The 134,322-nt window shown below is 34.7% G+C and overlaps 8 protein-coding genes and 1 pseudogene across 18 annotated transcripts; 5 read left to right on the forward strand and 4 right to left on the reverse strand.

Moving 5' to 3' along the window:
- Positions 1 to 18,347: 18,347 nt before the first annotated feature.
- On the reverse strand, positions 18,348 to 62,576 carry LOC6578168 (Down syndrome cell adhesion molecule-like protein Dscam2). The gene is given in 26 exon segments (XM_032728549.2): positions 18,348 to 20,592; positions 22,562 to 22,643; positions 22,709 to 23,077; positions 23,189 to 23,284; positions 23,355 to 23,613; positions 23,674 to 23,852; positions 23,922 to 24,200; positions 24,257 to 25,388; positions 25,555 to 25,775; positions 26,176 to 26,643; positions 26,724 to 26,915; positions 26,975 to 27,094; positions 29,809 to 30,258; positions 34,505 to 34,663; positions 34,720 to 34,830; positions 35,586 to 35,745; positions 43,427 to 43,563; positions 46,158 to 46,362; positions 46,433 to 46,682; positions 52,001 to 52,118; positions 52,608 to 52,757; positions 52,838 to 52,999; positions 54,218 to 54,365; positions 56,888 to 57,060; positions 61,029 to 61,179; positions 62,397 to 62,576. Coding segments are annotated over 25 exon segments (6,324 nt in total). The 5' UTR covers positions 61,111 to 61,179; positions 62,397 to 62,576; the 3' UTR covers positions 18,348 to 19,970.
- On the forward strand, positions 55,319 to 56,456 carry LOC6578169 (proteasome subunit alpha type-7-1B). Of its 4 annotated transcripts, none has more exons than XM_032728551.2 (4): positions 55,319 to 55,536; positions 55,629 to 55,858; positions 55,915 to 56,104; positions 56,166 to 56,333. In XM_032728551.2, exons 1-4 carry the CDS (start codon positions 55,363 to 55,365, stop codon positions 56,169 to 56,171), a joined length of 600 nt encoding a protein of 199 aa, XP_032584442.1. In that variant the 5' UTR covers positions 55,319 to 55,362; the 3' UTR covers positions 56,172 to 56,333. The 4 variants fall into 4 exon arrangements, with proteins under 4 accessions (XP_032584442.1, XP_032584441.1, XP_015021529.1 ...); XM_032728550.2 differs by having other exon boundaries at positions 56,154 to 56,214; XM_015166043.3 differs by having other exon boundaries at positions 55,334 to 55,536; positions 55,915 to 56,456.
- A 6,761-nt stretch (positions 62,577 to 69,337) lies between the features above and the next one.
- LOC26528524 (transcriptional regulator ATRX homolog) lies at positions 69,338 to 82,241 on the reverse strand. 4 transcript variants are annotated; one of them, XM_044009150.1, is made up of 20 exons: positions 82,103 to 82,239; positions 80,898 to 82,007; positions 80,425 to 80,587; positions 79,501 to 80,256; positions 79,269 to 79,438; positions 75,982 to 76,175; positions 75,790 to 75,927; positions 75,547 to 75,722; positions 75,392 to 75,472; positions 75,180 to 75,272; positions 75,071 to 75,121; positions 74,798 to 75,015; positions 72,716 to 72,810; positions 72,238 to 72,545; positions 72,062 to 72,183; positions 71,786 to 71,991; positions 71,691 to 71,718; positions 71,572 to 71,635; positions 69,688 to 71,090; positions 69,338 to 69,635 (listed from the first exon to the last, which is right to left on the reverse strand). In XM_044009150.1, the coding sequence occupies exons 2-20, from the start codon at positions 81,998 to 82,000 to the stop codon at positions 69,554 to 69,556; spliced, it is 5,451 nt and encodes a 1,816-aa protein (XP_043865085.1). In that variant the 5' UTR covers positions 82,001 to 82,007; positions 82,103 to 82,239; the 3' UTR covers positions 69,338 to 69,553. The 4 variants fall into 4 exon arrangements, 3 of the variants coding, with proteins under 3 accessions (XP_043865085.1, XP_015021532.1, XP_015021530.1); XM_015166046.3 differs by having other exon boundaries at positions 74,798 to 75,012; positions 79,501 to 80,310; XM_015166044.3 differs by having other exon boundaries at positions 79,501 to 80,310.
- LOC26527518 lies at positions 76,739 to 77,483 on the reverse strand (annotated as a pseudogene).
- A 409-nt stretch (positions 82,242 to 82,650) lies between the features above and the next one.
- Positions 82,651 to 89,226, forward strand: LOC6578170. Its single transcript, XM_002004051.4, has 2 exons — positions 82,651 to 83,076; positions 89,049 to 89,226. The coding sequence occupies exons 1-2, from the start codon at positions 82,744 to 82,746 to the stop codon at positions 89,181 to 89,183; spliced, it is 468 nt and encodes a 155-aa protein (XP_002004087.2). The 5' UTR covers positions 82,651 to 82,743; the 3' UTR covers positions 89,184 to 89,226.
- Positions 89,227 to 96,959: 7,733 nt separating this feature from the next.
- On the reverse strand, positions 96,960 to 99,150 carry LOC6578171 (repressor of RNA polymerase III transcription MAF1 homolog). The gene is made up of 4 exons (XM_002004052.4): positions 98,084 to 99,150; positions 97,649 to 97,895; positions 97,304 to 97,581; positions 96,960 to 97,243 (listed from the first exon to the last, which is right to left on the reverse strand). The coding sequence occupies exons 1-4, from the start codon at positions 98,182 to 98,184 to the stop codon at positions 97,189 to 97,191; spliced, it is 681 nt and encodes a 226-aa protein (XP_002004088.1). The 5' UTR covers positions 98,185 to 99,150; the 3' UTR covers positions 96,960 to 97,188.
- An 899-nt stretch (positions 99,151 to 100,049) lies between these two features.
- On the forward strand, positions 100,050 to 106,554 carry LOC6578172 (mitogen-activated protein kinase ERK-A). 4 transcript variants are annotated; one of them, XM_032728630.2, is made up of 8 exons: positions 100,050 to 100,144; positions 100,469 to 100,644; positions 104,244 to 104,370; positions 104,426 to 104,536; positions 105,597 to 105,731; positions 105,797 to 106,081; positions 106,135 to 106,323; positions 106,390 to 106,554. In XM_032728630.2, the coding sequence occupies exons 2-8, from the start codon at positions 100,490 to 100,492 to the stop codon at positions 106,513 to 106,515; spliced, it is 1,128 nt and encodes a 375-aa protein (XP_032584521.1). In that variant the 5' UTR covers positions 100,050 to 100,144; positions 100,469 to 100,489; the 3' UTR covers positions 106,516 to 106,554. The 4 variants fall into 4 exon arrangements, with proteins under 4 accessions (XP_032584521.1, XP_002004089.2, XP_043865090.1 ...); XM_002004053.4 differs by lacking the exon at positions 100,050 to 100,144 and adding an exon at positions 100,152 to 100,375; XM_044009155.1 differs by lacking the exon at positions 100,050 to 100,144 and adding an exon at positions 100,152 to 100,365.
- Positions 106,555 to 111,744: 5,190 nt separating this feature from the next.
- Positions 111,745 to 117,609, forward strand: LOC6578173 (coiled-coil domain-containing protein 40). Its single transcript, XM_002004054.4, has 6 exons — positions 111,745 to 112,662; positions 113,574 to 113,716; positions 113,774 to 114,333; positions 116,081 to 116,225; positions 116,496 to 116,704; positions 116,760 to 117,609. The coding sequence occupies exons 1-6, from the start codon at positions 111,848 to 111,850 to the stop codon at positions 117,561 to 117,563; spliced, it is 2,676 nt and encodes an 891-aa protein (XP_002004090.2). The 5' UTR covers positions 111,745 to 111,847; the 3' UTR covers positions 117,564 to 117,609.
- A 2,671-nt stretch (positions 117,610 to 120,280) lies between these two features.
- Positions 120,281 to 126,867, forward strand: LOC26528439. Of its 2 annotated transcripts, XM_015166049.3 has the most exons (5): positions 120,282 to 120,437; positions 123,581 to 123,937; positions 125,308 to 125,489; positions 125,545 to 125,776; positions 125,829 to 126,539. In XM_015166049.3, the coding sequence occupies exons 2-5, from the start codon at positions 123,596 to 123,598 to the stop codon at positions 125,847 to 125,849; spliced, it is 777 nt and encodes a 258-aa protein (XP_015021535.1). In that variant the 5' UTR covers positions 120,282 to 120,437; positions 123,581 to 123,595; the 3' UTR covers positions 125,850 to 126,539. The 2 variants fall into 2 exon arrangements, with proteins under 2 accessions (XP_015021534.1, XP_015021535.1); XM_015166048.3 differs by having other exon boundaries at positions 120,281 to 120,437; positions 125,545 to 126,867.
- The last annotated feature ends 7,455 nt before the right edge of the window (positions 126,868 to 134,322 follow it).

Genomic DNA, 134,322 nt, shown 5'->3' on the forward strand with positions numbered 1-134,322 from the left:
ACACAAGACACACGCACACACACACACACACAAACACACACACGCAGACACATGCATACACACACACACACACATACACACACAAACACACACATACACGCACACAAGCACCCACGCCTAAACACGCATGTGCTGCAGTGTGCGCTTACTATGAGAACTTAATTGTTTAATAACTTTTCTTGTGGACATACAATCTTCATGAAACAGATTATTATTATAACATGCATATGCATGCATTTGCCAAAACACAAGTCTCTGGTATTTGAAATACGCCTTTTACAAATATGTGGATGAGGGGGTGGATATAAGGGTGAATTTTAACAAAAACCGAAATTATATAAAATGCATGTAAGTATACAAAAAAAAATTTAAAAACTCTAGCGTTAAAGGTTTAGGAGATATTATTTTATAACTGGATTTTAGATAAGGTTTTTTATCGATAAAAAAATAACGGGATGAGTTATCGATTTTTTGTGATAAACTCGATATCCGCGCTGTATATACGGACATTTTAAAACAAATTTGAAGTCTCTAGCTCTAATATTTTCTGAAATCGACGCGTTCAAACATACGGACAGACGGACGGACGGACGGATGGACAGACGGACAGAGCTAAATCGACTCAGCTCGTCGCCCTGGTCAAGAATATATATACTTTATGGGGTCTGCCACGCCTTCTTCTGCCTGTTACATACATTTCAACAAAACCATTATACTCTGATTTCCCATTTTCAATTGGTTCAGGGTATAACAAGTAGAAAAGCTCTAGCCGAGACTGCTTGACTACGAGATCCCCGGAACCCTTCGAGCAATAGCTATTTCAATCATTTTTCGAAGATTTCTCAATGTTAATGGGATCAGGCCCTGTTTTTTGTTGCGCACTAGAAAGTCCAAAATTGCAATTGAATAAGTATTCAGCAATCGGTAACGCCCGACTGCAACATTCTTACTTGTCTTTAATTCTTGATCATGATGAGGAACAGACCTGTTCTAGCCATGTCCATCTATTTGCCTTTCTTGCGTGTACAATTGAGTGAAATAATAGTGGTGTATTCAGGACAAGTACAAACTCATCTTTTTATTCGTTATTTATTTCGATTTATTGATTTATTCAGCATTGAAAATAAATGAGGATATATGTATATATCCGGCTATGTACTTTCTCGAATATAATAACTACACAAGCTCAAATTGCACGCAAATTTTGTTAAGAAAGTTTTAAAGTCACGTTTAAGGTATGCTTACAGTTACTTACCAAACCAAACTAAGGCTTAGAAGTATGCATGCGAAAAGACATAATGTAAAAAAGCTATGAAAGTTTCGGACTTTTTTATCTACTCAAAATTTAACAAGTAACAAAACTTTAGCCGCCCCTTGCGACTATGAGATCTTCTAAAATCCAAATGATTTGGGGTTTTAAGCAGGCCTATTTTCGTATGTATTAAAGCAGAAAAATATGAAACTATTCTAAATTTTCGACTACAAAATTAGTCACCGCCTTCATCAACGTCATCCATACTTATGCAAACAGTTAAAAACAAGTAAGAAAGCTCTAGTCGAGACTGCTCGACTACGAGATCTTCTGAACCCTTGGAGCAATAGCTTATTCAATTATTTTTCGCGTCTTTCGACTTATACAAGACACACACACACACACACACACACACACACACAGGTATACATACACACACGCATACACACACACACACACACACACATATACACACACATACACGCACACATATACACACACATACACGCACACAAGCACCCACGCCTAAACACGCATGGGCTGCAGTGTGCGCTTACTATGAGAATTTAATTGATTAATAACTTTTTTTGTGGACATACGATCTTCATGAAACTTTCAGATTATGATTACAACATGGATATGCATATATTTGCTAAAGCACAAGTCTCTGGTATTTGAAATACGCTTTTTACAAAAGTGAGGATGAGGGGGTGAATATAGGGGTGGGGGGTAAATTTTAACAAAAACCGAAATTGACTCTAGCAATAAAGGTGTAGGAGATATAATTTTATAACTGCTTTTTGATAAGGTTTTTTATCGATAAAAAAAGATCGGGATGAGTTATCGATTTTTAATGATAAACTCGATATCCGCGCTGTAATTACGAACATTTAAAAAAAAAAATTGAAGTCTCTAGCTCTTATATCTTCGGAAATCGACGCGTTCAAACATACGGACGGACGGACAGACAGACAGACGGACAGGGCCAAATCAACTCAGCTCGTCGCCCTGATCAAGAATATATATACTTTGTGGGATCTGCCACGCCTCCTTCTCCCTGTTACATACATTTCAACAAAACCATTATACCCTGATTTCCCATTGAAAATGGGTTCAGGGTATAAAAATTGCTTGACTGCTAAAGCTCTATTGTAATTATCAGAGTTTGCTCGATTGCATGCATCTCCAGATTTGGCATATAGTTTTAGAAAAATTTTATGGATTTTTTTGTGCTGCCATTTTTATACCCTGAACCCATTGAAAATGGGAAATCAGGGTACGATCTGTTTCATGAAAATCGTATGTCCACAAAAAGTTATTAAACAATTAAGTTCTCATGGTAAGCGCACACTGAAGCCCAAGCGTGGGTGCTTGTGTGTGTGTATGTGTATGCGTGTGCGTGTGTATGCGTGTGCGTGTGTGTGTGTGTGTGTGTGTATCTGTGTGTGCGTGTTTCTTGTGTAAGCAGAAAGACGCGAAAAATATAGCGTTGCTCGAAGGGTTCAGGGGATCTCGTAGTCGAGCAGTCTCGACTAGAGCTATCTTACTTGTTTTGTAATGTTTACATTCGCACAACCTCTTATGAAAAACGATTATATACGCAGAGACATGTGAAGTGCGTAATACCTATGAGATACTGGTGGATGAATATTCCTTTAATTTACTAAATTATTTGCTAATAGTCACAATAGGATTTCATTTTAAATTTGTTGCTCTATTAGAAGCCTTGCTGCAACAGCTAAAAGTTATATTTTCCTATATGTTTGAACAAATGCCATTCTCAGTTTTGTTTGTTGACAAGTTTTGTCTGAAAGTTTCGAGTTGGGTTGCTTTTTGATTGTAGTGATAAGCCACACAATGCTTCAGGCAAAGTAAATATGAAAACTACGTTTTCCACTAGTTTTTTATACCCTGAACCCATTTTCAATGGGAAATCAGGGTATAATGGTTTTGTTGAAATGTATGTAACAGGGAGAAGGAGGCGTGGCAGACCCCACAAAGTATATATATTCTTGATCAGGGTGACGAGCTGAGTTGATTTGGCCCTGTCCGTCTGTCTGTCCGTCTGTCCGTCTGTCCGTCTGTCCGTCTGTCCGTATGTATGAACGCGTCGATTTCAGAAGATATAAGAGCTAGAGACTTCAAATTTTTTTTAAAATGTCCGTAATTACAGCGCGCATATCAAGTTTATCATTAAAAATCGATAACTCATCCCGATCTTTTTTTATCGATAAAAAACCTTATCGAAACCCAGTTATAAAATTATATCTTCTACACCTTTATTGCTAGAGTCTCCAAATTTTTAATGTATGCTTATATGCAATTTATACAATTTCGGTTTTTGTTAAAATTTACCCCCCACCTCTAAATTCACCCCCTCACCCTCACTTTTGTAAAAAGCGTATTTCAAATACTAGAGACTTGTGCTTTGGCAATTACATGCATATTCATGTTATAATCATAATCTAAAAGTTTCATGAAGATCGTACGTCCATAAAAAAAGTTATTAAACAATTAAGTTCTCATAGTAAGCGCACACTGCAGCCCATGCGTGTTTATGCGTGGTTGCTTGTATGTGTATGTGTGTGTGTATGTGTGTGTGTGTATGCGTTTGTGTCTGTATGCATGTGTGTGTGTATGTGTGTCTTTATGCGTGTGTGTGTATGTTTACTTGTGTGTGCGTACGTGTGTGTGTGTGTGTGTGTGTGCGTGTTTCTTGTGTAAGCTGAAAGTCGCGAAAAAGTATTGAAATATCTATTGCTCCAAGGGTTCAGGGGATCTCGTAGTCGAGCAGTCTCGACTAGAGCTTTCTTACTTGTTAATTTTAAGCTAGCTTTGTCTCAATTCAAATATGACCTAATATGGCATATGATGAGAAGAAAGATTTGTATCTATGATGTATGTTTGCATTTCATATTTGATTTCTCGATGGCAAATAATTAAAAATTTTACTTTGGTAATGAGCTAATCAGACTTTTATAATTGACTAAAATATATTAAATCTAGTAACATCGTCAAAATTTTATCAAAGAATAAATGTCTCACTCTTAGAAAAACTTACTTTTTAATAAGGAGAATAAAATATCTGGCCGTGTTTATTATACCCATTCACGAAAGTGAAATAAGTATATTGGTTTTGTGCAATGTCCGTCTTCCTGCCCGTCTGTCCGTATGAACGCAATCTATTTCGGCGTTATTGAAGCTCCGATTTATAAAGTGTTAAAATTTTCCCGATGCATTTTGCGATATACCAGAAATCATATTAGTTCAAGAGCTACAAAGATGAAATTCACAAGCTATGGTGGATATATCTACTGTATCTCCTAGACTTGTAAAGCTAGAACGTTAAAATTTTAAATAGAACGTTAAAATTCTATAAAAATTAATAAAACAAAAAAAAAACTTTATATCTACGTTGCTAGGGGTGTTGTAAATCGGAACTGAAGATATAATGATTTTTTAAATTTTGCTATATTTTGGGCAGTATTGACGCTATAGGCCTGAAATTTGATATATATATTCGCGCTAACTACCCAATACCAAAAAGCTTTGACGGATATATGCCCGCCCACAGGGGGCGTGCAAACCGCAAAAGTTTATATCTCCTAAAATATAATAGCTACAAGCTTCGGATAGTTAAGTAACTAGTAACCTCCTCGATGAACCAAAAATAATTATTACACCTTTTTAGGGGCGTGGCATATAGAAAAATACCCCGTAATTTTCACATTTTTGGAGCGTAAGCATCCAAATTTTGCAGTTAGGTTACCGTAATCTCCTTATAAAAACTGGCCAAAAATGAGGTGTCTACGCGTAGTAGGGGCGTGTCAAATCGGGAAAACTGTATTTTCTACAGTATTAGAGCTAGAAACTCAAAACTGAGTTACTAAATAGCAGATGGGATGTGAATCCGGATTCTGCAGTTGGTAACGCCCGACTGCAACGTTCTTACTTGTTTTAATTGATAACATTATTAAAAACAAGTAAGAAGACTCTAGTCGAGACTGCTCGACTAGGAGATACCCTGAACCCTCTAATCTGATATTCTAATCAGTCTGCACTTCTTTTCGACACACATACATACACACACGTATTAGAATGCGCTCTGCTAACTGCGCTTGGGCTGCGCTGTAGTGTTGGTAACATTATAAGAATTTATTTGTTGAATAATTTAATTTCTATACGTACAATCTTAATGAAAGTTTCAGGGCGTAATTATATGGTGAAAATGTATGTACATTCCAAAGCACATGTCTCTAGTACTTGAAATACGCCTTTTACAAAGGTGTGGGTGAGGGGGTGCATATAGGGGTGGGGGGTAAATTACAACAAAAATCGAAATTATATAAAATACATATAAGTCTACATTTAAAATTTGCAAGCTCTAGCTCTAAAGGTGTAGGAGATATAATTAAATAACTAGCTTTCGATGAGGTTTTTGATCGATAATAAAATATCGGGAGTAGTTATCGATATATAAAGAAAAACTTGATATGCGCGTGATATACACGGACCTAGATTTCAAGTCTCTAGCTCTTATATCTTCTGAAATCGACGCGTTCATACATACGGACGGACGGACGGACGGACGGACGGACGGACGGACGGACGGACAGACAGACGGACAGGGCCAAATCGACTTAGCTCGTCGCCCTGATCAAGAATATATATACTTTGTGGGGTCTGCCACGCCTCCTTCTGCCTGTTACATACTTTTAACAAAACCATTATACCCTGATTTCCCATTTTCAATGGGTTCAGGGTATAAAAAGAATAAGTAAGTAGTACTAATGTCTAAAACTCTTTTTTTTTTTTTGTTAAATAATTGACTGTAGTCAGAATGTTCGGCTGATTGAGGTATAGTTTACACAAAATCTTGAAATTTTTCTTGAATACATGATGAAGAATTTCGAATTTTAGCCTCCGTAGTAACGACACACTGTTAAGCAAAACAAGTTAAGGTACACAATTTTTCAAAAAATGTTAAAATGAATCAAAATAAGCAAACCTATGTAGATTTTTCAATTAAAGGGGAATAAAATGGTCAAAAATGCAACAAAAGAAATTGTTTTCATTTATTTTATGAATAGTAAGTAAGCGCACACTGCAGCCCATGCGTGTTTATGCGTGGTTGCTTGTATGTGTATGTGTGTGTGTATGTGTGTGTGTGTATGCGTTTGTGTCTGTATGCATGTGTGTGTGTATGTGTGTCTTTATGCGTGTGTGTGTATGTTTACTTGTGTGTGCGTACGTGTGTGTGTGTGTGTGTGTGTGCGTGTTTCTTGTGTAAGCTGAAAGTCGCGAAAAAGTATTGAAATATCTATTGCTCCAAGGGTTCAGGGGATCTCGTAGTCGAGCAGTCTCGACTAGAGCTTTCTTACTTGTTAATTTTAAGCTAGCTTTGTCTCAATTCAAATATGACCTAATATGGCATATGATGAGAAGAAAGATTTGTATCTATGATGTATGTTTGCATTTCATATTTGATTTCTCGATGGCAAATAATTAAAAATTTTACTTTGGTAATGAGCTAATCAGACTTTTATAATTGACTAAAATATATTAAATCTAGTAACATCGTCAAAATTTTATCAAAGAATAAATGTCTCACTCTTAGAAAAACTTACTTTTTAATAAGGAGAATAAAATATCTGGCCGTGTTTATTATACCCATTCACGAAAGTGAAATAAGTATATTGGTTTTGTGCAATGTCCGTCTTCCTGCCCGTCTGTCCGTATGAACGCAATCTATTTCGGCGTTATTGAAGCTCCGATTTATAAAGTGTTAAAATTTTCCCGATGCATTTTGCGATATACCAGAAATCATATTAGTTCAAGAGCTACAAAGATGAAATTCACAAGCTATGGTGGATATATCTACTGTATCTCCTAGACTTGTAAAGCTAGAACGTTAAAATTTTAAATAGAACGTTAAAATTCTATAAAAATTAATAAAACAAAAAAAAAACTTTATATCTACGTTGCTAGGGGTGTTGTAAATCGGAACTGAAGATATAATGATTTTTTAAATTTTGCTATATTTTGGGCAGTATTGACGCTATAGGCCTGAAATTTGATATATATATTCGCGCTAACTACCCAATACCAAAAAGCTTTGACGGATATATGCCCGCCCACAGGGGGCGTGCAAACCGCAAAAGTTTATATCTCCTAAAATATAATAGCTACAAGCTTCGGATAGTTAAGTAACTAGTAACCTCCTCGATGAACCAAAAATAATTATTACACCTTTTTAGGGGCGTGGCATATAGAAAAATACCCCGTAATTTTCACATTTTTGGAGCGTAAGCATCCAAATTTTGCAGTTAGGTTACCGTAATCTCCTTATAAAAACTGGCCAAAAATGAGGTGTCTACGCGTAGTAGGGGCGTGTCAAATCGGGAAAACTGTATTTTCTACAGTATTAGAGCTAGAAACTCAAAACTGAGTTACTAAATAGCAGATGGGATGTGAATCCGGATTCTGCAGTTGGTAACGCCCGACTGCAACGTTCTTACTTGTTTTAATTGATAACATTATTAAAAACAAGTAAGAAGACTCTAGTCGAGACTGCTCGACTAGGAGATACCCTGAACCCTCTAATCTGATATTCTAATCAGTCTGCACTTCTTTTCGACACACATACATACACACACGTATTAGAATGCGCTCTGCTAACTGCGCTTGGGCTGCGCTGTAGTGTTGGTAACATTATAAGAATTTATTTGTTGAATAATTTAATTTCTATACGTACAATCTTAATGAAAGTTTCAGGGCGTAATTATATGGTGAAAATGTATGTACATTCCAAAGCACATGTCTCTAGTACTTGAAATACGCCTTTTACAAAGGTGTGGGTGAGGGGTGCATATAGGAGTGGGGGGTAAATTACAACAAAAATCGAAATTATATAAAATACATATAAGTCTACATTTAAAATTTGCAAGCTCTAGCTCTAAAGGTGTAGGAGATATAATTAAATAACTAGCTTTCGATGAGGTTTTTGATCGATAATAAAATATCGGGAGTAGTTATCGATATATAAAGAAAAACTTGATATGCGCGTGATATACACGGACCTAGATTTCAAGTCTCTAGCTCTTATATCTTCTGAAATCGACGCGTTCATACATACGGACGGACGGACGGACGGACGGACGGACGGACGGACGGACGGACAGACAGACGGACAGGGCCAAATCGACTTAGCTCGTCGCCCTGATCAAGAATATATATACTTTGTGGGGTCTGCCACGCCTCCTTCTGCCTGTTACATACTTTTAACAAAACCATTATACCCTGATTTCCCATTTTCAATGGGTTCAGGGTATAAAAAGAATAAGTAAGTAGTACTAATGTCTAAAACTCTTTTTTTTTTTTTGTTAAATAATTGACTGTAGTCAGAATGTTCGGCTGATTGAGGTATAGTTTACACAAAATCTTGAAATTTTTCTTGAATACATGATGAAGAATTTCGAATTTTAGCCTCCGTAGTAACGACACACTGTTAAGCAAAACAAGTTAAGGTACACAATTTTTCAAAAAATGTTAAAATGAATCAAAATAAGCAAACCTATGTAGATTTTTCAATTAAAGGGGAATAAAATGGTCAAAAATGCAACAAAAGAAATTGTTTTCATTTATTTTATGAATAAATAGTTGTCATATGTATAAACTAATCCATATTCATTTATTTACTTAAAATTTAATAGGTATTTTAACAATTAATATTGATTTATTTGCACTCTGTATGTAAAAATATTCATTCAATTTTGAGTTTCTAGTTCTAAAACTGTGAAAATATAGATTTCTCTATAGAGAACTAAGTCTATATTCTTTGATTTGCTCAGATATAACTTTTGTTAATGATTGGTATATCAGTAGAGCAGTCCCGACTAGAGGAATACTAGATCTTTTTACTTAATCAATACTATAAATCCTAATAGATAATGTAATAGAATGTAAATTATTTATGTATGTATATGATGGCTCTGAAATTGTATCGACTTTTATGTCGTTCATACTAAGGATTCAGTATTAAAATTGGAAGAAATTATGTTTTATAAATGTTGAATGCCTATAATTACATTATTAATCATACATACATATGTTATGAAACGTCCGAAACAGTTCCTTCAAAATAAACGAAAATAATGAACTACTTATGTTATATTATATACACATACAAGTACACAAACACTCCACATTTTATGCATGCTTATACATTTATATGTACACATATACATGTTTGTGTATGCCCTTTTCTTTTAAATACATACGCATGCACACGCGCGTGTAATATTTGATTGTCCAAGTTATCGACTTTATGATTAGAGTGTCTGCAACAAATGAACCGTTAAAGAATTAAATTGCCGGAATTCCAACCACTCTGTTACAGATATTTAAGAAAACAGTTTTCCACATGCCTTACATTTGTGAAATAAGACTGTACAAGGGCTGTACAAATTCTTCCAATTGATTGTAGCTCAACTGTAACTTAATATTTATTTACTAATTGATTTCACTATCCCAAAAATAAATTGACCTGGAAGATAAATTGACCTGTAAAAAGTAATACAATTGATTCGTGAACCCTAAAAAATGAACATACTTCCTTCAAACAAGTAAGATAGGCCTAATCGGAGTCCTCGACCACTAGGACCTGCACAATCAAATAATATATTAATAAAAGAAAGAGATATAAACAAGTATGAAACTTCTTGTCGAGGCTGCTCAACTTCGAAGTATTCGGGGAATTTATTTTCAATAATTCATCACTAATTTTAATTTATTACTTTAATTGATTTATTAAACCAAACAAATTAATTAATTCAATGAAATTTTCGTACCTTTTTTTAACAAGAAAACTTGATTTGTGCGTGCTATACAATGTCCAACAAAAAATATTAATTTCTAGCTCTTGTAAATTCTGAGATCGACGCGTTGATACGCGTCAAACAAAACATTTATAATAGCCTTTTCCCATTTTTAATGGGTTCAAGGTATAAATAAAACAACACCCAATAGAGTTGAGTCTCAAATCATAATTAATATATGACGGGGCGCATCGCCTCGAACAAAACTACTTCTAGCACAGTAGCATCTAGCAAATTGAAACTAAAGTAACGCCAGAATATTAAAACAATGTACAATGTACAAATGAATGCTTAAATGTATGTGTGCAGACGTATAGAAAAACTATTGGTGCTATTGCACAAATTGCATAGAAAACACGCAAAACTAAATAAACATTCAATCTAAATATACATATACATGATATTGCTTTGTAACTGCATTTTAATAAGATCGGAAAACGGAAATAGTTACAGATTTTTTAAAACAAACATTTTTAATGTCAAGGCTATTGCTCTTATTCTCATTGATCTCCCGTTATACATATAAGCTAAGCGCTCCCACACTAGAGTACTAGTGATTAGGGATGCTGTGTTGGGTTCTTGTGAATATAAATAACTTTCTGTTCAATGAAGTAATATATTTTATAAAATTTAGTAGCAGTAGTAGTCTAAACCCTCTCGTCCGAATATAAACTGAGCCATATCAGTTCTACTGGTTGGCTTTTCCCGTTGAATGTCAGACTGGACTCTCCAGCCACCTTAACTTATATACTATATAATACCTATATATATATAATACATATCTAATGCATTTCTTAAAGCTTTATTTTACTTAAATTAAAAAGTCCCGTTATATTTGTCAATGGAAAATAATGAGAAGGGTTAGCCAGTTATTTTGCTAGTGCATCTAAGTTATGTGTCTGCTCGTATGCTGCTTCACGACGAAACAAAATGCCGAGTAATGTAAAACATCAGTAATATAAAATATGTAGTCCCTTATACGAATTCCTTCGGTGGCATTTTCTGCTTCAAATATTTGTCGTGCACACACATTGCAGAAGAGTCACATTTACTGAGCTATGCTCCAGGTAATACTAACCGTGGCTACCTATGTTTGTCGTCATATTGAAAATATTCACGAAAAGCTTGTAAACTTTATGCACCCTCATAGCTTTCCAAGGGGTTGAGGGCTGAAGGTTGAGGTTTCACCGCTGGTCACGCTGACAGAGCTTATTATGGCTTGCGTGGGTGCTTTCAATGTTTTCAAAATTCACTTCACGCAAGAATTCCTTTTGTTCTTAAAACATATTTTTGTAATATATTATAAGTATATTCTCGTACGCCCAATACTAACACGTTTACTAGTACATAGATACAAATATCTTGTGTCCTTCTCATAGAATATTGTCCCTTGAGAGGATAGGCTTCCCTTCTCACTTCAAATGGTTTCTTCTTTCACACTTACTCAAATTTCCTCAATGACAATGAGAGTAAATAGTCCCATACACATGATAAATCGTTTAATATTAGACTGTGCTCATAGCGTACTTCAATCGAAAGTGTTTGCTTTTCATTCTTTTTCTTCTATTCTCAGCAAACACATTAAACTGCAGCTAAATATTACGGAAAATCTTTTATCTGAGAACACACATACAAAAACAAACATACTTATACAATCACACAACATACTATTGATCGGCCTTGCAGCTGTATCACTTTGTACGTATATATTATGTAGAATGAATAAAGTATGAATCCGTTCTGTATAGAGCCTGAAAATAACAACAATCATAATAGAATCAAATAGGCAAAGTAAGTTAAATTTGTGAAATCGTTTGAATATTTTAAATAAAGTTATTAGTAAGATAAAAAGCGAATTATTGAAATTTGTATCTATTTGTTGGCAATTAATAGACAGTTCTACACCCAGCGACAAAAAATAGTCCCACTATAAAAATATTAAAACTTTTTCCGTCTCTAGCTCGGGGTTCCCCCAAATGACATTCAATTCAACTAATGTTTTCTTTAGTTTTAATAAAATTTGAAGAGCTTAGGCAAGACAAGGTTGAAAACATAGAAAAACGAAAGCAGATGAATATTTCTGAAAAAAATCATTGCATTGGCGGAGCAAAACCATTCAATTCGTGAAATAGCTAAGAAAATTGGCTTTAATGAAAGTTCAGTTTGACGTTTAGTATAAAAATTTCGTGGGACGGAGAAAGTAGAAAGGAAGAAAGGATCGGGAAAAAAAAATGCACATGCGATCGGGAAAATCGCAGTATCTTAAAGAGTTTGGCGGAGAAAAAGAGAACGAATTTCCGAAAACTGCTGTCTTGCCACTGCAAAGAATTAGCCTTATTTTATGATATGGGGATGCATATCCAGATATAAAACGGACTCAATGATTATGTTTCAAGGAATGGTGAATGCCGAAAATATAAGGAAATTATTCTCAGTGGACTTGTGCCTAGTATTAAGTCCGTTACTGAAAAAGAATATCTGGACGCATTGTATGATTCCATGTATGATTCAAATGCGTCAAAGCCAAAGGTGGTACTACGGAGTATTAACGAATATATAATTTAATTTTTTAAGTAAAATGTAATCATTGTTAAATTTTTTATAATTTATGTTTATAGCAACTAGTTTGAATAAGATGAAAAAAAAATTTTTTTTGTTGAAAATTGCTGAAGGAGGTATAAACTTTTGCGGTTTTCCACGCCCCCTGTGGGCGAACATATATCCGCCATAGAGTTTTGGTCTTGGATGGTCACAGATTTTTTTTTTTTTTTTTTTGTTAGCTATATAGAATTATAACAATAGCGCACGTAACTTTAACTTTCTAGCTTTAAAACTCGAGAAGGGGGGATAACCCCCAATGGGCGTAAATATATCGAAACATTTTTAACACTTTATAAATCAGAGATATACACGAGTGTGTGTTCCAAATTTCAAATCTGAATTATAACAAAAATCGAAATTCTATCAAAGACATATGAATTTAAATATAAAATTTTGCGACTCTACCTCCAAAGACGTAGATAGTGTGTTTAATCGACAACAAAAACCTGGATGAGTTATTTATATGGACATTTAAAAAAAATCAAGTTTCTAGCTCATATATCTTCTGAGATAGACGCATCCATAGATACGAACAGGCAGACAGACGGTCGGGCGGACAGGACAGGCGTTTTGTAAAGTGTTTACATTGCCCTGATCCGTCCACTAAGGGCGTGGCAAATCGGAAAATGCATTTTCCGATATTCCAGAAATCATGTTAGTTGAAGACCTAGAAAGCAGAAATTTAGTATGTAGGTCCGCGTCGACCACCCAAGATCACGAGCTATGGCGGATATATCTCCGCCTGTTGGGGGCGTGGCAAATCGGATAAAACTGTATCTCCTAAAGTTGAAAACCTTGAATGCTAAAATTTTGCACGTAAGCTGATGCTTCGATTCTTTAAAAATGAGTGAAAAAACAAGTAAGAAGACTCTAGTCGAGACTGCTCGACTAGGAGATACCCTGAACCCTCTAATCTGATATTCTAATCAGTCTGCACTTCTTTTCGACACACATACATACACACACACGTATTAGAATGTGCTCTGCTAAATGCGCTTGGGCTGCGCTGTAGTGTAGGTAACATTATAAGAATTTATTTGTTGAATAATTTAATTTCTATACGTACAATCTTAATGAAAGTTTTAGGGCGTAATTATATGGTGAAAATGTATGTACATTCCAAAGCAAAAGTCTCTAGTACTTGAAATACGCCTTTTACAAAGGTGAGGGTGAGGGGGTGGATATAGGGGTGGGGGGTAAATTACAACAAAAATCGAAATTATATAAAATACATATAAATCTACATTTAAAATTTGGAAGCTCTAGCTCTAAAGGTGTGGGAGATATAATTAAATAACTAGCTTTCGATAAGGTTTTTGATCGATAATAAAATATCGGGAGTAGTTATCGATATATAAAGAAAAACTGGATATGCGCGTGATATACACGGACCTAGGAAAAAAATTTCAAGTCTCTAGCTCTTATATCTTCTGAAATCGACGCGTTCATACATACGGACGGACGGACGGACGGACGGACGGACGGACGGACAGACAGACGGACAGGGCCAAATCGACTTAGCTCGTCGCCCTGATCAAGAATATATATACTTTGTGGGGTCTGCCACGCCTCCTTCTGCCTGTTACATACATTTCAACAAAACCATTATACCATGATTTCCCATTTTCAATGGGTTCAGGGTATAACAAGTAAGAAAGCTCTAATCGAGACTGCCCGACTACGAGATCCCCTGAACCCTTCAACCAACTGATATTTCAATAATTTTTCTTCTTTTTCTTTTCTTCTTGACTTTTCTTCTAGATGGACTATCTTCATGTAACTTTCAGATTATGAATATAACACAGATATGCATGTATTTGCCAAAGCACAAGTAGTATTTGAAATATGCCTTTTACAAATGTGATGGTGAGGGGGTGAATTAGAGGTGGCGGTAAATTTTAACAAAAACCGAAAATTTGGAGACTCTAGCTTTAAAGATGTTGGAGATATAAATTTATTACTGGTTTTCAATAATGCTTTTAATCGATAACAAAATAACGGGACAAGTTATCGATATTTTAAACAAAACTCGACATGCAAGTGCTATACACGGACCTAGAAAAAAAATTTTTAAGTCTCTAACTCTTATTTCTTCTGAGATCGCCGCGTTCAAACATACGGACAGACGGACGGACGGGCGGACGGACAGACGGACAGAGCTAAATCGACTCAGCTCGTCGCCCTGATCAAGAATATATATACTTTATGGGGTCTGCCACGCCTCCTTCTGCCTGTTACATACATTTAACAAAACCATGATACCCTGATTTCCCATTGAAAATGGGTTCAGGGTATAATTATATATCTACGCCTACTAGGGGCGTGGCAAATCGGACCTAAAGATATAGTGATTTTTCGAATTCTGCTATATTTTAGGCACTATTGATGCTAGAGAAATTTGATATATATACGCGGGTTGACCACCCAAGTCCAACGAGCTATGGTAGATATATGTCCGCCCATAGGGGGCGTGGCAAACCGCAAAAGTTTATATCTCCTACAGTCTAAGAGCTAGAAGCTTCAAATTTGGATAGTTAGTTACTGGTAGCCTTCTATCGATGCCCCAAAAAAAACTAGCCTAAAATGAGGAGTCTACGGCCACTAGGGTCGTGGCAATCGGCATATATAGAGCCCGAATTGCGGCATTTATATGCGTCAGCCATCTATTTATGTATTTGTACACATAAATAAGCTTAATAGATATTCACAATACGAAAAGAAACATTTTTATGAAATTTAAAAAATATATAAGTAGCCAAAATAGCAAAAATTTGCAATTTACAAAAAAGAGTTTTTCGCGGGATTTGAACTCGCACCCAAGCCAAATAGCATGTTTGTCAAAATAACTAAAATAAAGATCGCCCGCGATTCTGCTTACAGCACCACTGCGTCGTCTCAAATAACAGTAGTTATAACGAAATCACATTATTGTTATGAATCGAGCAGCTTTTCGATATTATTGCACCATCGACTACACCTTGCATCGTTCAGTTTGCATTGGTCCAATGGGCGTTGTTTGCCAGCATTGAGGCGCATTGAAGTTTGCTGGTGAAACGCCCGGTTTGTGCTGCCTTAGTGGTAAAGTGACAATGCCATTATATTTCTATCTATCTATATATATATATATATATATATATATATATATATATATATATATATATATATATATATATATATATATATATATATATATATATAAATATATATATATATTTATATATATAAATATATATGTTTAAAATTTATGCAAAATGTGAATATGACAGGGTGTTTTTTGATATGCCGCGCCCCTAAAAAGGCGTTGCATTTTTTTTTGGGAATCGATAGAGGAGGTTACCAGTAACCACTAACCAGATAGCCACAAAGATTTCGGTATACTCTTCTCTCAAAAGGAAAGAGGTGGAATCGTCCCGAACAAATTTCAATTCTTGTGCGCGGCTAAGTTATGATTTGAGAGACAATAGAGAGAGAGACTAATATTGTTTCTGGCACATCGGAAAATACTTTTGCCACGCCCCTAGTGGACGGATCGGGAAACTTTTAACACTTTATAAATTGAAGGTATACACGAGTGAATGAGTATAAAAATATATACGCAAATATGTATACATATGTGTTCAGGCGTGAACATATGAATATACGAAGATCGTATACATGCCTCCGACGCACTCAACGACTAGCAGGTAGTGCGCTGGGAAAAGATAAGGGTCACATGTACGGTCTGCTAACTGCGCAGTAAGCAGCGGCTGCGCTTGGGCTGCACTGCAGTGTGGGCAATATTATGAGAATTTATTTGTTGAATAATTTATTTTGTAGGCATACGATCTCAATGAAACTTTCAGAGCGTAATCATATAGTTAAAATGTGTGTACATTCCAGAGCAGAAGTCGCTAGTACTTTAAATGCGTTTTTAACAAATTGGGGGCGAATGGGGCGTGGTATCCAAAATCTGTAAATTACAAAATCTTTGTATTTATTAACTTTATATAAAACGCGAATTTGAAGTCTCCAGGTCTAAAAGTGTTCAAATTAGGCTGAAAAAACAATGTCGATTTTTCGATTATTCTCGATAAAATAGTTATCGGATGAGTTATCGAAAAAAATATGATAAACTTGTACTGCCTATGGTATACACGAGTATGCATGCCAAATTTCAGCTCTCTAGCTCTTATATCTTCTGAGATCCTTTTGCTCATACGGACGGACGGACGGACGGACGGACAGACGGACAGGGCTATATCGACTCAGCTCGTCGTCATGATCAAGAAAATATATACTTTATGGGGTCTGCGATGATTCCTTCTGCCTGTTACATACTTTTCACAAAACCATTATACCCTGATTTCCCATATTCAATGGGTTCAGGGTATAAATAGCTAATAGACCCACGCGGAGCCTTACAAACTCAGCGATAAGATAAGAACATGTAATAGACCAATGCTGAGCCTTGCACACTCAGCAATAGACGCACTAGATTTAAGGGTTTAAATTATGCTCAGAAGAATAAAGATCAATACGCAACTAAACACCATCATAGTCAAGTGTATTCGTTCATATGTACATATGTATGTATCTACAGTCTCAGTAGCCTGTCCAAGCCCAAATTAGTATATCTCCTACAGTTTCAGTCAACAAGTTTTTCGTTCTTTTCAACGGTTCGAGGAAATCGATATTGGCCGTAAGCGTTTATAACCTACAATATATAAATAATCTTCATTGCATACGAACGATTGGAGAGAATTACAAAATTAGAACAGAGTATCCCACAGTCGGTTGCGGACGATTGTTAATTGTTTGTGTCGAAAGTTTGTTTTATTCTGAGATCGACACAGATATATGTACATACGGATGCTAGGTCAGCATAGGACATCCGCCAGGTTCTGGTACGTCTTGTTTTGACAATTAATGCTTATACGACAATGCTTATCTGTAAGCGTATAAACCCTCATATGATATTTTTCTGAGCTGAGGGCACAAATAATTACTGAAAGGAACAAAAAAAAAATAAATGAAAAATCTTAAGTGTTATAAATTTGTACACAACAATTTTGTTTTTAATATTATATTTCAATTGACAAAAATTGATCTTGAATTCAGAAAGTCGTTTGACGAACACATATAATGACATTTTATATTAGTATATATGCTACCTTAAATAATACGTTTTATATACTGTTTTCTTTCTTCTAAATACCTATGACATATAAACAAATTATTAGATCATTCCAAATATATTATGTTGAATCGCGTACTTGTAAAACAGTAGTATAAAACATTAGTTATTATATTTAGTTTACTTATGTTGGGATGAACGATCTTATTTATAATTCATAATTCGATTTCATGCCGTCTCAGTCTAATAATTAAAAACATATTGACAATCTATTGATAGTAAATGCAGTTTCGCATGTATTAATAAACGTATGAAAGACACTTTTGCCTTTTAAGAGTTACTCTACACTGACATTTATCAAAACCCAATTTACAATTTTCAACTCTAATAATATTGTGACACCGAAATTTAATATGTATCCAATAGTGCTTCAAAATTAATTTTCCTTAAAACATTTTTGCGGGTCACCAACAAATGCCAAATTTTATATTATATATATTATGTATATATAGTGAAATCTTTTTTATGAGCTTTTTGTTTTTTTCATTTAACAATTCAGTAAAGGAGTCAATAAGATTTTGGAAGATTATAAGATAATCTACTATGGCGGTTTTAGTTTTAGGTAGTGCACATTTAATATAATTATTAGATTAATTATTAATTTAAATAAATAAATTATTAATTTGCGAATGAGCATCGCCTATTCGTTGCAAAAACGTATATCGTTATTAGCACAAATAAATAATTCTTTGTAAAATTATTTTAATATTGTAGGAATAATGTCTGTAATCGATACAGCTCAATTATTTCCAAATTGTGTGTAAAGCTTAACCTACCATTGAGATGACAAAGTACTATAATTGTTATTGGTGTAAGTAATAAATCGTTCTTATTATTTAGTTACTTCTAAATTGATTTATTCCTTTTTTTTTTTTTCTAAATATTAGATATAAACAAAACATGCGCATCTATAATACTCATAATATATTGCAAACTTAAAGGACGCCAATACAAAAAAAAATAAAATTCAATTATTACAGCAAGAATTTAAAAGCCAATATAACTTTTTTATTAGACAACGATTTCCAAGAATTCCAAAGTATAAATTTTTAATAGTTTATTTCTTAACTAACGGGAAGAGAATATTGTTGGGTATGAGATTATTTATTTTCATCTTAAATGCTTTTCAAAAACACTTTTTCAATAATTCTGCTTCTTTTTCACCATAATAATTGACTTACATAAGTTATTTTCTTACTTTAAAATAAAGTATTGATCACATTAATATTGGAAGATTTTTTAAATATGGGATTTGTAAAAATATTATCAGAGATGTCTATCTTCGGCCAGCTACATATGAAATGATCTTGTATAAATATGGCACATAGGTGTTTTGAGAAGGTTTTAGATATGTCAAGGTATTATGGCCAGACTTGAGCTTTGTGTTCATTAAAAGAAGAAAAAAGAAAATAGAACTTTACAATATGGTAGTCTCTTTCTCAAAAATTTCACTATCTTTATAGGAATATGGCAACAAATGGGGTTTTGAATAAAATCTGTATGTATTTTGTTATGCCAAATTCCATTCAACAGCGATTTGATATATAAAATTCGAAAGATGTTCTTTCCAAGTATTGTGATACTTTTTTGAAACTGCGAAACTCGTTTAAAGAGAAAGAAACATAAATAATGTATACTTTAATGGCTCTAACAACCAGTCTCAATGTAATGATTTGACGAGTGATACGAATTGAGACTGTACATGATTTATAAACCCAATAATATATTTCGTAACAAAGTAAGTAAACATATTATATTTTCTACAAGGAAATTAATAGATCGCAAAAACATTTATAGAAAGAAGAATTAGAATTAGAAACATCATCCAAAATAATTATATTATTAATTATTTGACATTTAACAATTAAATTATGTTTGCGACATACAGATAAGTCGATAATTTTAGTCATATGTAGTTCAAATGTGCTCGTTACCATAATTAGACTACGTTATAAGGTATTTACATTTAGTATTAATTACCTATTATGCTGTTGAGAGCAATATTTGATCTACTAATTACTTTAGTTTAATAAATGCAGTATTCATATTGAATCTTAGCTAAGTACATTTAACCAACTTTGTCAACAAAAGCAAATGGTGGACTGACACGCTTTTCGGTTAGAATGTAATCTAATTGCTCGGTTTTTATGATTTTTGTTAAGCTAGAGCTTGGTTTTGATAGACTCTCTGTGTTTTCCATCTGAAATTTATGGTCACTCATAGTTGAACCAATAGCTAATGTTTCAGTGTTACTTAAAGTATCCATACAATTGTATTCATGTAATCTATTTGTTATTCCTAATGAATCTGAGACAGATTCAATGCTATAAATATTTCGCCGATGAGTTAAGAAGTCAAGTTGGTCGCCCTCAGTTGATGCAAATAGCTTTATATTCGTATCAACAAATTTTTTTCTATAACCGAATTCATCCGACTCACGCGGTTTTAGTTTTTCATTGCATGAGTCCGATTGTGCAATCCGTCGGGAGATAAACTTGGCTTCCCCACAATCGCGATTAAGGGTGCCGCAGCTGGGTACACTTCTGGACATATCTGGACATTGGATTGCAGCTTTGGCAGATTTAATTGTGAGAACTTTCCGCTGGGATTCACAGTGGTGCGTTGATTTGCGTTGCTGCTTTGTGCCCGGGTCAAAGAACTTGTAGTTGACGGGTACGTTGTCCACGGCGCTGTGGGTAATTAACCATTTTCATAATTAAAATTTTTGTTATTAACATTAAAAATTCTGTTGCATAGAGGCTCCTAGCTCTAAAGATGTAAAGACATATATATGTATAACTGAAATTTATAAGGAAATTTAAAGAAATCGATCAAATTAAATTTTTGAAACAAACTTGATCTACGATTGATAGACATTGATGACATGCCTACGGACGACCGGACAACCGGAGAGGGATAGTTCTATTCAGCTATTCCTTAATACATATTTACTTTATGGAGTCTACCATAAATAATTCGTCCTGTTACATTAAAGCAAAAGTCATACAATAATTTTTAACAAGTTCAGAGTATAAATAGAAAAAACAAGTAAGAAAGCTATAGTCGAGACTGCTCGACAACGAAATCCCCCGAACCCCTCTAAGAATTTATATTTCAATAATTATTCAAGTCTTTCTGCTTACATAAGAACACACATAGGCATGCACGTATAAACACGAATGGACTGCAGTGTGGACTTACTATGGGAACTTAATTGTTTAATAACTTTTCTTGTCGATGGACTATCTCTATGATGTTCCTAACATTGAACTGTGTGTATGTGTCAAAGCACAAGTATTCTAGTATTTGAAATAGGCCTTTTACAATGGTGCGGGTGAGGGTGGATATAGAGGTGGGGGTTAAATTACAACGAAAATCGAAATGATATAAAATACACATAAGTTCACATTTAAAGTTTTGAGACTGTAGCTCTAAAGGTGTTAGAGATATAATTAAATAGCTAGTTTTCGATAAGGGTTTTAATCGATAACAAAATAACGGGACAAGTTATCGATACTTAAAACAAAACTCGATATGCGCGGGTTATACACGGACCTACGAAAGAAATTTTAAGTCTCTTATATCTTCTGAGATCGACGGTCAGACGGACAGGGCTAAATCGACTCAGTTCGTCGCCCTGATTAAGAATATATATACTTTGTGGGGTCTGCCACGCCTCCTTCTGCCTGTTACATACATTTAACAAAAACCATTATACCCTGACTTCCCATTTTCAATGAGTTTAGGGTATAACAACTAAGAACGTTGCAGTCGGGCGTTACCGACTGCGGAATACTCATTCACATCCCATCAACAATTTAGTAGTTAAGTTTCGCTCTAATACTGTAGAAAATACAGTCCGATTTGCCACCCCCTTACTTGGCGTAGACACCGCAGTTTTGGTCAGTTCTTAGAACGTGATAACGGTACCCTAACTGCAAAGTTTGAATACTTACCCTAAAAAAAATGTGCAAAATTACAGGGTATTTTTCGTTATGACACGCCCCTAACGAGGCGTACAAATTATTTTTGGGTCATCGATAGAGGAGGTTACTGGTAACTTAACTATCTAAATTTGAGCTTCTAGATATTATACTTTAGGAGATATAAACTTTTGCGGTTTGCCACGCCCCCTGTGGGCGGACATATATCCGACAAAAAATTTTTGGTCTTGGGTGATCAGCCCGAGTATATATACAAACTTTGAGGTCTCTGGCATCAATAGTGTCCAAAATATAGCAGAATTTAAAAAATCACTATATCTTCAGATCCGATTTGCCACGCCCCCAATGGGCGGAGATATATCCGCCATAGCTCGTGATCTAGGGTGGTCGACGCGGACCTACATAACAAATTTCAGCTTTCTAGCTCTCAACTAACATGATTTCTGGCATATCGGAAAATGTATTTTCCGATTTGCCTCGCCCCTAGTGGGCGGATCGGGAAAATTTTAACACTTTATAAATCGGAGATATACACGAGTATGTGTTCCAAATTTCAAGTCTCTAGCTTCAATAGCGCCGAAATAGATTGCGTTCATACGGACAGACGGACGGACAGTAAGACGGACATTGCACAAAACCAATATACTAATTCACTTTCATGAATGAGTATAAAAGCAGTGAAAAAATTGTAAGAGAGAAAAGAGTAGGTACTAACTTACTATGCAGTTGAGGTCTACTAAATACAGAAGACCTTTCTTTACCGATTCCGGAGTCATTTCTGATTTTTCTTCCATGTGCTGGAAAATAATATAAAAATTTTAGAATGATTTCAATATTTGGTATATATGGTACAGTCGAATACCTGTAATCCCTTCGTCCTCAATAAAGCTTGATATTTCACGGTTGCTAGTACGATTTTCATCACGGGCTAGTTCTCGCTCCCCACTTAGCTCACTATCACTATTCAAGCTATCGTACTCCTCTGACTCTGATTTTATAATTTTCGATCGGCGCTTTAATCGCTTTTCTGTATTTGTATTGTTGCTGTCATCAACAGTCATCATATTAGGAAGTTTGACATTTGAGTTGATTCCACCTATATTCGTTGATATAGGGCGCATTCCTTTCGACCCCGAGCTACATAAAGTATTTTCATCCTCACAGCGAGAATCGTACTTTAATGAGCTTCCCGTGTAGCTCAAAGGAATATTCCCGGTCTGGTTTTCATGTTCTGGTAAATGAAATGTAGCGTAAGGATATATGTCTTCTGAGTATTCGGGTATTCGCTCAAGTCCAGCAACCGCTTCATTCGGGGTTTGCTGGCAAGATTTGCGTACTGTACCATAAAAGTGTTCATGACTTTGAATATCCTTTCCATCTGTAGCACTACTTTGTGGCCTTAATGAATCAACATTACGTGTAAACAAAGTATGAGGATCTATAAAACATAAAGGGTTCAGCTATTTTGTTTTCTTTTTGTAGCCCAGACATAAATATTTAATACACACAATTTCTGAAGCAGATAAAAGCTCCAATTAATGCAAGAATTGTTCCAAATATTGATGTAATGATAACAGCTATAAAGTGAACATCACTGAAAACAGTTTGCTCTTCGGGCATCGCATCAAACTCCGAGTTACCGGCTAATCCAAGCAAATTCTGTGTTTCGAAATAAAACTCTTTTGTCGTGGAGCCAGCATTGTTATTCGCTGTAACACGTAGATGATAAGCAGTGGCTGGCTCTAGGTCTCCAATACTATAACGATTCTATAAAAAAAATCCATAAATGACGAAAATGAAGTGTATACAACTAAATAGTATACTAACATGTGATTCAATTTTATTTGAAACAATAATCCATTCACTAGAAGTCTTATAGTGTTTAAATTCAATACTAAAATAAAGTATTGGGCATCCACCGTCTTGCCAAGAAGACAAATCTAGGATAACTGATGTTGTATTCGAACGTATGAAGCTGTGCTTTTTCGGTGCTATTGGCTTATTTCCTATTGAAATTATTGATAGTAGACTTTAGGTGTATAAAACTGTAACATAATTATATTTATATATAATACCTTTTGTCTGCGCTGAGACAATAGCACTAGCTACGCTGGTGCCAATTTTATTGAAACAAGTCATTGTGAATTGATATTTAGTGCCGCATTGAAGGTTTTCAAGCATGTATGAAGTTATTCGACGATCAATTTGCAACTCATCCCATTCGGCGGACTCACGCCTATAGGTTAAAGTAAATCCTCTAATTGGAGCGCCACCAATATCGTCGACTCTCCACTGAATAGAGACCGAATTCTTGTGAGCTGAATTTACCGACACAATGGGAGCGGAAGGTGGAACTAAAAGAAAAATATATTTTATTTAAATTTTAGCAAACATATATAAAGTATTTTACCTTGTACAAATAGCTGATAAACAATATGATCGGAGCCTATTGGATTTCTAACAATACATGAATAATTGCCTTCATGCGACCGTTGGATATTACGTAGGGTTAACGTATTCTCTGAGTTAACTTCGAGTGGTAATTGCTTCTTGGATCGAATATTGAGTATTTTCCATTCGGCACTTGACTTGGGATTTCCAACAAAAACACATGCTAACTTAATATCTGACCTCCAATTTACTGACAAAGTTTGACTAAATGATATTATTGCGGCTGGTATTGTTGTGCTGGGTACTAGCTTAATTACTGGAGTACTTGGGCCCTGGCCCACTCTAGTTGATGCTGTGACCCAAGCCTCATATGTTTCTCGAAAATTTAAGTCTTTTGCTTCAAAATGCCTATTATGTGCTGGCAAGACTTCTTTAAGGATTTTCAGCTCCTGACCCTTTTCAAGAACTCGTATGTAAACATTGTACTTTGTAATTAGTCCATTAGGCCGTCGAGGGGGTAGCCAGCTAATAATCACCGAAGATTCCGTGTTCACTGCGGATTTGACAAGCTCCGGCGCATCAGGAACTGCTTCCTCCGTAATGCATGATACAGGTGAACTGGGAATGCCTTCACCAGCTCGAGTAAATGCTAATACTTGAACACTATAATTTGTGAACGGCTGCAATCCGTGGAGTACTGTACTAAGAGCCGATGTTATCTTTGTCTCTCGAACATTGTATTCACTTTCTAAAAGTCCTGGTTCATAAAGCAATTTATAGCCTTGAATAATTCCATGACATAGTTTCTTTGGTGGGGACTGCCACGATATTTGAATATTTTGTGCAGTGAGCGCAACGCATGACACTGACCGAGGAGATGCTGAGGGTACGTCTTCTAAAGTGTGACCCAATACCATATCACTCGGGGGACCGTCGCCTTTTATATTAAATGCTGCTACAGTAATTCCATACTGAGTATATTTCTCCAATCCAATCAAACGGAAGTCATTTAAGCCCTCTGTAGTCAAACTTCCGACCTTGGTGTGATTTTTCTCATTTTCGGGAGAGCCCTGCTTTTGATATGAAATTGTATAACCTAATAGCTCTCCATTCCACGAATCACGTACAGGTGCTCGCCAAGTAATCAGCAACTATTTACGCAAAAAAAAGATTATAATCCAGTTAAAATTTTTTCTTTAAAAGATATGCATATGTGTAAGAAAAACTAGTGTATACATACCAATACTAATGCATATCAATTAAGAAGGAATTTTATTGCCTTTATACCGACTTTTATTATATCATGACTTAACTCACCTGTTGTGGTCCCAGCGGCTCAACAGTGACATCTTGTGGTGGGGCAGACGGAACTTCTGAATCAGTTTGCACAAATAAAATATCACTTGGGGCACTGGTGCCTAGATGATTTTCTGCAAATAGTCTTATATGATACACCTGCGCCGGTCGAAGAGATCCTAGCTGAGCCGTTGTTCTATCACCAGGAAGAAGCTTTTGATTATTGTGCTCATGCCAAACATCTAAAATAAAAAAATTTAATGATCATTATTCTTTGAATATACTAAATTTTCAGCTTAAATTTTATACGACGAACAACCCAACAGTACAAACTTAAAAATTTATAATATTCCATTCTTCTTTATGTACGTAAGCCCACATTACAATACCGAAGCTATAGACTTGAAAATACATAATACATACACATAACGTTATGCTTCTGTTCAATGCCAGTTCGAATTTCAAGCACTAAAATTATTTGGCGAATAAAATAAACCTTTAAATTTTTAATATTAAACAAAAACATATTAGTTATGTTAAGTAAATATGACTTTTAAGAAGACTATATTATTAAAGTTGTGTGAGCAAATCGGAAAATCGATTTAATATATACAATATGTATTAATAATATATTTGACTTACCTCCAGCTTTTTTGTATTGCAAAATATAATTTGATATTGGCTGTGCATCCCGGTTATTACCACCTCCTCCTCCCAATATAATTGAATCCTGGTCGTTTGGTGACCACGCCAATGTTACTGATCGGCTTCCAAGATCTCTAACATGCAAGTTAACGGGAAAATTTGGAGGTTCCTGAACTTGAACATGTATAACACTTCGATCGCGCCCATACGCGTTGCTGGCTATGCAAGTATATTCCCCTCTGTCAGTTAAGACCGTTTGTAAAATAGTTAACTCTGACGAAACGCCACGAGCTAAGGGCGAGTTCTTTATATGATAACGAATATCATAGGATGGATCGATACGACTTGCTTTCGATCTCCATGATATTTCTAATGGCTGATCTCCAGTTGCCTCGCAGCGCAATGTAATACGTTCTCCACGTCGAATCGATAACTGCTTTTTCTCAACGGTAACTGTAGGGCCAACTATTTTTAAAAAAAACAATATGAAAACATACATTTTGAAAATAATATTATTTTTTAATCGAATGAAGATTCATGCTCACCATGAACAGTCAACTTAATTAAGGTACTTAGGCCCGCACCTATTCCATTGGTTGCTTGACACAGATAGCTGCCCTCATGCTCACGGGCAACCTTGGATATCATCAGAGAACCATTCGAATGAGCCATAATATTTGATTGTGAGTTTCCATTGTTTACAGCATAGCTAAGATCACGATAATCCCCAGAGTCGCCTTCATGTACATACACGTTTAAAATTAAGATCTTTAATTTGTGGGATTTCTTTTAATACCTATGGACTGCTTCCACTGAATGGTTGGTATGGGGAATCCATCAGCCTTACACGATACTGCTACTGAATTTCCCAAGATTGCATCTTGATCAGTGGGTTTCAAAGTCCAACGTGGAGGAACTATTTTTTGATTTATACAGTTACTTATAATTGGTCATTTGAAGATTATCATGCACAACAACAAAATCCATATATTAATCATGCTATCATATGTTTATATAATTTAAAAAACTCAGATTTTGTACTACTCCGTTTTCAGTTTGAAAGGAAAAAATGAATTCATTATTTAAAATTCCAAAATATTACAAATGTTTTAGGAATAACACATAATGTTACGGCTATGAATAAAGTATTCAGCTCAAAACGATTTTTAAATTGTAGTCCATCGAAGTAACATTAAAAAGAAAATGTACAAAGTCGGCAAAATTGTTTATTACAAGCAGCAAACCAAAATGAAATTATTGTCAATATTACCGAGTTCATATTAAATCGACGCATCTGCGACCAAGTTACTTTTATCTCCGATTTCAAACCACAATCTATTAACCCCAAGGACAAATTTTATGGCTATTCGTACATGCATTGAAAATATATGTAGTTATTAATCCATGCAAATTGTGCATCACTGGTAGTTCTTGGAAACCAAGTGCATGGTGCTCAGTGCAATGATCTCCTATATTTTTTATTTAGTATTTAAAAATTATGCCACATTATATATTTTCTCATATATTATTGATCCCCTAATTTCTTATTATTAGTATTATCTTAATGTAGAGCCTATAAAAAGACAGAATTTAATGGATGGTCTGGTTTTTTATGTGACACCATCAATTCGACAAAAAATTACCATTAAAATATATTTATATATAAATATATTTGTTTACTTAACTTAATTGCAAAAAAAAAATATTTAAAAAATATTTTTCTTCTTACTAATTACGAATCAAGCAATGTATATGAATATGTATGAAATTGTCTCTTAAAAATTCAAATTTTCGAGTTATTAGTTACTTTTGCCTTACACAAACTGCGTAAAGATAAGACTATATTCAACGCAAGATTTTCTTTATTTAGATTTATAGAAATGACAAGTATTACTTTGTAAACTAATTCTCTCAATTCATAAGTTATAAAACAATCATTGGTTTACTGCAATCGAATCGGATATTATAATATTCTTTAAATACAACTCTACATTCAGCCTCTGCTTCAATAACCACGTACTAAGCTAGCCTACAATTTTTGTATTAATAATTAAGCTCTTAAATAAATAAATAAAATATTCTTCAATCTCCACTTGCATGTTCGATTAACTACCATATCTAAATACCTGAAAATATATATTGATATATCGATATTTTAAAGTTGTATATCAAATATCACATTGATATATTTTCAAAACTTAATATATCATCGATACGATATTTTAAAAATATTCGACAACCCTAATTTTAACATAAAGGCTATCAGGGTAAGTAAACGTTCAGATAGATACTCGAAACTCTGGATTACTCTAGACAAAGAATTGTTCATCATTTCACTGGGGGCTGATCAATAAATACTGCCGAGCTCTTCTACGGGTAGAACTATTATTTAATATATTTATGTAGTTATTAATCCATGCAAATTGTGCATCACTGGTAGTTCTTGGAAACCGAGTGCATGGTGCTCAGTGTGGTCCATCCATTAGCAATTAAGAATAACAGTATGACTATTCTAAAAATCAAACTGAATCTTATCTACATTCAGTATTTCATCACATCAACACAGATTTCTTAGTGTATCTGATTCATGTAGACTTGTAAATAGGTATTTGATTAACATCTCCAACAGTAAAATTTGTAAATACCAGATGAAACCCTTAAACTAGGTGAATTATCCTCCTGGTGCATTGTCTACGATATTTACTGTGAGTTTTTTTTTTTTTTTTGTGCATTTTATATTTAGAGTTAGATGGTTTATTAATGTTTCTAGAAAACAATAGTTACACTTGATTTACCCGAAACCGAAAGAACGGCAGTATATTCAACAGTGCCAGCGTGATTTGCTACACTGCAAGTGTAGTTACCATTATGCCAGGAAGAGACGTTGTGAATGGACAATATGCTGGAAAATGGGGTATAATGATTGATTGTTAACGATGGATCCGGAGGTAGAAATTCTTCGCCTTGCTTAGTCGTCATGGTTAACTGTTTGCCCATTCGAACGCCCGAATTACTCTGAATTGTCACATTGTTTCTGTACCAAGTTATATTAAAGGGTTGATCTCCTTGGCTACTGGAGCACATTATCTGTGTCCGCATACCTTCAGTAATTTCATCTTCAAACGCAAAAGGAGATATACGCGGTGGCACTATACATAAAATATCAATAAAGAAAATATATTTTAAAACCTCTTCTTTAATTTCAGAATAAGCGTGAGCTGTTTGGACGTTGTTGAGAAGTGGACCATTTTCCTCTGTACAGTAAATATACTTCAATCAAATTAAATTAGACCTATACAAAATATAAAATTGGTCATATTAAAGACTTAAAATAAAAAATAAAAAATACATGCAACTTTATACGTTTTAAACATTTTTTTCACTTAGTTACTGGATTATACGAAAGACAATAAAAGTATTTTGTTTGGGTGTTTTTATACTAACTATCTACTGTATGCATGGTTTTTTTATACATATGTAATTGTAACTTTCAAAATATGTTACCGTCTACAAATAATATAAATAATCTTTTTGTAATAATAAGACAAATACGTGCATAAATACATATATACGGTAAATTTATATTATTTTTATGCACAAACTAAAAACACATAATGCTATTACAAGTACCATTAACTTTAAGCTGTGCAGAGTGCGTTACAGTAGCGGCATCATTTTGAACTCGACACGTATAGGTGCCACTTTGGTCCCTCGTCACACTTGTGATGCTGAGAGCGCTGGTAAAATCATCATTTTGGCGAATTGTCACCTGGCCGCTACTTTCACCACTACTACGACCATTGTCATTCGATGCGATTTCACTTGTGAAGGCCGACGGTGACATCGAAGATGAAAACTGCGACATTAATCCGGAGCCGGAACCCGACACAGAAGCGCCACCGGTACCCTTAAGCCCACCGCTGACACTGTCGACGGACGCTGCCGATGGCAGAGGTATTCCATCCTTCAGCCAAGTAAATGTTAGCGGCAGGTCCCCGGTGCCAATAACGCACTGAATGCTTGTACGGTCACCGACGTTCAGATCGCGTGCGAATGAGAATGGTGTAATCTTGGGTGGAACTGGATGTTTAATTTTAGTAAATATGCTTGGTTAATAAATTGATCAGACGCTGTTCTGAAAACTATATTACGAATGGTGTTTAATATGGTATATGGTATCACTTTGCACAATCAAAAGTATATTGTTAACGATTCTTCAAAAGTGCCGTCATATTCTCAAACTATCTATTTCATTAATGTATCTAGAATTGTTTTTTAGATATCTTTTATTTGTATACGAACTGAGCATATTCAAAGTTTGCAGCTCTTCCAAATAGTATAGTGAAAAGGAATCATGAACATAGGTAGTCAAGGTCGAATTCGAAACTCTGTGTATTTTTATTTATTTGAAGGCTCAAAACAAACATTTGTATTTTATAATGAATTAATGTATTGAGTAATGAAATATATTTATTGACAGCTTTTTGGCATTCATCTGGTTATTAGGAACCCTTTTTTTTTAAAATAATAATGTTAGTTACCTAAATACAGGGAGTTTGGAAACAATCCATAAAATAGAAATTTCGCAATCCTATATAATGAATCCTAAAATGAATATTCATATTTGTTGTGTTGAATTAGAAGAAAACTAATATCACAACATTTGTGAAAACTGTCTAAGTAAGACATTTTAAAAAATACAAAATTTGTAATTTAAAACAAACTTGGTGAATGACATGAGCGGCCATAAAACAAAACCTATACAAAATGTAGAAAAAAATAATGTTATTAATACAAATCATATCCCAGATTCACACCAGCGGCAAAATATTTGCAGGACAAAATATCAACAAGAATTTGCTTTCTATGTGTTTTTTAGTAGTCTTCTTGAATATGATTTCTCTTATAGAAATACGTAGCCGAAAAATATTATTATGTATTCATCTAAAAGTAAACTGAGTCGATCATATAGTATCAATACGACCAAGCACTCAGATGATATATGATAAATAGTTCCCATATCTATTAGAAATGCATTTTTTTCATATTGTTAAAAAATTCATTGTATATATGAAATATAATTTTATAGATATTAGTGCATGGTATTGGTTATCATTGCCTAAAAATTGCTGTCATTTAAAATATGGGACAACAGATGAAGATATAATGATAAATATTTTATATAAAAGCTTCAAAAAGACTACCAATAAGTACACCTGCAAAAAAAATCAGATCAAAACACCAAATTGACGCTCACCGCGAATTTAGCTCGCTTCTTTAAAGCTGTCTATGGATATTGCCTTAACAGTTAAAGAGCTTTTTGGAGCTATTAAAACATACAATTGTGGCGAATAAAACCCTGAAAGAATACCGCGCATGTCAAAAGCAAGTGCAGGTTCAAGTGTAAATGCAAGTGCGAGTACAAGGAATACCTTAGGTGGGTGCGATTTTTATGTGCATTGTCAAAGTGCGAGCGGTGCAGATATTACATAATATTAAAATCGGATATCAATACAAAGTTATGTTAAGATATAACTTATATTATGTGCTTAATGCTATAAGAATATCATATTTTTAATATTAGAATTAACATAACCTTACTTAGAATATATTTATATATATTTACTTAGAATATATTTATATGCTGGAGCAAGATACTCTGGTAAATGCACACATACACAAACAGATACACACACAAGCACCCACGCATAAACACGTATGTGAAATTAATTGCTTTATAACTTTTTTTGTGGACATACGATCTTCATGAAACTTTCAGATTATGATTATAACATGAATATGCATGTCAAAGCACAAGTCCCTAGTATTTGAAATACGCCTTTTACAAAAGTGAGGGTGAAGGGGTGGATATAGAGATGGGGGGTAAATTTTAACAAAACCTCTAGCAATAAAGGTGTAGAAGATATAATTTTATAACTGGTTTTCGATAAGGGTTTTTATCGATAAAAAAAGATCTGGATGAGTTATTGATATTTAATGATAAACTCGATATCCGCGCTGTAAATACGGACATAAAAAAATTTTTGAGGTCTCTAGCTCTTATATCTTCTGAAATCGAGGCATTCATACATACGGACTGACGGACGGACAGGGCCAAATCGACTCAGCTCGTCACTCTGATCAAGAATATATATACTTTGTGGGGTCTGCCACGCCTCCTTCTGCCTGTTACATACATTTCAACAAAACCATTATACCCTGATTTCCCATTGAAAATGGGTTCAGGGTATAAAGACGTTGTTAGAAATATATATATGTATGTATTTATCAGTGATCAGTACCCTCGCTTCTATGCGTAGCAGCGGCACAAATGTTGCTAAGACAGAGAGAGAGAGAGAGAGAGAGACAAATTGGAATGCCGACGTACATAATACTTATGTTTCTATACCATGTTATTGAAATAAATTTATTAAATCTTTGTGTTTTGATCAAAAAGTTGAAGCCATTTTTGACAACCGTAAAAAAAATAAACAAATTTTTGTATATTCCACTGTATATTCTTGATCAGGGCGACGAGCTGAGTCGATTTAGCCCGGATCGTCTGTCCGTCTGCTCGTATGTTTGAACGCGTCGATCTCAGAAGATATATGAGCTACAGAAATCTGAGTTTGAAATTTGTTTTAAAATGTCCGTATATATAGCGCGGATATCGAATTTATATCCAAAAATCGACAACTCTTCTCGCTTTTTTTTTCGATTAAAAACCTTATTCAGTTTCATGAAGATTGTATGTCCACAAGAAAAGTTATAAAGCAATTAATTTCTTATAGTAAGCGCACACTGCAGCCCATGCGTGTTTATGGGTACGTGCCTATGTGTGTCTGTGAGTGCGTATGTATTTCTTGTATAAGCAGAAAAACGCAAATAATTATTGAAATATCAGTTGCTCGAAGAGTTCAGGGGATCTCGTAGTCGAGCAGTCTCGACTAAAGCTTTCTTACTTGTTCAATTTCATTTCATTATTTGGCTCACAAAATATATATTATAATGATGTGATGAAATCAAATCATCAGATTTTAGGATAATTAGAATATAGGGTGAGGAGAAAATATGGAGAACAAAATTGAGCTTTTACAGCATAAAGAACATTTTTAAATTTAATTCTGGCTGACGTTCTGCTTTAACATCTTCCATATCTTTATATCTTTAGATCTTTATATCTTATAAAGTCAACTCATACACTATATCATAAGTTTTATCATATTTAGGTATATTCTTTAGATAACATCCAAGCATTGATTTCAAATATGTTCCATTAGATAGTAACGCCCTTACTTTTTTACGCAGAATTTCAAGTATAGTTCGATATAATGAATATCATTCGATGATAATTTTTGATAATTACCAAAATTTTCAAAATTTCTTCATAATAGTATGTAATATGTAAATTTAAACTAATTCAGAAGAACTATATCAGAAGGAATTTATAATTTGGAGATAACACTTAAATGATCGCATCCATATTAAAAAATAAGAAAAAGGGATCGTGCTGCGTACATTCAAATGCAAAACTTTTTTATGCACGTGCATTAGTATCAGTTTTATGATATAAACTTTCCTGAAAGTATTAAGATTCATATTTTAATTTAAGATAAACGCATGCATCTGTATAGAAACATTTGAAAAGGCTTCTTGATATATCAGATTCTTAAATAAATACAAGTTTATAAATAGTTATAGTTATCTTTTAAATACATAATTCTGTTAAGCAGTAGCAATCTTATTATGAATGTTATCCTGTCTCAATTATTCTGAAAAGCAATTGAATTTTAAATTCAAAATGGGGGTTTTGAATTATTATACTCATTCTCGAAGCGGAAATAACAACTACGTCTTTCTCTCCGTCGATATGTCAGTAAAAGTGCAAATCATTTAGACATGTTGAATATATACTGTCGATATCTTTAGATATTAGGGAAATAAATAGATATACATATTTTTGGTATACCAGATACCCTATTATTTAATGTGCTATAAATTTAAAATTTGGGTTATATCTAAAATATTTAAATTATTTCTGTGGGCCTCTTTTCGGAGTTCTTTGAAATTGTTTACAGTTTCGTTAGACTAGACTCTTAAGAAGTTCATAAATATATATACATATATGTATATCCACGTCATGTCATCTCGGGAAGAACTTTTAAATTTGTTCACTTTAGTATATTGTCATATATATTTCATTTGGTCCAACTGATTTTAAACCGCGAATGAGTATGCAGTCGGTATCACCTGACTGCGACATATGATTGCGACATACTATCATAAATATATAATACATAAATATATTAAATTTGGAAATACATACCCAATACTTTAACATCTACGGATCGCTGCGAAGTATAATTGTGCTTATTGCGAGCTATACATGTGTATGTACCCTGATCGGCAGCTCGTTGTACATTATCTATCACAAGCGTTCCGTTTTGGACCCGCTGTCACATGTTGCTTGGCAATCTAATACCATCTAAAGAAAATAATACTTTCTAAACAGTACTTAGCTCATTTTTTAAAAAACCATACCTTTTTCTATAAAGACATTTTCTATTGGATATCCAGCAACCGGGCATTTTAAAGTAAAAACTTTTCCAGCGACAGCTGATATTTTTGGCATATGTCTTATATAGGGCATACCTGTAATGGACCAGGACTATATTTAGAAGCCTTCTTAGAGACAAAGTAATACACATCGTCAATATTTTTATACCCTGAACCCATTGAAAATGGGAAATCAGGGTATAATGGTTTTGTTAAATGTATGTACATGTAAGAAGGAAGCGTGGCAGACCCCATAAAGTATATATATTCTTCATCAGGGCGACTAACTGAGTTGATTTAGCTCTGTTCGTCTGTCCGTCAGTCCGTATGAGAACTAGAGACTTCAGATTTTTTAAATGTCCGTATATTTAGCGCGGATATCGAGTTTATTTTCAAAAATCTTTCCGTTATTTTTATCGATTATAACCCTTATCAAAAAGAAAATATATATTCTTGATCACGGCGATCAGCTGAGTCAATTTAACCCTGTCCGTCTGTCTATATGCTTGCGCGCGCCGATCTCAAAATATATAAAAGCTAAATTTTTTCCAAAAATCGATAAGTACTCTCGATATTTTGTTATGGATTAAACACCGTATGGAAAATGATTTATAAAATTATATCTACTACACCTTTAGATCTAATATCGCCAAATGCTAAATGTAGATTTATATGTATTTTATATAATTTCGGTTTTTCTTATAATTCACCTCTATATCCACCCCTCACCTATAAATTTGTAAAAATAAGCGAATAATTATTGAAATAGCAGTCAAAGAGTTCATGAAATCTCGTATTCGAGCAGTCTCGGCTAGAGCTTTCTTACTTTTTTTGAATATATACATACGTACCATATATATTTAATCTTGCAGAATGCGTAACAGCACCAGCTCTAGAAGTCGCCTTACACTCGTATTCTCCTCCGTCCTCTGATTTAACAGCTGATATATTGACGTGGCTTATAACGTCACCAAATGTAGTGACATATTGTCCTATCATAAGTCGATCGTTCTGAAAGATATACAGTAGAACCCGGTTATAACGACTCCACTTTTAGCGAAATTTCGGTCCTCAGAAAAACTTATATGAGCAAACGTATACAGTTATAGCGTCTCCCGGGTATAAGGACGGCCCCTTGATCGGATTATACTGTATTTTCTTTTAGTGGAAACCTTATTAATGCTTATTTTAATTGTCGAATTTTCATTATAGCTCATATTCTTATCTATTATTAAGGAATACACACAAGCAAGTGTATATTGTGTGTATATCAATGTAATTATATACATATGCAGTGAAAAAATTACAACGAATTGATGACAAAACACTTAAGCATAATAAGCCGCTGTTGGAAATGTATATATGTATGTACACTCATGATGAAAATAATAGATACACCCCTTAAAATTTAACTTTATTGACTTCAATTTACCAAAACATTCTTAAATCCTGAACCCATTGAAAATGGAAAATCAGGATATAATGGTTTTGTTGAAATGTATGTAACACGCAGAAGGAGGCGTGGCAGACCCCACAAAGTATATATATTCTTGATCAGGGTGACGAGCTGAGTCGGTTTAGTCGTGTCCGTCTGTCTGTCCGTATGTATGAACGCGTCGATCTCAAAAGATATAAGAAGAAGACATAAAATGTCCGTATATATAGCGCGGATATCGAGTTTATCACAAAAAAACGATAACTCATCCCGTTATTTTTTTATCGATAAGAAACTGTATCAAAACAACTGTATGAAACTAGTAAGATGGCTCCAGTCGAGACTGCTCGACTAGGAGATACCCTGAACACTCCAAGCTGATATTCTAATCATTCTGGATTTCTTTTATGCACACGTACATACACATGCACTTATAAGCACGCGCTCTGCTGACTGCGCAGTTAGCAGCGACAGCGCCTAGGCTGCGCTGCAATGTGGGCAATATAATACGAATTTATTTGTTGAATAATTTCTTTTGTAGACATACAACCTTAATGATACTTTCAGAGTGTAATCATATAGTTAAAATGTGTGTACATTCCAGAGCAGAAGTCGCTAGTACTTTAAATGCGTTTTTTACAAATTGGGGGCCAATTGGGCGTGGTATCCTAAATCTGTAAATTACAAAATCTTTGTATCGATTAACTTTATATACAACGCAAATTTGAAGTTTTCAGGTCTAAAAGTGTTCAAATTAGGCTGAAAAAACAATGTCGATTTTTCGTTTATTCTCGATAAAAAAGTTATCGGATGAGTTATCGAAAAAATATGATAAACTTGTACTGCCCATGGTATACACGAGTATGCATGCCAAATTTCAGCTCTCTAGCTCTTATAACTTCTGAGATCCTTTTGCTCATACGGACGGACGGACGGATAGACGGACGGACGGACAGACGGACAGGGCTATATCGACTCAGCTCGTCGTCTTAATCAAGAATATATATACTTTATGGGGTCTGCGATGATTCCTTCTGCCTGTTACATACTTTTCACTAAACCATTATACCCTGATTTCCCATTTTCAATGTGTTCAGGGTATAATTATATCCGTCCGTCCGTATGAGCAAAAGGATCTCAGAAGATATAAGAGCTAGAGAGCTGAAATTTGGCATTTCAAGTACTAGAGACTTGTGCTTTGGAATGTACACACACTTTAACCATTTGATTACGTTTTGAAAGTTTTATTAAGATTGTATGTCTACAAAAGAAATTATTCAACAAATAAATTGTCATAATATTGCCCACACTGCAGCGCAGCCCAAGCGCAGCCGCGGCTTACTGCGCAGTTAGCAGAGTGCGTGCTTATCAGTGCATGTGTATGTATGTGTACATAGAAGAAGTGCAGAATGATTAGAATATCAGCTTGGAGGGTTCATTTCCAGTTCCATTTTTTTTTTAAATACCAAAAATTAATCAGTTTTGACAACATTTCCAAAATTATTTTTATCATGAGGTATGTATTCATCAGTGATCAAATGGAATGCTGCTAAAACATAAAGAGAATGAGACAATCTACAATGCTGACGTCACAAAAATGTTCCTATACCATGTTAATGGAATAAATGTATACAATTTTTTGGTTTTGATTAATAAATTAAATTGTTTTATGTTAAAGTCTATTACGAAAATGGCAACCGTAAAAAAGGAAGAAACAAGAACGTTCCAGTCGGGCGTTACCGACTGCGAAATACTCATTTACATCCCATCAGCATTTTAGTAGCTAAGTTTCGCTCTAATACTAAAGAAAGTGCAGTTTTGCCACGCCCCGGTATTGTACTTTAGGAGATATAAACTTTTGCGGTTTGCCACGCCCCGTGTGGGCGGACATATATCCGACAAAGCTTTTTGGTCTTGGGTGATCAGCCCGAGTATATATACAAAATTTGAGGTCTCTGGCATTAATAGTTCTCAAAATATAGCACAATTTAAAAAATCACTAAATCTTCAGGTCCGATTTGCCACGCCCATAATGGGCGTAGACTTATAATTTCTTTGGACTATATAGAATCATAACATTAGCTGACGTGCAAAATTTCAGCGCTCTAGCTGTAAATCTCTTGGAGATACAGTTTCATCCGATTTTCCACGCACCTAAAGGGCGGATCGGGAAAATTTTAACACTTTTAAAATTGGAGATATACACGAGTATATGTACCAAATTTCAAGCCTCTAGCTTCAATAGCGCCGAAATAGATTGCGTTCATACGGACAGACGGACGGACGGACAGACGGACGGACAGCAAGACGGACATTGTACAAAACCAATATACTGATTCACTTTCGTGAATGAGTATAAAAATTTCATGCCTCTAGCTCATATCTTCTGAAATCGACGCGTTCATACATACGGACAGACGGACAGACAAACAGAAGGACTCAGCTCGTCACCCTGATCAAGAATTTATATACTTTGTTGGGTCTGCCACGCCTCCTTCTGCTTGTTACATACTTTTAGCAAATCCATTATACTGATTTCCCATTTTCAATGGGTTCAGGGTATAAAAAGCAAAGCAAAAATCGCTCGTTCAATGAATTACACTCTAGATTTCAAATATAAATATATCCTCTAGAAATGGTAATATTATAGTTGTGATACATTGTTCAATTCGCTAACACACTACGCCACCTCACTTTTGGAAGCTGGCAAAACTCAAATAGATTCACTGCTGCAGCGCCATCTAGCAAAACTAAACCAAACTAACAGCTGATGAGATTCTAAGAATGTTCTAGATGAAGTTTGAATGTATGTGTGCACACGTATACGAATCTGTTGTAGCTGCTGCACGTGCGTTTGTTAATTGGCCAAATATTTGATGATTTTTAATTAATTTTTTGACTGAATGGAATTTAATGAAACTTTCAGCATATGATCTACATATTATATCGAATATTTGAGAAATTTAAAAAAATCATTCACAATTAGCTGTAGTGGTATCTGACTTGAACTTGAATGTTTTTATTCGATAAAAACATAACGGGATGATTTATCGAATTTTAAAAGCAAACTCGACATCCGCGCTGTATATACGGTCATCTAAAAAAAAATGAAGTCTCTAGCTCTTATATCTTCTGAGATCGACACGTTCATACATACGGACAGACGGAGGGACGGAGGGTTCAGGGCATAACAAGTAAGAAAGCTCTAGTCGAGACTGCTCGACTACGATATCCCCTGAACCCTTCGAGCAATAGCTATTTCAGTCATTTTTCGCGCCTTTCTGCTTACACAAGACACACGCACACACACAGAAACATACACACGCACACACTCACGCACACGCACACAATGAAAAATAACGGGATGAGTTATCGATTTTTGGTGATGAACTCGATATCCGTGCTGTATATACGGACATTAAAAAAAAATTAAAGTCTCTAGCTCTTATATCTTCTGAAATCGACGCGTTCGATAGACGGACAGGGCCAAATCGACTCAGTTCGTCGCCCCGATCAAGAATATACATACTTTGTGGGGTCTGCCACGCCTCCTTTTGCCTGTTACATACATTTCAACAAAACCATTATACCCTGGTTTCCCATTGAAAATGGGTTCAGGGTATAAAAACAGATAATTACTCTTATTTCGTTGTTATCGACTGAAAACTTTATCCAAAATTAGAGCTACTACGTTATTGAAGCTAGAGCTTTTAAATTTTAAATTTAGATTCATGTGTAGCTTATAGAACTTAAAATTTGCGTTTAAGTTTTTGTTTTCGTTTTAATTATATTTTCTCCAGGTCTAGCCGAACGATCACACTTCACTTTACTGCACTGCACACTGGGCGGAATTGCCAAATAAGTGGCATAAAATCGAAAAACGCATATTTCTAGCTGAAGCTTTGTATATTTTATAATTATGGCAATTTAAATATGTATACAACATTTTAAGTTAATTTGACCACGCCTACCCGAATATCCCACATATGGGAACTAAGCGTATACGTGATCTCAAATGAAATTGTAAAAGCTTAAAAAAAAGTGTAGCAATTTTTAATAGGCATGATATTTTTTAATTTCTTATATAATAAGCTAGTAAAGAAATTAACGATTTCATTAAATTGATACTTAACAACTTAATTTATATATATGACGTCAAAACTCCTTCGAACAATTTATTGTAAAATTACTACAACTAATTCAAAAGCATATCGATCAATATCATACATATCTGCATCATCAGAATCATCATTACAACTGTAATCATCAGTTAAATGTTGAATATTTGAGAGGATATGAAAATGGGGCGTATCTAAGAGCTCTATGACATCAAGCGGAAGGATTTTAGTTTTATAACGAGCTGCTTTTTGTTTTTAATAGCTATGCTGGAGATGAGGGGATCTGAAGAGTCCATGCAATACATCCGTCATATTATTTATCCATGAAGTGTGTCAAGCATGCAGTAACTGGTTGTAACTTGTCAAATTTGTTTGGCTTCCCCAAGGCAGCCTACCGGCATCACTGATGAAGGCATTATTTTTGATCTAGGAACTAAAATTTTAATTTTCGTATTAATTTCACTTATATTTTCGTTTGTAAGCGAGTACTCCGTCAATTGGTCAGTTTGACAGTACGATTGTGTTGTGACCGCTGTCAATCCATACGTCCAGTAGCGTTGTATGTGTTCTGTCAGTTGATCTACAAATTTAAAGTAGCGCAAGAGCCGCAAAAAGCCGCAAACAGGATTATTACTAACTTTTAATACATACTTTCTACTTTATTTTAACCAACATTTCATATCGCAGAAACACGCAGAAGGTAACGTTCTACTCTACAGATTATTAACACGTTGCACTGAATTTCTATCTTTTTGGACAATACAAAACAATATAAATATATAACATTAGGAAATTTTTTACACACATTTTTTCTTTGTTATTTATTCTACATACTCTGGGGCTTAAAATCCAATTTACACAATAGTTAATTTTTGCAAATTGTGAATTTTTCTTCAGGTATCAGATAACTGATCACCTGACTTTGAAGCTTGATCACAATGACAGGGTTGCATTTTAAGCAAAAACATTTATTGATTTTGTCATATATAGGGAATCTACTTTAAATATATTGGAATAGAACTTTAAATTGAATTGAACCACTCTCTGCTCTCTATTCATTCTATCTTCGTTTAACTCAAAAATAAGTATCAAATGAACACTGTTTATGTTAGGCAGAGAGACAGACGGAGAGATAGACTGTGAGACAGACAGGGAGACAAATATACACACTTAAGGCTACATGACTTCACTCGCAATTTCAATTTTTGTCAGCTGCTGGGTATATATACATTAAATGAATACGAAGATTTTGTAATTTACAGATTTTGGATACCACTCCCCCTTCGCCACCAATTTGTAGGGTATCTCCTAGTCGAGCAGTCTCGACTGGAGCCTTCATACTTGTTATACATTGAACCCTGAACATTGAAAATGGAAAATCAGGGTATAATGGTTTTGTGAAAAATATGTAACAGGCAGAAGGAATCATCGCAGATCCCATAAATTATATACATATATTCTTGATCAAAGCGACGAGCTGAGTCGATATAGCCCTGTCCATCTGTCCGTCCGTCCGTATGAACGCCTAGATCTTAGAAGTTATTAGAGCTAGAGTCTAGAAATTTGGCATGCATACTCGCGTATACCATACGCAGTACAAGTTTATTATATTTTTTCGATAACTCATCCGATAATTTTGTTTATTCAGCCCCATTTCAACACCTATAGACCTGGACTCTTCTGATTGATTGTGTATATATATTTAATGTCATTTACAGATTTTGGATACCACGCCCCCCTCTGCTGCCAAATTAAAAAAAAAAAAAACGTATTTCAAGTACTAGAGACGTGTGCTTTGGAATGTACCATATGATAACCATATAACACCCTCTGAAAGTTTCACCTCTACCTCTGATTTATAAAGTGCTAAAATTTTTCCGATCCGTCTATTAGGGGCGTGGCAAATCGGAAAATGCATTTTCCAATATGCCAGAAATTATATTAGCTGAAGAGCTAGAAAAACCCAATCTCATGAGCTATGGCAGATATATCTACACCCATTAGGGGCGTGGCAAATCGGATAAAACTGTATCTCCTAGAGTTTTCAAGCTAGAAAATTTTGCATGTGAGCTAATGTTGTGATTCTATAAATATTAATAAAACAAGTAAGAATGCTATAGTTGAGACTGCTCGACTACGAGATCCCCTGAACCCTTGGAGCAATAGCTACTTCAATAATTTTTCGCGTACACACACACACGCATACACACACAAACGCATACACACACACACATACACACACAAGCACCCACGGATAAACACGCATGGGCTGCAGTGTGCGCTTACTATGAGAACTTAATTGTTTAATAACTTTTGTGTGCTGTAAACCATGAACCCATTTTCAAAGGGAAATCAGGGTATAATGGATTTGTTGAAATGTATGTAACAGGCAGAAGGAGGCGTGGCAGACCCCACAAAGTATATATATTCTTGATCAGGGCGACGAGCTAAGTTGATTTGGCCCTGTCCGTCTGTCTGTCCGTCCGTCTGTCCATCTGTCCGTCCGTATGTATGAACGCGTCGATTTTTCTAAGATATAAGAGCTAGAGATGTAAAATGTCCGTAAATACAGCGCGGATATCAAGTTTATCATTAAAAATCGATAACTCATCCCGATCTTTTTTATCGATAAAAAACCTTATCGAAAACCAGTTATAAAATTATATCTCCTACACCTTTATTGCTAGAGTCTCCAAATTTTGTATGTATGCTTATATGCAATTTATGCAATTTCGGTTTTTGTTAAATTTACCCCTATATCCACCCACTCACCAACATGTTTGTAAAAAGCGTATTTCAAATACTAGAGACTTGTGCTTTGGCAAATACATGCATATCCATGTTGTAATCATAATCTGAAAGTTTCATGAAGATCGTATGTCCACAAAAAAACAATTAAGTTCTCATAGTAAGCGCGCACTGACATAAACAGCAATTTTTTCTGTTCCTCCGAATCTCAGTTCCTCGAAGAGTTCAGAGCATCTCGTATTCGAGCTGTCTCGAGCTGCAGATTCTATATAACATTTTAATTTCTCTATAAGCTCAATAATTTTTATGGTCACAGAATGAATGAATACTTTTCTAAAGAGTTGTTATATTTATATTACACTCATTATATTAATTAATTTTAAATATTTACATTTGGAAGAGGAAATCCATCCAAGTGCCAAACAATTTTAGGCGTCGGGTTACCACTTGCGCTGCATTTAAGCGAAACAGAAGGTCCAGGCTGCATAGTTTGCTCTATAAACTTATAAAGTAATTGAGGTGCCACTTCTGCAAACAAAATTACATAATTAGAACATATGCCATCGAAAGTATTATGATATTTATTTCATATTTCATATATAGGAAAATTCGAATGAATGTGTCAAAGAAAAACATATTGTATATTCTAAAGTTCTGTGAAAAATGAGTCGCACTGTGAGCATAGATCACAAATACCTAATAACCGTTTATTCTTTAAAGGAAAATAAAAGCTCTCTTCCTGAGCTGGAGTCTTCGGTTCTTTTTGGTCTTTTTTTCCGTTGAGCGCTTTGAGTTGTCTTATTTGTCTGATTTACGAACATAATTTATGGAGAGATACGACTTTCGTTCGTAGAATGAGACTCAGAAAGTAGGCAAATGGCTCAAAAACTCAATGCAATTGGCCTTCACGGTCACAAACAGTAAACACATTCCATCAATTTGTAATGTATATCTAATTATTAGGGCTGTTGAAAATATATCAAAATATCAACATACCGAAATTTTTTTGTATAAAAAATATATCTACATCGGAATATTTGTTTACCCAAGTATCGAATATTTTTATACTCATTCACAAAAGTGAATCAGTATATTGGTTTTGTGCAATGTCCGTCTTGCTGTCCGTCCGTCTGTCCGTATGAACGCAATCTATTTCGGCGCTATTGAAGCTAGAGGCTTGAAATTTGGAACACATACTCGTGTATATCTCCGATTTATAAAGTGTTAAAATTTTCCCGATCCGTCCACTAGGGGCGTGGCAAATCGGAAAATACATTTTCCGATATACCAGAAATCATGTTACTTTACGGAGCTAGAAAGCTGAAATTTGGTATGTAGGTCCGCGTTGACCACCCAAGATCACGAGCTATGGCGGATATATCTCCGCTGATTGGGGGCGTGGCAAATCGGATAAAACTGTATCTCCTAAAGTTGTAAACCTAGAACGCTGAAATTTTGCACGTCAGCTAATGTTATGATTATATAAAGTCTAAAGATCACAATGACAGGGTTGCATTTTAAGCAAAAACATTTATTGATTTTGTCATATATAGGGAATCTACTTTAAATATATTGGAATAGAATTTTAAATTGAATTGAACCACTCTCTGCTCTCTATTCATTCTATCTTCGTTTAACTCAAAAATAAGTATCAAATGAACACTGTTTATGTTAGGCAGAGAGACAGACGGAGAGATAGACTGTGAGACAGACAGGGAGACAAATATACACACTTAAGGCTACATGACTTCACTCGCAATTTCAATTTTTGTCAGCTGCTGGGTATATATACATTAAATGAATACGAAGATTTTGTAATTTACAGATTTTGGATACCACTCCCCCTTCGCCACCAATTTGTAGGGTATCTCCTAGTCGAGCAGTCTCGACTGGAGCCTTCATACTTGTTATACATTGAACCCTGAACATTGAAAATGGAAAATCAGGGTATAATGGTTTTGTGAAAAATATGTAACAGGCAGAAGGAATCATCGCAGATCCCATAAATTATATACATATATTCTTGATCAAAGCGACGAGCTGAGTCGATATAGCCCTGTCCATCTGTCCGTCCGTCCGTATGAACGCCTAGATCTTAGAAGTTATTAGAGCTAGAGTCTAGAAATTTGGCATGCATACTCGCGTATACCATACGCAGTACAAGTTTATTATATTTTTTCGATAACTCATCCGATAATTTTGTTTATTCAGCCCCATTTCAACACCTATAGACCTGGACTCTTCTGATTGATTGTGTATATATATTTAATGTCATTTACAGATTTTGGATACCACGCCCCCCTCTGCTGCCAAATTAAAAAAAAAAAAAACGTATTTCAAGTACTAGAGACGTGTGCTTTGGAATGTACCATATGATAACCATATAACACCCTCTGAAAGTTTCACCTCCGCGTTGACCACCCAAGATCACGAGCTATGGCGGATATATCTCCGCTGATTGGGGGCGTGGCAAATCGGATAAAACTGTATCTCCTAAAGTTGTAAACCTAGAACGCTGAAATTTTGCACGTCAGCTAATGTTATGATTATATAAAGTCTAAAGACAAAATTATAAGTCTACGCCTATTAGGGGCGTGGCAAATCAGACCTGAAGATTTAGTGATTTTTTATATTCCTCAAACTTTGTATATATACTCGGGCAATCACCCAAGACCAAAAAGTTTTGTCGGATATATGTCCGCCCACAGGGGGCGTGGCAAACCGCAAAAGTTTATATCTCCTAAAGTATAATAGCTAGAAGCTTCAAATTTAGACAGTTAAGTTACCGGTAACCTCCTCTATCGATGACCCAAAAATAATTTTTACGCCTCTTTAGGGGCGTGGCATAACGAAAAATACCCTGTAATTTTCACATTTTTTGAGGGTATTTTTATAAACTTAAAATATTATCGATACGATATTTTAAAAATATTCGACAGCCCTACTGATAATGCATGAAAGGACATATAAGAATAATACATACACATAATGATTTTAAGACCCGTCTGCTTTATAGCAAATATTTTTTTTGGAAATAAAACCTACCGTAAAAATGTGCCTTAGATGTTCCATATTTTGTATGTAAAATTTTGCTACTAGTACTTCGTCTGTCAAATACATACCTCCCAATCTTAGCTCGGCAGAACATTGACTTGACTCCAGATCGTTCTTTAAAATACATTGATACATTCCCTTATCTTCTTTGACGATAGATGTAATGCGTATATGCTCCGTTGACAGATGACGAACACGAGCCCCAGAACGTAGTGTTTTGCCATCCTTAAACCACAAAACTTGTTGTTTCGGAAATCCAGACGTACTGCAAATCTTTAAATTAAAGAAATTTTTTTGTTTATATGCACCTCAAAATACACCACAATGAAGTCACTTTACTCACTAAATCAGCCGTTTGTCCAAGATTTACAGTTTGCACTCTAGGCTGTAGGATTGCACTTAAGGGCGATGATACAGACAATTTGACTTCTAAAGTTTCACTACCCTCTGAGTTAGTAACTGTACAATAGAATACCCCATCGTCGGATTTTGTGATGGCCGATATAATAAGAGTTCCATCTTTGATTTTGGCACGCCCAGTCGCAATCATATGCTGCATAGACTCTTCATTGCTTGAACGTGTAATATGCCACCTTAAATATAAAATATTTACTTTTCTTTAAGGTAAATAAAAAGATCTGGTAAAGAATTCAATTTTATTTATGTAGATATATATTTACTATTCAATTCCTTAAAACAGGAGGGGAGGGCGAATATTCATCCGAGCAAAATTGAATTGAGTGGGAGTGCGGGTTAATGAGTCGAGTAAATGAGTTGCTATGTTCACGTACAGGCACAAAAATGCTCATACATGTTGCAAGGATTTACTCTTCAGTCAGTTGGGAAGAAATATTTCTGCACCACAGAAAGAGCACGAGAGAAGAACAGAGTAAGCTAAAAAGTCCGTTTTAAGTCTTCATTCATTTCAGCTAATTTTCCTGCAAGCAAATCAAACTCACTCAATATGATTTATACCCTTCACACACTCATGCGACGTCCTTGTCCTTGAAAGACTGGTCTTATATTTTTATATATTTATCACCGACTATAAACATTATCGGAAAAACCTTGTAGAATAATAGTTATAAAATTATATCACCACTCTGTAAAAATTTAGATACTCGTACTGTGTATAGCATACATTAAAATTCGCAATTAGAAATGGCAAGGGCTTAGCTTTTTTATAGTTTTGTGATTTGTCGAAATTTTTATTATCACATATCCACAAAATCAAAGAGTAGTTTAGCTCAAACAAAAAATATTTATTGTATTCTATATATTTTATATATTATTCCCTTTATTATTATCTAACGTTGGATTTTATATAAAAGTAAAACTAATTTAAGCACTGGCTTTAATATAAGAATTGCGAATTTACATGAATAATTAAAAAATGTATGCATATACATACATACATATGTATATGTTTAACTGTCATTACAATGTTTTTGCATTTGTATGGGAATCACAAATGTGAACGAAATAAAAGAAAAATTTAACCACTCTTATGTATGCATATACATATGTATGTACATGCATACATACATAAATACGTATCTATATCTTATATGTACATAAATATAAACATAGATTTGGTAATGAACGAAAAGTATAAGACTGGCAATACAGTGAAGTTTTAGGTACACACATACATATGTATGTATGTACATTTGTATGTGCTTGCAAAAGTCCATGGATTTATTTTTATGCTTACTCCCTTACATGGCTGCTACACATACATACATATGTATGTACATATATGTAGGTGCTTGTACATGCAACTGAAAGTCTATATTCGTAAATGAACACACATGCATGTATATATGTATGTATGTATATATATACATATGCAGTCACACACCACAAAGTCACAGGCCAAAGAAAAACATCATGTAGAAAAACTCAAGAGGAGAACATCGCAAATAAAACAAAGCAAACCCTCACGTCGTTGACGACTCGTCCTGGGCTAAACGTTTGGTCATACATTTGTACTTGTGTATGCTTACAAGTACACATACTAATGCATGCACTATATACTGGCATGCATGCATATTTCGTACATACATATATACACATGAATGTACATGCAAACATATGCAGACACATATGAATGTGTATGTATGTATGTATGTATGTAGATACCGAGAAAAACTCCACGTCATTTAAGTGAAGTTGCCAGAGCCGAGAGACAGACTTACCCTAACGAGGAACGTGGGAGCATGGGAGCATGGGTGCATGGAAGCATGAGGAGATGATGCCAGAGCGACACAGACCAGAATAATTGTGGAAAGGATGTATTGAAACAAATTTAGTTGATACACTGAAGTGCATTCAGTTGAAGCATTTAATAGATGGCGAAGGGAAAGTACAGTAACACTGTAAATCACGCTTCAAAACAGATTTTTTATTTTAAAGAATTATTAATTAAACTAACTTTACTATATAAAAGTGGGGATCTTTTCTGTATCATGGTAGTTTTATAAGTATATACACATGTACAGTGGCTCAAACGCCAAATCGGACAAGACTATTTATTTACTTCAATGTGTATTTTCTTTAGCAGTAAGTTAACTTTTTACCGTTTTCACATTTTTTAAAAGATATATTATGTATTAGCCCCCTAAAACAAAACAAAAAAAATTTTATTTCAAATGGCAACATTTTTTTTATTTTAAAAAACGAACAACAATTCCGATTTTAAGCTTCAACGCCAAATTGGACAAAAGAAAAAATTTTCGTTTTTGTTTTGTTTATTGCATTTCGTTATGTTCTCAAGCTCATAAGCGTACAGTAACACAAATTATTTTTGCGAAATGGCTCCACGTGGGAAGCAAACTGGTGTTGAGGCACGCCAAATAATATTAAAACTGCATCTTGATGGCAAAACTGTTAGGGAAATAGCAGAGCTGGTCGGAAGAAGCAAACCTACCGTCCATGATATCATAAAAAGGTTTCGGGAAGAAAAAGCCTTATATTAGACCTAAAAGAACAAGGCGTTTAGGGTAAAATTCGCTAAAGAGTACTTGCTAAAAACGGATGACTTTTGGAATCATGTTAGTTGGTTGTATATCATATTAAATACCTTTCTTTTTTTTTATTAATTATCTTATTTAAAGGTGTTGTTTACTGATGAAAGTAAATTTAATTTTCATGAGTCCGATGGTAAGGTGTATGTGTGGCGTAAACCAAATACTGGGCCCAAGAACACCATAGGCACTGTTAAGCTTGGAAGAGGTTCAGTCATGGTTTGGGGCTGTATGTCGAGTGCGGGAGTTGGCCATTCGCACTTTATTGATGGCATACTCGATAGATTTGGCTACCTTGATATTTTGAAAAAAAATGTTAAGCAGAGTGCGGAGAAATTGGGAATACTTGAAGACTTTGCTTTCTATCAAGACAACGACCCCAAGCACACTTCTATGCTAGCTAGGCTCTGGCTAATCCATAATTGTCCCAAATTGATTCAAACGCCTGCCCAGTGCCCGGATATAAACGTAATAGAAAATCTGTGGGAAATTTTGGCGAGGAAAGTTTACCAAAACCGGTATAACAATCTGGACCAATTGAAAAAGGGATTACTTGCAGCTTGGAACTCCATAGAGCCAGAGATCTGCAAAAAGTTGGTGAAACCAGTTCCCAATCGCTTGCAGGCTGTTGTCGCAAACAAAGGTTTTGCAACAAAATATTAAATATTACGTTTTTCTCTTATTTTTCATTTAAGTTTTCTATTGTCCGATTTGGCGTTGAAGCTTAAAATCGGACTTGTTCGTTTTTTAAAATAAAAAAAATGTTGCCATTTAAAATTAAATTTTTATTTTTTTTTTTTTTAGGGGGCTAATACATAAAGATTTAAGAAAAAATGTGAAAGCGGTAAAAAGTTAACTTACTGCTAAAGAAAATACTTATTGAAATAAATAAATAGTCTTGTCCGATTTGGCGTTGGTGCCACTGTATGTGCATGCTTGATCAGGACAACGAATTGATAATAAATAACTATTTCAATGCTTTAAATTCAGTTTAGAAATTGCATGGTAGTGTTCGTAAAGTTTCACGTTTCCGAGGAAGTAGGCTCAATGCGATATCGGGACTATAAAAGCTCACACTTGCCGGAGCGTAGAGTATTTACTAACCGAACACTCCTGATTAGATATTTCTTGTACTAAATTGAAGAAGACTTAATATATACCCGGAGATATTTATATATCTATATACATAAATAAAACAAAGTCGGATTTGCTCAAACACTTATAGCTCGAGATCTGCTGGACCAATTTTCATGATTTGTTGGATTTGTCTCCGCCCCGAATAGCAGAATATATCTTAAAAACACTGAAAAATTGACGAATACTTGAAAAATGCGTTATTTTCGTATTGCTATTGAGGATCTTTGCATTGTCATTGAGAATTTACTCAGTAGGCTTGATAACAGTTTATTTATTATTAATACGCGAACGTGATTAATAAATATACGTGTTTTATTAGTATAAAAGGTAAGGCAAATAATGAGCAATCGAATACAATATTACGTTACGGTTTAACGTGATTAATAAATATACGTGTTTTATTAGTATAAAAGGTAAGGCAAATAATCTAATACAATATTACGTTACTGGTTATCACCAAACAGTTTTTCAACTTGATTAATTTATGTTTGATTAGCAGATAACAATGCCACGAAAACGCAAGGGGCTAATTAAAGTCGTCTAATACTCAAATCTAGACGCATGCAAGATAGAGAGATAGAAGAGCAGAAAGATCACATGGAGAAAGGCAAAAAAGCAATGCAGATGTTCGCGTAAGCATGGCGCAGTTCCGTGCATCACAATTGCAAGAGGCACGAGATGATCGAAACCAGCAAAGACAATTAGAACGAAGAGAAGCGCGCAGATTCGTAGTCAACAGCCGTAGAGGAATTGACCGACAACATCAACAAGTACTTCGAGCATTAACATCACATTCATTTCTTCACCTAGCATTTCAGTATGAGCCTGATGTTGAATATTACGCTCATTCCAAAGTGGTCATTAGCACTGCCATGCCTTTATATTTAAAAATGAGCCGATCGGGATGTGTTGCTCATCAGGAAAAGTAATACTCCTAGAAATTGAAACACCGCCGGAACCATTGCACAACTTCCTTATTGGTTCTGATCCAGATTCTTCGCTGTTCTTGCAGTCAATTCGAAAATTCAATTCATGCTTTCAAATGACATCGTTTGGAGCAACGGAAATAGTTAAAAATACTGCTGCAAATGGCCAACAATTTAATTCCAATTCCAAAGGCCAAGTTTACCACAAATTCGGTTCATTGCTACCAATGCCAAACAGACTTTATAAATTTTTACAAATTTACTTTATGGGGGCGAGGACTCGGAACGCGCACTCGCCAATCCCGTAAATGCACGTTGCAACTATAATCACCTCAATTCACCTCTTGCAACGTGCATCGTCAGCGAACTAGACGCTCTGTTAATTGAGCACAATGAATGAATGTGCATTCCATTGCGCTGAGAGATTAATCTGAATTTTCTTTTAAATGTCATTATTATTAGTAAAAAAATAAAGCATACTTCGGTTGTTTACAACGCTTTCGATTATAACCGCATCCCACACTTATAGAATTAGTTATTTTGTATTTAGGTACAAAATATTCCCTAGAAATAATGGATAGGGCAAAGCAACGTCAGCTAGTATAATATAAACAATGCCGAGCCCCCAAAATTATCTCTAGCTCATCGATGGAGAGGTTAACAGTAACCAAATATATATGTTGTTAAGATTAAGAGAGTATATATAGAGAGAGAGAGAGAGTATATATAGTATATAGATTCTGAAATTTAAGAGCTAAATTGTGTACAGAAAATTTATATATATATATTTCATTTCATTTTTGACATCATAGATTGTATTACCTGTAAGTTGGTTTTGGATTTGCATAGGCCACACATGCTAAAACTAATGGATCCCCAACTCTGGCCAATAGAGACATTTTTTTTTCATTCATTATTGGGGGAACAAGTTCTCGCATTTCTAAAAAAGAAGGAAGAATAATATAACTCAATTAAAATCTTTAAAATCATACATAAGTACATATGAATCACAAGCACATAAGAATAGACTTTGTTGATCAGCTAGGAATTGTCAGATAATTGGTAAAGTTGGTACATACATATATTTAATACTAATCTGTATAAAACAAATCATAAATACCATACAAAATTTAGCTATTTTCCCCCAACTCTGGCGTTTTACAAACAAAGAGCATAGAAACAATTTTTAAAGAGCAGGCTTTACTTTGCTACAAAAAATTTCTCAATATATCAAATTTTCTAATAAGTTTAATTAGAAGTTTAATGCTCAACAGTTTATATTAACATTAAATTAAAATAATACTCATGTTTACCGCTTTGACCATGAAATTCGTGTACATACATGCATATGTGTGTTCTCTATTCTTGTTACCCATGTTTAATTCAGGGCATGAAATGTACATATATTAGATAATATCGCTAGACCCACCTGTTAACTGAATTTTGCCAACATTACTGCTGACTTTTGAGTCCTGCGTTAATTTGTGATGTGTTCGACAGCGGTAAATCTTTTGGGAATCATCTCTTGTTATATTATATAGTAAAAGTTCACCAGTTGGTAGCATGTGATTTTTACCGTCTTCATTGAAGCAACATTAAATTACAGATTAAATCTGTGAAAGACATAGGTACAATAATTGTCCTTTAGAATGCACTTACCTCCTTCTAGAGATGGATAAATATTAAAGTTTGGTTCTTGCAACCAGGAAGTTACTGTTACGTATTCCTTGACGAACGACGGAATGTTACATTTAATAAGAACATTACTGCCAATAAATCCACCAGGATTTTGCACTTCAGGCTCATAATGCTGATAGACCACTACAAAATCAAAAATAAATATATATGTTACAATTTGCCTCTGGCGACCATTTAATACTCATTCACGCTCAAATTGATAGAGATATAGTCCTACCCGAAATCAAGGGACATATACATGCAAAGCCTCCAAAATCTTATCTAAATACTTTTACCTTATATTTCTCAAATTGTACCTAGCCATTTACTTTTGTATTTAAAACATTTTTTTTTCAGTTTGTGCTCAGATTGCAACATGAGAATTGCAACACGAGCAACTCGATTGGATAATTTTAGTCAAATATGAGAGCTGTCGACTCATGCTCTGTTTTCCATACAAATTTGGATTTTTTTGGACTTATGTAAATAAATATAGTGGTTCTGTAAGAAACTTTTAATATGATGCTAAGCATCTTGAAATTATATTAGAATTAAAGAATCAACAAAATAAAAACCGTTTAATATTGAAATAAAAAATAATTATTCTTGTTTTTTTGGGACGGATTATAAATTTATTGTTGGCAAAAAGTTTTTTTTTAATATCGAAGAATATTGACAATCGAACTTTAAAATATCATCGATACGATATTTTAAAATTATTCGACAGCCCGATCGTCATCCCAATTAAAATGGTACAGGCAAAAGGAGTGTCAGAATATAGAATTTCAGTTCTTGTTATTATACCTTCTTGTTACACTCCACCAGTGTATTATATAGTCCATGTGCAGGAATAGATCACACACTACAGCGTGCTTAAGCATAGGTGTGCATATGGGTATGTGTGTACCTGTTTGTCTCTTGTGAACGCAGAAAATTAGCAAATAATATTTGAAATATCATAAAAAAAGAATATTAAATTATATAGCAAGTCACAGTGGAAGAGGAAGCGCATCCATTTCACACTTTTACTGTGCTTCTTTTGACAAAATGACGTGAGTATAATTAAATAGCTTTTTAGATCTGTACGATACGAATGCTATTTTAAGACCAATAGTCAATTTTCTATTTTGGGTGGATACATAAAGTCTCGTGACTCTAGTCTCTTAAGCGTACGAGTTGTGGTCAAATAACTGACATTTTACGCCCTCCTTTAATATATTTAAGGCATATAATTGTAAGATAATATGTACTTAACGAAAAGAAAATGTTGTATACGTTATTCCTATTGGGATTTCGGAAGGGAGAAAAACCAGAAGGAATAAAATTCTAGTTTATTGGACAAAAAAGCAAAAAAGCACAAACCTGCTTTTACAACCACATCCCTGGATATTATAGTACCCACGCTGTTGGATGCTGAGCAACGATATATCGCCCAGTGAACATCTTGTCGAAATTCCTCTGCTGCAAATGGTGGAAAATGTAGTGAACCATTTGTGAAAATATGTTGAACCTGGAATATACAAAATTTAATATAATATTAGCTTTTAAGTAAATAAGCTTTTTAATATTTCAACATATCTATACTCTATGGGCTATTTTGTATTCCATTTTTATCTGAACCCTTTTAAAATTGGAAATCAGGGTATAATGATTTTGTGAAAAGTATGTAGCGGGCAGAAGAAATCATCGCAGAGTCGATATAAGATATAAGAGCTAGAGACGTGATAGTTGGCATGCATACTCGTGTATACCGTACGCAGCAAAAGATTATCATATATTTTCAATAACTAATCCGATAACTTTTTTTTCAAAAATAATCGTAAAATTTATTTTGTTTTTCAACCTAATTTAAACACTTCGACCTGGAGACTTCATATTTACTGTGTATATACATATGATGAATACAAAGATTTTGTAATTTACAGATTTTGGATACCACGCCCCCTTCGCCCACAATTTGTAAAAAACGTATTTCAAATACTCGAGACTTGTGCTTTATAACCATTTTAGCCATATAATCACGCTCTGAAAGTTTGATTAAGATTGTCCATCTACAAAAGAAATGATTCAACAACTAAATTATCATAATATTGCCCACACTGCAGCGCAGGCAAGCGCAGTCGCTGCTTACAGCGCTGTTAGCAGAGCGCATTGTTATAGTGCGTCTGGATGCATGTGTATGTATGTTTGCATAAAAGAAACGCAAAATGATTAGAATATCAGCTTGGCGGGTTCAGGGTATCTCCTAGTCGAGCAGTCTCAACTAGAGCACTCTTACTTATTAAAACAAATTTATAAATGCATTTAAATTTACATAAACAGAATTTTAATCATGCATAGTTAATAATATACTAATATAATATATATATATATACATATATATAATAATATAATAATAATAATATAATATATAATAATATAATAAAAGTACATTAAAGAAAAGTACATCACGAAAGCTTGGAAATATTTGTTAGTCTATTTTTCAGTTTCTCATTAAACTTTACAATATGTGTCGTAGATCACTAATATACAACATTATATTATCAAAAAAGCAATGCCCCAAATGCAGCATGAAGCCAATGTCAAAGAAGTTTGATGAGGCCGTGAATATATATTCACCGAATGGACATTTGATACAAGTAGAATACGCTGAAGCGGCAGTACGAAAGGCTTCCACAGTAGTAAGTGCTAAGAATCATTAAAAATAAAGATGGTTCGCATAGTAGAAATAGTTTTCTTGTATGTTTTGCGTTTTTATTACTTTGTCGTACAGGTGGGCCTTTGCACTCAGGAATGCATTATTTTAGGTGCAGAAAAAAGGGCCATAGATGTGCTACAACTCCAAAGAACATCTTATAAAATAAAAAAAATAGATGAGCATATTGCAATGACTTTTGCGGGTCTTACAGCCGACGCTCGAATTCTAGCAAGTCGTGCACAGATGGAGGCTCAAAGTCATCGCTTAAACTTTAATAGTCCCGCAAATGTGGAACATATAGCAAGGTCTGATTAAAATACGATTTACCAGATGTATAGTTTTTGTTTCTATAGATCTATAGATTTTTATTCTGTAGATTTTTAGCGAAATTAAAGCAAAACTATACGCAATGTTTTGGCCGGCGTCCGTTCGGTGTAGCCTGCTTGGTTGGGGGCTTTGACTGTGATGGCAAGCCCCATCTATTCCAAACTGATCCCTCAGGCATCTATTACGAATGGATGGCTAATACAACAGGTCGCATGGCCCAAACAGTAAATGAGTACCTAACAAAGAATTTATCTGCTATTTCCACCATCCCAGACACACTTTCAGCCATGAAGCACGTGGTAAGAGCCTTGCAAACGGCAACGTCTTCAGATGTCAGTTTCTTTGATATAGCTGTGCTCAAGTACAAACAGCCAATTGAAATTGTTAGTATGGATAAGATAAAGTATCTGACAGAATTAATAAAGCAGGAGACTGTGGGATATACGACTAGAAGACACTTCGGATTTATTTAAATAATACTTTTCTCCTTTGAAAACCTATTTCACACTTTATCACACAATTAATGCTTAAATTTGTACCAACAAGCTGGACAACTTAAACAAACTTCTCCATAAAGAAATTTATAACACAAAAATATATTTAAAAAAAAAACTCTGCTGGAATGTTTGATTTAGCAAATGCAATCAAATGGCTTAAAGGCTGAAGTCGCAGGATCAGGATAGTTTGCTTATGATTTCAACTATGAAGAATGCTAAGTAATTCTCGATAAATGAAAGACAGTAGGTGCCGAAGCTTCAGCAGACTTGCTGGTTTACATAAAAATGTGGAAGAAGACAAGAGCTAAGTCCAAAATATTAACTCTAGAAAATTTCCACTGTGCAGTCACCATGAAAATACAAGATTCAATATGTTATTATGAAAAGCCTTAGTCTCAATCGAGAATACATCGATATGCTCCCCAGAGTTTCTATACCGGATTTATTAAAGGGTTATCTTAAAGCAAATATGACATAAAATAAATATAGACATAGATATTTGGATCATACCTTTGATATGGATGTGATTGGATTGTTTTCCTTATCGAGCCACTGGACTATTGGAACAGGATTTCCATGAGCAATACAAGAGACTGTGTTTCCAACCGTGTTTAAAAACTCGATTCTACTAGGGGGCTCCAGTGAAAAGCTCGGACCTTGCGTATCAAAGTAATTTGATACTTCTGAAATTAAATTTAAATGAAAAAAAAAATATATATATATATATATATATATATATATATATTTATTTATTTATTTATTTATTTATTTATATATACATAGTGATATATATTAACCAATAACATTAAGATAGATGTGGATAATATGGAGCGAGATAAGCGAGAAAGCTCTACATGCAGATTTACATGTAATCACTTAAAACATGTCAGAATTCAAGCGAAGCGAGAAGAGAGCCAAAGCGTGTTGCGAAAAAGCTTGATAAAGCTGTTCTGATACGTGTGTTTTTTTTTTGCGTTCTGAGCTTAAATAACCGTTGGTTAGTCGGGGAAGTATATTCCTTTTCGCAATTCAAGCAATATTTCTTTCTTTCACTCTGACATGATATCGCTTTGCAGATCGCTGTGATAATTATCGCTTATAGCATCGCATCGCTTATCGCGGCCACTCTGACATCAGGCTTACTATAAAATATAGGGTTGTCGGAAATACAGTGTGCCACTAAAGTCACCGCACTCTTGTTGTTCTTGCGCGAATCACCTTGAAATTTGGCCAAATTGTTGTTCAATTAAAAAATTTTAACGCAGGATTATAAACTAATATATTTTCTTCTAAACTAAAAAAGAAAAACAGTGAAATTTTAAACTTAACATAATAATATTAATTTTTTAATTAAAAACACAAGGAACTCCAACCTCTGCGTCAACAAAAGTCTACGTACTCTTACAAACTAATATAAACTTACTAACTATAAGGAACAATCTTTTTAATTAAACTTCAAATTTAATATCTTGTGGGATAACCCTTCATCTTAATCACCTCTCTGAGGCGATTTGGCATTGAAAGTACCAATTTTTCGATATATTTGGGATCTAACGCGCACCACTCCTGGTGTAATGCCTCTCGCAGGCGGTTTTTGTTGCTGATTTGGTGCTTCCTTATTTTTTTCGAGCATATTCCAAACATGCTCGATTGGATTGACATCCGGGCTCTGTGGTGGCGTCTCTAAAAGGTGTGGAATGTTGTACGCGAGATACAACCTAGTATTCATTGCTTTATGTTTTGGGTCATTGTCCTGTTGAAACCAGAAATCAGACCCAATTCCAAGTTTCTCGGCGCTGGTCTTTAAATTTTGTTTTTAAATATCAATGTACACATATTGGTCCATCACTCCGTCGATGAATTCCAAATTTCCGACTCCTGCTGCAGCTATGCAACCCCAAACCATAATACCTCCGCCGCAGTGTTTTACGGTTTTTATTGCATTTTTGGGATTCAATGCTTCTCCTGGTCTCCTCCAGACGCGGAGACGCCCATCTGAGCCAAAAATATTATATTTAGACTCATCTGAGAAGATGACCTTCCGCCAGAAGTCCATTGGCTTGTCCACGTAGGCTTTGGCAAACTCTAAGCGCTTTCTCCTGTTTGTTAAATTTACAAGAGGCTTCTTGCGAGGCGTGTTGGACCTAAAGTTATAGGTTTTAATGGCTCTACGAACTGTTTCCGGGTGAACTTCCTTGTCAATTGTGCGACCCAGCTCTGACGCAATCAGCACTGCGCTACAAAAATTACCCTTGTCCATCAGATGCTTTATTGTGCGCTTGTCACGATTGGATAGTACAGGTGGCCGACCAGATCTCTTGTTGTTTTTGATGCGCCCTTTATATTTGTATCTACCAATGACAGTCTGTATAGTAGACTTGCTTCTGGACATGATTTCTGTTATCTCTGCATACGACTTTTGCTCCTTAGTGTGGAAATGCAAAATCTTTCCACGATCTTCAAGCGATAACTCTTTTCGTGGCATTTTTACTGCAAAACTCAAATATTTTGTCCAGCTCAAGCAAAACACGCCAACTATTAAGAATTTACTCATTATTGCATACATTTTTCGAAAACCCCCGATATTTTTAAGAAGAACGCTGACGCCAGACAGTGCAAGAAAATAAGAGTACGTAGACTTTTGTTGACGCAAATATTTGGGTATGTTTACATTCGCTGTAATATTATGGAACTAAAATAAAAATAAATGTTTTTCTTTTATAGTTTAGAAGAAAATATATTAGCTTTCAATACTGCATTAAAATTTATTTAATATGACAAAAATTTGGCCAAGTTTCTGGGTGATTCACGCTAGTACAAGAGTACGGTGACTTTAGTGGCATACTGTATATCGAAATATGAATGTATCGATATTTTTTTGTTTAAAATAATATTAATATCGGGATTTTTTTTTTTTTTTTTGGCCAAATATTGAATATCACTTGGTTGAATATCACTCTTGTGATAAGTAAACCAAGTGCAAAAGTAAAAAAAAAAGTGGATATGGTGTAAACAAATTATTCGGACTATAAAAATAAGACAGTCAAATATAATTTGTGCCTTAAATTAATAAAAATAAGTGGTAGCACATCAAATATGGCGACGCATATAATAAACAAGCACTGTGCGGAAAAGAGGGAACTTGAGATGTGCCGCAGCTTGCCGCAAACTTCTAGGGAAAGCAATAACAATTTTTGGATTTCAAATAAGGCGGCTATGCCAGGAGTATCGAAGATCGCATTACGATGCCTAACCACCCCTGGTCAGTGCCTTCGGAGCGACTGGCTTCGGGAATAAAATGTATGTATGCAACAGGCAGAAGGAGGCGTGGCAGACCCCACAAAGTATATATATTCTTGATCAGGGCGACGAACTGAGTCGATTTGGCCCTGTCCGTCTGTCTGTCCGTCCGTCCGTATGTATGAACGCGTCGATCTCAGAAGATATAAGAGCTAGAGACTTGAAATTTTTTTCCTGGGTCGTGTATATAACGCGCATATCAAGTTTTTCTTTATATATCGATAACGACTTCCGATATTTTATTATCGATCAAAAACCTTATCGAAAGCTAGTTATTTAATTATATCTCCTACACCTTTAGAGCTAGAGCTTCTAAATTTTAAATGTAGACTTATATGTATTTTATATAACCCCACCCCTATATCCACCTCCTCACCCTCACCTTTGTAAAAGGCGTATTTCAAGTACTAGAGACGTGTGCTTTAGAATGTACACACATTTTCACCATATGATTACGTTTTGAAAGTTTCATTAAGATTGTACGTCTAGAAATTAAATTATTCAACAAATAAATTCTTATAATGTTGTCCACACTACAGCGCAGCCCAAGCGCAGTCGCTGCTTACTGCGCAGTTAGCAGAGCGCGTTCTACTACGTGCGTGTGTATGTATGTGTGTCGAAAAGAAGTGCAGACTGATTAGAATATCAGATTAGAGGGTTCAGGGTATCTCCTAGTCGAGCAGTCTCGACTAGAGTCTTCTTACTTGTTTCACTTTGAACTTTATCGTGAGGAAAAAAATATATGTTCTGCGCACATAAGAATATGTGCTAAGCATTTTAATCTTAATCATTTGTAATTTTTTTCTTCAATATGCTCATGCAAAATATTTACACTTAATACTTTTCATAAAAGGAATTACATCTACTTTATGCCTTTTTTCGACATAACGATTTAAGAATTTTATCTTCATCTGTGTTTTAATAAAGCGGAGTACTCTCCAGCTGCCCTCTACAAATACCTCCTTTTTGTTAAGCTTTCTACCCGCTCCATTAAGCAACCCTTAGGAAAATAAAAGCATCAGTCTACGCTAAATAAAGGGTGGACCTTTCACAACTCTCTGGATTATATCTTGATAAAAGCAATCTATTGAATTTCATCTTGACTAAATAATATCTTAGCTTTCATTTCTCTACAATATCTTTCAAAAGTCTAAAGAATAAGCGATTACAAGCGCTATGAATGCATTTTATATACTTATGTCCATTTAGGCTGGTATATACAGACGTCTCTGTGTGCTGTTGCTATATGTGCGCAAAGGTAATTTATATATAGATTGGTTCAGTTCTTCGCACAGGAATTAGGGTATGTTCTAGTCGACCAGTCTTGTCTATGTGTGTTTACTTGTCTTACCTGTGGCAGTGGTAGAAACACACAAAGTCAATGTAATTAAGAAATAGAAAGATTTCCCTTTCGCTTCAGCTTTCCAATTCATGTTGTCAAGTTTGTCCAATAGCTGAACAGCTATGAAACAGTAATTATTTTTAGAATTTATATTACTTTCCTGAAATTAAAGAACGAAAAGAAAATTCCTTATTAACGATGACCGATGACCGATATTTTTTGATGAAATATAACATGTGAGAGTGCTATAGTCGGCATTTCCCGACTTTCCTGAACTTGTCCCGAGCCATACGATCATACTCCAGGAAAGTATAGAATTATTGGGATATACCTGAATTCCAAATTCATTTTTCATTGGGCTTCAGCTCTGAATCTCAGGCTATGTGCATTGCAATCGGTCATTTTCATAATACTCATAGTAAATTTTTGATGAGCAGAGTAAGAATAATTTTTGTATAATCGATTGAAGTCAACACTAACTTAATTAACATTTTAAGCTATATTTCAGCTTCTAACACTTTTAAAAATATAACCTTTAGTACCATCGGTCATATCTATTTTGATTAAAGATCAATATATATAAAACGTAAACTCAGTTGCAATTCCCAAACTCAAGGTGATCAAATTTAATCAAATCATCACGCCCCCAGCTCAGTAGGTATTCCACATATCTTTTTGATATTGGGATGTCAGTGTAATGTACATCATATACATACATCACATTTAAAGTATCGTTTCAGTATCGATAAAATCTTTTTATTCAACATTATGAAGACTGTGTCCTTAATAGCGGCAAATGATTTGTATTTATACGGACTGTACCGACGTACATGTGGTTTTCATGCACATTTGATCTAAACCAATATACCCTGTTGACCCATTTTTAATTGGTTTTGTGAAAAGCCTAAACTGAATTTGTTGTTGGTTAGAAACACAGGTTTATTGTTTACAAGCAAGAGCGCGATAAGAAACAGAAGTAACAAATCGTAATCATAAATACATAGCTTTAAGGCTCTTTTGCTCTCTTCAATGCGCTGAAGAGAGCAATATTTGAACTGAGACCGTTATAATCATTAGTTATGCATCACATGTGCAATTTGATTATGATAATAATAATTCTTATCAATAGTGTATACAATGATATACGTAGAAATCAATCACTTAACACGTTTGCAAAATATTTTAATTTATACATTTCAACTAGTTCACTTGAGTATAGGTTAGTTAAATTATGTTAATTATCAATATGTCATGCTGCCGGCAAATGAACTACTGTCAGGCTTTTGAGCTTTAAATTTGTGTATTCTATCTTCTTTGCCACATAGACAAGAATTGGGGGTTTTCACAAAAACAAGGCACGAAAAATGTGATACATACGTGGCCATGAATGTGTATGCACAAATGCAAATGTATAGCTTTGATGGAAGGCCTTTCCTTCTATAAACGCAACATTTTTTCAAACTCAGTTTTTCTGCCTTTTTGCGATAGAAAAACATACACTTTTGTGCCTATGAAGGACCGACTCCATGGACACACTCTCGATGACTGGCACAACCGAATGCAGCTTTCACAACGAATTCCCGGAGCAGATGCTGCTAGTACATTGTATGCGCATCATCTGCGCAGATGCTGTTTGCTATCGAGCTTTCGTATAACAATATTAAAGCAAAAGCCCTTAGGACAACTCCTCAAATGTGCTAATCTGATGCTGATAAGCAAATCAGCTGTTTGGTCAGTAAATAAAAATTGCATATGTATGTACATATATTCAAAATATAATTTTACAGACACTTACATATATACACCACATAATTTTATAATTTTTGTAGGTTTTACTGAAATATGTATGTATGTATGTACGTATTTTTTATAATATGTAACGACTGAGACCGATTTAAAAATTTCTTTTTTTAAATCGAAACCTACAAATTTTATTACTCAATAAACAAATAAAATATTACAACTTTTTAATATGATATGTTTCTGATCAGACTCGACTTATTCACATTTATATTCTGTTACCAAAAAAAAAAAGTATGTTTGGCTTTGTCCTATGGAAGCTATGGAAGCTAAAAAATTGAAACTTGGAACAAATCCTCGTGTATACCCTCGTATAATAAGTATCAAGATTTTCCAGATACACCCACTGATACTAGAGATTTCAAATTTGGAGTACAATGCTCAAAATCAAAAATATATGGCAGATACACGAGCGCTCAGAAGGGGCATGGCCATTTGTATCTTCTGGTTGGTTCGCAAGGTTCAAAGGATCTCCGAACAGTCTCAAAAATGGGGAATTACGCAATAATGGTTTGGTAACAGAGAGAAGGGTGCGTGACAGACTGCATAAAATATATATAGTCGAATTCCGAAGATACACTGCGTGTATCCGGTTGGCGGCCCCCCTTACACTCAATCGCAAAGCTGAATAAAAGCTAAACCATCAAAGCTTCATCTGTAAAATTTGTTTGTATTATACTACATCTATTTCACTTTAAAATAAAAAAACAATGGCTACTGTAGCAATAGGGAATAGTTTTTAATAATTTTTTTTGTAAAATGTACAAAAAACATGTAACAAAAATTTGGTCATCAGATTAGCGCCCCCTGCGCTAAATTAAATTTATTGAAGTTAATGACCAAAAACAACACCTGTATTTTAAGCTATTATTATTTTAAGTAATATTAGTAGAGCGTAGTGCCGTTTTTTGTTTGAAATTCAGTACCTTCGATTAACTCTGTCTTTGTACTATAATGCTTTTCGGACTCATATATTTTCCTGACCAACCATTCCCAGACGTTTCCAATGATATTAAGGTCGAGTGAGTATGGTGGCCACTCCATGAGATCAATTTTTTGACCCTGAATCCAGGACTTCAGGGATCGGGCGGTCTGAATTGGAGCATTATCATGCTGGAAAATCTAATGCCGGTTTTCAGACAGGTTATAGAAATGCGGAAGAGCAGTTTTAAACACGATGTTATAGTCCTATGCGTTCATGCGCGATGTCAAAAATTGAAGCTTGCAAGTGCTGCAGTAAAATATTGATACCTACACCAATGCCACCAATTATAGCCATCAGTTCCTTCCAAATTAAATTTTTCTTTTCAGAAAAGACAACATGCTGCCCTTGGATAGACCACGTCATGTTCGCCCGGCCAAAATTAATGCGTATTTCTTTTCTTAGCATATCGACTGATGTCTTTTTTTTATACCCCGAACCCATTTTCAATGGGAAATCAGGGTATAATGGTTTTGTTGAAATGTTTAAATGTCCGTAATTACAGCGCGGATATCAAGTTTATCATTAAAAATCGATAACTCATCCCGATCTTTTCTTATCGATAAAAACCTTATCGAAAACCAGTTATAAAATTATATCTACTACACCTTTATTGATAGACTCCCCAAACTTTTTATATATGTATGCTTATATGCAATTTATGCAATTTCGGTTTTTGTTAAAATTTACCCCCTCATGTTTGTAAGAAAGGTGTTTCAAATACTAGAGACTTGTGCTTTGGCAAATACATGCATATCTATGTTGTAATCATAATCTGAAAGTTTCATGAAGATCGTAAGTCCACAAAAAAAAGTTATTAAGCAATTAAGTTCTCATAGTAAGCGCACACTGCAGCCCATGCGTGTTTATGCGTGGGTGCTTGTGTGTGTATGTGTTTTTGTGGACGTACGATCTTCATGAAACTTTTAGATTATGATAACAACATGGATATGCATGTATTTGCCAAAGCACAAGTCTTGTTTTCAAAATGAGTAGACTTTGTGGCAAAACAAATGCGAAAACTATCAAAATAAAAAGTTGCACATGGGACGAATTATAATTAATATATAAAGTCCAACAAAACGCCACAATTAATGTCGTCAAAGCAACAGTAAACTATCTGCACGCTTCATACAGGCGGGAACTGGAAAAAATAAAAAGAGGCGTAAGGTCAGGGCTTTCTTTTTTTTATACCCTGAACCCATTGAAAATGGAAAATCAGGGAATAATGGTTTTGTTAAAAGTATGTAACAGGCAGAAGGAGGCGTGGCAGACCCCACAAAGTATATATATTCTTGATCAGGGTGACGTGCTGAGTTGATTTGGCCCTGTCCGTCTGTCTGTCCGTCCGTCCGTCCGTATGTATGAACGCGTCGATCTCAGAAGATATAAGAGCTAGAGACTTGAAGTTTTTTTCCTAGGTCCGTGTATATCACGCGCGTATCAAGTTTTTCTTTATATATCGATAACTACTCCCGATATTTTATTATCGATCAAAAACCTTATCGAAAGCTAGTTATTTAATTATATCTCCTACACCTTTAGAGCTAGAGCTTCCAAATTTTAAATGTAGACTTATATGTATTTTATATATTTTCGATTTTTGTTGTAATTTACCTCCCACCCCTATATCCACCCCCTCACCATCACCTTTGTAAAAGGCGTATTTCAAGTACTAGAGACGTGTGCGTTAGAATGTACACACATTTTCACCATATGATTACGTTTTAAAAGTTTCATTAAGATTGTACGTCTAGAAATTAAATTATTCAACAAATAAATTCTTATAATGTTGTCCACACTACAGCGCAGCCCAAGCGCAGTCGCTGCTTACTGCGCAGTTAGCAGAGCGCGTTCTAATACGTGCGTGTGTATGTATGTGTGTCGAAAAGAAGTGCAGACTGATTAGAATATCAGATTAGAGGGTTCAGGGTATCTCCTAGTCGAGCAGTCTCGACTAGAGTCTTCTTACTTGTTTTAAATACACATTCATTGCCATTAAGCTCGGTTTTTTTTTCTTCCGCTGGCATGTACACAGTCCAAAATTTGTTATACTCATTTACGAAAGTGAATTATTATACTCACTCACGAAAGTGAATTAGTATATTGGTTTTGTGCAATGTCCGTCTTGCTGTCCGTCTGTCCGTATGAACGCAATCTATTTCGGCGCTTTTGAAGCTAGAGACTTAAAATTTTGAGCATATACTCGTGTATATCTCCGATTTATAGTGTTAAAATTTTCCCGATCCGCCCACTAAGGGCGTGGCAGGTCGGAAAATGCATTTTCCAATATGCCAGAAATCATGTTAGTTGAAGAGCTAGAAAGCTGAAATTTATATAGTTATTATATAGTGATTTTTTAAATTCTGCTATATTTTGGACACTATTGATACCTGAAATAATTTTTACGCTTCTTTAGGGGCGTGGCTTAATGAAAAATACCCTGTAATTTTTACATTTTTTGAGGGTAAGTATTCAAACTTTGCAGTTAGGGTACCGTTATCACGTTCTAAGAACTGACCAAAAATGAGGTGTCTACGCCCAGTAGGAGTATTAGAGCGAAACTTAACTACTAAATTGTTGATGGGATGTGAATGAGTATTCCGCAGTCGGTAACGCCAACTGCAACGTTCTTACTTGTATTAAAATTATGTTCGCGAACATGTTCGTGAAAATGTTCGCATAGTTAGTAGGCAAGCTCGGCGAACATGTTCGTGTAACAAATTCGTCTGTGGATAGCCCCTTTAAGTTTGTATACCCTGAACCCATTGAAAATGGCATGCATACTCGTGTGTACAATACGCAGTACAAGTTTATCATATTTTTCGATAACTCATCCGATAACTTTATCGAGAAATAGCTGGCCCGGCAAACATTGCATTGCCCTATCCATTATTTCTAGGTAAAAAATTGTTGAATTGTTCAGGTTGGGATACACTCTGATTAATTTATTAATCGGATTTTCATTCAAGCACCTTGTGGTAAACGACATTCTTCGTTTTTTGGTCGGGTGCAAGAACAAATAATGCGGATGGTTTGCCAACACGTGAGCATGCCACGTACAATTGACCATGAGAAAAACACGCATTTTCTAGATTGAGGCCACAAATAGTCAAAGATTGACATATGTCATTGCATCATGCGCATATTCATGCATATGACGCGGGCTACCTGTGTATGTCGCTGGTAAAATAGTCAATCGACCAACATTTTCAAAATCTCCTTCTGTGATTATTGCATCGAGTAAATGAATATACTCTTCCGAACGCAATTTTGCTTGATTCAAACGGATGAAAGTCAGGCGCTCCGTTTCCGTTTTTTCCCGTACATGTCAACGCAGTATTGTTGAAACAGTCGACGAAATCGCAACAAATAATTGTCCGAATTTTCACGAATTATCAAACGATATGCGTAATAATTCATCTACTAACCTTCTTGGCAGTTTCCTTACCTGAAACAAATACAGTAAAAATTGTATTTTAGAACCCCTAATAGGTTTACGACTCTTACAGCTACTCTCTACTAAATTAAGAGTGATAACTTTTTTTGTGTACCAAAAGCAAACAGAATGAAATGTATATAAAGTTAAAATAAAAACAATGATTGATTTTACCATTCAATGGATTAATCATTTCGATATAAAAGTGATATCCATCGTCTCCTTGCCAAAACATCAGCGGGTATTGTAAAGCGTCATATGAACGGTGCGTTTCGGATATTCTTTCTAGTTGCCCAGTACTGAGTCGTGTAAGCACAATATCGCGTGCTTCCAAGCTTTCACAACAATCAGGATTGCCACTTCGATTGTTGGAGCATTAAATGTGCGTTCATGTGTTCCAGCTGGTCTTTTATCTGCTCTGATTACTACTTTATAGTCATCTCTTGGCATGCGCTCTAAAGCAATCTTGAACAGCTTGACCAATGCATGATGTTCGTGAAGCATTTGCTGCAAATCTTGGAGAATAGCTCTTTTCATAGCTGTGTTGATTTCTTGACGCCGGTCAAGTTGTTCTTCCATATTGACCATGAAGTATATTTGCAAGAATTTGTGCTGTGCATCTTCAATAGGTTGCAATGATCCAATGCGATAGCAAATCTGGCCTTGAATCTTTAAATTCAAAGCCATAGTTATAATTAGATTTACAAACCCTTTTTACAGAAATCTAACAAACTACATTATTCCAATTTTTTTTTTTTTTTTTTACGATCATAGAAAATAAAATTTTTAACGTAAATTACCTTAAATGTCGGATTATATCCGTCTCCAATAATTTCCGCCCCAAATGGAGTCATTTGGAAACAGGCATTGTATTTTTGAGTGTTCGCTAGAAAATGTCGTGATTCTAGTGTTTCGCCATAAATCAGGGAACGCAATGGCTCTGTTGGCGGAACCACTAATGGCAATGTCACTTTATCACTAAGGCAGCACAAACCGGGCGTTTCACCAGCAAATTTTATTGCGCCACAATGCTGGTAAACAACGTCCATTGAACCAATGCAAACATAACGATGCAAGCTGTAGTCAATGGTGCAATCATATCGAAACGCTGCTCGATTCAAATCAATCCTTGAACCATTTTTTATTGCCGTTTCATGGGCTGCCTCTCTTTGAGAAGCACGAATTAAGGCCCTTCTTTGCTGGGTACTAACGCGGCGCCTTTCTCGGCCGATTTCTCGTTCTTCGTCAGATAACTGACTCGCGATATTCCGTTGCCTAATTGCATCATGGGTCCGCCGGGAAAGATTTGATCTTCTAGGACGCGGCATTTTTATTAATAGTAATACTGAATATGCCCTGGCACAAAGCCACATAAAACAATCGAGAAATATAAATATAAATAATTTACACAAATTTATGTTTGAGACAAACAAATACCTGAACCTTCGAGATATTTAGCTTCTGTACGCACGCGTATTATTTTTATCAAATGTGCTTTTTTTATGAATAGTCAGGTTCGCCTGAGGCTGTGCCGTAGACTAACTGACGACATTTGTTTATTTACTTCTATACTATTGTATAATATGAGAGCAGGACCGAAAACTGTCACCGTTATCAAGCCTACTGAATATCAATGGAAATTTGAATCTTCAAATTTTTTCAGTATTTTTAAGATCCTGCTCGTTGCGAGTTACAACTCTCTTTTATATATATAGAAGATAGATAGCCGAAAAATTGAGTTTGTTTTTTCAGCCTAATTTGAACATTTTTGCACCTAGAAACTTCAGATTTACATTTCAAGTACTAGAAACTTTTGCTTTGGAATGTACTCACATTTTTCACCATATGATTACGCTCTGAAAGTTTCATTAAGATTGCCTACAAATGAAATTATTTAACAAATAAATTCTCATAATATTGCCCGCACTGTTGCGCAGCCCAACCGCAGTCGCTGCTAACTTCGCAGTCAGCAGAGCGCGTAATTATACGTGCGTGTGTATGCATATGTGCATAAAAGAAGTGCAGGATGAGTGGAATATCAGCTTAGAGGGTTCAGGGTATCTCCTAATCGGGCAGTCTCGACTAGAGCTTTCTTACTTGTTTTATTTGCATATATTTATTTTTTATTCATTTTTGATTTAATCTCAAAATTGTATGAGCAGTGAAATCAAAATATATTCATAATTAAAATATATAATCTCATTAACAACATAGTCACAGTTGATCAGTTCTGATCAAAAACATTGTTAGTTGATACAAAGCAATATTTATATGTATTCTAATTTTATAGATAATAAAATATAAAATACTACATTAGAGCTTCGTCCGTTTACTAATTACATTTTCCCTTGGACTTTCAGTAGACCTCTTTCGCGAAGGACTGTTTGACTTTTCTCTGAAATTTTAGTATGATAATTATTAAATAATATATGTAACAAGTTTCTTACCCTGGCAAATGTACATCTGTTGCCATTGAACCTAGGTCACTAGTGAGAAATCGACCGTCGCTTGCGCCTTCACCTTGCTTAACAAAATTTGTAGGTAAACTAGAACTAGTGTTTAATGTATTATGCGTTGTGTTTATGGTCTTGCTTTTATAGAATGATTCGGGCAAAATTTTTTTATTCACTGTCGCCAACGACTTAGAATTATTTGACATTAACTCCGCGCTATTCCTGTTGATTGATGTTTTGTAGTCTGTGGTAGTATCGCTAATTGCAGACAACGAAGCATTTGATAATGGTGACATATTCTGATGTAAAGTATTCTTCGATTTGTGAAGATTTGTATTTTGTTTATTATCGACAGTTAAATTAGAAGAACTCTTTTGCAAGGTCTGCCGGCGAGATTTCGTTTTCTCTGTTATTGAGTTAACTGCTGTAAGAGATATGCTGGGAGATATTTCATTCAGCTGCTTTGTAATACTACTTGTACCAGGAGGACTTGTTGTTGGTATTATCTGCATTTCAGAGTTCCTTTTTAAATATTCTTTTGAAATGGATGAACTAGCGCCACTGGGATATGTTGATGAAAAATTCATACCGCCTTTCAAAGATGACGCGGTACTTTTCGCTGCAACGGCTGTGATCGAGTCACTGCCAAGCGTTGACTTGGTATTATCAACTAAACTTGTGGCAAGCGTTTGAATTTTTTTTGAATTCGCTGAAGTCTTTGAGAGTGAGCTACTGACTGGCGATGTAAGATCGACTGAGCTGACAATATTATGATCAACCGGTTGCTTTGATTTAGTTGTTTTTTCTTTTATACTCATACTATCGATTTCATCCAGAGTTTTGTCTGGATAAAGCAAACTGGGAAAATTATGAAAACCAGCCTTTAAATTTGAATGTAGGTTTTCAGGTGGAAGGGATGAAGAGTAGCCCTGGGGAACATAGTTTAATAGACCTGATAGCGGGTTTTCAAGTAATTGCTTATAAGGACCTAAGCTTGCAAGAACATTATTAGAGTTGGAATTTACTGATGAGTTCTCCAGTGACGTTGTTTCTGGAGGAATCGGATGGTGAAATTGTGAATGATTCATGGAGCTACTCCGACCTTTTTGTGTATCAAATAAATTTGAGTCTCTACCCTGTGGTTTAGAACTAGTAAGATTTTGCATATGTGACAAAATTGAGGGATTCGATGGCAAACGATTAAGACCTGGCGTACTAAGCACGTTAAAAGGGGATGGAGCAAAATTATTTTCAATGCATGGGTTCATATCCGGGTAACGCAGAGATGTATACTTTTGATACAAATTTAAAGTATCTATATAGTTTTGATTTAATCCATAACTGTACGGTGGCATAAGTGACGCAGATTGCAGACTATAACTTAATAGAGTTTGCATCTGAAAAGAAAAAAAATTTTGATTATACTTGTATTCTGTATCCGTTCAATTAAAAAATATATTAAACTATTTATTTATATATTGTGCGCAAGCAAACTACATTCATAACTAGTATTCGCTCGAGGTATTTTTGTTTACTGTTTGAATAAATTACTTATGTTGTTGTTGGCAATGGAGCCATCATCGTTAAGAGAATAAAATTCTCTTTAAGACAAACAAAAATTGGTTTGCGTTATCTTTAGTAGTATTGGCAATATAATGTATTGAGCATTGCGCACTGAAAAAACAAAAATTCTGTTCGAATTATTCGTGGTTTGGGCTCGTATATTTCCATGAAATGTACAGATTGCATATAACTTTCATATTGAAATTCTAATACAATTTCTTTTCAAATATAAAATGGAATAGAAGGCCACGTTATCAAGATTGGTATACATATGGTGCGCTTTCTTTAAAACAATTAAGGAAGAATATTACTTACATCAAGGCTCGGAACAGAGCCCAAATATGACGCCAGTTTTGCGGGGTGAATAGAATTTTGAGTCCTACAATAATTTTACATATATTATCTGTGAATAATAATAGTCTGACCTTACTTACTTATCGGCATTAAATCCTTCCTGTTGAGCTATTAGGAAAAAATTGTTTTATATTCAGGCTAATAGAAAAGAGCCATTAATTTGCTTGTCACATACCCAAGTTCATTTGTAATTCTTTTTCATATGTATCCCAAGCATCAGCTTTTTCTTGCTCACTTAGTTCTTGTTCCACTTTATTCTCTAAAAGACTGTCGTGTTCATGATATTTATAAACCAACTCCGATTGCCGTAAAAGATGTGCTAGTATGGTATCTTTTGGTAATACAGGCATTGTCCGTTCACATTGCTTGGGGACAGTTAACCTTAATATTAGAATACGATTACGAATTTAAATAGTTCATATAACACTTAATTTCCAAAAGAATCATTTACGTGTAAAGTTCAGCCAATTCCGCCATGTTGTAATGTCTATCTATTTGCTGCTCATCAACAACTCGAAAGCTCATTGCTTGCTTTGTGACTGATCGTGAGTAGACTTTTTCTTCCATCGTTCCCTGTGTAAAATTATTATCTTACATGAATTTTAATTTAAAATAGCTTCAACATACCATTGCTATTAGACGGTATATATAACAGTTTTTTTTCTGGCCCAGTCGAAATATGCGAAAAATATTTTGCTGATCATTAGAAGGATTCCATGAAGTGTCCAATATTATAACTCTATTTGCACCAGTTAGATTTATTCCCTGGCCTCCTGCTTTGGCAGATATCAGGAAAACTCGAGCTCGTCTGTTGGCTTCACTGTTAAAACGTTTTATCATTTCGTGTCGAATGTTTTTCGGCGTTTTTCCATCTAGCCTATAATAATCTTGGCCATTAATCCAAGTATTTGAAACTTTATAGCTACTTGGAATGTCTATAAAAAAAATATATATAAACAATTTGAGATTTACAAAATTAATGTTGATAATTGATGCTAATAGGTTCAAAAAAGTGTTTTCCGCTATAAAGTCTGCAAGAATAGTTAACGCTTATTAAACCTACATATATTTGTATATAAATATATAGTTATTTTATTAAACTTACGAATGTGTTGTAATATTTCAGTATCCGATTCCGTTATCTTTTTAAAAAAATATTCAACCACGTTAAGTACTGCAACAAACGCCGAGAATATTAGGCTGAAAATATAAATGGGCGATTAAGACAATAAAACTGCTCGACGACGAGATCCCCTCCACACTTCAAGGAACAGATAGTTAAATAATTCTTCGCTTATTTTCTGAAACAGCACATGCACGCACACACGCACCTATAAACACGAATGGGTCGCAGTGTGGGCTTAATTACCTAAAAACTTTCCTTGATAAAAATCAGACGTGATAAATATGCGTGAATCCGAAAAAGTACTTGAAGTACGCTTTTTTCAAAATTTGAGGAAAGGGGTGGATATGGTCATAGAGGAAGGATTATATAAAAAATCAGAATTCTACAAAATTCATGTGAACCTAGACTTAAAATTTGGAGACTCTAGCCTTAAAGATATAAGATTTATAATTTTATGAGCAATTTTTGATAAGGATTTTAGTCAATAACAACAAATGGGAATAGTAATCGATTTTTGGAAACAAAATCGATATGAGCGTAATATACATGGACCTATCAAGTCTCTAGCTATCTTCTGATATCGACACTTTCATAAACGAAGAGACGCCCTCCGCATTGATAAAAAATATATATACTTTGCGAGGTCTGCTATGCCTCCTTCTGCCTGTTACATACATTTCACTAAACCATTTTCCCTGATTTCCCATTTTCAATGAGATCAGGGTATAACAAGTAAGAAGGCTCTAGTCGAGACTGCTCGACTAGGAGATACCCTGAACCCTCCAAATATTCTGATATTCTAATCATTCTGCACTTCTTCTATGCACACATACATACACATGCATCCAGACGCACGTATAACAACGCGCTCTGCTGACAGCGCAGTAAGCAGCGACTGCGCTTGGGCTGCGCTGCAATGTGGGCAATATTATACGAATTTATTTGTTGAATAATTTAATTTCTAGACGTACAATCTTAATGAAATATGAATATGAAATATGAAATGAATATATATTATAATGTTCAAATGTATGTACATTCCAAGCACAAGTCCCTAGTATTTGAAATGTGTTTTTTACAAATTGGGGGCGAAGGGGCGTGGTGTCCAAAATCTGTAAATTACAAAATCTTTGTATCCATTAACTTTATATACAACGCAAATTTGAAGTCTCCAGATCTAATAGTATTCTAATGAGGCTGAAAAAACAAAATCAATTTTTCGATTATTCTCGATAAAAGTTATCGGATGATTTATCGAAAAAATAAAGCAAACTCGTACTGCGTACACACGAGTATGCATGCCAAATTTCAGCTCTCTAGCTTTTGTAACTTCTGAGATCGACGCACTCATACGGACGGACGGACGGACGGACAGACGGACAGGGCTATATCAACTCAGCTCGTCGCGCTGATCAAGAATATATATACTTTGTGGGGTCTGCCACGCCTCCTTCTGCCCGTTACATACTTTTTCACAAAACCATTATACCCTGATTTCCCATTTTCAATGGGTTCAGGGTATAAAAAGACAAAGCCAGTCATTTAAACATTATCAAATAATTCATTAAAAATGGCGCTTGAATTGTGTATTCCAACTGTTTCAGCCCATAACGACAATCTTTCCATATTTTCAGTAACTTTGAAAGTTAGAGATTTTAAGGTTCCCATATAGTTCGCGGAGATATAAATATTTGTCTGATATTTGTCACTTATTAATATATATTTTGTAATCTAGTCTTTACATTTTTTCTTTTCAAATTTTGTTTATACAATTTTGATTTGATTTTTATTTTTTTTTTTTATTTTTAATGTTTTAATAAGCCAAAATCTGACAAAGTTTATACTTATTGTTGAAATCTCTTTTGCAAACGCATCGTTCCAAATCCATCAAGCAACAAAATTCTAGTCATTGTGATAGAATATTAGATTCCCTTAAACCAATATTTATTCTATCGGTGGTGGTTACACGTTCATACATACGGAAGGACAGACAAACAGATGGATGGATCGATAACTAACCTTACTTATTGCTTACTAGTTTATTATTATTTAACAACGTACCATTTCTCTCCTTTTTCTTCGCACATACGAAGAATTGAAAACATTGTTCGAAGTTTATTGCTTGGCATAATGGTTTCCAGATCCTTTTTTGAGAGATATTTTCGCCACCAATCATTAGTCACGGAAATCACACCAGTTTGACTATCATAAATATCATCTGGCTGATCGTCGTCGGAATGCGGACATCCATGCTTTTTGTTATCTTTTTTATTTTTCTGCTATAAACGAATTATAATCTCCATTCGATATTGTGAACTTCGGTATATTACTTACAGCGTTAGCATTCTTCCACGCATCTTCGAGGACCTTGGGATGGGTCCAAATCTTAAAAATATAACAAATTATTTAGGTAATATTCATTTAAAAAAATAAAGCCAGTTACCTTCCTTAAAACAGTGTAATCTGTGATGAGACTTTTTCCTCTACTATCTCCACGGCTGGCTATAGCTTCCAAAATAAATTCATATAGAGTGTTCTGTAATATAAAGATGTTTAGCAGGAAACTATACAGAATCAGACATTAAATAATATATATAGCTATTATTAAAATAATAATATTCTTTTCATTTTTTAAGATGCTTATATTTTACATACTTGAACCGCAGTCATTGGAATAAAAAGCACATATTCAAATTTTTGTGGTAAAAATGTCTTTAGCAGTTCAGCTTCCTTTCTCTATTATAAAAAAGAACAAATGTGAGGTTGTAAAAACAAATACGAGATTGTAAAAACATCAAAAACTTGAGTACCTGTACAAATTTGGATAGTTTTTTGTGTAAGACATACGATCTTTGCTTCATAACTGTAATATCCTTTTTACTTGAATCCTTATGTTGTCCATTCTTTATTGGATTAGCATATAAATTAGCAAATTCCTTTTCTGTACCGAGGTATAATGGCTTTATAAAGTTAACCATACTGTAATCTAAAATATAAAACAAGCATGATTTAATAAATTTATTATATTAACTGTTGTCAAACGCTATACAAACATTCTTTTAAATTATTTTGAATTGGAGTTCCGGTTAAAATAATTCGTTTTGGGGTTATAATTTTTGCAACAGCTAGACTTATAGCGGACTTGCTGTTTTTTATTATATGACCTTCATCACAAACGACAAGATCCGCACCTAAAATTATCTGTATTAATTTCTTTCTCAGTGCGGTATTTCAATTTAAATTACCAGGTTGTAGTAAATATTTGTTTACTTTTTCTCGAATACTCTCCAATTTTGTAGAACTCAAATTTCCTCGGTTTTTATATTTGTGATAAAACACCAGAGTCCGAAAAGCCTCATATCCCACCAAAAGGCAACCAGCACGTTTGGCCGATGATAAGGACCACTCCTCTAATACACGTAATTTATCTGAAATGTCCCTTAAGTAAAAAAGACAATGACAAATGATTTTTTATATGTACATATGTATGTCTGTATGTATATTTTAAAATATGGCTATGCACATGTATTGCGCTAAAATACTATAATATTTCCCCCATTGCAAAAGTGGGCTATTTATGTATTATTATATAGGAATATCGATTATGGAATTTAAATTGAATGTGTTTATTAAGGATATATTAAACTGTTTGCTTCTTAAGATTCCAGCACAATATTTTTCTGTAATACTACATATGTGCTACATCGTTAATTAGAAAAAACTTAGATTTAAAGGTAATAAATAAATATTTTGAAAGGATTAAAAAAATTAATATCATTTGCGCGCTCGGGGTTCGAACCCCTGACTTCTCGATCGAGCGCCACGCCTCTACTCACTACGCTATCTCACTTTTGGAAGCTGTGTTGCCAAAACTGAAATACATTCACTGCTCCAGTGCCATCTAGCAAAACTAAACCAAACTAACTGCTGATGTGATTCTGAGAATCTGCTAGAATAACCAAACTATTAAAAACGCACATTTAGTATGGTTTCAATTTCTGGTTTTTTTTTTCTGTTTTTTTTAGATGTTAGTTTTATTCTCTTTAAAAAAAAAAAAGCTACGAATATGTTGCTCGCGCCCACACGCTTCTAAAGACTCGTAGCCATATGACTTGATAATCTTGTTGAAGGGTTCAGCAGCCTTGGCAATGTTTTTGCGCGCCTTCGCTGTCAACTTCTTCATCTCTCTGTTGTGCTTGAGGGTGATGTGGAGCTTAGATTTGCGCTTGCGCTCCAAACTCTTGATCACATCCTGGTAATGCCAACCCACCTCGTGCGACAGACGTCCAACCTAGCAGTATTTACGGTCGGAACGCAGGGTCAGCACGCACAGAGCAATGGGCGCAACAACACGGCGACGCTTGTCGTAGGGCGATGGAATACCAACGAAGACACGCAGACGAGCGAGAGCAGCCTGGCCACGCTTAGTCTTGTGTGGGATCATGCCTCGTACAGCCTTGTAGAAAATTCTAGATGGAGCACGGAAGTGGAAGGGACCACGCGCTGGGTTAACATTGCAGCGTTTGCGAAAAATAGGCGAAAAACTTAATTTTGTTTCTGTAGAAGTGACCAGAAAGGTTCAGCTCCTCGAAACACACAACAGCCACCTGCCACCTTGCAACAGGTACTTGGCTACCACGGAGGCCAGGCGGCCAAGCAAATGGCCGCGTCCATCAATAACAACGGTCCTATTCGTTAAACCAGTCATGTTTAAGAACCGCACGGAAAGTTCAATTTCGGTGTGTTTAAAAATATAAATTAAATGGAAAACCCATTTAATTAAATATATAAATATTTTAAACAATTAAAAACAAGTAAGAACGTTGCAGTCGGGCGTTACCGACTGCGGAATACTCATTCACATCCCATCAACAATTTAGTAGTTAAGTTTCGCTCTTTCGATTTGCCACGCCCCAACTGGGCGTAGACACCTCATTTTTGGTCAGTTTTTAGGACGAGATAACGGTACCCTAACTGCAAAGTTTGAATGCTTACTCTCAAAAAAAGTGAAAATTACAGGGTATTCTTCGGGGAATCGATCCAAATTTGAAGCTTCTAGCTATTATACTTTAGGAGATATAAACTTTTGCGGTTTGCCACGCCCCCTGTGGGCGAACATATATCCGACAAAGCTTTTTGGTCTTGGGTGATCAGCTAAATTTGAGATCTCTGGCATAAATAGTGTCCAAAATATAGCAGAATTCGATAAATCACTATATATTCAGGTCCGATTTGCCACGCTCCTAATGGGCGTAGACTTATAATTTTGTTTTTAGACTTTATAGAATCATAACATTAGCTGACATGCAAAATTTCAGCATTCTAGATTTACAACTTTAGGAGATACAGTTTTATCCGATTTGCTACGCCCCCAATGTGCGGAGATATATCCGCCATAGCTCGTGGTCTAGGGTGATCGACGCGGACCTACATACCAAATTTCAGCTTTCTAGCTCTTTAACTAACATGATTTCTGGTATATCGGAAAATGCATTTTCCGATTTGCCACGCCCCTAGTGTGCGGATAGGGAAAATTTTAACACTTTATAAATCGGAGATATACACGAGTATATGTTCCAAATTTCAAGTCTCTAGCTTCAATAGCGCCGAAATAGATTGCGTTCATACGGACAGACGGACGGACAGCAAGACGGACATTGCACAAAACCAATATACTGATTCAATTTCGTGAATGAGTATAATGATTCACCTTCGTGAATGAGTATAAAAATTCACATCAGTTGCGCGCTCGGGGTTTGAACCCCCGACTTCTCGATCGAACGCCACGCCGCTACTCACTACGCCACCTCACTTTTGGAAGCTGCGTTGGCAAAACTCAAATAGATTCACTGCTGCAGCGCCATCTAGCAAAACTAAACCAAACTAACAGCTGATGAGATTCTAAGAATGTTCTAGATGAAGTTTGAATGTATACGAATCTGTTGTAGCTGCTGCACGTGCGTTTGTTAATTGGCCAAATAATTTATTATTTTTTATTAATTTTTAACTAAACGGAATTTAATGAAACTTTCAGCATATGATCTACATATTATATTGAATATTTGCAAATTTAAAAAAATGAAAAATCATTCACAATTAGCTATACTGGCATCTGACTTGAACTTGAATGTTTTTATTCGATAAAAACATAACGGGATGATTTATAGAATTTTAAAAGCAAACTCGACATCCGCGCTGTATATACGGTCATTTCATATCTTCGGAAATCGACGCGTTCAAACATACGGACTGACGGACAGACGGTCAGGGCCAAATCAACTCAGCTCGTCGCCCTGATCAAGAATATATATACTTTGTGGGGTCTGCCACGCCTCCTTCTGCCTGTTACATACATTTCAACAAAACCATTATACCCTGATTTCCCATTGAAAATGGGTTCAGGGTATAAAAAAAAGGTAAAAACAATTATACCCTGATTTCCCATTGAAAATGGGTTCAGGGTATAAAAAGGTAACATTTATTCTATACTACAGACAAGCAACACTTATTAATTTTTAAAATTAAAACTTACGATGAATCCGGAAAAACGAAAACTTTTATATGAGTACTACTTTTCAGTGGCCCCAACCAGCGTTGCAACTCATCAGCCCAATTCATAACCGTGCTCTTTGGACAGAGAACTAGGACTTTTGTTGTATTTAGTTCTTTGTATGAAATAACGGTGTGTAGTAAAGCTATTAACTAAAAGTATTTAGAATATGTTCATTTGTTTCTAATATAAGGTTTTTTAAATAACGCTTCACCTGCAATGTTTTCCCCAAGCCCATGCAATGAGCCAATATGCATCCCGAGCCAGAGTTCTTTTTAGAGTGATCAATTCCTCCATAGCATGAATCATACATGAACTTAACTCCATCAATTTGGTGAGGCTTTAATTGTTTCACGATGTCATCATCGACCTTTATAAAGGTTTTTGTGTTTTCCATGTAATCCAGTATTAAATCACCGTTTTTTGAATTTCCTAATTTATTTTTTATAGCCTTAGATAACATCACATGTTTTTTTTCCAGTCTTCGTATTCTTTCACTTTCTGATTTTTGAGCAGCTCTTGTTTCATTAGCCAACTGATCCATACGAAGCATTGGCTTAATAAACCTCGTCTTTTCTTCAACTGGTTCTGGCTCCGCATCAGAATAATCACTCTCTGAACTCAGCACGATTTCCTCATTTTGATTACGTTTTTCCGCTTCAGATAATAGTTTCTCCAATGATTTTTTGGGCTTGTTTTTGTGACAAAAGTTATCATTCCATAGTTCATCGCAAATTTCAGAGCTATCAGTCTCTTTCTTCTCAGATTCCACGTTACTTTCTTTAATTTCGTTAATTTTTTCATCCCTATTCATATTATCTGGTTCACTTTCAAAAACTTGTAGAAATTTGTCTACTACATCTGTATTATATTCATCTTCCGTAGACGATTCTTTGGAGAGATTGTATTCGCTTTGATCCGAAAGACCAGAATCATCACTGTTTGACTCATTTAATAATTGTTGTTTAACCTGTTCGTTAAATCGTAAAAGGTATTGGTTCTCCGTTATAATCTCATCATCACTCTACAAAAAAAAAAAAAAAAAAAAAACTGGCTTGGTATATGGGATATAATGATAAATTTTGATTCTAAAAATAACATCTTGTACATGCTATTTTTAAACTACATACAAACTCACTTCTTTGAAACTCTGTTCAGTATCATACATCTCCATATCATCATCCATTTCGGTAGGCGGAGTTGCATTTTTAGTACCTACAAGTTTTTGATTGATTTTATCATTGGATTTGGCTCCCCTGTTTTGCACATGTCGCTTTTTAAGTCCATTTAAATTGGTAAGCCTATTCATTGAAAACATTGTTATTGAGCATTATATTTAGAAAAGCATTAAACATGACGAGACCATCTGAATAGGAGATACCTTAATTATATCTAAATATTGCTGCTCTATCTTTTAAATGAGTCTACCAATTAGGGTATTGATTTTATTTGTTTTACCAAAATATGTTAACACAAAAGTTATGTTATCTCATAAAACTTAATGTCGGTGGAAACGGAAAAATTAATTAAAGGAAAAATATTAAGGAAGTTATACAACTTATTTTTAGTGAAAAGTTAAACATTATTAAAAGCTTATTTATAACTACATACCTTTCTATTTCTTTATCCGTACCATTTTCGGATGAACATGAATTTGTGTTGTCATTATCAAAATCACAAGATTGCCAAAAACTACTTTTGTTAAAATCTAAATTAATATATTTTCTAAGATCAATACCATCGCTGTATTCAAAAGTCTTAGCCAAAAAGTTACGATCTTTTGCACTTTCGTTTTCCTTAAAATCATGCATACTATCACACTCACTCTCTGTGGTCGATGTAGCGGATGTATCTAACAGATACTTTTTTGCGTTATAATTAATTCGAAGTCTTTTCTTTAACAAATCTTTCGAAATCGTTTGAGTTGATTGATCAGTTGTTTTTATAATATTGGCAACTATCTTGAGTTTTTTAATTTTTTCAAATATATAATCTTTAAATTCCTCTTCCGCTTTGGATGAAAATGATTTGCATTCATTATAGAAATCCTTTACGAAATCAATTGTATTCTTAAAAACGTTATTTGCCACACTTTCATTTTCAGTAATGTGTTCATAAAGGCTTTCAAAATATTCATCATTACCCTCAACTTCCAAAGGCTCCGAACAGTTTTCTGAAAGAGTCGCATTGTTACTCCGAGTGAAGCTATCAATAGAAGATTTTTCAACAGCTTTTTTATCTGCGTTTTTCAATTGAAACTGTTTGATTTTATCGATTGTATTGTCTATAAAGGTTGTGACATTTTCTGGGACTGTTTCAACAGTTGATCTATTGGTTATCATGTAACTCAGGAGTACGTCTTTAACACTATCCAAACTAGGTTGTGCTAGGAGCACTTCTTGAGATGTATAGTTATGATCATTTAAGGCATCCGAAAATTCCAAATCAATATATGGATATGATTCAGGATCTTTTTGAAGTGCACACATTTCACCAACGTTATTATTGAGACTTCTACAACATTCCCCGCTGGTGTCCAAAACTGTCTCGAATTCTACTTGACAAATATGTTCCATTGGAAGATCCATGAAAGAAGTCTCCGTTATTTGTTCCTCCTCAAAAGTAATTTCGCTTTTAATATATTTGTCTATGGACATTGAATTGCCAACCGTCAAATCGGATTGCAATAAATTTAAATCCGGTTTAATATCCATTTTAAACCTAAAATAATGTAAAAGTTTGTAATTTCATCTATTCGTAAGTACACGATTTGCTGTAAAAGGGAAAGTAAATAAATTGCTATAAATTTACTATACCATAGATCCTATAGATATAAAAGTAGATAAACAATTCTACAATTACAATTCTTTTTAAAAACTATGCTGTTTCCAATTTGTAGGTAAACAAATGCAGAGTTTATTGATATGCTGTCTACTTTTAATAATAGGGATGCCAGATATATTTATATCGATATGTTAGTATTTTTATAGATACTTGATATTGATTACAGAGGCATATCGATCTAAAAAAAATTATAGCGATTAGCACGTATAAAATCTAGGAAAGATATTAATCCATTTTAAGTTATTGCACTGACCAGTGGTCTGGTCAGTGGTTATTGTCTATTTAAATTAAAAATAAATAACAGCAAGCTAATAAATCTGATCTGATTAAACATTATTACAATACAATACCGATTCAATATCCAGACGTTCAATAAAATCATTAAACAATAACTAAAAAATTTGTTTTATTTTATTTAAAATAAATATTTAATATAAAAAGAACATCAGCAATACCCCAAATTAATGGCAAGATAAATTAAATATCGATTATTAAATATAATTTCAACATCGCTTGTATATCGATATGACAAAATAAATCAGTAGCCGTATTTCATTATAACTTCTGTTCTTAGTAAAGCCTAAAGTTGATTTTATTATTGTTTTTATTAGAAATGAAGGCAAAACAACACCAAAACTATGAAGAAAAATATGAAAGGAAATTCAGTTCCTTAAGATTTCCGCCAAAACCAATACCAAAACATGTTCTTTCTCGTACAATTAAAATTGTTAGCGATTCAAATGATAAATTTTGGTTAAACAAAAATTCATCTTGTGCGCCGCCAGTTAATTATGAGCTTCACAATCATTCCGATGCGTACAAAAAGTTAAATTTAGCTCGCAAATGTATATTAGGACGTGACTGGCATAACCTGGCAAAACTATTAACAACCAACTTGGTCGGTGATAGTTTGATACAAAAGAGTTCATATCCCGTGTTTTCCCAAGTAAGTAAATATACGTTCAAGATAAATTACAAAAATAATAAGCTCCAACATCTTAAAGTGAATAACATATTTTTTATCATTTGTCCAAGCATTACAACGATAATGTATTGTAGTACAAGAGACTAAACAAATTCTGAGCCATATTTTTAGACCGAAACAGGCCTATGATATGTTTAGATGCTGAGGACTATCAGTAATTGACAGTAGACCAAACTCTTAATGTGGGACACAACCAGTGTTTGAAAAGCTGACAGTCACAGCAGCAACAGTCGTAAAATTTTGTCTGTGCTGTGCTTCTGCAGCCAACAGTTTTCGCAGTTCCGTTATTGCTTGAACTGTTGCTGCGAGCATTTTCGACAGTCGCAGTCGCAGCAAAAGCAAAAACATTTTTTGATCAGCAGCGCAGCGCTTCGGGAATCGACAGCTTCGGCAGTTTTGAGAATGCTAGAACTGTTGCTGCGAGCAACGACAGTCGCAGTCGCAGCAAAAGCAAAAAAACAATTATTGATCAGCAGCGCAGCGCTTCGAACTGCGTTCACTGGCGACAGTCGCAGTCGCAGCTAGTGAAAAACTGTCGACTGCCGAACAGCACAGCACAGCACAGACAGCTTCCACAGTTTTTGCTTTGCTTGAGCAATATACTACCAAATTAACAAAAAATAGAAAACTGATTCACTCAAACAAAAAGGGCAGATCGGGAAGATCAATAAAAAAAAACCGGTATAAAGCCTCACCGTATTGACAAATCTTAAAGAAAATGTGCAGATTGCCCTAAAAGTCATGTCGATTAAACTCAAAATACCTTAATATCACTATAAAATAAACTAAAAAGATAACGATTTGCTAAAAACCTTCATAGGCAAGACGCAATTATTATGGGGAAAAGTATTATGGATGGACGATAGTTCCTTTGAGTATCCTATATTAAAAAAAAAGCGATTTGTAGCAGGTTACCAAAGAATATTCGCAAAAAAAGAGGCCTATGTACGAACGGGTGTCACATGGTGAAGAATCGGTAATGCTCTGGGGGTTCGCACGTGTCAATAGCTTCTCCAACTTGATATTAATTAATGGAACAATGAAGAAGGACAATTATTTACGTGTCCTGAATGACCACTCATCGAATTCCGGTTTCCGGATCATTGAAAAATCATGTATACTGCAGCAGGACAATGCTCCATGCCATATTATAACTGAATTTTCGGGGAATATTGAACTCAATACATTAGATTGGCCGCCACAGAGCCCTGATCTTAATATTATAGAGAATGTGTGGGCTTATGCAAAAGTAAACCGTAGTTTAGACTTATCAGCCCAAGCAAACGGATTGCTAAGGTTTGAGGGCTTTAGCAGGATGTTTCTATAGAAATATTACAAAATTTGGTTAGATTGATCACTAGACGCTTGCAGATGTTAAAGGACGGTTGAAGTCTTATTATTTTTTTTACTAACACCATTGTTAAGTGTTTGTCTCACTTTATTTAATAAATATTAATGTCTAAATACTTTTGTCCAGCCAAAGAATGACAATCTGCCATGCACATAATTATAGAAAAAGAATGAGTCATGTTATCAATGCAATATTTTGGTCACTTATAGTTTTTATATTTGCTCTCTCTGAAAAGTATAATGGGTACCGTTACCCTATCTCAGCACGCAGAAATAAGCGGTTTAAGTTTTTGCAATGTGTTGTCAAAATACTTTTGTCCTCTATTGTACGTATAATAATACCATATTTATTGAGAATGGATTATTTAAAAAAAAAAAAAACACAGTAAGCTTTGATTACAGGGTACCTAAAGTGGTTTTCGCGTACAATCCATTTAAGATACATATGTTATCAGGCGATAGCCATTTCGATTGGGTACTCCAGATACGGTATGTATCTGAAAATAGGAAGTCAGGGTATAATGGTTTTGTGAAAAGTATTTAACAGGCAGAAGGAAGCATCGCAGTCCCCATAGAGTATACATATTCTTGATCAGGGCTGCGAGCTGAGTCGATTTAGCCCTGTCCCTCCGTCCATCTGTACGTATGAACGCACCGATCTTCAAATATATTGGAGCTAGAGACTCGTGTCTACCATACCACTAACCAGAGAACACATAGACCGGATACGTAGTATAAAGCGTTTTACACAATTTTTTTCGAGCGTAATCTCCCAGACCACTTCGTATTTGCTCGGCTCTTCACTTTTAGGCTTGGGAAAATATACGAAAGCACAAACATTTCGCTTCATGCGCTCGACCGAGATAGTCAAATGTTGAACAAAAGATGCCTCTATGCTCAATGTTTCCCTTGCTCTCTCTCTCTCTCTCTCTCTCTCTCTCTCTCTCTCTCTCTCTCTCTCTCTCTCTCGATGCTCTATACTATATATATGTATGTATGCATGTGAGCACAAGCAGCAGCTCACGAAAATTGAAATTTCTTCGCGTTAGACTCCCGTTTCTTCCCTTCTGTGTGAAGAGTATATCGAAACCGTTTGCCAAGCTCGTACAAAATATTTGCGCTTTCGTTATTATTTGTGGGAAGGGTATGAAAGCGTTGGTGCGCATAATTAAAATATTTTCGCGATGAGCATGCACACACATACATTTCCTTGCTACATGTACTATGAGCATTTGTATGTATTTTAAAGCCCAGCATTTACATTTGGTCGATCTTGTGAAGTGCTCACATACATACAGTCGGCAAAAAAAAGTTTAGGTACCCAACGATTTTTCAACTTAACTGTATTTAAAAGTAGTTAAATGAAACGAAATAAACAAAAGTGTTGATGCGATCTTTTAAATTATATATTTGGCCATATAAAAACCTTATCACTAACTTATTTTCAGTTGAATTAGACAAAATAATATGTAAAAAAAAAAAAAAAACAAGAGAAACATGTCAAAAAAGTTTAGGTTCCCCTAAAAAAAACTATCTAAAATATGTATTAATATTTAGTAGGACCGCCTTTGGCAGCAATTACTACAAGCAGTCGACGGTTTGGTGTGATTTTCGGTGAATTTAAGCCACTCGTAGCTCAAAACTGACTTTAGGGAATCTTTTAAGGATATTTTATATTTCCGAATCCTTTTATCTAGTAAATTACAAATGCGCTAAATTGGATTGAGGTCAGGAGATTGTGGCGGGGTATGTAACTGCTTTGAGTTATATAAAAGCCCCTCCCTCACAAGATAAGAGGTGTGTTTCGGGTCATTATCTTGTTGAAAATATTAATGGCCGTCACCTAACTGGAGCTGAGTCGCGCTCTCCTTGAGATTATCTTTTAATACTCCCAAATAGTAATGTTTATCCATTTTGGTATCTATAAATAACAGTTTCCCAACTTCAGATGTGGGCATACACCCCCAGACCATCTCGTTTTCGCCTCCATGCTTCACAGTTGCAGTTAAATTTTTTAGCTGTAGAGCTGTATTGCGTTTTCTCCATACTTTTTGAGCCCCATCTAATCCAAAAATGTTAAATTTGGATTCGTCACTCCAAAGTATTGAATCCCAAAATGAGTCTGGCTTGTTTAGGTGCTTCTGATCAAATTCTAGGCGTTTTTATTGGCATCGGAAATCAAAGGTTTCTTGCGAAGAAGTTCGGGCATTGTACCCCTCCTTGTGGAGCACATTTTGCACAGTTTGGGGATGCACGCTAACTCCTGAGGCTAGAAATATATCCTCCTGTATTTTTGGCGCAGATGTTTTTGAATCCGTGTTTATTGTGGCCAGGATTTGGCGTTTATCTCTGACACTTCATTTTTCAGGACGGTCTGATCTTGGTTGAACTTCAAGTGTTGCCGTTTTTCCGTAGGATATTATTATATTTTGCACACTGCAAGGGGATTGCCCAATCGTTCGGCCAATTTCGCGTACTCCTTTCCCTTCTAAGTAGAAATTTATTATTATTTGACGCGTTTCTAGTGGGATTTGCTTTCCTCGACCCATATTGACCAACTACTCTCGCAAAAATTACAAAAATGAAATTGCAATTCATAATAACTCAAGTATGTTACTCGAAGAAAAAAAAATAAAATTTACCGTGTGAAATGTTAAAATTTACCTAACTGTCAGACGAAGTGTACCTAAACTTTTTTGGACTGCATTTAGGTAGTTTAACCCTTTTTTGGTGCATAAAAAGGTTACACATGAAGCACTTAATTCATTAATTTTCATATAAGTTAAAGGGTATTTTTAACAATGAATGTTGATTTAAGGAGTGTACCTAAACTTTTTTTGCCGGCGATCTATTGATCTGAATAGGTACATTTTATTTTCTAAACATAGGCTACAATTCCTATTTATAAATGGATATAAGGTACGGATTAGTGTATTTGATTTTTTAATGAAATGTTGGACGTGGTCAGCAAATCTTACTTTATACCCTTACTTTATACCCTGAACCCATCGAAATTGGGAAATCAGGGTATATGGGTTTCCTTAAAAATATGTAACAGGCGGCTTGGTGCACCTTACAAACTATATATATTGTTGATCAGGGCGATGAGCTGATTCGATTTAGCCCTGTCCTTATCTCAGAAGATATAAGAGATAAGTCCGTGTATATTACGCGCATATCTAGTTTTTCTCCAAAAATTGATCATCTCCCCGTTATTCTGTTATCGATTAAAACTATCGAAAATCAGTAATAAAATTTTTTTTTTATAATTCACCCACTAATGGCGTACTTCAATTACTATATTTTAGCTTTTTCCACTGCACTCATATTAATGTTATAATCACGATCTTAAGACAAGAAAACTTATTAAGCAATAAAGTTTCCGTAGTAAGCCTACAATGCAGCCAATGCGTGATTATGCGTGCGTATGCTGTGTGTGTACATGTGCTGTTTCTTGCGTAAGCAGAAAAGGAGCGAATAATTATTAAAATATCAGTTGCTCGAAGGGTTTAGGGGATCTCGTAGTTGAGCAGTCTAGACTAGAGCTTTCTTGTTTTTATTTTTTATTTTTTTTATTTTATACTCTGAACGAGCTCAGTCGATTTAGCCCTATCCCTGCCTGTCCGTATGTATGAACGCGATTTCAGAAGATACAAGAGCTAGAGTCTTCAATTTTTTTTAATGTCCAGCGCGGATATTGACTTTATCTCAAAAAATCGATAACTCTTCCCGTTATTTTTTATCGATTGAAAACATTATCGAAAAAAAGGTATTTAATTATATCTTCTACATCTTTAAAGCTAGAGTCTCCAAATTTTAAATATATATTTAGATTTATTTTACACAAATTAGATTTTTATTTAAATTCAGACACACCTCTATATCCACCCTCTCACCCCTAAGATTGTAAAAGACGTATTTTAAAGACTGCAGACTTGTGGTTTGGCAAATGCATGCATATCCATATTATAATCATAATCTGAAGTTTCATGAAGATAGTCCATCAACACAAAAAGTTATTAAACAATCAAATTTCCATAGTAAGCCCACACTGCAGCCAATGCGTGCAGCCAGTCGTATGGTTGTGTGTGTTTGTGTGTGCGTGTGCATGTGCGATGAATTATTGAAATATCAGTTGCTCGGAGGGTTCAGGGGATCTCGTAGTCGAGCAGTCTCGACTAGAGCTTTCTTACTGTTTCTTTCTAATATTATGCCTAAGTATTTTACATAGTTGTCTGTTTGATTGAGGGCAATGCTATTTGATGGGAAATAAATATTTTTTCTCTTTCTTGTAAAAAAGATTTCCTGGGTTTTGTGTGTACTGACATGAATTTTCTATTTGTGAAAATAACTAAAATGGGTGTTAAAAGCTTCTTGGACGGAGTTCAAATTCAGGCAAATTTCAGGTTTTTAGAAACAGTTTCCATTCATACTGGCAGACATTACACAAATCAAAGTACAAAATGTATCTATATGAACTAAGTATGCACGCTATTCAGTTTTTAGTATATTACAATTTGAGCATATTCCTTAATTACTTAGTTACATGTTTAAATTATTAAATTTTTTTTATTTATTTTCAGTATGTCTCAATCTTCTTAACATTGGAGAACCCCGAACTTTTGCAAAAATTACAACAGACAATTACACCATCTACGTCCACAATAAAACATCATAACTTAAAATCGCTTGATAACGATAATAATACGTATATATAAAATAAAATGTCTACAATAAATTTAACGATATTTGTTTCCCTTATGAGACTTATTACGCTGCTTGAATTAATCCAGGTTCTAAACCAGAGGTTGGTGTTCAGTCTAAATTCTTTTCTGGACATCTAAATTTCTTAGACCTAACATTTAATGTTAACTCTATTATTTTGAAGGAAACTGTCTTTTTCATATTTCACTAGTCGCAACGATATATGTATTATTTTTCAGGCCCATAAAATCTTTTAATCCATTCGGATTTTAACACCAGCAGAATAACACTATGATATAACACATTATTAGACTCATTCACGAAAGTGAAATGAGTATATTGGTTTTGTGCAATGTCCGTCTTGCTGTCCGTCTGTCCGTATGAAGCTAGAGACTTGAAATCGGAAAATGCATTTTCCGATATACCAGAAATCATGTTTGTTGAAGAGCTAGAAAGCGGAAATTTGGTATGTAGGTCCGCGTCGACCACCCTAGATCACGAGCTATGGCGGATATATCTCCGCCCATTGGGGGCGTGGCAAATCGGATAAAACTGTATCTCCAAATGTTTTACAGCTAGAGCCCTGAAATGCACGTCAGCTAATGTTATGATTCTATAAAGTCTAAAGATAAAATTATAAGTCTACGCCCATTAGTGGCGTAGCAAATTGGACCTGAAAATATAGGGATTTTAAAAATTTTTCTATATTTTGGACACTATTGATGCCAGAGACCTCAAATTTTGTACATATACTCGGGCCGATCAGCCAAAAAAGCTTTGTCGGATATATGTCCGCCCACAGGGAGCGTGGCAAACCGCAAAAGTTTATATCTCCCAAAGTACAATAGCTAGAAGCTTCAAATTTAGATAGTTAGGTTACCAGTAACCTCTATCAATGACTTAAAAATAATTTTTACGCCTCTTTAGGGGCGTGGCATATCGAGAAATACCCTGTAATTTTCACATTTTTTGAGGTTAAGCATTCAAACTTTGCAGTTAGGGTACCGTTATCTTGTTCTAATAACTGACCAAAAATGAGGTGTCTACGCCCAGTAGGGGCGTGGCAAATCGGGGAAAACGGCATTTTCTACAGTATTAGAGCGAAACTTAGCTACTAAAGTGCTGATGAGATGTGAATGAGTATTCCGCAGTCGGTAACGCCCGACTGCAACGTTCTTACTTGTTTTTCATTTGTAATTTTTAAATTTCAAAACCCATATAAATTGTTTTATGCATACATACATATATCAGTAAAACGACGAGTGAAATAAAACATCATTAATTGCCATATTTTCTATCTATTCCATATTTTATTCATTAAAAAATGTATGCAACTCTTTTGATAGCGTGTAGTACAAGAATTTATGTGTTTAAGGTTGCCGACAAATTTTCAAATAGTGAAAAATGTTGATTCCTTTTCATACATATATATTTTTGGAGAACATTGTTAGTATTGAACCCCAATATAAGAACATCCACCCATTCAGTAGGAAACTACTCAAGACGCTACAGAGTTTTGAGTTTAGAAGCGTGTTCTAAGGGTTTCATAGGATATAAGAAATTTAGGAACTTGGCCACTTTTGCATTGTTTTCTTTGATAACATTTTTCGTCAGATCAATACTGTGATGCTTAACTCAATTTCAAGCATCTGGTAAAACATATATATTATAAAACTTCACAGATACGGCTTGCGGTGGTTGAAAAAATGATGCCATGATTATAAGTTGTTGAAAATATATTTAAATATCAATCAAATCAAATAAAAAACAAATCAGCTTTTTTCCGATTTTTTCACAAAATTTCGGCTTTTTTTAAAGTATCTTCCCACTAAAAACAGCTTTTTTTGCTCAACAAAAATTGGCAACACTGATGCTCTCTCTGTCTCTTTCTCTTGATGCTCTCTCAAATATGTAACTCCCCAGTGGCGGAAATGCCCATTATTTTGTCCATTACTCATGGATTACTTGCCGCCTGTGTGCATGAAAAGATCGATTACAAGCTGCCTTACTTTTTTAAGGAATGGCCGCTTTTTCTCCCGGGTGCATGAAATTATTGAATTTTGTAATGCAGAAAGTAATGAGGTGACGAAGTTTCCTTCGGCTCTCCATTACCCATGCGTATACTTTTTACATATTGTAATGTATGTAGAAATTCCGCAACCTGAAGAAAACGCCTTATACATTTTCAAAATCGCTTATGGGTTAGTAATGTGCGTACATTACAACACAATATACCTGCAACCCATTTTCCCACTATATAAAATGGCTTACTTCTTAATGCAATGTAATTGGAGAAATAATTGATTACTAATTGAAAGATAGAAACGCTTGAGTAATGTAGTATTTTTTGTTTTAATTTTTAAATATTATTATTTATTATTTCTTAATATCTATAAATAAATGTATAGTCTTAAACTATGTCTTATTACTATTTTATTATATCTATCTACATCAAAATCTAAAGCTATGTCTTATTATCTAGTTTGTCCTTATTATCGAACTTCTGCTTTGCCAGTCGACCTTTCTGGACCCGAAAGCAGTTTCTTATTGTACTTATATAGGTCTTCTTAGTGGACCCTTCGGTTTTTATAGCATCTGTAAATTAAACAATATTAATTTTTTTGTCATTAAAAATACATGTAAGATGATGTATACATACCAGATACTTCCCTTTAAATTTACGTCCGCACGGCTCAACAATAGCAGAAAAGTGACGCGCCGCGGCGGGTAAAACGAAAACAGAAATCATCACACATATGCATTTTTGAACTTGTATTTACACTCATTAACACTATACACACAAAAGAAATTGGCATAGACAAAGAAACCAAACGAAAGAAGGCACGCATTCCATGCAAAAAACGGTAAAGTCCAAAACGAAACTCGGCGATTTCGTCGCGACGCAACGAAAGACGAAAATCGTTTGTTGGTTAGCGGGGAAGGGGCATACAGAAACGAAGTTGACAAGAGCTCGATTCTGTCGTATGAGTAGCACTTTTTATTTTGTACATTACAAATGCGCTGAAAAAAATGTTCATAGGTAATGCATTACTTTTTTGTCGTATGTAATGCATTATTTCAACAGACCTCATTCAGGTCGTCGCCACTGGGTCCCGAAAAAAAGTGTGCAAAACGCTTTACACTACTTGTTTAGTCTATTAATTCTATGGTTAGTGGTTTGAACGCGTCGATCTCAGAAGATATAAGAGCTAAAGACTTGAATTGAATTGAATTTGTAATGTCCGTATATATCAGTGTTGCCAACTTTTGTTCAGCAAAAAAAGCTGTTTTTAGTGGGAAGATACTTAAAAAAAAGCAGAAATTTTGTGAAAAAAATCGGACAAAAAAGCTGATGGTTTTTGCTTTCATTTGATTGATATTTAAATATATTTTTAGTAACTAGAAGTCATGGCTGCATTTCTTCAACCGTGGCAAGCCGTATCTGTAGAGTTTTACACTATATAGGTTTTACCTGACGCTTAAAATTGAGTAAGCACATCAATAATCATTTTATTGCGTAGTCATATTTTTACAATATTGACCTGACTAAAACTTCTTGCCAGTTGCGCGATCGACCATGGCAAGGAAAGCAATGCCATTGCAAAAGTGGCGAAGTCCCTACATTTTTTATTTCCTCCAAAATACTTATAAGCACACATCTCACCTAAACTATGTAGAGTCTCAAGAATTTCCCCACTGAATTGGATGAATATTCTTATATTGCTGTTCAATACTTAATGTTCTTTGAATAGAATAACTCTAGTATTGGAACGATACTATTTTTGTTTACTCGCAAAATATATACATATACAAGAAAACGAATCAGCATTTTACACCATTTGAAAATTTGCCTGCAGCCTATTAATTAAAGCATATTTAGTTAACACAAAAATTTTTGTACTACATGTTATCAAATGAGTTGCAAAAGATGTCTCTCCTATAGTCAAAATTTGAAAGTTAGACCTTAAGCAAAATACTGCTATGAAAGCTCAATTTTATTTTTGTTAAATAATCTATATATATAAAAGAGAGTTGTGTAAAAGTGCTCCTCCACTTATAACTCGAGATCTGCTGGACCAATTTTCATGGTTTTTGATTTGTTGGATTTGTCTCCGCCACGAGTAGGATAGTAGATCTTAAAAATACTGAAAAAATTTTACGAATACTTGAAAAACGCGTTTTTTTCCCTAAAGATTCAAATTTCCATTGATACTCAGTAGGCTTGATAACAGTGACAGTTTTCGGTCCTGCTCTCATATTATACAATAGTATTTATAAAATAAATTTGTGTAAATTATTTATATTTATATTTCTCGATTGTTTTATATGGTTTTGTGCGAGGGCATATTCAGTATTACTATTAATAAAAATGCCACGTCCTAGAAGACCTAATCTTTCCCGGCGGACCCATAATGCAATTAGGCAACGGAATATCGCGAGTCAATTATCTGACGAAGAGCGAGAAATCGCCCGAGAAGAGCGCCGCGTTAGTACCCAGCAAAGAAGGGCCTTAATTCGTGCTTCTCAAAGAGAGGCAGCCCGTGAAACGGCATTAAGAAATGGTTCAAGGATTGATTTGAATCGAGCAGCGCTTCGATATAATTGCACCATTGACTACAGCTTGCATCGTTAAGTTGGCATTGGTCCAATGGACGTTGTTTACCAGCATTGTGGCGCAATAAAATTTGCTGGTGAAATGCCCCTGCCTTTGTTATAAAGTGACATTACCATTAGTGGTCCCGCCACCAGAGCCATTGCGTTCCCTACTTTTCTAGCGAGCACTCAAAAATACAATGCCTGTTTCCAAATGACTTCAAGTGGGGCGAAAATTTTTGAAGAACACGGATATAATCCAACAATCGATGAAGTAGCAATCCTAATTGTTGCTGAAAACTTGGAAGCACGTGATATTGTGCTTACACGACGCAATACTGGGCAACTACAAAGAATATATGAAACGCACCGTTCATATGACGCGTTACAATACCCGCTGATGTTGTGGCAAGGAGACGATATATCAAAATGATTAATCCATTGAATGGTAAGATCAATATCATTGTTTTCATTTTAACTTGATATACATTTTATTCTGTTTGCTTTTGGTACACAAAAAAGGTTGTCACTCTTAATTTAGTAGGGAGTAGCTTATTAGGGGTTCTAAAATAAAATTTTTACTGTATTTGTTTCAGGTGGGCAAACTACCAAGAAGGTTAGTTCGATGAATTATTACGCATATTGTTTGATGATTCGTGAAAATTCTAACAATTATCTATATTAATATTTTTTGGTATTATTGTATTACGTTCATAGAAGCCTAAATTAGTTCAGCTAATAGGTAACACGACATTACTTACTGATTTTAATACAAAAATTTGACAGCTCCGAAATTAAAGAACTTTTAGGGAAAATAACGTTCAAGTATTCCCAAATTTTTCAGTATTTTTAAAATACGTACTGCTATTCGGGTCGGAGACAAATCCAACAAATCAAAAACCATGATAATTGGTGCAGTAGATCTCGAATTATAAGTTTTGTAACAAACTCGACTTTGTTTTATATATATAGAGACTGTTAGGCGGTACGAAGTTCGCCGGGACAACTAGTGTTGAATACCTTTAAGTTTTTTTTTTTTTTTAAATAATAAAAACGTCATGAGAGCACCAGTAAATAAGTAACAAAAATAAATAAAAAATACATCGATGCATCGAATTTTCAATCCGATGTATTAATCCAACATCGATGCTTGTTTTTGAAAAAATTCATGGACATCGATATCGATGTTTTCATTCAAATTTACATCACTACAGCCAGCGAGCTTATCTCCAAAAATCGATACTCATCCCGTTATTTTTAATCGATTAAAAACCTTATCGAAAATAAGTTGCACCCTTGAGCTAGTCTCCAAATTTTAAATGTAGACTTTAGTGTTAAATTTAATTTAATTTAGTTTGTAGTAAATTTGCATGGGTTTTTCTATTTTTTTGTTTTTTCCCCAAATAATAATGTTATCGCATATCCATATGTCATGTATGTAAATAAATAACTTAGCAGAAAAGGACTATGTATTAGCCTTAATTCTTAAAATATTGTAAAATACCATTCACGAAATCATGTAGTTATAACAAAGAGTGAAATAAATTGAAATTGAAAAAAATACTAGAGACTTGTGAAAATGCACGCATTTTAATAATATTATAATTTAAGGCTGCAAGCATAGTGCACGCGGAGACGAAGGCGAAGCTGAAGACGAAAAACAGTGCAGAACAAAACATATGAATTCGCTCGCCGGCATGCATAGTCCGCACCGTTACGAAGACGGAAATGAAGACGAAACGCAAGAAATCAGCTTCAAACGCTGCTGTATTGATTTTGCTATTTTACCAACTCTACTTGAATCGTCATTAAATCAATATTCTGATAATGATTTATCCCCAAAGGAACCGAGCACCTTTGTTACATCAGCAAATTGAAAAAGGGAAATCAGGATATAATGGTTTTGCGAAAAATATGAAACAGGCAGAAGGAGTCATCGCAGACCCCACAAAGTATATACCTATATCTTGATTAGGATGTTGAGCTGAGTTGATATAGCCCTGTCCATCTATCCGTCCGTATGAGCACTGATCAAAGAACACATAGATGAGACATGTAGAACAAACTTTTTCAACACCGAAAAAATGTGCATTAGATACAATTTCGTATTTACTCGGCTCAGTCTTTTGAGGCTCGAGCAGTGAAAATATTGCTCGACAAAGTCAGTGCGCTGCAAGCGCTCAAACGAAATGGTCCCATTCTTATATGAAGCACGGCTATGCGCTATTTGTCCTACTCACCGAACTCAGCAGCGCGCAAAAATTGAATTTTGTTCACGACGATCCCAGCTTTTTCCTATTTATTGGATAACAAAAAAAAAAAAAAAAAAAAAAAGTTTAAAAATTAACACAAAAAAATTGTATTTATACCAAAATTTCGGGTTTTTAGACTCATTCACGAAAGTGAAATGAGTATATTGGTTTTGTGCAATGTCCGTCTTGCTGTCCGTATGAACGCAATCTATTTAGGCGCTATTGAAGCTAGAGACTTGAAATTTGGAACACATACTCGTGTATATCTCCGATTTATAGTGTTAAAATTTTCCTGATATGCCCACTAGGGGCGTGGCAAATCGGAAAATGCACTTTCCGATATACCAGAAATCATGAATGCTGAATTGCGTGGCAAATCTGACCTGAAGCTATAGTGATTTTTCGAATTCGGCTATATTTTGGACACTATTGATGCTAGAGATCTGAAATTTGGTACATATACACGAGTTGACCACCCAAGTCCAGCGAGCTAAGGTAGATATATCTCCTACAGTTTAAGAGCACAAAACCAATATACTCATTTCACTTTTGTGAATGAGTATAATTATATATCTTTAGATCTAAAGTCGCCAAATTTTAAATTTTAATTCATATTAATTTTATAAAATTTCGATTTTTACTGTAATTTGTCCCCACCTCTATAACCACCCTTGAACTTGTAAAAGGTGCATATCAAATACATGAGGCATGGTTTGGCAAATGCATACATTTCCATGTTATGATCACGATCTGAAATTCAGATTCTGAATAGTTATTAACAAGCAAGAAAAGTTATTGACAAGTTCCCATAGTAAACTCGCACTACAGCCCATGCGTGTTTATACGTGCGTGTCCATGTGGGTGTGTTTCTTGTGTAAGCAGAAAGGCGCGAAGAATTATTGAAATATATGATGGTAGAGTTCAGAATTTACAAAACGATAAATGTATAGAAACTTAGGTTTATTTCCAAAGAACGCATATTATTATTGTTTTGAATAAAGTACTTGATTAAATATTACTGTTCTTAGATATAATCATGTTCGTGATGCGTATAAAGATCAGTTTGCATCCATAGCGTGTCTGACACTGAAGTACACAATTCCATCCATTTCCCTTCTCGTACTTATATGCCAAAATGATCATTGTGAAAATAAAATCGAAGACTAAGAACTCGTTAGTATAGATCTTCTTCCATAGAAAAATCGGATGTTTCTCCAGCATAGAGGGAACTGAAAGTTTAACAATATATATAAAGTTTTTTTTTTTTTTTTATTCAGTGTAGATCATACTTTACGGCGCGACTAGTAAAGAATACAATGCGCTTCAACTTCTTGTTGTAGAAGAAATAATTGAAAGACCATAAACAACCAGGTTCTCCAAACGGATCTGAGCTTAAGTCCGGATTATAGCTATATATATCGCATTCCGATAAATTAATCTCATCATCTACGGCTGACCACAACGGTTGGCGCAAAACCTGGTACTGGTCCCCAGCTAAAGCTGATAAATTTGAATGAACCGAATTCATAACCCATGGCAAGGAAGGTTCCTTACTAAATTCATGAGACTAAAAAAATAAAGCGAGTTAACTTAGGGTTCATGTTTTATTTTGTATACAGGTATTTTGTCCTTACCTTTGCATCTGAAAAATCATAATCAGGCTCAAAGGACGCATTTAAAGTTGCAATCAAGTAAAATAAAGTTTTTCGGGAGATTGTGTCACATAAGATTACGCCTTCATCACCCGATTGACTGTTATTGCGATGAAAGTTTGGTGAAAGATCCGACAAAGTTTGCGGAGGCGACAGCGCTTGCAAATCATGCCCGTGCGTCTCAGCTGTAAATCGTTTGTATAATACCTTCTCAGCTGCAACCATTTTGCTTGAAATAAAAAATACACATACATATTTCATATAAGTCATAAAAAACCTTGTATTGTTATTATTATATATGAATTTACATGATATGAATCGGTGAATGGAAATATTTTCAACGTTCAACGTTCTTTACAACTTCTCTTTGCTTATACATATTAAGTGCTCAAAATAAATTTAACTGAGATTTCATACCAGGAGTAGCTTTCTATTCGTCCGAAAATTGTGATTCCGCCAGTTTGTATCGAAAGCGCATTATTTATTGCTTCGAATCGGGAGCTCTCTAATAGCTTCATCTTTCTTCCACCAGATCCCAGAAGCAGTTCCCCGTCGAGGTTGTCTCTTTAAGAGCAATTTCGTGTAAGGTGTGTTGCCTATCTAGAGGGAGGCTTTATTTGATTCGATAATTGTAACTTATCCAAATCTGACCAATAATCAAAACTGATTCTACGGGAGATCCTTATGCGCTTTGCGGTCTTTTTGAATCTATCGGCGTCTTGTTATTTCTCGGTTGGTTTGCTCTTGATGCGTTCATTGCCCAGAATGTAAATGTTTGACAAATTGTACAATTTCTGAACATGGTATCCGGATGGACTGCGATTCTCTTTTTAACTGCCACTTTTTTCTCGACTTTGTAAATATGCTGAAGTCTGCACTGTTTCATTAACATTACAGTTAACCAATTTTCAATTAAATTTTTTATCTCTGGCACTATTCGGTGCCGCAGAATACTATATCGCTTTTTCTTTTTCTTTTCTTTTATTATATATTTGTATTTGATTATTTAATTACTTTTTGTTGTATAACTTTGTATTGAAGTACACACATATGGATTTATTTGTGTTTTCCTTTTAACTATGTATGTGTAGATTCATGCATCAGCTTTTTCCGCATAAGCATATGTTAATATATGTATATGTATATGTATATATAGTAAACACTTTAATATATTATCAATGTATAACGAGTTTTATGTACGAAAGTGTTTGCAATGACCTTCGTATTCAGGAATACGCATATATAAATATGGCGTCGAAAATACCCAGAATGACGACGTCTGTTGTATGTTTTATTATTTGAAACAATTTCTTTATGACCTTAAGCACTTCAGTTTATAAATGTTCAGAATCCATTGAACGCAACATATTTGAGTATTCCATTTGATTTCTCTAGATATATATAAGCTAAACACAAATAGGCGAGCAGAAATTTTTTGTTACTCGAATCTCTCACACCAGCCGTACAACATGAACACTAGTTGTATTTATGTGCTTTTGGTATTAAACTGGTGAAAATTAAAAAATACTAAAGAGTTGTGGTAGTATGTTTTTTAATATTTGGCATACATTTCTCAGTCAAGATATCGTAGAGTGGGGTACCCACAGTTGAATTTGTTACACGAACTTTTGTTCGTCAAATGTTAGAATATGGATAGCAGTGTTCTTATGAACTTTTTGTTCGCCGACAGCGTAGAAATGGTTCTGTCTTACGACAGTGGACAATGGATTCGAATGCTCGCTCAAAACGAAAGTAAGTTCTCTACGCGCTTCGTAATACAATCTAAATACAGTTTAATAATTAATTTCCGTATTTGCCCCGAACTTTCTACACTTCTACCCATTTTACCGTCGTTTTCTTAAATTTCCATTGAAAACACGTCATATAACCAAAACAATGCGATGGGTCAACAAAGAACTGAAAAATAATGATAGTTTACGATTGTAACCATTAAGGCTACCATTTTGTTCTCTTTCGCTTGCATGTTCACAATCCAAAACTTTGTTTTAAAATTATGTTTGCGAACATGTTTGTGAAAATTTTCGCATAGTTAATAGGCAAGCTCAGCGAACATGTTCGTGTAGCAAATTCGTTAGACAGCCCCATTTAAAATAAATTAATGTTTATTCATAATATTTAAGCAAAATTTAAAAATGTGTTTTTTTCGCATTGACCAGAGACTAACAATTCATTCAAGAAAATTGTTGTACATTTTTATTGACTTATTTTTATTAATTTCAATATATTCTTAAATTTTAGATAAGATAATGGGTTGTAAAATAAACTAGAAAAATAAATGAACGATAATTTTTTTTTTTAATTTTAGAAATTGAAGCGAAAATCACACGATAGATAACCAGTCTGACAATAGTATTTAAAACCAATAACGATAGTACAGAAAATTGTTTATAGGCTCATTAAAGTGTGTGATGTTATCGAACTTGTTCAGAAAAGTGAATTTAACGCTATTAAATATATGTATGTTCAATAAATGTATCGCAATCGGATAGATGAATGATTAAGAAATTTCCTCATAAATTATATGCATAAAAAGTTAACAGTTATTTGTGTAAATTAATGATTATTATTGTGTAAAGTGTATTTGCGTGTGGAAGTCTATACTAGGATTTATCAAACAGATGTAAAATCATTGGGTGTTGCCCAAATAGTAGATACATTTTGCATTATAAGAAGTTCATGTAAATTAATGTAATTGTCAAATAAATTGAAACAAATATTTTAAAATACGTATAAGACGATGCCATTACTTATATATTGATATATGTATGTGGTGAATTTCAGACCAAGAATTTTGTATATAAGATGGCGGAGGGAAATGCTGGAACTACTGCTGAGGGTGCCGCTGCTTTGGCTGCCCCACATCCCAACGCCGAAGTCATCAGGGGGCAAATTTTTGAAGTTGGTCCAAGGTATAGGAAACTAACATATATTGGAGAAGGCGCATATGGAATGGTGGTGTAAGTATATTCCTAATGTACATTAGATATTCATACAAATATGGGTACATATTGTTTACATGAAGCCACTGTCATGTACCTCTATATGCATAGTATGTGTGAACAAATATATGTAACTTAAAACATACTTATATTGCATTATTTACATGCAATATAACGGGGTGGAATTAATATCAAATCTAAAACATCTCGAATAATATAATGGAATATAAAATAGATTTTGCTTTACTTGTGATGCTATATAGTACTTTAACAACACATTTATAAACTACATAAAATTAGGGCCAAACCTCACACAATTTGTGAAGACTGAGAAAAAAAAAAAATAATAATAATAATAATAATATTTAGTGTATACCCATTGTTTTGGCAAAGCCCTGCCGTTTAAGTCATCTTAGGGGTCTGGCAGGTGTTAGGCCTCTTGTGAGTAGGCTTTTGATGTCGTAGTAATCTATCTGATAATCTGCTTGTGTCTTTATTTATCTGTTCTTCGACAGTAGTCAGCTTCAGGTCCCTATGCAGTGTTGAGCCGCGTATGTACCAGGGACAGTTTGTTATCTGCCGTAACACTGTTCTGCAAAACCGGCCCTCTTTTATAATTTGATTTTGCAGCGATCCCTCAGATGTGCACTCCATAGAGCTCTTTTGCATCTCAGCGGTAAAGTGCTCTTTTTATTGTTGAGCCCTCTTAGTTGTTGCAGTTTCTGACGACATTTTTTCACCGTAGCTTTGAGGTGTGGCCCAAAGGTGCGACGCTTGTCCAGTGTGATGCCAAGATATTTCACCTGTGCAGGTTGCTGTAGGGTTACTACCGACATCTGGATTGGGGGGGTATGCATTGCCAGCCTTTTTAGAACACTGCCCTGCGGCACTCCTGCTCTCATAGGATATGTGGACGAGAGTGCGTCTTTTACCTTGACTTGGAACACACGGTCTTCTAGATAAGATCTTAAGAGGTCATAGTACGGAGCAGGTAGAAGGTTTTTATTTTGCACAGTAATCCATCGTGCCTCACCTTATCAAACGCTTGCTGCATGTCAATGAAAACAGCGTTGAGGTATTCAGAGTCATAAAAAGCCTGCAAGATGTGTTTCACGAGTCTGTGGACTTGTTCCACTGTGCTGTGTCCCTCCCGAAATCCACATTGGTGATCCGGAAGGATATTGGATTATCGAAATATTGCGTTAATGCGGTTGGCAATGGTTCTCTCGCATAGTTTAGACAGGGAGGGCAGTAGGCTTATAGGCCGATATGACTCTGGATCCTCTTCCGGTTTGCCAGGCTTATGGATCATCAAGAGAGCAGCTACTTTCCATTGCCTTGGGAACACTTGGAGCCTGATGATGGCATTGAAAATTAGGGCAATGTAAAGTAGCGCTCTTGTAGGTAAGGCCTTCAGCGTTGCGTAGCAAATCTTGTCTAATCCGGAAGCATTATTTTTCGGCAATATTTGGATCGCTTCAGTTATTTCTTCGATCCTTATAGGCTCAATAGGCAGAGACATCTGCAATGGGGTTTGCAAATTTAGCTGTATCTCCATGGTATGCTCCGTCGTAGCATAACTATATGAAGTAAAACGTTCTTCTAGATGGCATCCGAATGCGTTAGCCTGTTCCAATTCGCATTTAGCAATTTCGCCGCTAGGGCATCGGACAGGTACCTGTCTAAAAGATTGTCGTTTAAGTGATTTTATGCATTTCCATAGCGAATAGTTTGCATCCATAGTGTAGTTCATGAAATCCAGTTTTTGCTCGAAAAATTAACTTTTAATTCCCTTAAAAGGTTACGTAGCTGTCTTGCTACCCGGTTCCACAAAGGTCGGTCACAAGGATCTGGGGATCGAATTGGTCTTCTACGAAGGCACCTTTTTGTTCTGATGAGTTCTTTGGCTTCTCTCGTTAGGACAATGCCATAATTATTGGGACGAAGCGCAGGCTTAAGCGGCGTTGTAGCAGCAGCAGCTCTATATATGTTCTCCAGGAGAATATCAACTGCATCCTCGATGTCTTCTCCGGAGTTCACACACGAATTTTATTGAATGGGGTCATGTAGCTGTTGTCTGAAAGCCACGATGTCAGTACGGTTGGTTATTAGCCTTGGGCCCGATATGATCACCATCGATGTGCAACTCGGCAATAAGGGCTAGATGGTCAGAATCTAAGTCCCAGCTTTGGTAAATATTTGCTTAATAATGCTGTATATGCTGGTATAATGCAAAATAAATGCAAGAGGGAGTGTGACTGGATATACATATATGGGTACCTAGTAGGAGATCCTGTTGCAAGAATATTAGCGCCTCTTGCTGTGGCTTTGGCCGCAAGAAGCGAGTATGTCGCTGAATTGCCTTTCTTCTATTCTGTTCCTTGGTGGGCAGTATAGTATTGCGCAAAATTTAATGTCTCTCAATCCAGTGGCAACTTTGATTGCAGACATTTGTATTTTTTGAGTTTCAATAACCCTTGTATGTATACATTGAATTTGGTAAACTTGATTACATCCTAATGACCCACACCATTTTTTATACCCTGAACCCATTGAAAACGGGAAATCAGGGTATAATGGTTTTGTGAAAAAGTATGTAACGGGCAGAAGGAATCATCGCAGACCCCATAAAGTATATATATTCTTGATCATCACGACGAGCTGAGTCGATATGGGCCTGTCCGTTCGTCCGTCCATATGACTGCGTCGATCTCAGAAGTTATAAGAGCTAGAGAGCTTGCATACTCGTGTATTCCATGCGCAGTACGAGTTTGCTTTATTTTTTCGATAACTCACCCGACAACTTTTTTATCGAGAATAATCGAAAAATTGATTTTGTTTTTTTTCAGTCCAATTTTCACTTTCAGACCTGGAGTCTTCAAATTTGCGTTGTATATAAAGTTAGTGGATACAAAGATTTTGTAATTTACAGATTTTGGATACCACGCCCCCTTCGCCCCCAATTTGTAAAAAACGCATTTCAAGTACTAGAGACTTGTGCTTTGGAATGTACACACATTTTAGCCATATGATTATGCTTTGAAAGTTTCATTAAGATTGTGTGTCTACAAGAGAAATTATTCTACAAATAAATTCTCATAATATTGCCCACATTGCAGCGCTGCCCAAACGCAGCCGCTGCTTACTGCGCAGTTAGCAGAGCGTAGGCTTATGCGTGCGTGTGGATGCATGTGTATGTATGTGAGCATAAAAGAAGTGCAGAATGATTAGAATATCAGCCTAGAGGGTTCAGGGTATCTCCTAGTCGAGCAGTCTCGACTGGAGCCTTCTTACTTGTTTACAATTTTTATAGCCTGAACCCATTTTCAATGGGAAATCAGGGTATAATGTTTTTGTTGAAATGTATGTAACAGGCATGAATGTGTTGCTGTAGGTAACGCGTTAATAGCTATGTATTCTTTGTCATACAAAAGTTTTATTGTCGATTTTATCTAAATGCGCATACACCTAGTTTTACTAGAATAGCAAACCTTTCATGTTCTCTTAATTGTGCACTGATTGGATGTAAGTCTTCCTTTTTCTTAGCTTAACACTTGAATTTAGGGTAGCCGTACTCCACATTATATATAAACTAAAATTTTTCTGTTACTTTACAGATCCGCTGATGACACGTTGACAAACCAAAGAGTTGCTATCAAAAAAATTTCACCCTTTGAGCATCAGACGTATTGTCAACGAACGCTAAGGGAGATAACCATATTAACCCGATTTAAACACGAAAATGTAATTTATATTAATAATATTCCTCCATTTTAATTCAATAATTTGTTTCATTTAGATTATTGATATACGTGACATTCTGCGAGTAGATAGCATAGAACAAATGAGGGATGTATATATTGTACAATGCTTAATGGAGACTGATCTGTATAAACTACTTAAAACACAGGTATATTAATATATAATATAAAATATATATATATATATATATATATATATATATATATATATATATATATATATATATATATATATATATATATATAATATAATATTTTTTCTTTTGGGCTATTTTTGATAATAGTTTTAATTCAAGTGGCTATTGTTTGAGCTCATTAATGAATACGTATACGCCATGTCCCTCAGGCTCAGGAAATACATATTATCCGGTATCTCGGGTGGCTGACAAACCTTAAATTTTATATCTTCTAAAATTTCAAAGTGAAAAGCTTAAGCTCATTTCTCTCCATTCCATACATAAATTTCCATAAATAATTGTACGCACATAAATTTGGAGTGAAAAAAAATGTACAGTTTATTATTCTATGGATTCACCAATTCCCGCTTGAATGTTGTAGTAGCTGAACTTCGTCGGAACGTTGTCGAAGCTATGCTAATGTGAATTGATTTGCTTTAGTAATTTCTACCGCTACATGTATGGTATCTTATTAAATACTTATTCCGCAAAGTATAATAATTTGTTTTCATTTACGCAAATGTTGCAATATCAAAGCAAAACTAACCAGTGTGGTGACCTTAACTAGAAAGTCAACATCAGGCTACGATGGTTTTGTTGAAATGTTACATATAACACGTTATTAAATTTTAAATCGGACACCTTGTGAGCCAGAATTCAAAATCAAAATAATACAATTTGATTATTGTTTTTCCTATAACTTCCCAGCAATTTTACCATATATTTAAGCTTGAATTTTAAGAATGCCATTAAAATCTGTTTAGAAACACAGACAGAATTACAAAAAAGGTTAGATGTGTATTTTGTATAACATTCCCAACTCAAATCGATAAATCCAATTTACAAAAATCCTATTTCAAATTCTAGAGACCAGAGATTGGGCTAATGCACCCATATTGTATTCTGAAAGTATGATTATAAAATTCTTTGTCAAATACGTTCCCATAACGTTGCCCAATATGCAACTTGAGCGAAGAGCACTCTTACTAGTAATTGTTGTTCCTAATTAATTATTATTATTTTTTATTTACAGAGGCTGAGTAATGATCATATCTGTTACTTTCTGTATCAGATATTGCGTGGTTTAAAGTATATCCATTCGGCAAACGTTTTACATCGAGATCTTAAGCCGAGCAACCTTTTATTAAACAAGACATGCGATCTAAAAGTGTGTATATTTATTTAAATGACACGTTACATATATTGCAGTTATTTAAATTTAATCCTTATTAGATTTGCGACTTTGGCTTGGCTCGCATTGCTGATCCAGACCACGACCATACTGGTTTTCTTACAGAATATGTAGCAACTAGATGGTACCGGGCACCTGAAATCATGCTTAATTCAAAAGGATATACAAAATCCATTGATATCTGGTCGGTTGGATGCATTTTGGCAGAAATGTTAAGCAACCGACCAATTTTTCCGGGAAAACATTATCTAGATCAACTGAACCATATTCTTGGAGTATTAGGTTCTCCATCCCAGGAAGATTTAGAATGTATTATAAATGAAAAGGTATGTATTAAGAATTCGTAAAAATATTTTGATTGTTAATAATTGTATTTTAGGCACGAAATTATTTAGAGTCTTTGCCTTTTAAACCAAATGTGCCATGGTCGAGGTTATTTCCAAATGCGGATCCTTTGGCTTTGGATTTACTTGGTAAAATGTTGACGTTCAACCCGCACAAGCGTATTCCAGTAGAGGAAGCTCTTGCACATCCATATTTAGAGCAGTATTATGATCCTGGCGACGAGGTAACCTTAATATCTTAATGATGCAATAATATTGTATAAGCTAATTATTTATTTTTTACTTTGTAGCCCGTTGCAGAAGTACCATTTGGCATTAATATGGAAAATGATGATATATCGCGAGACGCTTTAAAATCATTAATCTTTCAAGAAACGTTGAAATTTAAAGAACGACAACCAGAACAGGCGCTATAAAAACAATTATTAAAAAATAAAAATTAACATTTTTAACTATTTGTTTTATTTTAATTTTGTTTTTTTGAAACATGGTAATTAAATTATTCAGTTTCTCATTCCTTCATTTTTCATGTATATGAAATAACTTTACTCTACAGTTGTAAATGTATTCAAGTTACACATAAAAAAAACAAACTATAGTAACGTATATGCAATTAGTCTATTTATGAACATCCCATACATAATCAATATAGTTATAAATCACATCATTAAGTATTTGGCTAAGCATATACCTCAAGGAAATAACAATACGTTATTTTTAAATAATTCATCATCTAAAAAAATTTGTTAATTTTTTGTTTTTTTCTATATAAGAAAATATTTTCTGTAAAATACCATTAAACCAATTATATTTTGTAGAGGATCAAACTTATTTATCGATAATGGTAATAGAGATTTTTTGTATGCAAGCTTTTATTTTCTGATGTTGTGAAGGGCTTTGCGTTTATGTCAGTTGAAGGAGTGGAAATATTAAAAAAAAAAAAAATCATACAGATTGAAGGGATGCCGTACAGGTTATTCCGCAATACGTGCTTCCTGGAATGATGATTAAGATTTTACAGTTATCAAAAATAGCTATCTCATTTTCAGACCATAGTTAGCTTTTAAAATAACGGTCAGCAAGGTGTCTAGTAAAATCTTTTATAAAGCAACTTAGAATTGATTCAGAATCGTGAAGTGTTACAAAATATTTATATTAAACGTAAACTCATTTCATTGAGGTATACCCTATGAGTTATTTCCAGGTATGACATGAATATATACTACTCCGAAATTTTTAAGACATTAGGATATAAATAGCACATCTTTAATTTTTTGTCATTTACATATTACAATTATAAATCTTAAAACTTAAAAAAAAAAACACATTTTTTCATTATTAATTACAAGTTGCGGGACTAGCAAATAATATAAGTATAATATATGATAAAAAGAATTATTTAAATAAATTACAATCAATGTGTATGTGCATATGGGCACTTCCAAACAAATAGGATATCTTAAAAGAAAAGTATTTTCAAATTTTCTTTTTGAAAGCCGTCATTGTCATTTTGTCTTTAAAGATATAGTTTTAGATGAGAAATAAGTCATCAAAAGATTTACTGATTGTATAATTAAATGTTTTTGTCGGTTCTGTCGGGAACTGCCAATAATCAATTTGCTTCTCTTTGAATACATAAAACCTTTGCCTTGACTGCTTTATTCCCCAGAGCAGCCAAGTGTTAACATGTTTTATATTATCCAAGAAACAAATTGAACTTTGTTATATACATATTTAAGTCGAATCATCGCGCGTGTAATGCCCATAATTGTGTAGATTATAAGCACAATATGATAAAATATTAATTGAAACATTAGTATCTTAAAGAGTTTATGTAATTTTTACATTTTTATGTGTGTTTGCTCTCAATTTGTAAATTAAAATCTTAAAATATTATTGTCAAAAGAACAATAGAAATTTGCTATAATAATGAATATGTAATACTTTGATGATGGAATGTAGTATATGTTTTGGGATTGTTTTACTCATAATGAAGTTGGAACTCCTTTGACTTGCATATTTACATGTATGCACTATTGTAAACATGTTACATTAAATTTCTACACTTTTTACAATTGCAATAATGCATTGCTCATTAAAAAATTTGATATATGTATTTATTTACGTACCTAAAGATTTGAATTCCAAAACATATTAAAGTGCAAGAGTACGATCTCTTAAATGTATGTATTTAAAATAAACAATTTACATTTATGCCAATTCACTATGAACAAACTATTATTTTTTGTGAGCATCATTAACAAAACTTACATCTTTGTATGTTGAATTTTTGAATAATTAAAATGTAATCATCATATCTAATTTGGAAAATTGATTTTGTATACACTTAACTCATTTGTTGGTGAAGGGATGAGATCATTGCCAATGATCAGCATAAACTAGGAGATTTGGCAATTTAAATTGTTTCCAAGTTCTATAAAAAATATAAATAGCAGACGCTCCGCTGTCAGTTCAGTTTACCTTGGCCTGACTTGATGCGCCAGGCGGTGCCGGTGCTGGCTGTACAGGCTTCTGCTTCTATGGTGGGAGACCGGTGCTGGCAGCGCAGGTGTCATATTAAGGTGAGCTTAGTGGTCCCTCACATGTCACATGTTCTCTTTAGTTTTGGAATCTCTTTTAATTTGGGTGGTGATTTATTAATTTTTCTTTTGCAATATTTGGTATGACAGGCTAGGTTGATGTGTGTACAGTTGGTTTTTGCTTTTTTCGAATTGTGGGTTGATATTTTATATGTTCAACTTCGGCATGTAGTTTAACCAACCGAATTGTTCCAATTTATCAAACTACTGTTGAAAAGTTTTAGCAACTCTGTCTTTCTGGTTTCTAGTTATTTCACCACACCGCTTCTTTTTTTACACATAGCATTACTCACTGGGTTTTTCTCTTTTTATACTCATTCACGAAAGTGAATTATTATACTCATTCACAAAAGTGAATTATTATACTCATTCACGAAAGTGAAATAGTATATTGGCTTTGTACAATGTCCGTCCGTCTGTCCGTATGAACGCAATCTATTTCGGCGCTATTGAAGCTAGATTTGGAACACATACTCGTGTATATCGCACACTAGGGGCGTGGCAAATCGGAAAATGCATTTTCCGATATGCTAGAAATCATGTTAGTTGAGAGCTAGAAAGCTGAAATTTGTTATGTAGGTCCGCGTCGATCACCCTAAATCACGAGCTATGGCGGATATATCTCCGCTCATTGGGGGTGTGCAAATCAGATAAAACTGTATCTCCAAGAGTTTTACAGATAGAAGTTTTGAAATTTTGCACGTTAGCTAATGTTTTGATTCTATAAAGTCTAAAGATAAAATTATAAGTCTACGCTCATTGGGGGCGTGGCAAATCGGATCTGAAGATATAGTGATTTTTTAAATTTTGCTATATAATTTGGACACTATTGATGCCAGAGACCTCAAATTTTGTATATATACTCGGGCTGATCACCCAAGACCAAAAAGATTTGTCGCATATATGTCCACCCATATGGGTCGTGGCAAACCGCAAAAGTTTATATCTCCCAAAGTATAATAGCTAGAAGCTTCAAATTTAGATGGTTAAGTTACCAGTAACCAGTACGCCTCCTTAGGGGCGTGGCATATCGAAAAATACGCTGTAATTTTCACATTTTTTGAAGGTAAGCATTCAAACTTTACAGTTAGGGTACCGTTATCACGTTCTAAGAACTGACCAAAAATGAGGTGTCTACGCCAAGTAGGTGCGTGGCAAATCGGGAAAAACTGTATTTTCTACAGTATTAGAGCGGTAACGCCCGACTGCAATGTTCTTACTTGTTTTTATTTTAGTTGCTGAGTTTTGGGCTATCGCTATTGTTGTTGTTGATGAAATTGTTGTTGGTGTTCATTGCTCGCGGCTGTGGTCCACACACTGATGGCAATTAGATTGATGTAAGGACTTCAATCCTGAGGGTCCTGTCACGGTCGCCATGAATATTGAAGGGTATAGCCCTTCAAAATTTGGGAAAGTGGCAAAGTTGTAAAAAGCAGCGAGTTTTTGTGAAAAATATCCCACTTGTCAATTGAATTGTAGGAAAAATCTTGCACCAATTTTTGCAGTGTTGGTTGCGATTTAAAGAATGGATTATTATTAATAGAATACATAAAAATTATGTTAAAACGACTTTTCATTGAAGAGCTAGTTTTAAGTTAGTAAACCTCTAATTTTTTTGAGTTCAGCCGAGTTCCGAGCATCGGTTTATATATACATGTTAAGGAAGATCTCCTCTTTAATATTAATAAAGCTTTTGCTTCCCCTAGATTTCCTTGTGGGTTTCTATAGCAAAAAACTAACCCAAAATCGGCATAAAAACGCACAAAACGTACTAAGAAAGGTCACTTTTGCATGCAGCTGCATGCAGTAGGTATACTTTTTTTTGTTTTATTTATGTTATTATATTTTTTTTACTTGTTTTGTTCTATTTATTGAATATAATTTAAATAAAATCAATTTTAGGACGAATATCTCATTTTTCAGGGTTGAGGTTAAACTGTGAAGCACCCTGTAAACGCATCACCCTGTATATTGGCTTATTTATAGCTTAAAAAACTCTCTGTCGAATGCTTTTTAAATTTTTGATATATTTAGCTTGGTTCAAAAGTTATGATTTTTGAAACACAAAATGAGCAAACACGCCACTGTGCGACATTTCGGTAATGGTGGACGCTGATGATTCCATGGCAGATGACATGCAAAGAATAACGTGGATACTCAGTAATTTGAGCTTCGGGGTTTACTTCAAGTTTATTTTTAGGGACCCCATGGTAGTTTAGATACGGTATTTTGCTAGAGGGAAGGTACGACTCAACTTTCCAGGAATATTGAAGTAATTATAAGAGAAATGCCAATACCATTCTCGACGCAATAATCTGAATAACTTCCCCAATTTGCTTTACAAGCAGAGCGTACATTGCAGTGTGCGATGCATCGCGACGGTGCCAGAAACTAGTTGCTGGGCACATTTCGGGTCTGCAGACGTTTACAGAAAGAGGCGTGCCTGACTGCAGAGCCCTTATTTGATATATATAAATACCTTCGGCTGATAAACCCGAGTACATATTCTAGTTCTGAGCCTACCCGAAAAATGTTCAATAAAATTAGTATACTTATTTCGCATCGAGAATAGTGATATAAAGGGATATCAAATAGGAGAAGTCCAGTTATATTTAGATATATGTATACTTCATAGCTTAAATATTGTACGACTTGCAGTTTCTTAATCAAAACAAAAAACAATACATATGTACATCTCCTTGGTAACATGCATCGTATGTAATTTAGTTTCGGGCTTACCTATTTGCGTTTAAGAAATTAAGTGTAGATTTCGCTAAATTTACATTTAAATACTTATGTATTTATTTGCACACCATTTGAGCAATAGACATAAGAATTAGGAGAGCAGCAAATAAATTATTAAATTAAAACAAAAAAATTGCTGTAATAAATATAATTTGGTAGTAAAATATATATAACGAGAACCATTGGCGTATATATTTAAAACTTCAAGTCTCTAGCTTTAAAAGCGGCGGAACAGATGGACTAACAGCACGACTGACGTTGCACAGATCCATTCGTAACGCTTAGCAACCTTAAACGTCAAGTAGTATTGTCAAAAATAACAAGTAGTTTTACACAATTGAACTGAATTATACGAAACATATTTTCTAAAGATATATATTTGCTAAAAAAAAAAACATTTACAATGTCTGATGATGGGAATTTTGAGTCCTGTGAATTTGCAAATACTACGGAACATGGTAAACAGCCTGTTCTGGAGCCCGAAGAAATGGGTATACTTCCACCTAACCATCCTTTGCTACGAAGATTTCAACTGTCTTTGAAGGAACATCTTTTGCGTACAAAAAATAAGTTGGAAAACGAGATTACAGATATAAAATATCATGTCAAGACCAAAGAGGAACGTAGGGAGGAGCAGGGGCTGGCATTGTATGACATGCAAAATAAAATTGCATACCAGGAGCAGCAAATCAAAGAAATATCTGCCCAAATTGATGAACATATCGAAAAACGCCAACTGGAAGAAGCCGCCGTAGAGATTCTAAAGAAGGAATATGACGAGAAAATTAAGTTGACAAGAACTCAAAAATCATTATACCATACTCGAATGATGGAACTAGAAGATCTTCAAAGTTTGGGCAGTAATATTAAGAATTGGGCATACGAAGTGGAAGATGAAGTTAAAAATGCTAAGCGCATTGTTAGCCGCGATGCTCAATTGCAAAAACAACTGTCAGAGGAAAAAAGAAAATCGGACATACTATTTTATAGACTCGATATGGAAGTAAAGAAAAAAGAAGCCGAGCTGCAATCAATTTCCGAAGATGAAGTTGCAATTAAGGAGGTGGTTAATGTCCTTAACATGAGCATTGCCGATGCTAACACTGATTTGGAGGCTTTGCAAAATGAGCATAAACGCTTAATTCAGGCATGGAGTGAAGTTATCATAGCTATTCAGCAAAGAGATAAAATACTGTTTCAAGTTCAGGACAACATACGGTACGTAATTCAAAATATACAGTATTGAAATTCCTTTTTATACCCTCAACCCATTTTCAATGGGAAATCAGGGTATAATGGTTTTGTTGAAATGTATGTAACAGGCAGAAGGAGGCGTAGCAGACTCCACAAAGTATATATTCTTGATCAGGGCGACGAGCTGAGTTGATTTGGCCCTGTCCGTCTGTCCGTATGTTTGAACGCGTCGATTTCCGAAGATAAGAGCTAGAGACTTCCATTTTTTTTTTTAAATTCGATCAATTATCCCGCTATGTTTTTATCGAATAAAAACATTCAAGTTCAAGTCAGATGCCAGTATAGCTAATTGTGAATGATTTTTAATTTTTTTTAATTTCTCAAATATTCAATATAATATGTAGATCATATGCTGAAAGTTTCATTAAATTCCGTTCAGTCAAAAAATAATAAAAAATAATCAAATATTTGGCCATTTAACAAACGCAAACTCGTATACGTGTGCACACATACATTCAAACTTCTTCTAGAACATTCTTTGAATCACATCAGCTGTTACGTTTGGTTTAGTTTTGGTAGATGGCGCTGCAGCAGTGAATCTATTTGAGTTTTGACAGCGCAGCTTCCGAAAGTGAGGTGGCGTACTGAGCAGGTACGTGGCGCTCAATTGAGAAGTCGCGGATTCGAATCCCGAGCGGTGCAACTTATGTTAATTTTTCAATTGTTTCAAAATATTTTTAAATTTTATTAAGTGCGTTTTGTATTTCATTTATATTTTTAAATACATCGAAATTTAAATTTTAGCCATACTAAATGGGCATTTTTATTAGTTGGGTTCAGGGTAGTATCTAGTCGTGCACTCTCGACTAGAGTTTTCTTACTTGTTTATTTTTAAATACACTATTACATATTTAATAATAAAAAAAAAAAAACAGTAAGCAAAAGGAGTCAATAAAACTGAATTCAAACGGAATTGACGCCGTGAAAAAGCAAATTTCAAGAGAAATGGAGCTTAACAAAAAGCTGGAATCCTTCAAGCAAAGATTGGCCGATGATATGAGTAACTTAAGTCGTGATTGTAAGTGAAAAAGTCGAATCAATCGCAACAAAGTTATTAATTTATACTTACTTTTAGGCCAAAGGGAAATGGAAGCACTACTGACCTTGCAAACAAAGCTGGACGAGTTTCCAGAGTTTCTGGCCCGTACCGAAGCCGATTTGCAAGAAGCGACTCGTGAAGGAAATAAATTATTATCAGAAATGCGTAGACTCGATCTGATTTTGGACAAAAACCATCAAAAAAAATTCAAAACTGAGGAGGCCATCTTGAAGTTAGCTCAGGATCAGCTTATCACTGATAAAGCTAGTGCTTACCGTCTAAAATTATTAAATAAAGCTCAAGAGCATCGTCGAAGCGTTGACATTTCGTTGTCGAAAGTACAAAATCAATTAGCATTGGCCATGCTCGATGTGGAGAAATTGCGAAGCGTATTATTTAATACAAAGAAACAAAATGACAAAGTTCAAGACAAACTAACTAAAGCTGAAGAAAAGTCAAATAGTTTGGACGATGAACTAAAGAAGATACAATCTAAAATTGAAATCAAAATGCAGCGGTTCGAAAAGCTTAACAGCCTAATTGAAGAGATCCACAGCGCTCATGGTGACGAAACTGGTAACCCAACTGAACTTAAGGTAATATTGAACTGAACGTTAGATAGTATTCTGCAAGCTATGACTATACACATTCACGAATGTCAAATGTGCCGCTATCGAAGCTAGAGACTTGAAATTTGGAACACATACACGTGTATATCCTCATTTTATAAAGTGTTAAAATTTTTCAGATCCAAATGAGGTAAAACTGTATCTTCTAGAGTTTTAAAGCTAGAACGTGAGCTAACGTTACGATTCTTCAAGATCGACAACAAAATTATGTCTACGCACACTGGGGCGTAGGGCGTATTGATGTTATATACTCGGGTTGGTTAACCCGAAGTGGTCCCTAAGACTAAAAAAATATGTATCTCCGCCCACAAGGGGCGTGGTAAATTGCAAAATATTATAGCTTCTACAGTTTAAGAACTAGAAGCTTCAAATTTGGATAGTTGAGGTACTGGTAACCTCCCCTATCAATGACCGAAAAATGGCGTACCGGAAAATACCCCGTATTTTTCGAAATTTTTTTAGCACTCAAATTTTTCAGTTACGTTACATTCAGGTCGATCTAAGAACTGGCTAAAAATGAGGTGGCAATGGGGGCGTAGACATAAATTGTCTAAAAAAAAAAACAAGTAAGAAATTATTAGTCTAGACTGCTCGACTACGAGATCGTCTGAACCCTTCGAGCAAAGGTTATTTAAATCATTTTCGCGTCTTTGCGCTTACACAAGAAACACTCACACGCACACACATACACACACACACACACGCACACCTAAACACACATTGGCTGCAGTGCACTGCAGGAAAAAAGGCCGAAACTTTGGCATCAATTGTAAAAATAAAGCTAGGATGTTGAAATTTTACATACACCTAAGATAGACTAAGTTAGAATTTCCAATTTGTTTTCTCTACGATTAGACCATGCCTTTTCCCCGCCTCCTTGTTACTTATTAATTCAATTATAAGTGCTTTAGACATAATTTTTACTATTATTTAACATAAAACTTACAGCACATATCTTTAGATAAAAATAATTAAAGTAAGTCATCATATAATACAAAAACATAAAAGTGAATGACAATCCATTTATACCCTGTAAAATAAAAAAAAAAAACAGACTAAAAATTTGTTTTCTTGTTCACTCATAGCATATTTAGAAAATTAACATCAATAATATTAATATTTAATCAACTTGTCTGGATCATGTTTATCTTCGTCTTCATTTTTATACTCTGAACCCATTTTAAATGGGAAATCAGGGTATAATGGTTTTGTTATAATGTATGTAACAGGCAGAAGGAGGCGTGGCAGACCCCACAAAGTATATATATTCTTGATCAGTGTAACGAGCGGAGTTGATTTAGCCCTGTCCGTCTGTCTGTCTGTCCGTCCGTCTGTCAGTATGTTTGAACGCGTCGATTTCAGAAGATATAAGAGCTAGAGACTTTTGAGAATTTTTTCCTAGGTCCGTGTATACCAGGCGCATATAAAGTTTTGGCGTTTTTTGTTATCGATTGAAAACCTTGTCGAAAATCAGTAATAAAATTATATCTCCAACATCTTTAAAGTTAGAGTCTCCAAACTTTAATTGTATACTTATATGTATTTTATGAAATTTCGGGTTTAGTTCAAGTTTACCCCCCACCCCTTTATATTCTTTGTAATAGTATTCTTTGTAAATAGTATAAATGTATTACATATATATTTTCCAGATATAAAGTACGTTTCCAGTTAATGTTCTAGCATTAATAACTAGTTCCTTTTTTTCTGTTCACAGATAAAGCAAATAGAAAAATCTATTCATGTGGGCGAATACCAAATAAGAGAGCATCAACAATTTTGGATAATGCTTCAAAATCATTTTGTAAATTTAACCCATAAAAGAAGCGATCAGCTACATGAAATTCAGGTGACTAGAAAACGTAAGTATATGCTTCCAAGAAAACAGAGATTATTATCTCAGAGTATAGCTTTAAGCTATGAACTGTGAAATGGTATGGATATGTTGATATCCCTTTTCTCATTTGGATGGACACTCCTATCTCAGGAAGTACTTTTGCTGTCACGATAATATTGTAACATAATAATAATATACTAATATAATTTTTTTCAACCCCCGAAAGAGCACACTTTCTTGTTAACATTGAATATCAATGAAATTTCTTTGAATTTGGTTTAACTTTTATTTTCAGAATTATCGATCATAAAGCAAAAATCATTGAAGGTTGACCAAGAATTAGAAATATCTGAAAATAAGACAAGAGATCTAAGGCTAGATATTCAGAAGTATACCTCAAAATTGGAGCTATTGAATGAGAAAATATACACTAAACGAAAGAACCATGATATTGAAGAAAGCGAATATGAGCACGAACAGTTTGAGCTAAGCCAAAAACTGAAGGTAAATTTGTTGATCTGCTTCAGTTTCTGGAATATTACATTTAATTTATTTTCAGGATACCGAAATGAGTACATTAAAGTTGGAAAAAGATATTAATGAATTGTTAAATGAAATTGAACTAAGCAAGGACCTTGTACTCGATAGACATAGAGAAGCTCTTTCCTGGGAAACAAAGCATAAATTGATTGAGGAAACTATTGATTGGACTAAAACTGAGCGTTCATTAAACGGTGAAATAGGGGCAATGAAAATTGAAATTCATAGAATGACCATTCGCTTAAATCAACTAAAACGCGCACAGGAAAAATTGGTGCAAGATTTAGAGCATTGTGTGATGCATCGTGAACAAATTTTCGTAAATGCATCGGTGAAAGAACACGTTGATGCAAAAAAGAAGAAATATAAAAACGCATCCCAAGCCCAAATAAAGCTTGATGAAGTGCGCAACAAATCAAAAGCCATTCAAAATGAAATAATATTTCTTTCCGAAAAGCGCATTACTGATAACATTAATAATATTGAACGAATGGTATACATTCTACGAAAAAATCAAAACGATCTTAAAGAAGTTTCAAGTAAAGATGCATCTATTCGAGCTCAGATAGAAGATGCACTTCTCTTAAAACATTTTAATTTAGAGCAAATAATTCGCAAACAAAATCGTGCTAAGGCATTCCGTAAATTAAATCAAACAAAAGGACAACATAAAATTGTTAGATCAGAGAGCTCAATTGAACAGCAATTACAGGCTCAAATCGAAATGAATGATACTCTAATGGAAATTGTTCAAACATTAACTAATGATTATCCCGAGAAAAAATCTTTTTTTTCAAAACTGTTTAACTTCTTAAAAGAATGAAAATTCTTAAAATAAATTATAGTAATGTAAGATGTTATACCATAAACGAAGATTTCCTTTAACTGATTGAGTATTATGTCAAACTATAAACTTGATTTTTCCTTACCCGACGGGAAATTTATTAGATTTTTCCGTAATATATAGAGTTAAAGGCAGATGAATACATTCTCTCCAAAATCATAAAGAAATATAAAGATGGGATCTCATTGAAAACGGGAAATCAGGGCATAATGGTTTTCTAAAAATGTATGTAAGATCGACTAGGTTAGTTTCCTGATTAAGAACATTATAACATGGATATGCATGCATTTGCCAAAGTACAAGTCTGTAGTATTTAACGTCTTAATGGTGAGGGGGTGGATATAGAGGTGTGTCTAAATTTTAATAAAAATCTAATTTGTATAAAATACATCTAAATATATATTTAAAATTTGGAGACTCTAGCTTTAAAGATGTAGGAGAAATAATTAAATAGCTTATTTTCGATAATGTTTTCTATCGATAAAAAATAACGGGAAGAGTTAGCGATTTTTTTAGATAAACTCGATATCCTCTAGCTCTTATATCTTCTGAGATCGACGTGTTCAAACATAAGGACAGGGCTAGATCGAATCAGCTCGTCGCCCTGATGAAGAATATATATAGTTTGTAAGGTGCACCAAGCCGCCTGTTACATATTTTTAAGGAAACTAATATACCCTGATTTCCCATTTTCAATGGGTTCAGGGTATAAAACATAAGATTTGCTGACCACGTCCAACATTTCATTAAAAAATCAAATACACTAATCCGTACCTTATATCCATTTATAAATAGGAATTCTAGCCTATGTTTAGAAAATAAAATGTACCTATTCAGATCAATATAACAGTCCACAATATTTTGTGGGGCCCCGGCATGGGCTCATATTGCAAGTTATACAAAATAAAACATTAAAAATACTTTTTATATGTTTTTTGTGCTTGCATGCAACTGTATATGTATGTTCATATATGAACGGGTGCTAGGGATCGAAAATCGCATCCCATTTTGCCCACTGAGCTTAATCAGAAACAATATTTTTTTTTAATGCATTCTGATGGGTAAACGCACAATCATTGAAATAAAATCATCTACTTAAATGTAAGCGCGCCTCTTCAAATAAAACCCAAAATCGTTCACACCATTCTAAGTTGAGGTAGGCACACGCCAATGTTCGTCTCCCATGCATACATATAAACACATATACACACGCTTATGTAAAGGCAGACAGGCATATATATACATAAATGCTTCTACAAGCTATATACCACAATTGTGAGCATCATAATCAAATGTATATACATACATACATACATATGTATGTGAGCACTTCACAAGATCGACCAAATGCAAATGCTGCGATTGAAAATTGCTACAGACAGCCAGAGCCTCGCACACAGGCATACAAGTGCTCATAGTACATGTAGCATACTGTAAGTGTGTGTGTGTGCATATTTTTCACTCAGAAGAGAAGACATGGGTTCTTGCTGCGGCGAAATTTCAATTTTCGTGAGCTGCTGCTTGTGCTCACATGCATACATACATATACATATTTGAGAGAGGAGAGAGCATAGAGAGAGAGAGCAAGGGAAACATTCATCGCAGAGGGATCTTTTGTTCAACAGTCGACCATCTCGGCCGAGTGCATGAAGCGAAATGATTTTGTGTTCCCATATTTCAGGAGCCGAGCAAATACGAAGTGGTCTGGGAACTAAAACTAAAAAAGTGTGCAAAACGCTTTACACTACTTGTCCGGTCTATGTCCTTTGTGGTTAGTGACCTAATGCACATTCTATGTGTTCTTTGGTCAGTGGTAAAAGTTAATCATATTTTTCGATAGCTCATTCGATAACTTTTTTATCGACAATAATCGTAAAATTGATTTTGTTTCTTCGGTCTAATATGAACACTTTTAGACCTGGAGACTTCAGATTTACTGTGTATTTTCTGAATTCGAAGATTTTTTAATTTACAGATTTTGGATACCACGCCCCCTTCGCTCCCAATTTTTAAGTACTAGAGATTTGTGCTATGGAATGTACACACATTCTAACCATATAAGCACGCTCTGAATGTTTCATAAAGATAGTCCTACTACAAGAGAAATTATTCAACTAGTAAATTCTCATAATATTTTCCACACTGCAGTGCAGCCCAAGCACTATCGCTGCTAACTACGCAGTCAGCACAGAGCGTTCATATTATACGTGCGTGTGGAGAATGAGTAGATTATCAGCTTGGAGGGTTCAGGGTATCTCCTAGTCGAGCAGTCTGGATTGCAGCCTTCTTATTTGTTTATAAATAATTTACTTACTATGTTTATATTATATTTTGGATACCTTTGCTTTTAAAATTTGCAAAAAGTTTCTGTTTGAGCAAATACAATGATTTTAACATTATTATCACGGTTTAAAAAGCTTATGAAGATAGCCCATCTAATTAATTTCCGATAGTAATACCATGCGTTCGCGTACATTTTCAAAAAAAAAAATATATATATATATCCTCAAATATCATTTTTCGCAATAACTGTCTACAATAGTAGGTAAACAGAGAATTACTCTATATACTAAAAACCAACTATTAGCAAGTGCCAAATTTCAAAAAGATATATTTTGATTTTGTATAAAAAATCAATTATCGATATATTAAATATAGCTTCAGATATTATCCGCCACTATGAGGCAAGAGAGCGCATGCGCTGTTTATTAGTTGCTTTTGTTATTCAGGCGAATCAAATTATAAAATAAAGATTTGCATTCATATTTCATTCATGATATATGAAAATTTTCTATTTAAGTGTTAAAACTCATCTCGTATATCTACGCAATTAATGAGTAAAAGTGGGCTGAGGTATGATATATATAATACTATAGATTTACGAAATTTAAATAATGTTACATATACATACGTATGTATATACATATATCTTATCTCATAGATATGCTTATTTACATATATTTTCAAGAACGTGAGATACAAATATATTGATATATATTGATAATAAATTGTTTGATAAAAAAGATTGATAATAAATGTGTAGAATATAGTTCTCCAGATAAACACTTTCGTTTGAATCATTTGCAAAGCAATAATTCAAAAAATTATTAAATTGGTAGCAAAAAAAAATTTTATGATGGATGCTGTGACCGCTGAATTTTTTTTTCGACCTTTCATATGGGTTTAGCCACATGATGGAAAAATAAAAAATGGGGCAAATAAGCTCAATAAGTCAAATCACTTAAAAAATACATTGAACGAAATTTAAAAATTTTAAATTGCATCGAGTTAAGCGATCAGCATTAGTTATGTCGTTTTATTAAAGTTACCTGATTTAATATAAAGTTTCGTGAACTCCCTATTATATTTAATTAGTATTGATTAGTAGATTGAAATAACAACACATTATTATTAATTGTTATTTATCGATAATGTTCTACTTGGATATTAATTTGTACATATGTATATCATATAAATTAAAAATAAAAATTTTTGTTGAGAAAAAAGTTAGTTTACTTAAAACTGAGCGAAATTATTTTTGTGGGGATATTTTGACTCTTGACATTTAATGGACATATTGGTCAATTATAAAGTAAAACTAGGGGAGGTTTATATGTCATTTGATTATATCTGATCATTTTTAATTTATATTTTACTTACTTAAAAATATAATCGGAAAACCATGTTGTTTTCTAAATTTAGCTTCGCGTTTCTATAAATAAACGGCTAAAGAGGCCAACCTACAGTTTTGAGTGATTTTTTTTTTTAATCTGAATATTGATTAACCCAAGATGCCGTCATGCAGTCTGCAAATACATGAGACAAGTCGGCTATTCAATGGGAAGCTGTCTTGAGGGTAACCTGCTATTGAATTATTTGGTTATCGATTTTAAGATCTCAGAGTGCCTATTCTAATTTTTATACCTTGAACCCATTGAAAATGGGAAATCAGGGTATAATGGTTTTGTGAAAAGTATGTAACAGGCAGAAGGAATCATCGCAGTCCCCATAAAGTATATATATTCTTGATCAGGACGACGAGCTGAGTCGATATCGCCCTGTCCGTCTGTCCGTCCGTCCGTCCGTCCGTATAAGCAAAAAGATCTCAGAAGATATAATAGCTAGAGAGCTGAAATTTGGCATACATACTCGTGTATACCATAGGCAGTTCAAGTTTATCATATTTTTTCGATAGCTCATCCGATAACTTTTTTTATCGAGAATAATCAAAAATCGACATGGTATTTTCAGCCTAATTTAAACACTTTTAGACCTGGAGACTTCAAATATGCGTTGTATATAAAGTTAATGGATACAAAGATTTTGTAATCTACAGATTATGGATACCACGCCATCAACAAATAAATTCTCATAATATTGTCCACACTGCAGCGCAGCCCAAGCGCTGTCGCTGCTTACTGCGCAGCTAGCAGAGCGCGTGCTTATAAGTGCATGTGTATGTATGTGGGCATAAAAGAAGTCCAGAATGATTATAATATCAGCTTGGAGGGTTCAGGGTATCTCCTAGCCGAGCAGTCTCGACTGGAGCCTTCTTACTTGTTTATACAGTGCTATCATATTTATAACCCACAAAAATTTTTCGCAAATGACACATTCCCTCAAAATCTTAAAAAAGGAGTAGTTCAATATTTGGATTATGAATGAAAAACAACTTTTCCACTTAAAATGAACGGTTTAATAACAATGAAAAAAGACCCATTTGCTGTATCAAAATTATAGACCAATTTCATGTTTTGGTAAAAAAACCAAATCCGAAATTGTTGCGGGATGATGGAAAAACGAATATTAATATTTAGTGAGGATTCTATTTGCCTTAGTTAACTCAAAAATTTTCTTCCTCATTGAAGTCACTAAATTTAATAAAAGGTCCTTTTCGAAACCTTGCCATTCATTTAGAATTTGGTGATTCTTGGCATACACCCGTCTTGCAAGAATGACCCAAACATTTTCCATCGGGTTGAGATCTGGAGAATATGCTGGCCAGTCAAGGACATCAAAAAGACATTCCTCGAAAAACTCCTTTTACGTCTGCTCAAGGATTAAACCCAACAGAACCATCCAGGCTACATTTCTTCTCATCGGAAAATATGACCTGTTAGGGTAAAAATTTATAGATATACTGCGCGCCAAAAGAAGATGATTCAAACGCACTTATGTCTTTGGACAAAGTCGAGCATCCTTGTGGCGACTTAGCAACATGGCTGCTTTCTTCAATCATCGCTGACACAGATCCGCCCACATTTGAGGCCAAGGCTCTACAAGAGGTTGAGCTGTTGCTGGCTTTGTTAATAATTTTGTGTTTATCGCGCTCACTTGGCAAGCAAAATTTTAATTGCACGTCGACTTATTTTCAAGTTTTGTCATAAAACTTTCGTGAAATACTCGAAAGAGACTCTCCTAAGTAAGAAAGAATGAAAGTAAGAAAATACGATCCTTTTCATAATCAGATATTTGTTTTCCAAGTGGCCTTTTTTTTAAATCATGTAAATTTAGTTCATTACAATGTCTGTAAATCCAAAAGTGTGCTCCGCACTTAATAAAGTTTAATTTGATACTGTTGGCTATAATTATAATAGACAAAAATGCAAGCAAAGATGCGAGCACACAGCTAAAGTTAACGGTTCTTTCTTAGTTTTCTATAAATAGACCACAAATTGCGGTAAATTCTACTGAACATGCTTCTGTCAACAAAGTACAGCAAAATTGATTTTTGAAAAACCTTATAAATGTTGTTAAAATTGGTTCAAACTTTAAGCTGCTTGGTGGGTTATACACACTGTACGTTTATTAATTCGCACGAAATTTTAATTTGCATATTATTATCAAAATTATTGATCTCTTTAATTTAGAAAATATAGCGAAATATCCAGTTTTGCACATAATTATACTAGGCCTTTAAACCTCCAAAAATTGATTTGTGATCAAAAAGATATTTAAGTTATATATCTATTTTAACGAACATCTATCATTTTTAGTAATATCTGTTAAACATGGACAACATGGAAATATCAACGGAGCCATCTTTGCTTGAAGTCGAATTGCCACAAACCCTTCTTGAATCACCATCAGTTTCCACATTTTTACCAGATGAAGAAGCTTCAATTTGTCCATTGCTTTCAAGCAACACCGCTTTAGGCCAAACCTTAATATCCCACCCACTCAGTCCTAACGTTGTTCCAAGCGATATTACCTCATCTAATATAAGTAATACCGACTGCAAAGCCGAAACAAGCTCTTCTGGAAGTAGTACAGGAATAGCAATGGAGACGACGGCCAGCCTTTTTAACAAAGTTAACTATCATCATCTACAAAACAACAACATTACAACTCAGGTAATTAGAGAGATTCATAAAGTCCTGTACAATCGCGTTTTCACTGTACTTGCATTTTATATTCTGTGCCCACTCAAAATGATTAACCAATCATCGATTTAGCTATATCTATAAATCTGTCAGTTTGTATCTTTTAACCCGTCGATCTCGAAAATAATAAGATACTTTAAGACAGAATTTGATTAATATTATGAGAGGCTTCAACAGTAACTTATCTATAAAATTGCTCTAGATAAAAAATATGTTTTTCTTCCTATTATTTTTATACCCTGAACCCATTTTCAATGGGAAATCAGAGTATAATGGTTTTGTTGAAATGTATGTAGCAGGCAGAAGGAGGCGTGGCAGACCCCACAAAGTATATATATTCTTGATCAGGGCGACGAGTTGAGTCGATTTGGCCCTGTCCGTCTGTCTGTCCGTCCGTCCGTCTGTCCGTATTTTTTTTTAATGTTCGTATTTACAGCACGGATATCAAGTTTATCAGTAAAAATCGATAACTCATCCCGTTCTTTTTTTTTTATCGATACATCTTTAAAGAAAAAGTCTCCAAATTTTAAATGTATACTTGTATGCATTTTGTACAATTTTGGTTTTTGATCAAATTTACCCCGCACCCCTATATCCACCCCCTCACCATCACATTTGTAAAAGGCGTATTTCAAATATTAGGGACTTGTGATTTGTCAAATACATGCATATCTATGTTATATTCATAATTTAAAAGTTTCATGAAGATAGTCCATCCACAAGTTATTAAGACGCGAAAAATTATTGAAATATCTATTGCTCCAAGGGTTCAGGGGATCTCGTAGTCGGGCAGTCTCGACTAGAGCTTTCTTACTTGTTTTATTTATGCCGCGATAAGCGATGCGATGCGATGCGACAATAAGCGAGAAAGCTCTACATGCAGATTTACATATAATCGCTTAAAACATGTCAGAGTGCAAGCGAAGCGAGAAGAGAGCCAAAGCAGGAAGTAAAGCGTAAAGTAAAAGTAAAGTTGCGAGAAAGCATTCCTGAATCGTTTTCTCGCTTTATCGCATGATAAAGCTTTTCTGATACGTGTGTTTTCGTTGCGTGCTGAGTTTAAATAACCGTTGGTTAGTAGGTGAAATATATTCTTTTTGACAATTCAAGCAATATTTCTCTCTTTCACTCTGACATGCCATCGCTTTGCAAATCGCTACGATAATTCTCGCTTATAGCATCGCATCGCTTATCGCGGCCACTCTGACATCAGCCTTACATATAATTTTTGGTGAAACTTTACCCAATATTGATACGACAGGCAATTTATTTTGTGAAAGAGTATAAACATCGAGTATACGTAGAGCCATTTGGGGTTTATTTATTGTACTTTTTATCAGGAAGCCAGCGCTCACTGTTTAAAAGTGAGCAGAAGGAAATCCAAGGACACACCCTCTTTTGTATCTTGGAATTGGCCACTGATTCGGAAATGTACATTTTTCGTATTCGTCTCTGCAATTTTGGCAATATGCTCGATAGTCGTTGCAAAAATAGTCAGTATGCCAAAAACATGTAATCCAAAGTAAGTAAAATCTATTCATAAAATCTTAAAATAACTATCTTCTATTTTGCTTCAGAACTGCTTGGTATCGCGGAAGCGTTTTCTATGAAATAGATCCTGCCTCCTTCAAAGACACTAATAATGATGGAATTGGCGATATTAATGGAATAATAAACGAAATAGATTATTTTGTTAATTTAGAAATATCTGGAGTACGACTCAACTCTATTTTTTCATCACATTATGTCAGCTATATTAATGCTACATCGATAAATATAATAAGACCTGAACTAGGAAACCTGAATAGTGTAAGAAATTTGGCTAAACTCTTACACTCCCACAATCTGACTCTTTTATTAGATTTACCGCTGCAACATGTGATTGCTGCTGGAAAAGATTCTGAAGCTCTTGATGTTGTTTCTAAATCGATTCTACATTGGATTAACCAGGGAGTGAATGGGTTTTATTTAAAGGGACTGGAATCATATACAAATACTGGAGTACTCTTAACCTATTTGTCATCTTGGAAACGTATACTCGGGCCAAACAGAGTACTTATAGTAGGAGAATATCTTTTGAAAAATAAATCAAAACCAGAACTATCTGCCATGTTTGAGCATATTGATTTGGTTGACTTTGTTTTAGATATTGAAAAAAATTCGCAAAATTTAAAAAAGTTCACAGATAATATATTGTCAGAAATGCCAATTGGTGACGACAAAACTTGGGTTCAGTGGTCGATCGGAGGAAATTTCTTTGACAGGCTTAACACTAGTCAGCCAATTATTTCGAAACTGTTTGCGGCAACAATTATGCAGCTAATTTTGCCAGGGACCCCAAATATAATGCACAGACACGAAATCTTGATTGCTCAAAGAAAAAATCATACCTATTCAGGACAAACTACTCAACTAATGAATGATGAATTATTGAATCGCGCAATGAGCATGAAATCATTGGATGAACTAACTATGGTACATAGGATGATATCATTACGTGAACGTTCACCATCAATTTACAAAAAAGTTATTTGTAAATCAGATATAAATAAACCAAACACTCAAATACTGACTCACAGCAGTGCCGATATTTTGATAATAGTGCGAAATTATCCACGTAAAAACTCATTCGTATCAATAACAAATTTCGGGAATACCAAAGTTAATTTAGATTTAACGTCAAATTTTTATAGTGGAACGAGAATGCTTATTGTTGGATCTGCTGAAAAAATATACTTTAAACAATTTTTAATTAATGCATTTAACACGATTGTAGTCAAATTGGATAAATAGAAGCTGATATTGCAAATGAGATATATTATTTTTTAAATTATGTATGTTATCGAATTGAAAAAAAAATATAATAATAAATTGTTATACATTAAACTAAAATTATCACATCCAAAACCCTCTCAAACTAATTTTAAAATCTAAATGCGCTTTTACACATAATATATTTTATTATCATAATCGATCAAATTATCATGTCATATACTGGTAGGCTTCAACTTTATTTTTTAATTTAATCCACTCAGTTACATACGTTTTTATGTTTTGATTTTACCTCATATTTGCTATTAGGATCATCCCCAGTAGAGTATACTTCAATTTGTAATATGAACGAAGCCACATGTTAAAATTTATTTAAAATCTTGTCAGTTTAGCAGTCGTATTAGTAAGCCGATAAATATTAATTATTAAGTTTCAATACTCTTGGTAAAATTTTCCCGATCCGCCCACTAGGGGCGTGGCAAATCGGAAAATGCATTTTACGATATATCGGAAATCATGTTACTTGAAGAGCGTCGACCACCCAAGATCACGAGCTATGGCGGATGTATCTCCGCCCATTGGGGGCGTGGCACGTGAGCTGATGTTTCGATTCTATAAAGATGGGTGAAAAAATTATATATCTACGCCTACTAGGGGCGTGGCATATCGGACCTGCAGATATAGTGATTTTTCCAATTCTGCTATTTTTTAGGCACTATTGTCCTGATATTTTGTATATATACGCGGGTTGACCACCCAAGTCCAACGAGCTATGGTAGATATAAAACAATGCAAAGACGAATCAATCGCAGCTGAGATGCTTAGAATATTATTGAGTAGAGGTGGGCACGGGCCGACTTTTTTGCACCCGACCCGATCCGCCCACGGTCAAAAGTTCAAAATTTTATCCGTACCCGAAAGCAAAAAAAAAAAAATTCATACTCGCAACCAACCCGCCCCAACACTTACAAAAAATTTAATTTTCTAAAATTGCAACAAATTTGTTGTTCTCAAACATAACAATTTAATTCTTAAAGATTATTATACTATTTACAGAAATATTACATGTTTTTATATATCAAAAAAGGAGCATATTACGATTTGCGCTTAATAGCCTTGCTCGCCTTTTAGAATTTTTCCAAAAGAGGAGAATACTCGCTCGCTTATTGCACAGCTTACCGGAATACATAAAATATTTTTTGCCACAATTTAAGGTCCTTTGCCTCCTGCCAAAAATCTAAGATTGACAAGTTTGAATTATAGCGTGTGGCATAATATTTATCAATTTCTAAGTCAATTGCATTTTTGCCAGGTTCGTCAAGTTTTCTTTTTTTATACCCTGAACCCATTTTCAATGGGAAATCAGGGTATAATGGTTTTGTTAAATGTATGTAACAGGCAGAAGGAGGCGTGGCAGACCCCACAAAGTATATATATTCTTGATCAGGACGACGAGCTGAGTCGATGTAGCCCTGTCCGTCTGTCCGTATGTTTGAACGCGTCGAGTCGATATAAGAGCTAGAGACTTGAAATTTTTTTCCTAAGTCCGTGTATGCACGCGCATATCGAGTTTTGCTTTAAATATCGATAACTTGCTCTGTTATTTTGTTATCGATTAAAAACATTTTCGAAAACCAGTAAACCAGTACATCTTTAAAGCTAGAGTCTCCAAATTTTATATGTATACTTATATGCATTTTTTACAATTTCGGTTTTTGTCAAAATTTACCCGATAAAAACCCGGTCCGTGCCCACCTCTATGCTAGAGTACGCATTTATGTGTACATACATACACACATACAAATGAGCGCATCTATAAGGCTGGAATGCTTGATGCTATGCGTGAAAATTTATATATACATATTTACATTTATGTATATGTGCATATGTATTTGAAGAAGAAACAAATTTAAACTTATAAAATTATTCGACTAAGAAACAGAAAAGTATTAAGTGACATTTATTCAAGCTCGCACCTTCCCAATAAAATATATATTTTATAAAAAACGAAATATGTATGAAACAAGTAAGAAGACTCTAGTCGAGACTGCTCGACTAGGAGATACCCTGAACCCTCTAATCTGATATTCTAATCAGTCTGCACTGCTTTTCGACACACATACATATACACACACGTATTAGAATGCGCTCTGCTAACTGCGCTTGGGCTGCGCTGTAGGTAACATTATAAGAATTTATTTGTTGAATAATTTAATTTCTATACGTACAATCTTAATGAAACTTTCAGGGCGTAATCATGTGGTGAAAATGTATGTACATTCCAAAGCACAAGTCTCTAGTACTTGAAATACGCCTTGTACAAAGGTGAGGGTGAGGGGGTGGATATAGGGGTGGGGGGTAAATAACAATAAAAATCGAAATTATATAAAATACATATATGTCTACATTTAAAATTTGCAAGCTCTAGCTCTAAAGGTGTAGGAGATAAATTTAAATAACTAGCTTTTGATAAGGTTTTTAATCGATAATAAAATATCGGGAGTAGTTATCGATATAAAAAGAAAAACTTGATATGCGCGTGATATACACGGACCTAGGAAAAAAAATTTCAATACATACGGACGGACAGACAGACGGACAGGGCCAAATCGACTCAGCTCGTCGTCCTGATCAAGAATATATATACTTTGTGGGGTCTGCCACGCCTCCTTCTGCCTGTTACATACTTTTAACAAAACCATTATACCCTGATTTCCCATTGAAAATGGGTTCAGGGTATAAAAAAAAAATAATAACATCGAAGGGGTTTCGAACCTTCCCCCGTACTCTAACATAACTTATGCCGCCTTTAGCATCCGCGCTACTGCTTTGCTTGATCGGCCAGTTGCTAAAATAGAATAACTTTATAACCGAGCGTCATCTGAAAAAACTACAGTAACGGCTAGAAAATCCAGAAATCAATTGAAATTCTAAGAATATGAGAAAAGACGCGCTTCTGTCTGTACGCATAGAATAGACGATGAGTGTGTGCACATATATGGGAAAATCGCGCTGATCTGCTGCTAGCTTGAAGCCGGTATCCAATATATGGATATAAATATATAATAAAAATCAAAATTGTATAAATGATATATGTAATTTGACGATCCTAGCTGCAATGATTCACTATATAAAAAAGGCAATAGCTATCGATGATTTTCCAATTTTAATGAGATCATGTCCTGTTTTTTGTTGCGCACTAGACTTGAAAAATGCACTATATACTCTGGTTGACAGCGTTTGGGCTGTGAATAAGTATTCTGCAATCGGTATCGCCTGACTGCAACGTTCTTACTTGTTTAGTATTGGTTGTTGGGTGGAATCTATTAAATATAATATGATCTATTTTAGTTGAACGCTCGAAACAGACTTTTTTCAAACCTAATCATTTTGCATGTGCGGCGTGGAATCCAAAATCTCAATATTACACAATTTTATATTTTTCATATGCCTCTATTTATCATAGTTAAACAAGTAAGAAGACTCTAGACGAGACTGCTCGACTAGGAGATACCCTGAACCCTCTAATCTGTTATTCTAATCAGTCTGCTTTTCTTTTCGACACACATACATACACACGCACGTATTAGAACGCGCTCTGCTAGCTGCGAGGTAAGCAGCGACTGCGCTTGGGCTGCGCTGTAGTGTGGGCATTATAAGAATTTATTTGTTGAATAATTTAATTTTTAGACGTACAATCTTAATGAAACTTTCAGGGCGTAATCGTATGGTGAAAATGTATGTACATTCCAAAGCACACGTCACTAGTACTTGAAACACGCCTTTTACAAAGGTGAGGGTGAGGGGGTGGATATAGGGGTGGATATAGGGGTGGGAGGTAAATTACAACAAAAATCGAAATTATATAAAGTACATATAACTCTACATTTGAAATTTGCAAGCTCTAACTCTAAAGGTGTAGGAGATATAATTAAATAACAAGCTTTCGATAAGGTTTTTGATCGATAATAAAATATCGGGAGTAGTTATCGATATATAAAGAAAAACTTGATATGCGCGTGATATACACGGACCTAGGAAAAAAATTCAAGTCTCTAGCTCTTATATCTTCTGAGATCGACGCGTTCATACATACGGACGGACGGACGGACGGACAGACAGACGGACAGGGCTAAATCGACTCAGCTCGTCGCCCTGATCAAGAATATATATACTTTGTGGGGTCTGGCACGTCTCCTTCTGCCTGTTACATACTTTTAACAAAACCATTATACCCTGATTTCCCATTTTCAATGGGTTCAGGGTATAAAAAAAATAAATTTGAATGATGAGTTTACTCACATCTGTTCAAAATTGGAATTTTTATAGTTCGATAGAAAATGGAGTTGAATCCGGGCAGATAGGCTTAAAACGTCTAGATGGTCATCAACCAATTAAATTATGCTGTGAATCAATCAGTATCATAATGCCTAGTGTAATAAGGCCCATGGGCGATAAGACACATATGTATTTTGCGTCCTAAAGCCCACGGACGCAATGACACTCTATGATGAAAACTCAAAGAGTATATGTGTGTAAATCTAATGTGCATTAGTTGAAAAAGTATCCGACTTTATTGCAAACAAAAGGAAAGTCAGTTACTAAATATGCTTAAACCATCGGGATGTTGAAACCTTACCACATTATTTCAAAACTATTAAGTTCAAGACACATGATAATTAAATACAGTATGTTTCTAAAAGAATTTCGTTGCATGTATTGCGATGTCTGCCGACAATCGTTGCATATGCCATCAATTTATTACCTTTGTCAGCATTCATTCCATAATGACATCGGATGTGGGTTTTGTGGTACTGATTTAGAACACCTTAAATTAGATGATTAATAACTCTTTAATGTTGGTGTCAGAGTGGCCGCGATAAGCGATGCAATGTTATAAGCGATTATATTCATGATTGCCTGACATACTTTTCCACACTGCCTATTTTTCCCAACAAATGTACATAACATTTCTTTCATCAATATTTAATGTTTTTATGTCCACAAACTTAAATTGAACTATATGGATGTTTTTAACATTCTCCACCAGTAACTTATTTCTTTCGTCTGACCACTGTGTCTTAGAAAGAAAAAAAAAACTTTCGAAATTTGCGCATTATGCGCTGCAGGATTTGAGCTATTTTTGATACTTCCGAGTAACAGCACGAGTGTACGTTTGTTGCAAAAAACTGTATTACCTTATCTGTGTTGTTTTTATACCCTGAACCCATTTTCAATGGGAAATCATGGTATAATGGTCTGTCCGTCCGTCTGTCCCTATGTATGAACGCGTCGATTTCAGAAGATATAAGAGCTAGAGACTTTTTTTAAATGTCCGTATTTACAGCGCGGATATCAAGTTTATCACTAAAAATCGATAAATCATCCCGATTATTTTTATCGATAAAGCATTATCGAAAATCAGTTATAAAATTATATCTCCTACATCTTTGGAGCTACAGTCTCAAAATTTTAAATGTATATTTATATGCATTTTATACAATCTCGGTTTTTGTTGAAATTTACCCCCCACCCCTAAATCAACCCCCTCACCCTCACCTTTGTAAAAGGCGTATTTCAAACACTAGAGACTTGTGCTTTGACAAGTGCACGCATATTATTGTTATAAAGAAATACCCACACACACACTAACAGACACATATAGGCACACACGCATAAACACGCATGGCTGCATGTCGGCTTACTGGGAACTTAATTGGTTGATAACTTATCTTATGGATGTACTTTCCTCATGAAACTTTCAGATCGTGATTATAACCTTAAAGTGCGTCCATTAGCCAAAACACAACTCTCGAAATTGTATAAAATGTATCTAAATATATACAGTAGAATCCGGTTATAGCGACACTCAAGGGACCGTCGATTTTACGTCGCTATACCCGGAGGACGCTTTAACTAAATTAAAAATTTTTAATCAAAACAACCATTTTTTAAAAAATTTTTTCAATAACATGGTTTAGAATCATTTTTGTGACGTCGGCATTGTACTTTGTCTCTCTCCCTCTCTCTGTCTTAGCAGCATTTGTGGCGTTGCTACGCACACAAGCATCAATACATACATGTTACATTTCTAACAGAGTATTTTTATGCTGAAATTTGTTGCCATTATTATTTTTTTTTTTTTATCACGTCGTAATAACCGGTGATTGACTCAAAAATATGAAGAAAAAAAATCGTCGGCATAAGCGGATTGTCGTTAAAAGCGGAGACGTACTAAGCGGAGGCTCTTTCATATAAGTTTGTATGGGGACCAACCAAGACATCGAATTTTCGTCGATATAACCGGTTGGACGCTTTTAGCAGAGTCGTTATAGCCGGATTCTATTGTATTTAAAATTTGGAGACTAGCTTTAAAGATGTAGGAGATATAATTTAATAACTGATTTATAACTGATAAGGTTTTTATCGATAGCAAAGAAACGGAATGAGTTATCGATTTTTGGAGACAAACTCGATATGCGCGCTATATATACCTACATTTAAAAAAATCTGAAGTCTCTAGCTTACATCTTCTGAAATCGATGCGTTCGTATATGTACTTTATGGGGTCTGCGATGATTCCTTCTGCCCGTTACATACTTTTCACAAAACCATTATAGCCTAAATTCACATTTTCAATGGGTTCAGGGTCTAAAAATAGAAATAGCTTTGAAACAAAATGTTACTTAAGCTTGAATTGTGAAAAAGAACATATTTCACCTACTAACCGACAGTTATTTAAGCTCAGCACTTAACAAAAACACATCGCAACTCGCTTTACTCTTCGCTTTGGCTCTCTTCTACATGTAAATCTGCATGCAGAGCTTTCTCGCACACTGTCGTTCAATATTATCGCAGCGCTTATCGCAGCCAATCTGATATTTGCCTAATACATTTCATTTTGATTTTGATTTCCCATTTTCAATGGGTTCAGGGTATATTTAAAAATTAAGTATAGTGGGAGGTCATACAAGAACCTTCCAACGGTCGAGCGTTTCAAACGTAAAAATTATGCAATTCCATTACTAATATTCTCTTTGTGCAAGAGGCCGGTTCCGTTATTTTTACTGTTAATTGTGTTTAATTGTGCCCTGTGTGTTAATTGTGCCCTGAACCCCGACTTTAAATTTAGTTGATATTCCAATTATACATATGACGCTTCTTTTATGTAAAAGATATAAGTAAAAAAGCTGTAGTCGAGACTGTTTGACTACTTAATTTCTATTTACACAAAAGACAAAAAAGGTGCGCACGCACGCATGACCAGGCATGGTCTTACTACGAGATATTATTATACCCTGAACCCATTTTCAATGGGAAATCAGGGTATAATGGTTTTGTTGAAAAGTATGTAACAGGCAGAAGGAGGCGTGGCAGACCCCACAAAGTATATATATTCTTGATTAGGGTGACTAGCTTAGTCGATTTGGCCCTGTCCGTCTGTCTGTCTGTCCGTATGTATGAACGCGTCGATCTCAGAAGATCTAAGAGCTAGAGACTTCAAATTTTATTTTTTAATGTCCGTATTTGCAGCGCGGATATCGAGTTTATCATTAAAAATCGATCAATCATCCCGATCTTTT

This window comes from Drosophila mojavensis, unplaced genomic scaffold, assembly GCF_018153725.1.
Source record: "Drosophila mojavensis isolate 15081-1352.22 unplaced genomic scaffold, ASM1815372v1 contig_49, whole genome shotgun sequence".
NCBI lineage: Eukaryota > Metazoa > Arthropoda > Insecta > Diptera > Drosophilidae > Drosophila > Drosophila mojavensis.

Bases quoted from the DNA above. Each gene is read 5' to 3' on its own strand.
- LOC6578170 (XM_002004051.4), top strand. From the start codon at position 82,744: ATGAAGGCAAAACAACACCAAAACTATGAAGAAAAATATGAAAGGAAA. The intron at 83,077-89,048 runs GTAAGTAAATAT...ATTTATTTTCAG, and splicing joins CATATCCCGTGTTTTCCCAA to TATGTCTCAATCTTCTTAAC.
- LOC26528439 (XM_015166048.3), top strand. From the start codon at position 123,596: ATGGACAACATGGAAATATCAACGGAGCCATCTTTGCTTGAAGTCGAA. The intron at 123,938-125,307 runs GTAATTAGAGAG...ACTTTTTATCAG, and splicing joins ACAACAACATTACAACTCAG to GAAGCCAGCGCTCACTGTTT. The intron at 125,490-125,544 runs GTAAGTAAAATC...ATTTTGCTTCAG, and splicing joins CCAAAAACATGTAATCCAAA to AACTGCTTGGTATCGCGGAA.
- LOC6578171 (XM_002004052.4), bottom strand. From the start codon at position 98,184: ATGAAGCTATTAGAGAGCTCCCGATTCGAAGCAATAAATAATGCGCTT. The intron at 97,582-97,648 runs GTAAGGACAAAA...TTATTTTTTTAG, and splicing joins ATGATTTTTCAGATGCAAAG to TCTCATGAATTTAGTAAGGA. The intron at 97,244-97,303 runs GTATGATCTACA...TTAAACTTTCAG, and splicing joins TTTACTAGTCGCGCCGTAAA to TTCCCTCTATGCTGGAGAAA.
- LOC6578173 (XM_002004054.4), top strand. From the start codon at position 111,848: ATGTCTGATGATGGGAATTTTGAGTCCTGTGAATTTGCAAATACTACG. The intron at 113,717-113,773 runs GTAAGTGAAAAA...ACTTACTTTTAG, and splicing joins GAGTAACTTAAGTCGTGATT to GCCAAAGGGAAATGGAAGCA. The intron at 116,226-116,495 runs GTAAGTATATGC...TTTTATTTTCAG, and splicing joins AATTCAGGTGACTAGAAAAC to AATTATCGATCATAAAGCAA.
- LOC6578169 (XM_015166043.3), top strand. From the start codon at position 55,363: ATGTGTCGTAGATCACTAATATACAACATTATATTATCAAAAAAGCAA. The intron at 55,537-55,628 runs GTAAGTGCTAAG...TTTGTCGTACAG, and splicing joins TACGAAAGGCTTCCACAGTA to GTGGGCCTTTGCACTCAGGA. The intron at 55,859-55,914 runs GTCTGATTAAAA...ATAGATCTATAG, and splicing joins AATGTGGAACATATAGCAAG to ATTTTTATTCTGTAGATTTT.
- LOC26528524 (XM_015166044.3), bottom strand. From the start codon at position 82,000: ATGGATATTAAACCGGATTTAAATTTATTGCAATCCGATTTGACGGTT. The intron at 75,928-75,981 runs GTAATTTAAATT...AGATAATTTTAG, and splicing joins CAAATATTTACTACAACCTG to GTGCGGATCTTGTCGTTTGT. The intron at 72,546-72,715 runs GTAAGTTTAATA...TTTTTTTTATAG, and splicing joins TGAAATATTACAACACATTC to ACATTCCAAGTAGCTATAAA.
- LOC6578172 (XM_032728630.2), top strand. From the start codon at position 100,490: ATGGCGGAGGGAAATGCTGGAACTACTGCTGAGGGTGCCGCTGCTTTG. The intron at 100,645-104,243 runs GTAAGTATATTC...GTTACTTTACAG, and splicing joins GGCGCATATGGAATGGTGGT to ATCCGCTGATGACACGTTGA. The intron at 106,082-106,134 runs GTATGTATTAAG...ATTGTATTTTAG, and splicing joins AATGTATTATAAATGAAAAG to GCACGAAATTATTTAGAGTC.